The sequence below is a fragment of the Felis catus genome, chromosome D1 (genome assembly GCF_018350175.1).
Source record: "Felis catus isolate Fca126 chromosome D1, F.catus_Fca126_mat1.0, whole genome shotgun sequence".
Classification (NCBI taxonomy): Eukaryota; Metazoa; Chordata; class Mammalia; order Carnivora; family Felidae; genus Felis; species Felis catus.
Window position 1 is genome coordinate 11,603,197 of NC_058377.1, and position 121,896 is coordinate 11,725,092.

At 46.3% G+C, this 121,896-nt stretch overlaps 1 protein-coding gene across 19 annotated transcripts; it reads right to left on the reverse strand.

Annotated features, from left to right (window-relative positions):
• Window positions 1–29,168: 29,168 nt before the first annotated feature.
• On the reverse strand, window positions 29,169–121,553 carry TMPRSS5 (transmembrane serine protease 5). Of its 19 annotated transcripts, none has more exons than XM_045038305.1 (16): window positions 121,357–121,553; window positions 99,015–99,138; window positions 98,588–98,686; window positions 97,972–98,094; window positions 97,473–97,608; window positions 97,008–97,121; window positions 96,246–96,289; window positions 95,381–95,543; window positions 94,022–94,200; window positions 91,933–92,031; window positions 91,356–91,498; window positions 90,929–91,081; window positions 88,047–88,267; window positions 82,292–82,410; window positions 78,928–79,062; window positions 29,169–29,552 (listed from the first exon to the last, which is right to left on the reverse strand). In XM_045038305.1, exons 1-14 carry the CDS (start codon window positions 121,417–121,419, stop codon window positions 82,395–82,397), a joined length of 1,677 nt encoding a protein of 558 aa, XP_044894240.1. In that variant the 5' UTR covers window positions 121,420–121,553; the 3' UTR covers window positions 29,169–29,552; window positions 78,928–79,062; window positions 82,292–82,394. The 19 variants fall into 19 exon arrangements, with proteins under 19 accessions (XP_044894240.1, XP_044894237.1, XP_044894242.1 ...); XM_045038302.1 differs by having other exon boundaries at window positions 82,292–82,415; XM_045038304.1 differs by lacking the exon at window positions 29,169–29,552 and adding an exon at window positions 67,675–69,209 and having other exon boundaries at window positions 82,292–82,415.
• Between the last annotated feature and the right edge of the window lie 343 nt (window positions 121,554–121,896).

Genomic DNA, 121,896 nt, shown 5'->3' on the forward strand with positions numbered 1-121,896 from the left:
CTGAACTTCCAGTCTGCATTGTAATGCCTCACTCTTAGCAACTAGACAAAGACCAACAGATTTAAGAAAGTCTCTAATATAAAACACAAACACCAAACCAATAGAAAAACAGCTTAAAAGAAAGTGAATCGAGGTAGGAAGCAGAGAAAACTCCCTCGATATTGTAGTTAATATCCTCAGAAAGATAAAAGGAAGCTTTGGCATCCATGGAAATTAGAACAGGATGCAGAAAAAAATTTTATTTAAGTGTTGGGGGGGAGGGGTGGAGACGCACCTGGGTGGCTCAGTTAGTTAAGTGTCCAATGCTTGATCTTGGCTCAGGTCACGATCTTATGGTTCATGAGTTCGAGCCCTGTGTTGGTCTCTGTGCTGACAGCACAGAGTCTGCTTGGGATTCATTCTCTCTCTCTCTCTCTCTCTCTCTCTCTCTCTCTCTCTGCCCCTCCCATGCTCGCATGCTCTCTCTCAAAATAAATAAACTTAAATAAAAAGTGTTGTGACGAGGAGACTCAGGAAACAAGAATATATATAATAGGCTGAGTTTAAAAATTGACAGAAGGATTAGAAGATAAAGGTAAAAACTTTTTTTTAGATAGAATAATGAGATAAAGAGATTGAGAATAGGAAAGAGAGAAAAGTTAGAGGATTTGTCCTGGAGGTCAAGTATCTGATAATATGAGTTTTGGAAAGAGAGAAGAGAGAACAAAAGGAAGGAAGCTGTTCAAAAATACAATATTGTGCAAATTAATCTCTTAGACCTGAAGGAGGTGTTTCCACATAGGAAGGTCCAATCATCAAGAACGCAGCACAAATTGTCATGATGAGCACTGGGTGATGTATAGAAGTGTTGTATTACTATATTGTACACCTGAAATGAATATAATTCTGTCTGGTAACTATACTGGAATTAAAATAAAAAATAAAAATAAAACAATAAAAATAAAGAACCCAGCACATTGCAAGAAAATGGATATCCAAGCATGTTATCATAAAACCTCAGACTCCCAGGTGTGAAGAGGTGATCTAGAGGCATCCAGAGAGGTGACGTATTGACAGGAAGGGAGGTGGGGAAGTTGGGGTCACACCCAAAGGATCCAGAATCAGAAAAACTTCTCAATAATACTGGAAGCTAGAATATAATGGCCCTTCAAATTCTAAGGGAAAATTGTATGGAAGGTAGGATTCTCTATCTAGCCAAACTATTAATCAACTATGGAGACAGAATAAGAACATTTTCAGAGATAAAAATCTTCTCAGAGCACCACTGAAAAATGGCTCTACCAAAATGAGAATAACCAAAGATAAAGCCAGAAGACAGGTGATCCAACAGAGAAGAGAACGAAGGGGATCCCCGGAGGGTGGTGGACAGAGCCCTCAAAATGACAGTCTGGGCAGCAGGCTAAGAGGGTGATTATTCTTGATTGGAACAAGAGGCCAGGGCCTCCAGGAAGATACTACTGGAGTTTTGAACACACTGAGACAAGAATTATACTCCCGTCACAGAGTATGGAGTAAACTAATGACAAATACGGAGAAAACTATGCAAAAAGAAAGTCAATAGTAACTGTGGGGGGGAAAACACAAGGTTGTACAAGAAAGGATATGTAGCTATGATTCAATGCATGGCTCAACTCTAGCTAATATTCATACAATCACAATAACATACACATTTACTGATAGATTTAGTCCCCAAAGTTGTAATATAGCTGTATTAGGAGAATTAAGAGGGGAAGTGGGGAAGAACAGAATGAAAGAAACTAATCCACATTTTCCATTGTGGGAAGTCAATAGATTGTAGCTAAAACTTAAAGAAGTTAAAAGCGGGGGGGGGCAACATAACCGTGTTATTCAGAAATATAGAGAAAATGCCGGAAAAACTAAAAGGATTCAAAGTGATTGCCTTGCCTGAGTACAGAAGCTGTGGATGAAAAGTACTGGGGAGTTTTGTAAATACATATTTTCAAATATAAGACCCATGAATGTTTGCCATTTATGTCTTTAGATTCCTATGTATTCCCATGTGTTCCTTATAAAAAACACAAATTAAATGAAAGGGAAAAAGCAATACAATAAGTAGCTTCAATACAAAAATTGTGGCATCTCAGCTTTTAGAAGGAGATAAAGATGATGTGCTCTGGAAAAATTGGGATAAATGAATCAGAACATTATCTCTAATGATGGAGAAGAAAACCGTAATCCTGAAAATGCATGCAAAGGATTTGAACGAAATGATTTCATAAAATAATGAAGGTGGAGGAAACTGAATTTCTTTTTTTTTTTTTCAGAGAGAGAGAGAGAGAGAGAGAGAGAGAGAGAGTGCTAGCGAGGGAGAGGGGGAGAGAGAGAGAGAGAGAGAGAGAGAGAGAGAGAGAGAGAGAGAGAGAGAGAGAGAGAGGATCTTAAACAGGCTCCACACTCAGCACCAAGCCCGATACGGGGCTTGATCCCACAACCTGGGATCATGACCTGAGCTAAAATCAAGAGTGAGACGCTCAACTGACAAAGTCACCCAGATGCCCTGGAAACTGCATTTCTAAATTAAGATTTAATTTAATATATGAGTTTAGGGGCACCTGGGTGGCTCAGTCAGTTGGGCGGCTGACTTTGGCCCAGGTCATGATCCCCACACTTTGTGAGTTCGAGCCCCAAAACGGGCTCTGTGCTGACAGCTCAAAGCCTGGAGCCTACTTTGGATTCTGTGTCTCCCTCTCTCTCTGTTCCTCCCCTACTTGTGCTCTATCTCTGTCTCTCTCAAAACTAAATAAACTTACAATTTTTTAAATATAATATATGAGTAAACATGCATATGCAAGTGAACTAACTGATAAGTTTAAGTTTGAAAAATCCTAAATGAAAATGTACAAGAATATGAAGAAAAGCATGGGCAAAGGCTTTTGAGGCAAACGTATATTTGAAGTGAAACGCAGGGGGAAAAAGTGCTAAAACAAAACAAGGTCTCTTACAAAAAGAGTACAATTCATCACAGAGGTCTAACAGCCCTGAATATCTGCACCCCGACAATAGGATGTCTAAATTCATAAAATAAAAACTAAAAATATGAAGGAGAAATGGAAACACGTCTGTTTAATAATACCCCCTATTAATAGGCAAGGGTGTGACACAGCACTGATAGAGTGGACATCTGTGAAGATCCACAAAATGTATCAGGTTACCAGGGCACCGACGTATCTTTGGTCCAGGAATGCTATTTCTATAAATTTACCCTACAGATAGAATTGCACATTATGAGAGGCACCTTTAAAAACATCTATGACAGGGGCATCTGGGTGGCTCAGTCGGTTAAGTGTCCAACTTCGGCTCAGGTTATGATCTCACGGTTTGTGGGTCTGAGCCTCGTGTCAGGCTCTGTGCTGACAGCTCAGAACCTGGAGCCTGCTTCAGAATCTGTGTCTCCCTCTCTCTCTGCCCCACCCCCACTTGCACTCTGTCTCTTAAAAATGAATAAACGTTAAAAAAATTTTTTTTAATCTAGGGGAGCCTGTTTATAATGACAAAATACTGAAAATAATCTGAATCCTGTCTGCTCAAATCGTAGTCAATGAACCAGAAGTATCAGTATTACCTGGGAGCTTGTCAAAAATGCAGAATCTCGGGGCGCCTGGGTGGCTCAGTCGGTTAAACGTCCGACTTCAGCTCAGGTCATAATCTCACGGTTTGTGAGTTCAAGCCCTGCGTCAGGCTCTGTGCTGACAGCTCAGAGCCTGGAGCCTGCTTTGGATTCTGTGTCTCCCTCTCTCTCTCTGCCACTTCCCAGCTTGTCATCTCTCTCTCTCTCCCTCAAAAATAAATAAATATATCTATTTTTAATGCAGAATGTCAGGTCTCAACCCAGAACTACTGAGTCAGAATCTGCATTTCAACAAGATCACCAGATGATTTAAAGTTTGAGAAACACTTGTCTGAACATCCGTCAACAGGAAGCTGATTGGATAAACTATATAGCACATCCATAAAATGAAATTTTATACACAATTGTTAGAAAATATGGGACCTCTCTTACGAAGTGCTGAGAGAGAGCAGTCTATAACATACACTGTAAAATGGTGGGGGGGGGGTGGTACATGGGACAGAAAAGCAGTGTCCTATGCTACCATTTGTATGGGAAAAATTATTTTAAAATGTATTGTGCAGCTACAACCTAAATGGTGACCTAATTGGTCACCCAGAGTCTCCTCTTGTCCCAGTTAGGTCAGTATTTTTCCTCCTTCTCAATCCCTGGCGATCATGGGATCAATGGTCAGCAATGACCATTCATTTTCATCTTACTCAGCTCCTGGAGGAGATGGTTAAAGACAGGAACTGGAAGGCAGTATCTCCATCATCCCTAGGCCCCGTGGAAAAAAACAACACAACAAATTTTTAAAAAAGAAACAGCAGCCCAAACCAGCCCTGACCTTGTCCATTTTTTACAAGCTTGTCTGACACCCATGTAGGACTCAGAGGTGGGATGGCAGATAGGTCAGAGCCCTTTCCAAACCCATCCTCTGTCTCTCTCTCTCTCTCTCTCTCTCTCTCTCTTTCACTCACTCACTCACACACACACACACCCCTCTGAACATCCCACCCTCTGCCCTCGACCAGTCTCAGACTATGGTTTTACGGGCCGCACCCCACACCAAACACACCCCATGGGAGGCTCAGTCAGGCCCTGCCGGAGCCCTAGAGAAAGCTGTGTGTCAAAGTGGGCATTTGTCACTTGCAATTATCTGCTCCTGTGGTCAATAGTCATTTTGTAAATGACGCACTAACGGCCCCTAAGAGCCGGCTCAGAGGCAGATATCGATTAGACCCCTGGGGCCAGGGCCCTCCCCCTGCGGCTCCAGGGCTGAGCTCTGAAGCCTGTGAGCAGCCCCCTGCAGATGGAAGGAGGGTAACAGGTGATTAATGTCACCATTCGCTTCCCCTTTGAGCGAAGCGACTGGTAGGTAAGAAAGGTAAAGTGGCCCAGCCATCACATCCAGGCCTGGCAATCGATCCCATGCACAAATCTGTGCCCATTCCCCAGCAGCCCACATCGCGCCTGCCTGTGAGTGACAAGAAACCTAACATTGGGGGTCTGAGAAAGTGAGTTCCTGTAGCATTTGGGTCTGGCACGATGTCCCAGTTATCGTTGCCACATAACAAACCAGTCCAAACTAAGTGGCGTAAAGCAAACACTATTTCATTCCCCTCACAGATTCCATGGGTGAAGAATCTGGACAGGGGGCCGTGTCGGAGAAACTCAGCCAGGTATGGTTGACAGGAACAGCTGGAGGGGAAATCACTGGAGGCTTCTTCACTTTCGTGTCTGGTACCTGGGCTGAGCTAGGACTACCAACCAGGTGCCCGTGTGGGGCTCCTTCATCTGACACAGGCTTCCCACAGCGTGCTAGCTGGGATCCAAGAGGGATGTCCCTATGGGTGTATCCAGAGACTGAATGTTCCAAGAGAACCAGGCAGAAGCTGTGTGCCCTCTTGTGACCTAGTCTCAGAAGCCTCAGAGGATTTCTCCCTCTGTATTCAATGGGCCCAAGCAGTCACAACGCCACACAGATTCAAGGGGAGGGGACAGAGACACCACCGTTGGAAGGTACAGAGATTTCCCATATATACTCTGCCCCTCACATGCGTAGTCTCCCCATTAAAAACATCCCCCACCAGGATGGCGCATCCGTGACCAAGGATGAACCTGCACAGACACACCATAACCACCAAAGTCCGTAGTTTACAAGGGCTCACTGGGTGTTGTATATACCCCGGGTCTGTGCAGATGTACAATGACATGCACCCACCATGACAGTATCATACAGAGTGTTTTTCCCCCGTGCTCCACCTATTCATCCCACCCCTGCCCCTCTCCCCTGGCAACCACTGATCTTTCTACTATCTCCACAGCTATGCTTTTTCCAGAATGTCGTATAATTAGAATCACACGGTATGTGGCCTTTTCAGATTGGCTTCTTGCACATAGTAATACGCAATTAGGGTTCCTTCCTATCTTTTCATGGCTTGGTAGCTCATTTCTATTTAGCACTGAAAAATAAATATTTCATTGTCTGGACAGACTACAGTTTAGTTATCCATTCACCTACTGAAGGGTATCTTGGTTGCTTCCAAGTTTGAGCAATTATGAATAAAGATGCTATAAACATCCACGTGCGGGTTTTCGTGTGGTCATTTCTTTTAACCACCAAACCTGGGATCTTCTCAAATGGGCCCTTCTAGAACAGCTATATAAGTTAGCTGATACTCTAAAAAAAATAAGGCAAGGGACTAAAATATAAACTGTAGAGTTTAAAATGGTTGAATTAGACTGAAACTTTCCTTGAAGCATTCAGATCTGGATTTAAGTGTCTGAGTGGCTTCTCAGTCAAGAAACTCAAGGAGCCTCAGTTTATTCGTCTGTAAAAGGGAAAAATAGAACTTACTTTTCTTACTTAGAAGTTGTTAAAATCACTGGGGAAAGGGGCGCCTGGGTGGCTCAGTCGGGTAAGCATCCCTCTCTTTGTTTCGGTTCAGATCATGATCTCACGGTTTGTGGGATCGAGCCCCATGTCAGGCTCTGCGTTGACAGCAGAGAGCCTGTTTGGGATTCTGTATCTTCCTCTCTCTTTGCCCCTCCCCGGCTTATGCTTGCTCTCTCTCTCTCTCTCTCTCTCTCTCTCAAAATAAATAAACTTTTTTTAAAAAGGAAAAGAAATAGGGGCACCTGGGTGGCTCAGTCAGTTAAGTGTCTGGCTTCAGATCAGGTCATGATCTCACGGCTCATGAGTTCGAGCCTCACCTTGGGCTCTGTGCTGACAGCTCAGAGCCTGGAGTTGACTTCAGATTCTCTCTCTCTCTCTCTCTCTCTCTCTCTCTCTCTCTCTCTCTCTCTGCCCCTCCCCAGCTCTTGCTCTGTTTCTCTCTCAAAAACAAATAAACATTAAAAAATTTTTTTAAATAAAAAAAGGAAAAGAAAGAAAACCTACAAAAAAAATCACTAGGGAAAAATGCATTTGAAAGCGTATTAACTACAGAATACCACCAATGGGTGGCAATTATAGTGTGCTTCTTTTCATCCATCTCAGCAAAGGATTGGAGGTCAGTGATAGTGTAGCCCAGGGAATTCAAGAAGGTATTCAGTCTGGGTGGGTGTGTGGGTTAGGGCCAGGGCAGGCCAGCTCAGTGGGGGATGGGGCGGGTCTGTCATCAAGGCTCCTGGCCTTTGGTATCTGGAAGGCAAGAGTACCCTTTTTCTCTCTGAATTCCAGAATCTCAGAGGCGGGTATGCTAGCTTCTGGCTTCCTGGTCCCCAGAGAAGAATGGGTCTTGGATGGCAATCCCTCACGAGAGAAGATCAGAACAGAGCAGGGTCATGAAGACAGAAATGGACCATCAGAGAATTTAGAGAGGAAGAGGAGATCAGATGGAAGAAGGCAGGATTCAAACTGTCAGGAAAACATTATTAGGATGTTGGCACACCAAGTGGGCTACAACTGGGTTTTAAGAGAGGAGAGCAGCAAAGGTCATCTCCAGAGCTGTCCTCTTTGTGCTTGGGAGGCTCACAAGTTGGCAACGGGCTGTTCATGCCTCATCATCCCAAGAAGTCACCTGCTACAGTCCTAGTTCCCTCTGTGTACAGACTTCCATGGCCAACCCGCCTAGGGACCTCCACCCTTGGGGAAAGCTGGGGGGTCAGGAGACGTGACACACAGCAAGAAGGCTGAACCTTGACCTTCGGTGAGTCACCCTGGCCCTTGGGACTCTGTTTCCTCATAATAAGATGCTTTCAAGCTCTAAGTTTTGGTGAAACCAATCAGTAGAAGACCCTTCCTCCACCTGACAAATTATCATTGATCATATGTCGTGTGGACTGGGTGCTGGGATCGGATAGCAAACCAGACAGTTCAATGGGGGAGAAATATCCTTTACCTCTCCCCAGAAAAATGTACCCACACTTCTGGTACTGGTGTTAAATTACTTAAACGAGAAAGCCATTCGAGTGATGTGGCTTTAATGCCTTAGTGGCCTACACAAGCAAACCCAAACGTATGCCTCAAGGGTGAGGAATGGAAACCTATGGACAGTCAGCCACAAACAGCCACCTAGACTTCCCCAAATAATGCAGCCACTGAAGCTACAGCCAGTCAAACAATGTCCTTGCTCGGCTTCTGCCTCTTCTTTATAAAAGTCTTGCCCCAGCTCAGGAGCCCTCCTAACCACTTCCCACTGGGTGCCACCCAATTCCAATCAATTATGGTTCATATAAAGTCTTACAATGTTTAATATGCCTCAGTTTATCTTTTAATACCGGGCAGAAACAGCTGCTTCTCTCCCACTTGCTCTCGGAAGAAACAGTGACTATGTGTTGAGATTGGGCTAAGGGCCAAGTGGATGTGTGACCACCCCTCCTTGCACTGAGTAAGATCTCTGCAGCCACCCCCCTGCCCTTGACATCAGTGGCGGCCTGTCGTGCTGCTGGGAGTGGGGGGCAAACTCAGCCTTGGAAGGAAGGCATAGGGAACTTGTTTTGTCTTCAGGCCAAGTCACTCTCTGCAATCCAGCTTTATTAGCAATCATAAAAAGACTAATAATAATAAAGAGCCCATCTGACTCTTGTGCTTATTTCCTAATTCAAAACTCACAGCTAGAGGGCAGGAATTGTTGGCACTCCGTTTCCAGTCCCTCCTCCCTCCCCCACCCCCAGGTCGCAAAGCCTTCATTCTCCAGGAACCCAGGCTGGTGGGAAAGCCAGACCAGCCATGGCGATATCATCCAGCATGGTCAATGCGATGTTAGGGACCAGCCTGCACGTATCTATGCATGCATGCACTGCTTGGGAATCATCAGAAGGCTCACCCAGCCCAGTCCTGCAGGCCAGGGAAGGCTTCCTGGAGGAAAAGATGCCCAAAAAACCAGAGTGAGAGCAGGAGTGCAGCCCATGATAATGAGGATGTGCCTGGGACATGGGATGGCTGTGCAGTACCCACTCAGGAAGGGTACCTGGAAAGAGCAGCATGTGCTGCATCTGGCTGTAGGATGGAGAAAGGATCTGACGAGGGCAATCTGGAGGCAGAGAGGCCAGCTAGGAGGCTGCCACCACCACCTGGGTGGAAGCCGATGGTGGTGTGCCCCAAGGTAGTGACCTAGGGGAGAGAATGCCTGTGGAAGGATGTTAGGCACACTCAGGAGGTGAATTATGTGACTCGGTGACTGATTTGTAGTGAGTGGAGGTGGGACAAATGGCAGGTTTCCAGCCCTGGGGCATCTCCCAGGTGTGGCTGGAACTTGGGAAAGGAAGAAGAAGGGCGAAGGTAAAGGAGAGGGCGGCTGAAGCGGCACCCTGATGCTGCAGGTGCGTCTGAATCACCTCACCAATGCTCCCCTCCCCCCCATTAATGCGCGAGCCTGCCAGCCTGCCACTTCACAGGGTACTCTGCTGATTTGCCCCTGGAGACAAAAGGAAATTGGAATTAAGAGGAGACAATGCAATTGCCGCAGGATTATTAGCTTCAATGAAGTTAATGAAAGGAGTAGGGGAGGAGGGAAGAGGGGAGGGCCTCGGGGGGACAGTGACTCAACCTGGGTGCTGCGGCAGGACCAGCCTGGGGAGGCAGTAAAACTCTGCTTGTCCGGGCTCCAGGGTCCTGGGGTTGCACCAAGGTTGGGGGTTCTGTGGGAAGCAGGATCCTATGCGAAGACGGGAGTTGGGACAGGGAGGGTTTTCACCGAGCAAAGGGAGCACAGCAGAGAGACAGCAGGGATGCAAGCGTGGGTATGGCCGTGCTTCACCCCTGAGCTCAGGGACGAGGGGTCCAGGTACTGAGCAGCCCCAGGCGCCCTCCAGGCAGAGTCAAAGCCCAGTTGTCCGCTCCTGTAGGGGTAGAGAGAGGGCTGTGTTTCTCCAAAGGGGGACCGACTAAATCTCCCCCTGCTCCCTGGTAGCGAGACCCAGTCAGTGGTCTGCCCAGGTCCATATCCACAGAGGGTGAGGTCTGGGGACTCAGTTCCAGTCCCTAAGGTCAGAAGTCACAACACGGATGGAGAAAATGAAAAATAAGTACAGCCCAAGCCAACAGAAAGAGAACGGGCATTCAGGTGGGGGCACGACCTCACACATGCGCACTGTAAGCTCGCATGGTCACCAACCCACATGTGACACAGACCCAAATGCACAGACGCATGCATGTGCACTCACACTTGGGCTCTCACCCGACCGTGGGAGGTTCTAACACTAACTCGGTGATAACCATCTCCTTTGCAAACCCATCCACACGCCAGCCCCTCTTTCCAATGGCCTGGGACTGGGTTTGCTTCCCCAAGCATGGCTGATGTCCATCCTTCCCTGCTTTCTGTATCACTGGCCACTTAGAGGCGGGGCAGGGGATGTGGTCACTCCGGCAGCGTTGCCAGGACGACAGAGCTCTGCCCCAAACTGCAAACCCCCAATTGGCCCTCCCCTCTGAAATGAGATAAAGTGCTCAACAGACAGACACAGTTTCATTTCCAGGGTGGGTTTTCTTTCTTTCTTTTTTTTTTTTTTTCTTATATGTAGCTCATGAGTCACTAGATTAGCACCTTTCCAATTACTGGGAGGCAAAAAGCCTATTATCATATAAAACCTCCTGCAGAATGACGGCTCTATTCTTTTTGATGGCAGCAGGCAGTCCCCCAGAGAGCTGCAGAGCTCAGCAAGCTGGGAGCCCAAGTTCCAGGCAACTTTTTGTCCTTGTTTCAAAAGTGAACTTTAAAGAACTCGCATCGAAGCCTCAGCGGCGCCTCATACTCTGAGCCAGACATGCCGGAACAGCCCAAACCGGGGGGCTGAGGAAGGGCAAGCGAGCACATCCCAGGAAGGTATACACAGGGCCCAGGGTAGACGGGTACTCCTGTGGGGTCTACTGTAGCATGAAAGGTTCTGTCAGAGCTAAGGAAGGCCACGTGCCTCACTCACAGAGTTTGCCAAGTTCTGGAATGATGCTGGGAAGAATCGCCAGAGAGCCCTTCTCCGGAGGCCTTCGGGACGAAGGCAGCCAGCCTCACATGGCTCAATCACAGCCAGCCTCAATCTGGCTTGTCCAGATTAGGGACGTGGCTTGTCCAGACTGGAGCCATCAGACCTCAGTCAGGTTCAAGGGCTGCTGGACGTCTTAATGAGCCACATCATTGTGGGCCCTGGGCTGAGCGGGAACCTGGATCTGAAATCATCATTTACTTGCTATGTGTCCCCACTAAGGGACCTCTCAGAGCCTTCATTTTGTCAATTGCAAAATGAGGATACTGACAAACTCCCTTCCAGCTATGATGTTCTCTTTTCTCAGTGAAGGTTCTATCCAGATTCATTAAGACTGCTAGCTCCATGTAGCCAACAGCTGCAGGCAGGGATGGACCCTTTAACGGTTCAGAGGGAGCCCACCCCTCCCCCACCGTCCTTCTGGCCATGATCCACTCTGGATCCCCAGGATCCCCACGCAAAGTACTGTGCAGGCAGATTGGATGAATGCTAGTAGTGATCGGTACCAGATGCAGAGCGCTTCTTAGGAGCCAGGCCCTGCATATAGATCATACCATTACCTCCTCCCACAATCCTGGAAGGAGATGCTATCTCTGTCTTACACATGAAGACACAGAGCCTTACAGAATTTAAGTCATTTGACCAGCAGGATTCAAACTCAGGTAGAATGTGAACCAAACCTGTGTTCTTATTCATACAGCAGATCACCAATATACAAGTTACAGGTCACAGCCTACAAAAAGGCTGCGGGCTGCTGATGACTGCAGCCTCCTGGAGGCTTTCTTCTGCCCCTCTAGACATACAGGTCATCGGGGTTTACTGGAGGTCAGTTCCAGATCACAGCCCCCCTCCTGGGGAGTAGGGGAATTCCTGCACTGCAGGCTCCTGGAGCCAAGGGTCACTCAGCCTCACCAGATGCATGCTTTGTGCAGAAAGGGATGCCTGTGTGGGAAAGTGGGCACTACCTGACCCCATGTCCACTCTCGTCCTTCTATCTCCCAAAACTTAAAAGATTTGCAAAGTCAGGGGCACCCGGGCGGCTCAGGTCATGATCTTGCAGTCTGTGGGTTCAAGCCCCGTGTCGGGCTCTGTGCTGACAGCTCAGAGCCTGGAGCCTGCATCGGACTCTGTGTCTCCCTTTCTCTCTGCCCCTCCCTCACTCACGCTCTGTCTCTCCCTATCTCTCAAAAACGAATAAACGTTTAAAATTTTTTGGAAAAAAAAAAAAGGTTTCCAAAATCAGCTCAGAGAGTTTAAAAGATAACAAAAGGACAGCCTGAGGCAGAAAGGGAGACCAGGAGCCAGGAGAACTGGGAGGGGTCAGGGGCCCGCTGGCACAGGTGAGTGTTAAATTCTTAAGTAGTGGCTTAGCAATGAAACTCTTCTTTCCAGAGACACAAACAAAACCTTCAGGATGTACAACTGCAGTATCTTTCAACATTTTTCAGAGCTAGCTTTCACTCAGACAAGATCATTTATTATTGACATTCACTTACTTTTTACAAATGGTCCGGCTCTATTAAGGAAATCAAAAACAGCATCAGCACTTAACCACATTAATTGTTGGGCTGTGTTTTTTTTTTTCTGCAAGCCACGTCTTCTGTAGCTCAGTGGATGTCAACTGCATAATTAGAATTGGCTGCATTAATTAATCAATTAGAACACTGAATATTCCTCCAACTGTTCCTTTGAAGTCATTTGAGCTCAAATGTGACTCCATTGAAGAATAAAAGATCTCCATAAATATTGCAGTAAAAAATGTAATTATACTTCAACTGCTCTGTGGATGTATTTGCATGAGTCAGGAAGTTCTCCTATGCTCAGCTTCTCAGCTCTTTCTTAGACCATTAATTAGCCAAATAACCATCTTAATACTTGACAGGCTTCAAATTCTAGTTTCAAGGAAACTTTCAACTTCTGGGAAGACAGGCCAGGCCCAGAGACAGAGCATTACAATCCTGTCCCGGCTGAACAGGACTGTCTCCTCTTTCCACCATACCTGCTATGAACAAATAGTAATCATAATATAAAATAACCATGTAATGAGGGTTCACAACTTACCAGGAGCTATGCTGAGTGCTTTATATACATGATCTAATTTATTTCTTGCATCAACTCTGGGAGGAATGTATTATTATCCCAATTTTACTGGTGAGGAATCTGAGCACAGAAAGATTACATAATTTTCCCAAAGATACATCATGAGTAAATGGCAGAGGTGGCTTCAAACCCAGGTTTGCCTCATTCCAAGTTCATTTACTCCATTTTGCCTTCTAATCTGTACCACTAAATAGGCCTATGGCAGAATAACATAATGGGTTGCTCCCAGGTCCTTCCCAAATGGTTTCAGGTCTCTGATGACCACCCCAACGGCTATTCTCTGGGGAAAGTACTCTCAGGAAAGGTATTCTCTAAGTAAAATTCATGGAGGCCATTGTGGCTCCACCCACCACTCATCAGCCATTCCGATCTCTTCAAGTCCACGGACCACAGAATCTGGGAGTGTGAGAGCTGGGGCAGCCCTTACACATTATGCAGTTAACATCCTCAGTTTGCATAGAATAAAACGGAGGCTCAGAGAGGTTTAGACTACTTATCCAAGATCACACAGTTGGTTAAAGCTGGAGCAGGATTTGGTACCTGGATCTGGCCATTTTTTTTGAATAAATGGGGTCACTCCCTTGCCACCCCATTCAGACCTCTCTTCCTTTGATTACATCGCTCCCCCAGAACAATTCACCTGACCTCTTATTAAGTCCAGAAGGTCTATCCAGGCCTGAGATTGTGAGGCTTTGACTATTTTCAGTCTGCACAAAAGCACAATGACCAGTCCCCCGTTTTGAGCCTTTGCGTAAAACAGCATTTTTTCTGCAGTCTCTTCGTTGAGCTTCAAAGTGCGCCTTCAAGGCCTTTGATCAAATCTCTACCGTCTCAGGCTCCATTCTGACATAAGACCCTCCTATCTCTGAATATCTTGGAGGTCTTCCTCTGCCTCCTTGCTATCTCTGGGGTACTTTTTTAGGATGCAGTGGCCTGAATTCCAATTAGACTCTCTGTCTGGGAGAGCTGGCCATTAATCTCACACATGCTCTCTGCCCCTGGGAGCCCTGAGCCCTAGGTCTAGTCCCTCTGCGGGTAAGCTCAACGGACATGCTGAGAAACCACAGATCTTCAAGTACGACACTCCTCTGGAGTCCCCTCCATCGGCATCCAGGATCCTCTGCACAGGCCCTCTGAGCCCCACATGTCCTCATCTGTACAGTGAAGGACATGATTTCTAAGGTCCCTTCCCCCAGCTGTGGACAAGTGACTCTCCAAGTCCAGTTTCTTCATCTGTGTAATGGGTATAATACACATCAATAATACGTATAACCATAGGATCTAACACATAGTAAGCTTCAATAAATGTTAGCAATTATATTATCATTTTATTATGTGGGAGCCAATCTTAGAGAAGAGGAAAATGGGCAAGTGTTTAGAGGTAGGGCCTATGTGCAACACTGGACCAGAAGCTCTCTGAGCAAGAGTGGCCCCAATGGGACAGCCAGCTTGTGCTCACCAGCCTACCATCACATCCACTGAGCCTAGGGCCACAGTCTGGAGGCGGTGATCTCACTGAGGGCAGCAGGAGGTCCAGTGCAGGCAGTCAGACCCTCATGCACCCTGCTGGGACTCTGTGCCTGGCACAGGCTGGAATGTGTCCCTCCCAAACTCATATGTAGAAACCCTAACCCTGGGTACCTCAGAATGTGACTATATTTGGAGATAGGGCCTCTAAAGTGACAAGTAAGTTAAGATGGGGTCATAAGGGTGGGCCTTAATCCAACATGGCTGGTGTCCTTATGAGATTAGCACACAGAGACACCGGACATGTGCACGCACATAGAGTCCACCACGTGAAGGCACGGCGAGAAGGCAGCCACCTGCAAGCCAAGGAGGGAGGCCCCAGGAGAAACCAACACTGCCAACAACTTGACCTTGGACTTCCAGCCTCCAGAGCTGTAAGAAGATAAACGTCTGTTGTTTAAGCCCCAGAGTCTGTGGTGCTTTGTTACAGCGGCCCCAGCAGACAAGAGCAGTGAGCTTGTGAAGAGAATGACTTGTGGAAGGCCTGGTGTGGTTGAGACACCAGCCCGCTTGCTATTATGAGTCCCCTCCCCCTTTCTTATCTTGCCCTGCCCTTTACACAGAAAGCTCCAGGGCTCCTGAGGGAGTTGTATCGGGTGGAAAGACGACTGTGGAAAACCGAACACAGGAGATCGATCGGCATCTCATAGATAAGGGACGTGCAGGGTCAGCTCCTAGGAACTGAAACAGCACTGCAGCAGATGGGTCGTCCATCCTGAGGCACCAGACATCCAACGAGGCTGATCAGAGAAGGGTGGCCTCCAGCCTGTCTTATCTTGCTCAGACCAACTAGGGTCTCGGAGCAGAGGTCTTATTACTGTCTGCTCCCTCCTCTCCCAGGCCCGATGCACCACAAAAGTGAGGAGACTAGAGCAAAAACCTCCACACTGGGAAGGCAGATAATCCGAATGTTTGTCTGGTCTCTTCTATATGATATGATACGATGGAGTCCCCTGACCCTCTGTTCTTATCTACTAAATAAGGTACTCATCCCTGCCTTCTCAGCATGGTGTGAGGGTAAGCATGATCTTATCTCTGCAATTGCATCCAGAGAGCTCCCAAGGTCTCCGGGTTGCTAAAGACTGTGGAAACTGTTATCGCTCTCTGCAGGAATACGTGGTCAGAGAACCAGAAGAACGCTAGCAAAACCAAGCAGCAAGCAGAGAAAGGACGCAGGGACTTGTGGCCTAGAGAGACTGGGCAGGCATTAAATGAAGTTAAAGTTGGTGGCCAGGGCCTGGGGACTGACTCTGGGTGGGTGGAGGGGGTCTACAGAGCCAAGAGATTTTATAGCCATCTGCTCCTCCCTGGCTCCCATCTCCAAGCAGCCCAGAGTTTTTGGCGAAGCCAGAGGTTTTATCTGGACTAGTCTCTGGTGAAAACAATCATTTTGGCACTGTGTCTTTAGGGAAAATTGTCATTGAGACGCCATGTTCTCGGTGATGTCCCCCTTGGATGGGATAGAGGTGATGGAGTAACGTCAGGCTGGTGTGCAGGAAGAGTGGAGGGTTGGGTGATGGAGAATTTACGGTCCTAAAGCCTGGTCCGAGACCAGCTTGAGAGGCAGGCACCGTACAATTCTGTTCTCCATCCAAAAATCCACCAAGGCCATCAAGCAAACCCTTTGGAAAGGAGAAGGCACAGGGAGAACAGGAAACTAGGAAGAAGCTTGTTTCCTTGCTGTCAGACAAGGGGAGAACTTCAGGAAGAAACAGTCAAACTCGACTTTGCCCGCCCCTTCCACACCAAAGAATAATCACATGCCCACCTCCCAGAGCCTTTTCTCTGGAATAAGAGAGAGGCAGGGGAAAGAGTCTAAGAGGACGACCATCCCAGGCTAATCTTTCTTTTTAACAGCTTTGTTGGGGTCCAGTGGAAGTATGACAACCTGCACAGACGTCAAGTGCACAAGTGGATACATTTCAACACACCGTTATCAAGACAACAAACACTTCCATCACACCCGAAGGTTTCCTTGTGCCCCTGTGTAATCCATCCTTCCCTTCACCCCATCTTCAGGCAACCACTCATGTACTTTCTGTCTCTAGAGATTAGTTTGCTTTTCCTAGAATTTTATGGGAATGGGATGATACAGTCCATACTGTGCAACAGTAGCTTGGTCCCGGTATCACTGAGCAGCATTCCACTGTGTGGATACACCACAATGTGCTTATCCATTCACCTACCCATGTCCATCTGGGTTGTTTTCACCGTGGGGCAACTCTGAAAATCCACCGTCACACTGCTACAAATATGCACCAGAGTGTATAAAAGCAAGCCCATCTTTGACTACTGTTTGGCCAGGGCAGGGATGGTGTCTTTGAGGCTTTAAATTTCTTAAGGTCTTTCACCTGCATGAGCTCACTAGCTATTCAACACAACCCTGGTGTGCTGGTTATAGGTGAGGTAGGTTTTAGGCATCACTGAAACACATGACGACATGCTGGCCGCCTGCTATGTTCAGGCACCGTGTTACGTGTTGGGGTTCGGGAGGGATGTGAGACGGGCCCTGAAGGATCTGACACTCTAGTACTTTGTAGATGAAGAAGCAGAAGTCCCTTGCCCAAGGGCACACAGATGGGAAGTGACACAGTGGGAAGCAGAGCCTCGTCTGGTATCCCCTCCCCACACAGTTGCCTCTTTAGATGGCCAGGTTTCAGGAGCCGCATCTGAACTGGATGTTGACCAGGAGGCAAAAGGTAGGAAGACAGGAAGAGGACGAAGTGAACGCATGCTGTCTTCACTTTTATCTGTGACGAGGCAATGGTGGGAAGTTTTCCCACACAAGCTGGTCCAGGGCTTCCCCTTGCCGACTTACTTTGTGGGCACAATTGCTAGACCTCTTTGGGGATGTAGGTTCTGTTTTAGGGGGAAGCCCTCTCTTGTTTATCCACCATGTTGTGGTGGACCCTGCAGGTGGCTCCATCAGGAAAGACCTCCGTCCCCCAGACCCCTCTTGTCCCCCAGACCCCTAGGGCAGCAGAGCTGATAACAGAAGGGAAACCCAGATGAAGAGGTGTCAGGCCCTGCTCTCAGGGCACCCACTGGAGGGACAGAGCACAAGATTCCCACACGTGAATCAGTATTTCATTCCGTTTATTTGGGGCTGAATAGCATCCCATTGTATAGATATTCCACATTTTGTTTATCCATTCACCAACTAATGGATATTTGGGTTATTCCCACCTTTTGCCTATTCTATAACACCACGACGAACATTCGAGTTTTGGTATACAGAGGAGCACATACGACAGAGACCATAATGCCTAGATTCCAGCCCTGCCACAGGAACAGTAGGACTGACAGCTGCTGGGGCACAGGGGAGTTTGGCAGGCTCAGTCTTGGAAGACTACCTGGAAGAGGCAACTTTTGAGCTGCATTTAACAATCTTGTTTTTTGTTTGCTTGTTTACGTGTTTATTTATTTATTTATTTTGAGAGAGAGCAGGGGAGGGACAGAAAGAGAGGGAGACAAAATCTCAAGAAGGATCCACAACGTCAGTGCTGAGCCCAACGGAGGACTAGATGTGAGATCACGTCCTGAGCAGAGATCTAGAGTCTGACGCTTAACAGAAGGAGTCACCCAGGTGCTCCTAAAAGCCTTGAAGGGGGGCAGGGTGAGGGAGATGAGCTGATGGGTAGCAGGTAAGAGGTAAGGAGAAAAACTGTTCCAGGTTAAGTGAGAAGGTTGCCTTCACTTACAGAAGATTGAGTCTGGACTGGACTCTCAGGGAGAGCACGCAAGAGGGAAGGGGACTAATTTTTGGCGAGCAGTTTTGTGCTTCCCATTTGAGCCTCACAAACTCACTAACCTTATTCTCAATTGAGGCTTTTTTATGGAAAAAGCTTGGGATCAAAAGTCACCCTGTCCTAGTTCCTCTGCTTAGTGCTTATGTGATTTTAACCTTTCCGAGCCTCAGCATCCTCATGTATAAAACAGGGGCTATACCGATGTCCACCCCAGGAGTTGGTCCTGTGTTTAACCAAAGTGTGTCTATTCTATGAGATTCCAGGGCATGTGATGCTTGATGCATGTTTAACAAACAGAAGCACAGCCAGGAAAAAGGCCCTCCGGCATCCCGCTCAGGGCTGTCGGCTCCAGCATTCCACCCTCCTCCAGCTCAGCCCTGCCCTTTCCGGGTGTTTTCAAGATAATCCCGTAGGAGGAGGCCCTGCAGACACTCCTGCCTGTTCAAAAGCTGGCAGGCACTAAAATGCCCCATCTGCCAAAGGGAAGTACAATGACTCCTCTTAACAGGAGAAACGACCTTGGCCACAGATCTTTCAGAGACTTATCTAGGCTTAGGCAGAGGAAAGGGGCCCCCTTTCCAGGGTTGAAATACAGCCTCCAGCATCCCTGCTGTGGCACTGGGGCGTCTGCTGCTCCTGGGACAGACAGTGCCACTTCTGGAAAGGCCCCTGCCCACATCAGGTGCTCCGGCGCTGCACTTGGGCCCTAATGTGTAGGGGGCACAGGTGCCTGACGGCCCCACATTTCCAGTCTCTTGCTGTAAGCGTCGCTAACCCAATCTCCGCAGATGCCCAAAGTGGCTCCCGATTGAATTCGGAATTTTTGTTTCATTAGTTATCATTCATCTGAAAACTACTGCTTTCCTCAGACCAAGTGATTAACTGTTTCCCTTTCTGAGACTCTTAGCTTCCCCTGAGCCCTGAAACTAGGACTAAAGAGTAAATCTCCTCCCAGGGAGACTCCTAGTTAAAGCTTCAAAGAGGACAAGACAAAATGTCAAGGAGTCAAAAAAGTAAAAAGGCGGTCCCGGATGGGAGAAGATATTTGCGAATCTGTTAAAAGGTTAGTATCCTGAACATATAAAGAACTCTTACAACTCAACAATTAAAAAAAAATTTTTTTTAATGAGGAAAGAATGTAAATAGACATTAGTACATGTTTTCTTTAGAAAGTGTTTTAAGGGGTGCCTGGGAGGCTCAGTCAGTTGAGCGGCCGACTTTGGCTCAGTCATTATGTCATAGTTTATGAGTTCGAACCCCACATCAGACTCTTTGCTGACAGCTCAGAGCCTGGAGACTGTTTCAGATTCTGTGTCTCCCTCTCTCTCTGCCCCTCTCCCTCTCTTGCTCTGTCTCTCTCAAAAATAAATAAACAATCATTTTTAAAAATGTTTTTTTTAATTTAAGAAGTGTTGTAAAATTACTTTTAATTTAGGGGAGGAGCCAAGATGGTAGAACAGCATGGAAGTTTTTTTGTGTGTCTCGCGTCCATGAAATGCAGCCAGATCAACACTAAACCATCCTGCACACCTAGAAAACTGACCTGAGGATGAACACAACAATCTGCACAACGCGAACCACAGAATTCAGCAAGTACGCGGCTTGAAGAGGTGAGCTGGGGGAAACAGAAGCGGCGGAGGGCAGGGAGCTGTTTTTGCTTGCGGAGAGAGGACGGGAAAAGCAGCGCCCCCCTCCCCCTCAAAGCAGCGGAGAGAAAGTGGAAACGTGGAAACAGCTGCAGGGACTGAACTAAAAAAGAGAGAAAGGAGAGGGTTTGAATTCCACGAAGACGGTATAAATAAGGAGCGCAGAGTCTGAACCTCGGAAGCTCGATACCTGGTGGTGCTCTGGTGAGAAGGGCGAATCCCCAGGAGCAGAGTGAAGTCCGGGGTCTTCAGGCCACATGGGGAAAGCTGGTTTCCCTGCTCGGAGGACATCGGGTAGAGGCTGTGTGCCCGCAAAGGCCCCAGTGGACCCGGGAGAACAACCACATTTGCTGGTGCTGAAACAAGGTTGTCGGGACTGAAGCCTGGTGCCAGGTGTGTGTTGTGATTTTCCATAATCCCTGAAATGCTGCTGCTACACGATCGCGTCAACTTTTTCTGGGGCAGGCTGGCACCCGACTGCAGTCTCTGGACAGCAGCAGCAGCAGCATGGTCCCGCGAAAGTTCCTGGGTGAGGTCGGCACCTGGCCAGTGCTGATTGAGACCCTCCAGCAGAGCGGCAGAACGGGTCAAAGCCGCAGTCCCTCAGAAGTGAGGGGTCGGGACACACAGCCGCATCTGACATAAAACTCAGTAAGGATGGGCCGCCTGGCAACCTGATGGCTTGGTCACGGACAGTGAAAAAGCAGGCAGTGGAAGAAAGCTGGAGACCAAGGACGGGTGCGTGATTGCTGGTCAAGAGAGCACAGAGTTTCCACACTGGAGGCTGGGTAGCTGGGTGACACCATTTTTGCACCTCCCGCGCATGCGCATACCACCTACAAGCACCACAATGATCCGCCCCAGTACTCTAAGCAGCGCCATCTAGTGGAGAACAGAGCCATTACACAAAGCCCAGCCTAACTGAGCCAACCTCACTCTTCAGGAACATAAATCTCTCCGCCTGCTTAGTTTACAGACTTTGACTTCTAGGGGAAAACGAAGAAATTTCAATCTTATTTCAGTCTGTTCAGTGGCCCATCTATTCAATTTTATTTTTTTCCTCTCTTTTTCATTTTTCTTGAATACAGAAAGATAAAAAAATTATTTTTATTAAAAATATTTTTAATCATTTTCTAGTATATATTTTACTTTTGTGTAAATTATTTCAAATTCTATTTTACTTCCATCATTTCACTTTATTTTATTTCAATGTATTCATTTTTCCAAATTTTCAAATGATTTCCTTTTTTTTTCTTTCCCCTATTTTGTATAATCAAGACCCTTTCAACACCCAGACCAAAATACACCTAGAATCTACCATCATTTATTTGATTTGTGTGTGTGTATGTTGTTTTTAATTTTTTAACTTTAGTTTTTTAATTTTAATTTTTTTCATTTTAATTTCTGTTTTTTACCTTATTAATTCTTTTTCTCCCTTCAAAATGATGAAATGAAGGAATTCACCCCAAAAGAAAGAGCAGGAAGAAATGACAGCTAGAGACTTAACCAACATAGATACAAGCAAGATGTCTGAACCAGACTTTAGAATCAAGATAATAAGAATAATAGCTGGAGTTGAAAATGGATTAAAATCCCTCCATGTGGAGATAAAAGAAATACAATCTAGACAGGATGAAATTAAAAATGCCATAACTGAGCTGCAATCTCAAATGCACGCCATGGCAGCAAGGAAGGATGAGGCAGAGCAGAGAAACAGTGATACAGAGGACAGACTTATGGAGAATAACGAAGCAGAAAAAAAAGAGGGAGACTAAGGCAAAAGAGTACAATTTAACAATTGGAGAAATCAGTGACTCATTAAAAAGGAACATCAGAATCATGGGGTCCCAGAAGATGAAGAGAGAGAAAAAGGGGTAGAACAGTTATGTCAACATATCATAGCAGAAAACTTCCCTAACCTGAGCAAAGACACAGACATCAAAATCCAGGAAGCACAGAGGACTCCCATTAGATTCAACAAAAACCAACATCAACAAGGCATATCATAGTCAAATTCACAAAATACTCAGGCAATGAGAGAATCATGAAAGCAACAAGGGAAAAAAAAGTCCTTAACCTACAAGGGAAGACAGATCAGGCTTGCAGCAGAACTATCCACAGAAACTTGGCAGGCCAGAAAGGAGGATCAGTATATATTCAATGTGCTGAATCTGAAAAATATGCAGCCAAGAATTCTTAATCCAGCAAGGTGTCATTCAAAATAGAAGGAAAGATTAAAAGTTTCCCAGATAAACAAAAATTAAAGGAGTTTGTGACCAACTAAACCAGCCCTGCAAGAAATTTTAAGGGGGACTCTCTAAGGGGAGAAAAGAATGAATGAATGAATGAATGAATGAATGAATGAATGAATGAATGAATACCAAAAGCAGCAAAGACTAGAAAGGACCAGAGAACACCACCAGAAACTCCAACTGTACAAGTAGAGTTGGCAATAAATTCATTATCTTTCAGTACTCACTCTAAATGTCAATGGACTAAATACTCTAATCAAAAGCCATAGGGTAACAGAATGGATAAGAAAAAAAGATCCATCTGGGGCGCCTGGATGGCTCAGTCGGTTAAGCATCCAACTTCACTCAGGTCATGATCTCACAGTCCGTGAGTTCGAGCCCCACGTCGGGCTCTGTGCTGACAGCTCAGAGCCTGGAGCCTGCTTCAGATTCTTTGTCTCTCTCTCTCTCTACCCCTCCACTGCTCATGCTCTGTCTGTCTCTGTCTCAAAAATAAATAAAAATATTAAAAAATTAAAAGAAAACAAGATCCATCTATATGCTGTTTACAAGAGACCCACTTTAGACCTAAGGACACCTTCTGACTGAAAGTAAGGGGATGGAGAACCTTCTGTCATGCTAATGGTCACCAAAAGAAAGCTGGAGTAGCCATACTTAAATCAGAAAATCTAGACTTTAAAATAAAGTCTGTAACAAGAGATGAAGAAGGGCATTATATCATAATTAAGGGGTCTATCCACCAAGAACACCTAACAATTGTAAACATTTATGTTCCAAATGTGAGAGCACCCAAATATATAAGTCAATTAATCACAGACATAAAGAAACTCATTGATAATAATACCATGTTAGTAGGGGACTTCAACACCCCACTTACAACAATGCACAGATTATCTAAACAGAAAATCAACAAAGAAACAATGGCTTTGAATGACACACCAGACCAGATTGACTCAACAGATATATGCAGAACATTTCATCCTAAAGCAGCAGAATATACATTCTTCTCCAGTGCACATGGAACGTTCTCCAGAATTGGCCACACGCTGGGACACAAATCAGCCCTCAAGAAGTACAAAAAGATTGAGACCATACCGTGCCTATTTTCAGACCACAACAGTATGAAACTCAAAATCAACCACAAGAAAAAATTTGGAAAGGTAACAAATACCTGGAGACTAAAGACCATCCTAGTAAAGAATGAATGGGCTAACCAAGAAGTTAAAGAGGAAATTAAAAAGTACTTGGAAGCCAATGAAAACGATAACACCACAGTCTAAAACCTCTGGGACGCAGCAAAGGTAGTCCATTGCTGCTGGACGCAGCAATCCAGGTCTTCCTATAGAAGGAAGAAACGTCTCCGATACACAACCTAACGTTACACCTTAAAAAGCCAGAAAAAGAACAGCAGCTAAAACACAAAACCAGCAGAAGACAGGAAGTAATAAAGATTAGAGCAGAAATCAATGCTATTGTAACCAAAAACAAAAACAAAAACAGTAGAACAGATCAATGAAACCAGAAGCTGGTTCTTTGAAAGAGTTAACAAAATTGATAAACCACTAGCCAGTTGGATCAAAAAGAAAAAGGAAAGGACCCAAATAAATAAAATCAAGAATGAAAGAGGAGAGATCACAACCAACACAGCAGAAACACAAACAATAATAGGAGAATATTATGAGCAATTATATGCCAACAAAATGGGCAATCTGGAAGAAATGGACAAATTCCTAGAAACATACACTACCAAAACTGAAACATGAAGAAACAGAAAATTTGAACAAACCCATAACCAGTAAAGAAATTGAATTAGTAATAAAAAATCTCCCAAAAAGGGGCGCCAGGGTGGCTCAGTCGGTTGGGCGTCCAACTTAGGCTCAGGTCACAATCTCACGGTCTGTGGGTTCGAGCTCCGTGTTCAGCCCCGTCTGTGCTGACAGCTTAGAGCCTGGAGCCTGCTTCGGATTCTTTGTCTCCCTCTCTCTCTGCCCCAACCCCCGCTCAAGCTCTGTCTCTGTCTCTCTCAAAAATAAATAGACATTTAAAAAAAATTTTTTAAATATCTCCCAAAAAACAAGAGTCCAGGGCCAGATGGCATTCCAGGAGAATTCTACCAAACATTTAAGGAAGAGTTAACACCTATTCTCTTGAAGCTGTTCCAAAAAAGAGAAATAGAAGGAAAACTCCCACTTTTTCTATGAAGCAGCATTACCTTGATTCCAAAAACAGAGACCCCACTAAAAAGGAGAACTATAGCCAATTTCCCTGATGAACATGTATGCAAAAATCCTCAACAAGATATTAGCCAACCGGATCCAACAATACATTAAAAAAATTATTCACCACGACCAAGTGGGATTTATACCTGGGATTCAGGGCTGGTTCAATATCCACAAAACAATCAATGTGATCCATCACATCAACAAAACAAAGGACAAGAACTACATGATCCTCTCAAGAGATGCAGAGAAAGGATTTAAGAAAATACAGCATCCTTTATTGATAAAAAAAAAAAAAACCCTCAAGAAAGTAGGGACAGAAGGATCATACCTTGAGATGATAAAAGCCATATATGAAAGACCCAACGCTAATATAATTCTCAATGGAGAAAAACTGAGAGCTTCCCCCTAAGGTCAAGAACAAGACAGGGATGTCCACTCTCGCCACTGTTGTTCAAAACAGTATTGGAAGTCTTAGCCTCAGCAATGAGACAACACAAAGAAATAAAGGCATCCAAATCAGCCAGGAGGAGGTCAAACTTTCACTCTTCACAGATGACATGATACTCTATATGGAAAACCCAAAAGATTCCACCACAAAACTGCTAGAACTGATTCATGAATTCAGCAAAGTTGCAGGATATAAAATCAAAGCACCTAAATCAGTTGCATTCCTATACACCAACAATGAAGCAACAGAAAGAGAAATCAAGGAAGTGATCCCATTTACAATTGCACCAAAAACCATAAAATACCCAGGAATAAAATCTAACCAAAGAGGTGAAAAATCTATACACTGAAAACTATAGAAAGCTTATGAAAGAAATTGAATAAGACACAAAATTGGAAAAATATTCCATGCTCCTGGATAGGAAGAACAAATATTGTTAAAATGTCAATACTACCCAAAGTAATCCACATATTCAATGCAATACCTATCAAAATAACACCAGCATTCTCCACAGTGCTAGAACAAACAGTCCTACAATTTGTATGGAACCAAAAAAGTCCCCAAATAGCCAAAGGAATCTTGAAAAAGAAAACCAAAGCAAGAGGCATCACAATCCTGGACTTCAAGCTATATTACAAAGCTATAATCATAAAGACAGTATGGTACTAGCACAAGAACAGACACTCAGAGCAATGGAACAGAATAGAGAACCCAGAAATGGACCCACAAACGTATGGCCAACTTATCTTTGACAAAGCAAGGAGGGATATTCAATGGAATAAAGACAGTCTCTTCAGCAAATTGTGCTGGGAAAACTGGACAGCAACATGCAGAAGAATGAACCTGGACCACTTTCTTACACCATACACAAAAATAAACTCAAAATGGATGGAAGACCTCAATGTGAGACAGGAAGCCATCAAAATCCTTGAGGAGAAAGCAGGCAAAATCCTCTTTGACCTTGGCCGCAGCAACTTCTTACCCAACATGTCTCCAGAAGCAAGGGAAACAAAAGCAGAAATGAACTATTGGAACCTCATCAAAATAAAGAGCTTCTGCACAGTGAAGGAAACAATCAGCAAAACTAAAAGGCAACCAACACAATATGAGAAGATATTTGCAAACACCATATTAGATAAAGGGTTAGTATCCAAAATCTATACAGAGCTTATCAAATTCAACACCCAAAAAACAAATAATCCAGTGAAGAAATGGGCAAAAGACATGAATAGACGCTTCTCCAAAGAAGACATCCAGATGGCCAACCAACACATGAAAACATGTTCAACATCACTCATCATCAGAGAAATACAAACCACAATCACAATTAGGTAACTCCTCACACCTGTCAGAATGGCTAACATTAACAACTCAGGCAACAGATGTTGATGAGTATGTGGAGAAAGGGGAACACTTCTGCACTGTTGATGGGAATGTAAACTGGTGCATCCACTCTAGAAAACAGTATGGAGGTTCTTGAAAAAATTAAAAATAGAACTACCCTATGACCCAGCAATTGCACTACTAGGTATTTATCCAAGGTATGCACGTATGCTGTTTCGAAGGGGCACATGTACCCCAATGTTTATAGCAGCGCTATAGACAATAGCCAAAGTATGGAAAGAGCCCAAATGTCCATCGATGGATGAATGGATAAGGAAGATGTGGTATATATATACAATGGAGTATTACTCAGCAATCAAAAAGAATGAAATCTTGCCATTTGCAACTACATGGATGGAACAGGAGGGTATTATGCTAAGCAGAATTAGTCAGAGAAAGACAAATATCATAGGACTTCACTCATGAGGACTTTAAGACACAGAAGAGATGAACACAAGGGAAGGGAAGCAAAAATAATATAAAAACAGGAAGGGGGACAACACATAAGAGACTCTTAACTATGGAGAACAAACAGAGGGTTACTGGAGGGATTGTGTGAGGGGGTTGGGCTAAATGGGTAAGTGGCATTAAGGAATCTACTCCTGAAATTGTTGCACTATATGCTAACTAACTTGGATATAAATTTTAAAAATTAAATTAAATTAAATTAAAAGAAAAAGAAAGACAAGAAAATTACTTTTAATTAAAAAAAATTTTTAATGTTTATTTTTAGAGAGAGAGAGAGACAGAGCATGAGTGAGGGAGAAGCAGAGAGAGAGGGAGACCCAGAATTCGAAGCAGGCTCCAGGCTCTGAGCTGTCAGCACAGAGCCTGTCGCGCGTCTCAAAGTCATGAACCGTGAGATCATGACCTGAGCCAAAGTCGCATGCCCAACTGACTGAGTCACCCAGGTGCCCCTAAAGTTACTTTTAATTTTATAAAAAGACTATCATCTTATATCTAATCTTTTGGGATTTAAGTCTTTCACTTATATGCGAAAGATTCATTCATAGTAATGCCCTGTTGGTAGTTAACGTTATAATTAAATCGATAGGCATGCTGTCCTAAAACGTGCTGGCAAATTTTTTAAAACCAGCTTTCCAGAAAACAAAATATATGCATTCAGTAAATTCTGTTCATTAATTCAGAATTGAGGAGCACCCCAGACACCTGGCAATTTCTCTGACCCCAGTGGGGCTCCCTACCTTTCAACTCAATTCTGGTACTATCTACCCAGAGATGGCATCAGGTCCCATAGGTTAAGAACTCGGTCCCACAGGTGAGCCCTCTGCTGCAGGTGATCAGCAGGCTACAAAATAGAGGTTCTAACAACCCCCTTCTTGGTTTATAGGCTAAGGGCTCAGTCCTACAAGGCTGCACACACACACCCCAACTTCAGACATCATCCGCAAGTGCAGGCTGTCTGTTGCCTGTGCTTCTGATCAATCGGCTATAAATCAGAGGTCCCCATGACCCCCTTCTAGGATTCAGTTAACTTTTAGAGCAGCTCACAAACTGAGAGAAACAGTTTACTTACTAGATTACCAGTTTATTATAAAAGGGTATAACTCAGGAACAGCCAGGCGGAAGAGATGCTTAGGGAAAGGCATGGGGAAAGGGGGTGGAGCTTCCATGCTCTCTGAGTGCACTCTTCTCCCTGAATCTCTGCCTTTTCACCATCCAGAAGCTCTCTGAACCCTGTCCTTTCAGGTTTTCAATGGAGGCTTTATTACACAGGCAAAATTGGTTAAATCTTTGGCCATTGGCAACTGAATCAACCTCCAGCTGCTCCCCCCTCTCCCCTCCCAGAGGTCAGGAGGTGGAATTTAAAGTTCCTTCCCTCTAATCACATGGTTGGTTCTCCTGGCAGCAAGCCCCTCCATCTCCTACCCCCTCTTCCCACCCCCATACACCCCCATACCCCGCTTTGGGTGCCTTTCAAAAGTCACCTCGTTAACAAAAGAAAGAGCACCTTTGTCTATTAAACATACTGAAAGTATTTTTTACCTGTCCCTTGTCCTAACTTTGTTTATGATGCCTTGGACATACTGAACTGTTGAGTCTTCATGTAGTTAAGCAACAGACCTCTCTTGCTTTTGGCTCTTGGGTTTGTATCTTTCAGAGAAGAGCCCCTCCCTTTGCCAACATTTTCTCTCTCCTGTTGATTTCATGGGTTTACATCTTGACTCTGACTCTGGCTGGCTCCAAGCAACACAGAGACAGTGATGATATCTGCCAAGTGAGCCAGTTAGCCTGCATCTAGACAGTAATCTACATTTTAGATATTATTCTCTGTCATTAAAATAAGTGTATGGGTTATCTGTTTAATTCCTCTGGAATGAATGTTTATGTGTGGGGTGGTGGTCGTTTTCTTGGGACGCTGGGATGAGTACCACAAACTAGGTGGCTTAAAAGAACCAATATGTATTCTCTCACAGTTCTGGAAGACAGAAGTCCGAAATGAAGGTGTCAGCAAGGCCAAGCTCCCTCTGAGACTCTGGGTGGAATCCTTCCTTGCCTCTTCAGCTTCTGTTGGTGAATGGCCACCTTGGTGTCCTTGGCCGACAGCCCCGTATCTCTACTCTCTGCTTCCACCGTCACTGTGTGTGACATCTCCCTGTGTGTCTCTGTCTTCACAGGCTGTGGGAGTTTCCTCTTTTTATAAGGACACCAAGCATATCGGATTAGGGCGCACATTAATGACTTTGTCTTAACTTGGTTACATCTGCAAAACTCTATTTCCAAATAAGATCACAGTATCAGTCAGCGTTCTCCAGGGAAACAGAACCAAATATATACATGTATAACATTATATTTTATACAATGAAATGGAGAAAGAGAGAGAGAGAGAGAGAGATTGATTTATTTTTTGTAAATTGGCTCAAGCAATTATCGGGGCGGGTGAGTCCAAACTCTGTGGAGCAGCCAAAAGCTGGCAGGGTGGAAATTCAGCTAAGAGGAGATGTTGTAGTCGCAAGTCCCAAAACCATAGGACAGGCCAGCTAGAAACTCAGGCAGGATTGCTATGTCTAGAGGCAAATGTGGGGAGAGCAAGCCCAGGCTGTGTGCGCCTCTCGTTGTCCGGCTCCCTTCTTCACTCAGAATGGAGCAGCTCACAGTGAGGTGTGGGTCTAGGTCTCCTCCCCTGTCACAGTTCAAGCCAAGATTCTGACATCCCAGGGGAAAATGAACTCACGGGCAAAATCCACCAGCCACCTGAGGAGCATCACTGTAAAAAGAAAGACAACAAACTGCATAATCAATACAGGATAAATTAGAACCAATGGCACAAACTGATCAATAATGCAAAATAGGTATAATAAATAAGAGAAGGCAATGGTAAGATGAAGCAAAACAAAGCAGTTATTAAAAAGAATCAAATAGAAACACCAGATACAAAAAATTTAATCATTGAAACAAAGCATTCAATAGATAATGTAAATAATAAAAATGGATTCCACTGGAACATAGACAAGTGAGCAAGATGATCAGGTTGATGTCTTCTCCAGAATGACACCGGGAATAAGAAAGATATAACAGAGGGGCGCCTGGGTGGCTGATTCGGTTAAGCCGACTTCGGCTCAGGTCATGATCTCGCGGTCCATGGGTTCAAGCCCTGCGTTGGGCTCTGTGCTGACAGCTTGGAGCCTGGAGCCTGCTTTGGATTCTGTGTCTCCCTCTCTCTCTCTGCCTCTCCCCTGCTCATGCTCTGGTTCTCTGTCTGTCAAGAATAAACATTAAAAATAATTAAAAAAAAAGAAATATATAGAATTAGAAGCTAATAAATAGAAAAATAAGCTAATAAAATGTAGGTGTTATCACCTGTATACTAGGAAGCCTTGAAGAAAAGAAAGAAAGAAATTTTAAAAAGGAATGTGTCAAAGAAAAAAATAGCTAAGCATTTTCCAAGATTAAAAAAAAAGATGAAAAGCTACATGGGCTCATGGGGTGTCTAATCAGAAAGACATGAGAAAAGTCACGCCTAGACACGTTACAAGAACATTTAAAAACATGGAGACAAAGGCAAAACTCTAAAGGCTGCCAAAGAAAAGGAGATGGTCCTTCATGAAGGAATGAGAATCTGATAGACATCCAATTTCTCTTCAATAGTTACAACACAGGCCAAAAGACAGACATGTATTCTTTTCAACGTGTTAATGAACGTCAAACCAAGGATCTACCTTGAACAAAAACAAAGATTTAAATATGCCATAAAAATAATCTCGGGCATAAAAGGCCCAAAGAAGCTAATACATGAAAGTCTCTTTCAAACAAAATTCTCTCTTAGTGAATGTGTTCTAATTGGAAAAGAAATGAATCCATGACACTACTATGAGATAAAAATGAAATGAGAATCAATAAATAACTTAAAAAAGTTAATTCTGTATTAAAAAGTAGAGGGAGAAGGAGAGCTAGAGCTAAAAATAAAGAGATGGAGAGAGAAAAAGAGTGAGACTGAGAGAGAAAGAGAGAATATCAAAAGTATTCATAACCACCCGGAAATAAACTCTGGGCAACACTAACACAACAAATGAGCAGTGGATGAAAAATAGTTCTTTGCAAAGGGAGCCAAGTGCAAAGTGTGCATATACTTATTTTGTTATAGAGAAATATATAAACACTGATAGAGAACCTATGAGAAAAAATAAACACATATATGATTTTTAATAAGCTTAATATGACCATCAAAATGAGTAAAAATAGAAGTCAAGGTTTTCGAACAGGCAGAAGAAAACTGTATCTGAGGAAAGACATGAAAGGGAAAAAAAGCAAAGAAAAGTAAAATACAGTAAGTATAAATTAGAAATAAGAGGAGTGAAATAAACACTAATATAAAATCAACTACATAATTTGGGTTCTGGATTGAATTGTGTCCCCACAAAAAAGACACATTGGACTTTTAAACCCCAGTACCTCAGAATGTAACCTTATTTGGAAATAGGGTTGTCTCAGACGTAATCAGCCAAATTAAGATGAGGTCATACTGGTGCAGGGTGGGACCCTAACTCAATATAACTGGTGTCCTAAGAAAAAGATGGCCACAAGAAGACAGAGACGCAGGGAGAAGGCCATGTGACAACAAAGGCAGAGATTGGAATTATCCAGCGGCAAGCCAAGAAATGCCTAGGAAGACATGGAAAAGGATTCTCCTGCAGTTTTCAGAGGGAGCATGGCTCTCCTGACACCTTGATTCCAGGCCTCTGGCCACCAGAACCACAAAACAGTACATTTCTTTTTATAAAGTGTTTTTTTTTTAAGTTTATTTATTTATTTTGAGAGAGACAGTGAGAGTGTGAGTTGGGGAGGGGCAGAGAGAGAGAGGGAGACAGAGAATCCCAAGCAGTCTCCACAGTCTCAGAGCAGAGCCCGGTGCGGGGCTTGAACTCAGGAAACCAGGAGATCATGACCTGAGCCAAAACCAAGAGTCGAGGCTTAACTGACTGAGCCACCCTCGCACCCGGGTTTCTGTTGTTTTAAGAACCCAGTTTGTGGTACTTTGTAAATGGCAACCCTAGGAAACGAATACAATTTGTAATGGATGAAACTCGCCAATCAGAAGACAGAGATTCACAGACTGGAAGGTTTTTCTCTTTTGAAAAATAATAATCGGCAATGTTTTCTCAAAGGAATATTCATAAAATACAAGGTGACAGGAAAGCTACAAATAAAAGGATGGAAAGGGGATATGCAGTAATTTTGAGCCAAATAAAGCAGGAGAGTGAATTGAGTGTCAAATAAAACTGAATTCAAAGCAAAAATAAATCATAAAGAGGGATGTTTTTTAAGGAAAGCAAAATCAGAAAGCTGTAACAATTTTGAACATACATGCCTTTAAAGAACAGCTTCAAGACATAAGATGCAATAGCGTAACTACAGAGAGAAACATATAGAAATTATTTCAGAAACTTTTAAAAATGTTTATTTATTTTTGAGAAAGACAGAGATCGTCAGTGGGGGAGGGGCAGAGAGAGCTACAGAGGATCCCAAGCAGGCTCCATGCTGACAGTGTCCAGCCCAGTGCACAGCTCGAACTCACAAACTGTGAGATCATGACCTGAGTCAAAGTCGGGTGCCCAACCTACTGAGTCACCCGGGCCCCCCTGTATTAGAAACTTTTGTACAACCATCTAAGAAACTAAGAAAATGAGCAGACAAATAATAAGGGATGACAGAGGATATTCAAATGACATGATTCACACACTTGAAATAATAATTATATGGGAAGGGAGAATAACTTAAAAAAACTGACTAACAAGTGGGAAAAACACATTTTTTTGAGCACACACTGAACATTTAAACAATTTACCATTTAGCAGATCAGAAAGAGAGACTCAACACAGGTACCAAAAATCAACATTATACACATTATTATCTGAGCACAATGGATTAAAGTGATAAGCTATCACTTTAATACCTTTAAGGCCTTTACATCTGGAGAGTAAATGGCATGATACTCAATAACCCTTGGGTTAATAAGAAAATATAGAGGAAATTATAAAATACTTGGAAATGAATGATAATGGGAAAAGTACATGACAGAATTTAAGAGACAGCTAAAACAGCCTGAAGAATAAAATTTATGGCTCTGAACGTATTTATCAGAAAAAAATAACAATTAAAAATGAGCTAAGGTTGTAGGCTTTTTTCCTTCCAAGATTAATTAACATATGGTGTAGTATTGGCTTCAGGAGTAAAATTTAGTTATTAATCACTTACATATGACACCCAGCACTCTAAGGAGCTAAGGTTTTAACTCAAGAATTTAGGGAATGAATAATAGAACAAATATAAAAAAAAGAAGAAGAAAGAGAAAAAGTAAGGGCAGAATTCAATAAACAACTGGACGAAAGCAGAAGCAACTACAAAGTAAGTAAAAACCAAGCCAGAATCTGGACTTTTGGAAAGATTGCTAAGATGTACTAACCTCCATCAGGAACTGATAAACGTGAAAAAAGATGCAGATATACAAAATTCAGAATCAAAAAAGGGAAAATACTTATAGACACCAAAGAGATCAAAATAATCATATAAAAGAGCATTCTGGATAGCTATTCACTAGTAAAATAAAAGCAAAGATAAAATATATTTAAAACATTAAAATATTTAAAATTTATAGAAAAAGTATAAAATATAAAACTGACCCAAGAAAAACTAGGAAATTTGAACAAATTGGCAACCAATAAAGAAATTGAAATGATTGGGGTGCCTGGGTGGCTCAGTCAGTTAGGTGTCTTCAGCTCAGGTCATGATCTCACAGCTTATGAGTTCGAGCCCCGTGTCAGGCTCTGTGCTGACAGCTCAGAGCCTGGGGCCTGCTTCGGATTGTGTGTCTCCCTCTCTCTCTCTGCCCCACCCCTGCTTGCTCTCTGTCTCTCAAAACTGAATAAACATTAAAAAAAAAAAAAGAAAAGAAACTGAAATGATTAATAACAACAAAAAAGGGACACATACCCCTATCACAAGGAGGAAACATGGCCTCAGGCAGTTGGTTTTACAGATGAGAGCTCAAAAAACATCTGGAACAATTTGCTTCAGAAAGTAGAGAAAAAGAAAAAGCTACCCCGCTCGTTCTATTAGACTAGTATTAGATTAATTCCAAACCCTAATAAAAAAGGAAGAAATAAGAGAATGGCTCTTTTTCACTTACAGATCCCCCAGATCTTAAATATAATATAAGCCAACCAAAGTCAACAAAATATAAAAAAGTAATAAGTCATAATTAAATTAGGTTTATCCCAGTAATGTAAAGATTATTTGACACCAGAAATCACTGGATATGATCCATATCCTAGACTAAAGGAAAAACACTAAATGATTTCAAAATTTTTAATTTTATTAGAATTCCACATATACTTATGATAGAAACCCTCAGAATAAATAAAAGGGAATTCCCTTAACTTAATAAAGGAATTATGCCCCAAATATACAGCACATATCATACTGAATAGAGAAGATTAGATTAGACATGGTGTTCATTATCACCATTTCTGGGTATCCTGGCCAAGACTTGTCATACTAATAACAACAGCACAACAACAAGAAGTTGTAAGAATTCAGGGGTGCCTGAGTGACTCAGTCGGTTAAGTGTCTGACTTTGGCTCAGGTCATGATCTCACAGTTTGTGAGTTCGAGAGCTGCATCAGGCTCTGTGCTGACAGCTCAAAGACTGGAGCCTGCTTTGGATTCTGTGTCTCCCTCCCTCTCTGCCTCTCTCCCTCTCTCAAAAATAAATAAACATGAAAATTTTTTTTAATTAAAAAAAAAAGAAGTTGTAAGAACCCAATGGGAAGTGATGAACCTGCTATCATTTGCAAATTATATGCTCATCTATGAGGAATGCCAAACTGTAAAATTCGGCAAGGAGGCTGGATACAAAAACAGTCTCCAAAGATCAGAAGCATTTCTGCGGATCTATAATAACTATCTAGAAATAGAAACAAAAAAAGACATGATTCACAACAGTGACAAAATCGATAACATAATCAGGAAATAAGCTAATAAAGAATGCACATTCTTCTAAAGGCATAAATTTAAAATACTATTAGTGTTTAAAGCTTGTTTAAAAGATATAAAGAAGACAACTAAATGGAGAGCTCTCTTTTCCCCCAAATGAATCTATAAAATCAATGCAATCCAATTAGAACGTAAGCTGAATTTTTGGAGGAACTTGACAAATACTTCTACAATTTATTTGGAAAAATAAGGATGTCAACTAGCAAAAATCAAGTTAAAAATACAGTACTCCAAACCACTGGTCATTAGGGAAGAGCAAACAAAACCACAAGGAGATGTCACTTGTCACCTACTAGGATGTCTATCATAGAAACACCAGAAAACAAGGTGTGTTGGCAGGAATGTGGAGGACTGGAGCCCTGATGCATTGCTGTTGGAAATGTAAAATGGTGCAGCCACTGTGGAAAACGTTTTGGCATTTCTTCAAAAAGTAAAATATGGGGCGCCTGGGTGGCGCAGTCGGTTAAGCGTCCGACTTCAGCCAGGTCACGATCTCGCGGTCTGTGAGTTCGAGCCCCGCGTCAGGCTCTGGGCTGATGGCTCAGAGCCTGGAGCCTGTTTCCGATTCTGTGTCTCCCTCTCTCTCTGCCCCTCCCCCGTTCATGCTCTGTCTCTCTCTGTCCCAAAAATAAATAAACGTTGAAAAAAAAAATTAAAAAAAAAAAAAGTAAAATATAGTATTACCATCTGATCCAGCCATTCCACTTCTAGGTATTTACCCAAGAGAACTGAGCGAACAGATACTTGGACACCCATGTTTACTGCAGAATTATTCACAACAGTCAAGAGGTAGAAACAATCACATGTTCCTGGGTAGTTCAGTCGGTCGAGTGTCTGACTCTTGATTTTGGCTCAAGTCATGATCTCACAGTTCGCGGGTTCGAGCCCTGCATTGGGATCTTTACTGACAGTGCAGAGCCTGCTTGGGATTCTCCCTCTCTCCCTCTCCCTCTGCCCCTCCCCTGCTTATGTTCTCTTTCTATCTCAAAATAAATAAATAAGCTTTTTTTTTTTAAAAAAAAGGTAGAAACAACCCAAACATATATCACAAATGACTAAATAAATATGATACATACATACAATGGAATATTGCTCAGCCATAAAATGGAAGGAAATCCTGAAACATGCTACAGCATGGATGAATCCTGAAGGCATTATGCTTAAATGAAATAAGTCAGTCACAAAACGACAAATACTGTACGATTCCACTCATAGGAGGTTCCTGAAACAGGCAAACAGAGAGAGAGAGAAAGTAGACTAGAGGTTATCAGGGGTGAGGGGGAGGAGGGGTTGGGGAATTACTGTTTAACGGGTACACAGTGCCTGTTTGGGATGATGAAAAGTTTCTGGAAATGGACAGTGGCGATGATTACATAGCCTTACGAATGGACTTCATGCCACCGAATTGTACACTTAAAAATTGTTAAAATGGTAAATTTTACATTATGTATATTTTACTACCATAAAAAATACAGCAGAAAAAATAACCAATACACAACAGTAAAAGAAAATATAAAATCCCTAGGATTAGACAAATAAAAATTCAGCTGGTCTACATGATGATAAGTGTACAACATGGCTGGAAGATGTTAAAGAAGACCATACCATTTTCCTGAATGTGGAAGTTCGATATGGCAAATATGTCCATTTTTGCCAAGTAGATCTATAAATTTATCGAAGTTCAAAAATTGCGCTGTTTCTGGAGACGCACTCATGTATACCTGTACTTACACATCACATGCACCTTTGAAACTGGGTGTGCACTGAAACTCTAGAGAACAAAGGGAAAAGATACTCTGGCTCAGTCTGTCATTTTTTAAATTTTTTATAATGTTTATTTTTGAGAGAGAGAGAGCATGAGCATGAGCAGGGAGGGGCAGAAAGAGACGGAGACACAGAATCTGGAGCGGGCTCCTGCTTCAGAGCTGTCAGCACAGAGCCCAACCCGGGGCTCAAACTCACGGACCGTGAGCTCATGACCTGAGTTGAAGTCGGACGCTTAACCGACTGAGCCACCCAGGCGCCCCTCTATCATCTTAATCCAATCCGTCAAAAGCCTCTTCTGGTTTGGGGGGAAGGGGTTAAAAAAGAAACAAACAAAAGGCTAGCTAGATGAGTGGAAGCCATTTCACCGTGCATCTCTTCTCTGGAGAAAGAAGCCTCCTTTTTTTTACCCAAAAGAAATGTTCTCGAGATACCAAAGTGGGCAGATCCCTCTTTGGTTCCACAGATACCCCCTGAGTCTGTAGACAGACAGATGCTCTCCGAACAGACTGAAGTGGTAAGAAATGGAACAGAGACTTTGCTAAGCTTATTGGAAAGGCAGGAGGGACCTCTTTCCAGATGTCTGTATGGTGGAGGGTCCATTCTCAAACCTGAAGGGACCCAGGCTCCCCTGCCACCCTGATAAACAGAATCTTGGGGAAAGAGAAGCCCTGTACTGAGAGGAACCCCTCTGTGCTGAATGACGGCTCCAGCCAGCCGGAGCAAAATTAGCAAGAGGAGGAAACTCAACTGTGCTCTATCTCCCAGTACCCTTTTTCCTGCTTGCCCTTTTTGGTCTTTCCTTGCTGTGCCCTTTCCTCACTCATTGACTCACACAACGAATACTTCTTGAGTTCTTCCTATGTGCCAGGCACAATGTCTGGCATCCAGGACTCTGAGGAAAGCAAGGATTTAGGCACCAACCCAAAGACCTGGAGATGTAAAATGCTCCTTCTGCCAACTTCTCTCATGAGGATTTGTGTTTTAAGAGCCCTCAGAGAGAAGGCAATGCTTAACCCAAAGGTTATCACTTCTCTAATAGAGGGTTTTAAGATATTGCTATCTATTGGGGAAGAGAAAATACTTTGGCCAGCAAAAACGTTTCCATTATTCCTCATAATGCCAACAATAGCTGGCATTACAGCTCACAACAAAGTCTCCCTAGAACATTTCCTCATTCCACTATGTGGTGACTTTCCCCATGCAGCAGTGATTTCCACCATGGGATATACCAGAAGATCTATGAAGTATGAGAAAAGAATAGGAGACCTTCTCATTCTTCACAACTTTCTCAGCCTCTAAATTTCCCATAGGCTTTATAACATATACATTAGTGCAAATGTACAGGTAGAGAACTTATGAATAAAAACATAAGCAAAAACTGGAGTGTGTGCTCAAAGGAAAACATGATCAAAAATCGTGGATCCCTGATGTAACAAGAAGTGTGATCTGTTATACTTAAAACCAGTCTTGGTAGGAACAGTCTTGGCAGGTGCCTGGGATTTTGAGGTGTGTGTCCCCGCACTAAGGTGCAGCTCAGTTAACTCTGGGTCATTTCATCCCAGTCCCACAAACAGAAGGAAATTCTAGTAAAACAATAAGGGAAATGAGGGAGTCAGAAACATAGACTGGAGGGAGAATTGGCTCTTCCAGGTCACTGGTTCATTCATGGGCAACATCCCAGGATCTAAAAATAGAAGAACCATCTGCAGTTTGCCTCCTGGAGCTGGGGCTTGGACGAGCCCCAGGATAGACCCTTACAGACTGGTGGCCGTGATGACAGCACTGGCCTCTCAGGTGACCTCAGCAGATAATGGCCAGGGGCCAAAGCAAGATGCTTCCAAAGCCAGGATCCTCACAGTAAAATTAGAGTAGCAGGAATAAACAGAGACATCAGCTCTATACCAGAAAGCTGGCTCTTGTTTCTTAGTCCAGAAACTGGCAACAGTGTAGGGAAAGGAAGGAAGTCTAGAAAAGAAGTTCAAAAATCAGATGGAGTCTCCATTCTCAAGGTTACATACTGTGTGATTCCAACTATATGACGTTCTGGAAAAGACAAAGCTATGGATATGTTTAAAAAAAAAATCACTGGTACCCAGAAGTTGGGATGGGGACAGAAGACTTTTCAGGGCAGTGAAAATGCTCCACATGATACTATAATAATGGATATATGTCATTATACATTTGTCCAAATGCACAGAAGGTACAACACCAATTTTGATATATCACTGTAGGTTAATCAACTATAACAAAGTGACTCTCTAGTCAGGGATATTGATAATGGGGGAGGCTATGCATGTGTGGGGTAAGTGGCATATGGGAAATCTCTACACCTTGCCCTCAATTTTGCTGTGAACATAAAACTGCTCTAAAAAAAAAAAACAAACCACGAAGTCTTAAAAAGATTAAAACCCCTGCAGTCCTGAATTTGCACTGTTAGTATCAGTATTAACTAATGATATTTTCTTATATGTATTTTCTAGCTTTGACCATTGAAAAGACCAAAAGCAATGGCTAAACCTAGAGCAATGAGCAAATCCTAGCACTAGACTATGACCTTTATAGTCATTTCCCCCTAAAATGAACCAGGGCTCTAAGGAGAAATGGCTGATTCTAGGTCTTAGACAGGAAATTTGCAATAGGAGCTTAGAAGATTTTATCTTACCAGAGACCTATCAAAGACAACCAGGGCCATGTCTAGGATATGCAGGAGCCAACTTGAAGAGGCTCCTATGGGCGAAAGATGGAACACTTTGAGCATCAGTAAGAATAAATACAATTATTTAAACACATCAAATTATGTTTAAATCCATGAGTTTGTAATGTTACATTTTTTTAAAAAACTTCATTGGAGGGTTATCTTTGGAGAATTCTAGGGAACCATTACCTGAAAACTGGCAAATAACAACAACAAAAAAATCAAGACCTATCTTGCCCCTTTTTTTGTGAACTATCTCAAGAAAAGCAAATAATTGATGAGAGTAACTTTCTTTTTCAGCTGTCTGGCAGCTAAAAAATGAAGGCAGCATGCTAGAATTAGAATATCGTGAATATGCATCCTCCAGTGGAGAACGGATCCAGCCCATAGTAGTTCTGTCCAGTATGGTAGCCAGTAGCCACATGTGGCTACCGAGCACTTGAAATGTGGCAAGTTCGAATTGAAATGTGCTTTAAGTGTAAGATCCACACTGAATTTCAAAGACTTCATATAAAAAAAAGAATGTAAAATAATCCATTAGTAATGTTTCTATTGATTTTATGTTGAAATGATAATATTTGAAACATATTAGACTAAATAAAATACATTATTAAGATTAATATTGCCTGTTTCTTTTTACTTTTTCTAAATATAACTACTAGAAAATTTTAAATTACTTATATGGCTTGAATTATGCTTCTATTTTGTAGGACAGATCGAAGCAATACCCACCAATACAATAAGCACTAACAATACAAGACAACAGCTAACCAATGTTATATGCCTCTTGATAAAAGTATACAACATTGCCTAGGATGGATTTTTTCTTAAAATATCAACACTGGGGGCACATGGCTGGCTCAGTCAGTAGATCATGGGACTCTTGATCTCAGGGTCATGAGTTCAAGCCCCACAGTGGGTGTGGAACCTACTTTAAAATATGTGTGTGTGTGTGTGTGTGTGTGTGTGTGTGTGTGTGTATACACATATATATATAATCTGATACTTTTTTTTTTAACGTTTATTTATTTTTGAGACAGAGAGAGACAGAGCATGAACGGGGGGGGGGGGGGGGGGTGTCAGAGAGAGAGGGAGACACAGAATCTGAAACAGGATCCAGGCTCTGAGCAGTCAGCACAGATCCCGACGCGGGGCTCAAAATCACATACCGCGAGATCGTGACCTGAGCCAAAGTCGGATGCCCAACCGACTGAGCCACCCAGGTGCCCCTATAATCTGACACTTTATATTTAGCTACTAAATTCAGTAGATACAGGTGGAAGAGATGAGGTAAATGATACCATGAGCACACAATGAGCAAAATCTTCAAAATAGGAAACTAATTCCACAAACAAATCACCCTGTTAGTACAACAGATAAATTGCAAAGAAGGGAAAAACAGGAAGAAGAAAGCTAGCAATGAAGAAGAGATTTAAAAACATCAACTAGTTGTGAGGTATGGACCTTATTTGGATCTTGATTTGAAAGAACCATAAAAATAAATAAATAAATTAGGATACAATAGGATTGATTTGAACACTAACTGGATACCTGGTCATATTAAGGAATTATTCATAATTTAGGTAATGGTATTACAGTTATTTTTATAGGTCGCTCATCATTTAAAGATGCAAACAGAATATTTATGAATAACATGGTGGGATCTCTAGGATTTGCCTGGAAACAACGTAGGGATGGAGAGATAAGAGTGGGGATGGTATGAAACGAGATGGGCTGTAAGTAAATTGTTGGTAAAGCAGGATGATGAGGACGTGGCTACTTGTTACACTCTTGCACTTTTGTACGTGTTTGAAATTTCCCATAGTAAATGTAAATGGAATGTGTTATATGTAATAGTATTCATTGTTAAAAGTGGAAAATCACAGGGGCACCTGGGTGGCTCAGTTAGTTACGTGTCCGACTCTTGATTTCATCTCAGGTCACGATCTCACAGTTCATGAGAACGAGCTCTGCATTGGCTTCTATGCTGACAGAGTGGAGCCTACTTGGGATTCTCTCTCTCCCCCCTCTCTTCTACCCTTCCCCTGCTCATGCTCTCTCTAAAAATAAATAAGTAAACTAAAAAAAAATAAATAAATAGGGGCACCTGGACAGCTCAATCGGTTAAGTGTCCAACTTCAGCTCAGGTCATGGTCTTGTGGTCGTGGGCTGGAGCCCCACGTCAGGCTCTGTGCTGACAGCTCAGAGCCTGGAGCCTGCTTCAGATTCTGTGTCTCCCTCTCTCTCTGCCCCTCCCCTGCTCACACTCTGTCTCTGTCTCAAAAATAAACACTAAAAAAATATTTTAATAAAAAATGAAATAAGTAAAAATTTTAAAATGACTTTTTAAAAAGTTGGACAAGTAGATTATAAACCCACAGGGTTAGCATGTGGAATCTGGCAAACAAAGCAGTAAGCTTATTTCATGTGGTCCCAGAGACTGGGGACTCCAGTGACTGTGCCCAGAGACACAGAGGTCAGTCAAATACAGTGCATGAAAGATAAATGTGACTCCCAGACTGAAAGAGACAAAGCACAAAGGTTCTGGATGCTTCAACTGAAATCAGTCCCAGAACTCAAGACAGAATCCTGGGTTCTGGTGATGGGAGAACTCGAGTCAGTTGCCTAAGTCTGAAAGGACCAGGCCACACCGGGCTCGGCAACGTAATGGGTTTTTATTTTTTAATCTGGGGCCAGGACCAGAAATTCTTCTGCAAGCCAGCCACATGATTGCTTCGCTGATACCAAAAGGGAGGGGAGAGCAATAACCTCCTCTCATTCACTGCCAACTCTGTGCCAGAGACTCACCCAAGACTTCCCTTTAAACCTCGCATCACTGGATGCAGGTATTGTTCACGGCTCTTCATAGAGGAGGAATCAGAGACTTGGAGCCTTCAATCATTCACTCAAGTTCACAAAGCCAACAGATGACAGTGGCAGGATTCGCACCTATGTCTTACTAACTCCAGAGCACTTATTTTTATATGTTAGGTTATGTTGCATCTGTTAGCACACACATAGGGACTAATATTGAACATGACACAAAAGTGAGTCGGGATAATGCCCTGTTTTATGTGCTACTTCGGTGCCTCACTGCTCAGGGTTCCCCTCAGACCAGCACCATGGGCACGACCTAGAAGCTTGCTAAAAACACAGGATCTCAACCCGACTAAATTGGGATCCACACTTGGACAAGGTACACAGGTGAGTCTTACGCACACTGAAGTTGGAGAACAGCTTCAGTGCGTTTAAACCTGAAGAGTTCAAAATGACATAACTGATTCAGTCAACTGTAAACAACTAAATGTAAATTTCTTAATTGATCCAAGTCTCTTAGCATAAATGTTTGCCCTACGGTTCTTCCCATTCTTTCTGTTCATGAGTTTTGCGTTAGGTAATTAAAATGTTTTTAAGTTTGCAAAAACCTATAGGTAGACCTCATCTGGGACCATGGGCTGCAGACCAGAGAGGCAATTCAGGGTTCCTGACTCCTATTTGAATCTCCAGGGAGTTCTATATTCTAATGAAGACTCAGAAAGTGAAACCTTCCCACCCTAGTTCCCAAGGCATCCAGATTCTATGAGGGTGAATGTAGCAGCCCCATTTTTATTTTTTTCACATTTTTAAAAATTTAAATCCAAGTTAGTTAACATATAGTGTGATAATGATTTCAGGAATAGAATTTAGTGATTCATCACTTAAATATAACACCCAGTGCTCATCCCAACAAGCGTCCTCCTTAATGCCCATCACCCGTTTAGCCCATCCCCCAACCCATAACCCCTCCAGCAACCTCTGTATTTAACAGTCTCTTATGGTTTGTCTCCCTGTTTTCATCTTATTTTTGCTTCCCTTCCCCTATGCTCATCTGTTATGTATCTTAAGTTCCACATATGAGTGAAATCATGTGATATTTGTCTTTCTCCGATAAGAGAAGGGCAAGGTTTCTTTCTTTTTAATTGCTGAGTAATATTCCACTGTATATATGTACCACATCTTCTTTATCATCAGTTGATGGACACTTGGGTTCTTTCCATACTTTAGCTACTGTTGATAGTGTGTGGCAGCCCCATTTTAGAAGCTGGTGGACCTCACCCAAATCTGTGTGTGCCTCACCATTTCCCAGACCCCTTGTCATAGACTGGCCAAGTGATGGAGTTTTGGTCAATAGGGTGCAGGAGAAAGTGATGTGTGCCACTTCCAGGCCCCTAGCAAATCCCACCACAAATTCCATCAGAGAGCCTGGCTGGGCCCCTGAGTCACCACTTGGAAGGAGACATCCAACAGCATAACCCAACCCCATCAACATAAAATTTTATGTTGATGGGCCACTGATATTTGAGGGTTGATATAATGGCTAGCGTTACTTAGGTGGCTACTAACCTATCACGCCATCTGGGATCCAGCCCAAGAAGCCAAAAAGGCGAGATTTTCCGAACATCTGAGACAAGAGTAAGTACAAGTAATTGCTTATATATTAGTCAGGGTTACTCTAACACACAGAATGGCCTTTTGCCAGGAAATAATATTTAAAGTCGTACTGTGTGTATAAACTAGTTTCACTACTGGCAAATTAAAGCTCTGAATTATAGTGGAGATGAAAATCACATCTAAATTTACAGAATTGTCAATGTAACACAAGTTATTATTTGCGAGGGTTGGGGGGAGGGTAGTAATATGCTTCCTGAAACAGCCAAAGATTCTTTTTTTCCTAAAAGCTGATTATACATTTGTTGCTAGAATTAATGGGCCTATTTTATATACTTAACTGGAGATGATTGTGCTAAGTTAGAAATCTTATCTCAAGTGGAATATAAAGTAAAAAGCAACCATTTTTGAAATTGCAGAAAGCGCAAATAAAAGGATACTTTTGAGAGTTGGATATTGAACATTACAAAAATCATAATTATGTAGAAAGAAATTTATTTCTAAGAAAGGAAACTAAATAAATATTAGAAATGTTCATGTTATATGAAATTAGAGCAAGTGTTTGTGTCCAAATTCACTTGATTTTTATCAACACTGGCATTATGTTGAAGGCAATCTGTTAATGTTTCAGTAAGAGTAAAATTAAGTGGATGTCAAAATTGTTTAGCTGTTTGTACAATAATTAAAAAAATTTTTTAATGTTTATTTAGTTTTGAGAGGGGGAGAGAGAGAGCATGAGTGGGGGAGGGTCAGAGAGAGAGGGAGTTACAGAATCTGAAGCAGGCTCCAGGCTCCAAGCTGCCAGCACAGAGCCTGATGCGGGGCTCAAACTCACGAACCACTGGATCGTGACCCGAGCCGAAGTCAGACACTTAACCAACTGAGCCGCCCAGGCGCCCGTTTGTACAGTAATTTTAAGACAAAAACAGGTTTGTTATCATTTGTGATTTTTTTAATAAACGTGCAGACTCAGTCGAGCCCCCTTCACGAGGGCCTGGGATGAGCAGTTTGAGCATTTTAGGATCAGGAGTCATCCAGCAGCCTCCCAGAGCCACCTCATTACAGCAAAAGATGTTCCTATTTCTCTTATCACATAGGAATTTACATGGTTTGGGGGGCTCTATATCAGGAACCAGAGGCAGAGATGAACATGTATATTTTCTATGATCTTACAGTAGATGGCATGGAAAAGAAACTAGAGGTGTCACTAAGGCCACTTTCAGAGAGGTACAAGGTTTCAGACAGCATGAGGACAAGTACAATAGCAGTGGAATTAAAGAAAGACAGGCAAGAAATATGTTGGAAGAAAGATAGACAGGAAGTGATAGCTGGAGAGAGGTAAACAAGGAGACAAAATATTAAAGTCTCAAACCTGGGTTCCAGGGAGAAGGACAGAGTATTGCAAGGGGCCACAGAAGAGGAAGGAAGGTGTCGATGGTGAGATGCTTTGTTCATAAAGGGTAGGGCAGCAGAGAGGTCGTTTTGGGTTGGGAAGCTACATTTCCACTGGTGGAGAAGCGGGAACGTGAGGGGCTTGTCTGTTAGACGAGTGCCTAGGCCAGGCTGAGAGAAGCTTCCTGAAGACAACTGCAAAGTGTTCAGGAAAGAGCCCAGCACCTGGCATCAGGCAGATCGGCCTCTGAATCCTAGCTCAGCCCTTGAGAGCTGTGTGAGCTTAGGCAATTTACTTAACCTTTCTGGACTTGAGTTTCCTCCTCCATAAAATGAGATAAACAATAGGTGGCTAAACAGAAGCCATTCTTTTTCCTTGACCTGTAAGACTACTTCCCAAACTCATCTCAGATACAGCAATTCCTGGGATCACAGGGGAAATCGTTTCTTCATCCCCTGTCCATCGGCCCAGGGAAAATACTGTTTACAACTGTGGTTCTTGAATGCTGTGTATGCACCAAAATCATCTATGGAATATTTTTAAAATACAGATTCCTGAGCTCTCATCCAAGAGCTTTCGTCTCAGTACTTCTAGGCTGGGATCCATCCATATCTTTCTGCTCAAGAACCACTAATCCATAATAAAAGCTGCAGTGGCGATTGAACAGAATGATGGTTACCAACCCCACGCAGCCCAGGTCCTGGCATCCAGTGTTTGCTTAAAAAGTGGCTCTGGTTGGGGCGCCTGGGTGGCGCAGTCGGTTAAGCGTCCGACTTCAGCCAGGTCACGATCTCGCGGTCCGTGAGTTCGAGCCCCGCGTCAGGCTCTGGGCTGATGGCTCAGAGCCTGAAGCCTGTTTCCGATTCTGTGTCTCCCTCTCTCTCTGCCCCTCCCCCGTTCATGCTCTGTCTCTCTCTGTCTCAAAAATAAATAAACATTAAAAAAAATTTTTTTTTTAAAAAGTGGCTCTGGTTGTGATGGTGAGATGGTGATGTAGGTGGGAGGGGAGTGGGGGTGGGGGGGGTGATGGGTGATGGTGAGAGAGGGTGGGTGGTGGCCCTGGAAGAGGGGAGTGATGGCAGTGGCTGGTGAGTGGTGGGAGCCAGGTCCTTGGAGGTCCCTAATTCAGCAAGAAGATTCAGACGATCTCAGGTAGAGCCTGAGGAGGCAGAAAATGGGAAGCTTCCACTGGGAACATGTATCCCTTCTAGCCTCCATCAGGGATCTCCTCCTGGACTGAATCAAAGAAGTAGCAGCTCTTAAGAAATCATATTCTCCTGTCTTCAGAGGGCAAAAATAAAACTGAATCCATGAATAGCAAAACTGCACTAGAATTTGCAAAAGAGATCAATTGTATGAAACCACGCTTTGCTTGTAAGATCAAAATAATGTAACGCCAGCTCCTACACACCCATGGGCTCCATGATGAAAATGATTTAACAGTAATTCCATATGAACTCAGGTTCTAGAGACAAGACCACCGACCATTCACCCGTTTGCAAATTCTGACCAATCCTTGTCTCACTTACTAACTTCTCCCCTAAAACCAGCCTATCACAAAAGCTCAGGAACTTCTCCCTTTTCAGCTACTACTGAGATACTGCCAACATGATAATCCCCTTTTTCTCAGCGTGTTGAATAAGCTCCATTTTGCAAAATCACTGCATTTCCCAGCGGTCGTTGTAAGGGGGCTTCGACAAGGAAGGTAGGGACCCAGGGGCCTTTGCTCTTAGGATGTCAGCTCGTTTTACTGAAACAGCCATCCAGCATCTGGACCCACTGAATATGGAGAACGGCTCAAACACTTTGAAGAATTCAGTGAGTCACTCCCTGTCAGAATCAAAATTTTGCCATGTTACAATGAAACCTTAAAGTTAAATTTATTAGAGTCTTTTTACATTCATTTTGAAAAGGGATCTGGGGCCTGGAGGAGCCATCAACAGGTACTTACCTTCCCACACTCGGAGCTCTCTGAGCACTTCTTGGAGAGAAAAAGACCAGTGGAAAAGCAGGGGCGACTTAATTATACCCGCAAAGGCCATTTTTCCAACTAAGGTCAAACTCACAGGTTCCAGGGATTAGAACATGGATGTATTTGGTGGGAGGGGGGCACCATTCGACCGCCTAAGCCTCCTGACATACATTATGAAAATAAGAGACGCCCCTTCTGTCATCTGTACAAACCTAGCTCTAAATGTATCCCTTTGAGTCCATCTTGAGAAGTCATTTTATTCTTCCCTGCAAAGTTCCTTAACTTTCCACGTTACCACCAGCAGAAAGGCGTCTTTATCGTTTCTACAGAACCTCAGAACTTAAGAAGCTCGGATATTGACAGGAAGCAACACACTTCCTCATCCTGAAAGCTTTACTCCCCTCCGCCTGCCTGGCTGTTCTCCCCCAAACCCATGCTACTCTTTGAGGCTTCCTTGAGACCACCCCTCATCCACCCCTCTCACAACCAGGCAGAGATTCGGTCAGCTTCCTGTTGCCCTTCACTACATAGCTGCAGGACTTCCTGCTTCTCACTTCCACTCTCAAGTCCCGTTTCCTCCTCGGTATGGAGGGGGCAAAGGCAGACAGTTTGATCTTGAAGGTCTCTACATTCGAACCACAGAGTTGAAGTTGTTCAGCCCAGAAACCACCGTCTCTCTTGCAAGACCCCCATTCAGCCTCACTGTCCTGCTCGGGGACATCTCAGCTTCTCCTCTCACCGCAAGCCCGCTCGTCCTGTTCTCCTGCCCTGAAAGGACCCTCGAAAGGCCAGGCTTACGTCCACCCCTGAGTTCTCCCCTCCCCTCTGAAGGAATCAGAGCAGAATTCTCAACTCCTTAATCCAGCTCCTGCTTCCTCACCAGTAAGTAACCTGATCGTTTCACGAAGGCACACAGAATACTGCAGTATTCTTAGCAAAGCCCCACAAAAGCCTGCAAATGTTGTTATTTACCCATCACATCCCATTACCAGCCAGAAAGTGAGTATGATGAGAAAGAACTTTCTGTGGGTTTCTATGCCTTCCCTATTAGAGGTGGCAGATGGTTCCCAACCAAAAATAAATACTTAATCATGCTTGATTAAAAAAATATATATAAACGTACAGTGTGCACACCAAACCGAAAGGACAGAGACAGACCGCAAATCAACAGCCTTCACTACGATAGCTTATATTTTTCATTCAAAGGCACTGGTTCGTGTTCATTCAAATCACATCATGCCACAATAAAATCCATAATGGATTTGAAAAAAACAAAAGAGAGAGAGAGAGAGAGAGAGAAACCTGTGTGCGGTATTTTTTCCAGTAGACATCAAGCTCAAACACTAGACGGTTTAGTTCAAAACCAAGCACATGGTAATCCCACTGCTTGCAGGGGCCTGGGGCCAAAACAGAGCCAGTGTGATACCCTCAAGAACAAGTCCAGGGGCAAGGCCAGCACTGTGGATTCCAGGGATCAATTGCTTTAAATAGCTGCCATCCTATGACTACCTTCCCTACCTCCCTCTTGGGCTGGCTTTGAAATTTTATCACCTTAGCCTTCACCAGAGCATCAACAGAGTTTTATCTTCCAGCCATGCTCAGGGGAGTGGGTGACCCACCCCTTCTCATCCAGGCCTGTGAGCTGCAGAGCCAGCTCAGAGTCATCCTCCCTGCTCAAAACCCGGCCAGCAGGGCAACCCTGGGGAGGCCCCGGGCCACTCTACCGCAAGAGCTGGCAGCTAGGATTCAAAAGGTTTCACCAACTGTAGGAAGCAGAAAAATATCAAATAAGGGGGGGGGAAATCCAGTGAGTTGTTCTGTGATAAGCCTGCCCTGAGGAGTCTCTACAAGTCATTATTCTGAAGCCTAGAGGCAATGCCTTCCCCAGGGGTGCCCTGCTCTCACAGATACTGAGAGGTCAGACAAAAACACTCCATTTCAGAGCTTCGAGGAACCCCTGATGAGGCCGGGGCCCCCTGCAGCCGCACGGTGGTTCTGTGCATGAGGAGAGGTCTGAGGCCACTGGCAGAAGCAAGGGATGTGAAATGTAGGAACCACCCCAGGGGGAAGGACAGATGTCAGTGGACATCACTGTTTGTGTCTCTCAAAAACCCAGATAGCTCCAGACTGGACAGGTTGCCACTCATTCGTTCGTTCGTTCATTCATTCATTCACTAAGGACCTAACAAGTGTTAGGGGTCATAGCAGTCCTTGTCCTACTAGAACTGTTTTCACGCGGGGCGCCCAGGTGGTACAGTCGGTTAAGCAGCAACTTCAGCTCCCATCATGATCTCGCGGTTTGTGAGTTCGGGCCCCGAGTCGGGCTTGCTGCTGTCAGCAAGTTAATGCAGAGCCCGCTTCAGATCATCTGTCCCCCTCTCTTTGCCCCTCCCCCACTTGTGCTCGCCCAATAAATAAATATATTTTTTAAATCTTAAAAAAAAAAAAAAGAACTCTTTCCATGGGAAGAGAAAATAGTATTTGTGATTATAAAACATCTGATCTGTTTTCTCGGAGGCATGCAAATTGAGGTGTTGAGGGGCACAGGGGAGGAAAGTCTAAAGCCCAAGGCAGGAGGGAGTCCTAGAGGAAGTCGCGTCTAACCTGAGGACTTTACGAGGAGGAAGGGGAGACAAGTTGCTGCGGACAGAGAGAGCAGCCAAGTTCTATGCCTCAGAAAGATCAGTGTAGCTGGAGCAGAAAGGAAGGGGGAGGCTCGTTGGTGGGAGGCGAGCCTGGGTAGTGGATTATAGGCGCTTTAAGGACTCTGGACATTGTCCTAAGCGTATCTGGATAGTCTTAAGTGAGTAGGGGAGAGGGACAGCATGCAGATGGGGAGCAAATGACATAATTAGATCTGCAATTTAGAATCGTTTCTCTTAGAAGCAGCACCTTGACCTTGGGCTCTTTGTTATCTTTGACATGCTCAGCACTGGTGTCACAGCAATTGGTAAAAAAAAAAAAAATAAAAGTTAAAAAAAAAAAGGCAGAAGATAGGAGACAGAAGATGGGAGGAGTCCCTTAATAATCCCCTTACAGAACCAGCATAAGCCTGCAAGGTCCAAGGCTCTCTTGAACCCACATCTGAAGGGAATGCCCCAGGTCCCTCCAATGCCCGGGACAGGACAGGCGCCCCAGCCTTCCCTGCACACAGACGGGGCCTTCGGTAAGCTCTCCATTGCCTTTTAGTCAACTGCGCCCCATCACATCAGGCTGAGTCTGTGTTTATAAAAGATGCGCAGAGACCCCCTCCACACTCACACTCAGATGCTTCTGAGGCCATCACCACAACCCCAAGAGACCAGCCCCTCTCTCCTGCCCACAGTCAGCACATTTCCCGAGTGAGGCTGCTGGGGGTGCTCTAGGACATCCCTGGGGAGCAAGTGGCCTGAACACTGAGCGGCTGTCAGCGCAGTGGATGCCTTTCCCGAGGGGCCTGCCTGCTGCTTGCTCTGCTAACCGGGGAAGGCAGAGTCCTGCCTCTGAGCCCAGAGGGGTTTCTACCCTGAGACTGACTATAAGTGGACACTGTGAGAACGCCACTCCAGGACAGGACCTTCTGGGCAACCTGCACCAGCTCTCAGTTCTGGCAGGGTTTCCCACTCTCATGGCGAGAACCTGGAAGTGGGGGGTTTGGGATCGTGTAGCCCGAAGGAGAGACAGAAGAGTTTGGAGGTGCATACGGTAGTGAGGGAAGAGTAGAGTGGATTAAAACTCTTCCAACGAAGGCAAATGGGCCACTTACTTAGAAACGACCTGTTGTCAGGTGCCAAGGAGGATCCAGAAGCGACCAGAGATCTGTGACCCCATCAGGGCAACAGTGTTTTCTTGTGCAACTCAGAGATGCTAGAAGACGACAGCTTTAAGAGATGCCTTATTTTAGGTGCAATGGATGCTCAGTACAGTCCCTGAGACACACGTATAGATGCAGTGAGAACTCACATTTGTAATAGAGCTTTAGAGTTTACAAAATTCTACCACCATCATATTGGATCTTTCTCACAAATCAGATGAAGGAGAAAAGGAAGGTATATTCACCACTTGACAGATGAGGACGCTGCGAGGAGGTGAAGCGAAACAGGCGTGGCAGAAAGGACGTGAGCTCTGGGCCTGAAAAATCGGGATCCAAGCCCTGCCTCTCCACCAACGAAAGCTGCAATAATAACTGTGTTTGTGGATTAACTCTTACAAAAATGGCTGCATTTCTCTTATTTCCATGTCCCTGGGGAGGGGACGGGCACCTCACTGCTGCCCCCATGCATGGCCAACACAGCTCACATTCTCTCCATGGCTCCCAACAGATTACTGCTCTCTCAGTTAATGTGCGCCAAGTGCTTTGAGGAGAGCCTGGTCTGCAGCAAGTCGTATAGGTACGTTAGCTACTATCGTTTATCTCTCTGTCCCCAACTCCCAGCACAGGGTCTGACACGTGCCGAACACTCCATAAAGGCTGAGGGCATGAATGAAAGGCCTTCATCATCCAGTGAAGGAGACAGACATATATACACACGATGGCAAATGCACTGATGAGTGCCATGGAAAGCATGATGAGCGTGTGGTGGCGGGGAGTGCGAGACGGAGCTGCTGGCTGTGGGCAGAAGGGTGAGGGATGGTGCCCTGAGGAGGTGACCCACAAGGTAGGGTTTCAAGGAAGAGGGAGAAGAACAAACAATTCGGTACGACTGGAAGGTAGAGTGTGAGGGAAATCATGGTAGAAGATGTTGGTAGAGCCGGGGATCAGAGCCAGACATGAAGAGCTTCGAATGCCAGGCTAAGAAATTTGGATCTTGTTGTCGAGCAATAATGGAGAGCCAGTGAAGGCTCCTCTTTGAAGCCAGTAAGTGAATGTTTGTATTACAGAAAGGCTGCTCTAGGGATCGTAGGCAGGGTGGACTTGAAAGGTGTGAGACCAGAAGCAGAGGGGACTAGTCAGGAAAACTCCCTTCACACTCCAGGAAAAAGAGAAGAAGGGTCTCAACTAAGGTTGGATCCCAACATCAGGTTGGATCCCTTGGATGCACCAGGGAAGAAGAAGGAGGAGGCAGCGATGGTGGTGACGTTTCAAACTTGAGTGACTGAGTAAATCGAGGCACCACTCACTGAGTTAGAGGACACCGGCCTGAGAGCACAGGAGGGTTTCCCATCTAGATGCTTGCCCAGTGTGTACAGAGCTGTGCAGTGGGTGCCCAGAACCGGAAGAGTCTGTGAAGAGTCTGCAGGGAAGTCCACCCTGGAGCTGTAGGCTTGGGGTCGTCAGTGGACAGGCAACGGCTCAGCCATGGGAGAGGAGGTAACCTGCACTGGCCATGCCTGGGAGCCACGGCCACATGCTCGTTCTGCCTAAGAACTTGGAGATGAGGAAATACAGACACTCTTCTAAGAATGAAACCGTAATAAACAGCGGATGTGAGGAGCTAACGGTGGGAGTCAACCAAGATGTCTGTAGCCAAGGGCCCCATGAATTGAAAAGGCCTAAAACACCAATCAGAACAGCCTGGTGTAACCTCCTTTGCTTGGACCTCGTTTATAGCTGTGAGGCCTGGGCTTGGTGCCTGAAGAAAGCTCAGTGTGCCAAGAGGATCTCAAAGAAAGCGAGCATGAGCCACGTTTGAACCATGCTCCATGCCTGGCCTTTTTCAATTACATGATCCAACCAATCTCTTTTACTGCTTTTGGCTTATTTGAATTGTGTTTCCTGATACTTTCGGTTAAAAGCATCCTAAGCTGGGGGCGCCTGGGTGACTCAGTCAGTTAAGTGTCTGACTTCGGCTCAGGTCATGATTTCACAGTTCATGAGTTTGAGTACTGAGTCAGGCTCTCTGCGGTCTGCACAGAGCCTGCTTCAGATCCTCTGTCCCCACCTCTCTCTGCCCCTCCCCTGCCCTCTCTCTCTCTCTCTCACAAATAAGTTAAAAAAAAAAAAAAGCATCCCAAGCTGGTATCCCCAGTGAACCTGGAAGCATGGCAAGAGGAGGTAATGAATGAGTCCCAGTAGGACACAGCTGTCTGGGAACCAGGGGACTCAAGTCTAAGGGACGGACCAGGCTTCCCAGGATCACTGCTTGCATGGGGTCTAGATCTTGGCTCCCTGTTTTCAGAACTCCAGAGTCACCAGAGATACAATTTGTGTGGCTCTCTCTTAAAACAAAATTTGTTTAACGCTTATTTATTTTCGAGACAGAGAGAGACAGAGCACAAGCAGGGGAGGGGAAGAGAGAGAAAGAGAGACACAGAATCCGAAGCAGGCTCTAGGCACCGAACCGTCGGCACAGAGCCTGACGCGGGACTCAAACTCACAGACTGCAAGATCATGTCTCAAGCTGAAGTCAGATGCTCAGCCAACTGAGCCACCCAGGCGGCCTTCTGTGGCTCTTAAGAGTGAAGAAGCATCTGGGAATGCAAGCTGGCGCAGCCACTCTGGAAAACAGGATGGAGGTTCCTCAAAAAACTAAAAATAGTACTACCCTATGACCCAGCAACTGCACTACGAGGCATTTATCCAAGGGATACAGGTGTGCTGTTTTGAAGGGACACATGCACCCCCATGTTTATAGCAGCACTATCCACAATAGCCAAAGTATGGAAAGAGCCCAAATGTCCATCGATGGATGAATGGATACAGAAGATGTGATATATAGATACAATGGAGTATTACTCGGCAATCAAAAAGAATGAAATCTTGCCATTTGCAACTACATGGATGGAACTACAGGGTATTATGCTAAGTGAAATTAGTCAGAGAAAGACAAATATCATATGACTTCACTCATGTGAGGACTTTAAGAGACAAAACAGATGAACCTAAGGGAAGGGAAATAAAAATAATATAAAAACAGGGAGGAGGACAAAACAGAAGAGACTCATAAATATGGAGAACAAACAGAAGGTTACTAGAAGGGTTGTGGGAGGGGGGATGGCCTAAATGAGTGAGGGGCACTAAGGAATCTACTCTTGAAATCATTGTTGCACTACATACTTACTAATTTGGATGTACATTTTTAAAAATAAAAAAAATTAAAAAAAAAAGAAAACTAGGACCTACTAGAAATTTAAAAAAGGGGGCACCTGGGTGGCGCAGTCGGTTAGGCGTCCGACTTCAGCCAGGTCACGATCTCGCGGTCCGTGAGTTCGAGCCCCGCGTCGGGCTCTGGGCTGATGGCTCAGAGCCTGGAGCCTGTTTCCAATTCTGTGTCTCCTTCTCTCTCTGCCCCTCCCCCGTTCATGCTCTGTCTCTCTCTGTCCCAAAAATAAATAAACGTTGAAAAAAAAAAAATTAAAAAATAAAAAATAAAAAAAAAGAAATTTAAAAAAGGAGTTTATATGGGTTTGCAGTGATGAAGCAAAAAAAAAGTTCACAACTTTAATTACCACTTTTAAATTGCCAATATTTTCCTTTGTGATTTTTTTGTACTTTGTCTAAAAACTACTTTTTACACCAAGGTAATAAAGTATTCTCTATATGGTTTTCTAATTAAAAAAAAAAAAAAGAGTGAAGAAGGATCTTTCCAAACAGACCCCAGTAAACCTGGCCCCCCGTCTCACTGGACCAAGTGGGTCACAACCTTCCCTGAAAGAATCCTGAGGCCATGATGATTCACAGCGGCCTGGATCCCTAATGCCAAGAAAATGTAGTTATTCTTAAGCCCAACAGGCCAAACCTTGGAGCTGAGGGTGGGGGCGGACAAGGGCAGGGGACCTGAGCAAAACCGAGACGGATGCCACAGGTAAGGGAAATGGGTTTCAGGGAGGGGCCTGAGACATCCGCTAGACTAACCAACTTCACCAACACTGAATACAAGCTGGCTTCCCATTCAGACCTACCTGAGGAGAGAATAAAGACACTGCCCGTGCAAATATCCGGGCCCAAGCTGTATTTCATATTAGCAAGGTTGTTTTCGCTTTCAAGCCATTTCGCTTTCAACAGATAAACCCAGAGATCTCAATGGTTCCATATAGTAAAAGTTTCTCTTCCTTTTTAAAAATTTTTTTTAATGTTTATTTATTTTTGAGAGACAGACAAAGCATGAACAGAGGAGGGGCAGAGAGAGAGGGAGACACAGAATCCGAAGCAGGCTCCAGGCTCTGAGCTGTCAGCACAGAGCCCGATGTGGGGCTCAAACTCACAAATGGTGAGATCATGACCTGAGCTGAAGTCAGATGCTTAACTGACTGAGCTACCCAGGCATCCAAGTAAAAGTTTTTCTTGTCCAAACTCTAATTAGTGGCAACAATGATAGGAGTGCTCTGCTCTGGAGATGGCGGGGTCCCTGCCTCCTTCAAAGGGGCTTCGAAGGTAATCCTGGACATCAGCATTCAGCCAGAAAACGGTGGAAGAGAAGTAAAGGATCAAGAGGGAAGTTCTGTGGGCCACGCCTGGAAGTGAGGTACCTTACCCCCATCCACGGTTACATGCCACACACACACAACATAACTTCAGGGAAGTCTGGGGAAGATGTTCCAACCACACGCCCCAGAGGGAGCGGAAATGCGTGTGTAAACAGTAGCCAGTCTGTGCCACAGAGGCTTCTTAGCATTCCCTGGCTACGTTCCCTGCTCCCATCCAACCTTCCCCCAGCTGCTCCCCTCACCCCATTGCAATTGCCAAAGAGACAGAAAGGAACAGAAGATGGGACAGAACACTGGAGGAAAAGAACATGTCATCTGTGAAGTAGAAAAAGAAGCAAATGAAGAAAACTAAGAATGGAAATCCAAGGACTGAAGACAAAAACCAGAAATGTGGACACACTGAGCTCAAAGAAAGGCATCCCAACAAGGGAAATGAGAACACTTAACCTGTCTTTTTTCCTCATCAGATGGTGTGGAGGGTCGAATGAGCTGGGGAAATGAAGTGCTTTGAGAATGGTGAGCTGTGCAGTCGGTCGAGCAGCCGGCTTCGGCTCAGGTCATGATCTCGCAGTCTGTGAGTTCGAGCCCTGCGTCGGGCTCTGTGCTGACAGCTCAGAGCCTGGAGCCTGTTTCAGATTCTGTGTCCCCCTCTCTCTGACCCTCCCCCGTTCATGCTCTGTCTCTCTCTGTCTCAAAAATAAATAAACGTTAAAAAAAATTAAAAAAAAAAAAAAGGTGAGCTGTGGCAGCCATGGAAGATGTCACCTCGGATACCCTATCGGTTTCCTACCACCATCAGGAGCCCAGCCGGCCTGCAACATTCCCAGCAGTCCCACCCTGCTCCCTGACTTTCTGCACTCCCAGCAGATGGAACAGCCAGGAAGGTTTGGACAACTACTCCCTACGACCCCCCCCCCAAAAAATGCCCACATGATTCCAAAACCTCAGGTAGAGCTTCCAAAGTCAAGAGATGCCTCGAAAGCCCCAAGAGGTCATGAGGGCTTACATCCCCAAGTTACAGTGTCCCTGGACCCTTTGTTCACACTAGACTGGACTGCGCTTGTACTAGAAGAAGAAAAAGAGAGAAAGAATAAATACAAGAAATCTCTTGTACAGGCGGCGGGATGGGAGGGTAGGAGGAGTGTTTCAAAAGCTTTTCTAAATTTAATTATATGTCATTTTCTAATTGTACTTCGTAATTGTGTGATTATCCCCAAGTATTTTTTCTTTAAGTAATAGAACTCGTAATTACATGCTAATTGAAATGTGTAATCTCGTCATTAGGATATGTAAATACATAATAGTGTGAAGATAGGTAATTAAAGTTCCAGGGATGACTCTGCCATAAAAACCTGTACATGGTGCTGCTTCTTTCCCAGGAGTCTCTGTTGCAATGGGCTCTGAAATTCCACCTGGACGGGAGAGATAAGCTCCAGGACCCAGGAAACACGTAATGAGACAGTACATTTACCAACAAACATGGGCCATGGAGCAGTGAGGTTGCCTCCCTCCACACAATCATAAATACCCCAAATTCCTCTCTGGGATTTCCCATTTTCACACTCTTCCCCAGCGGGGAAGACTAGACTTTCAGAACATCTAAATATGCGCTCTCTGACAACTCTCCCTCCCCTGGCTGAATGCAGAGCTCAGAGAGGGCTAGACTGGCCATGATACTAGTCCCTAGAAATGCACAAAAGTTAGAATATATATCCCCCCTCCCCCATATTAGTCAGTGTTCCCCAGAGGAACAGTACCAGTAGGATCTACAGAGACATGTTTAAGAGGAGGTTTATTCTAGGAATTAGTTAATGTGGTTACAGAGACCCTGAAGTCCCACAGTCTCCTACAACCTGGAGAAGTAGGAAAGCCAATGGGGTCATTCAGGGCAGATCTGAAGGCCTGTGCATCAGGAGCTGAAAGTTAAAGTCCTGGTCTGAGTCTGAAAGCCTGAGAACCAGGAGCCTTGATGCCCAAGGGCAGGAGAAGATTCACGTCTTAGTTCAAGTAAAGAGAGTGAATCTACCCTTCCTCCACCTTTTATGTTCTATTCGAGCCCTCAACAGATGGGATGATGTCCACCCACATCGGTGAGGGTAATTTTCCTCGCTCAGTCTACCAATTCAAATGCTAATCTCTCCGGTAGGCATCCTCACAGACACATCCAGAAAAAAATGTTTTACCAGCTGTCTGGGCATTCCTTAGCCCAGTCAAGTTGACATATAAAATGAATCATCACACATCCCCTAACCCCTGACCTCCTAACCCCTGTGATGCCCCAAACCAACCACAGATCAATTATGTGAGATTTCCTTCATGGGTAGAAATTACCCCTTTAGGGAGGTCCACTAACCAGGATGACTCTGGGAGAGATTTCAGCCACCTGGACGGCCCCAAGAGGGAGGCAGAGAACCAGCCTGAGCCACAGCCACCAGGGGCACAGACCATGAACAACCCAGCCAACACAAGATGACACTCATGTTTTCCCCTATAGGGTGACAGATGTCCTCATGGAGTAAATTCAAAAGCTAAAGAAGCACAGATAAGGAGCACCAACAGGCAATGGGGAGGATGTGAGAACAGGCTTCCTGGAGGAAATGACATCTCAGTTCAAGCCTGAAGGCTGAGTGGAAGATGAACCCGGTAGAGGAGTCAGAGTAGACAGGGTGTGATGTAGGGGAGACAACATGCACCACAGCTGGGAGGTGAGAGTGTGGCCATTTCAACGGGGTGTAGAGCATGAAGGAGAGGGTCAAGAGAGAAAGGCTGGAGAGGAGACAGGCTGGGCTGAAGACTCTTGGAACCTTCATTAAAGTTTGGACCCTCCTGAAGATAATGTTTCTGATTAATTTGGCCGGAAGGATGAAAAGATGGACAAATGGATGGACTGATGGAGTAATGACAGATGGGAAGATCTTAGGTATCACAGCCAAGCCTAAAGCACAGCTGGGCTCCATCAAGGCTGAAGTGTTTCATTCTTCTTCTGGTTGCCTAATCCTACAAGGCCAGTGGCAAAGCAAAGGCTACACCATCAGGCCCAGTGCTCTCTCCCCTCTGTGTGCTCATCTTGACGACATAGAGAAGGTTGTCATCCACCCAATACTCCTCACCTGCTCTAGTCACTTCATGTAAACACACACACACACACACACACACACACACACACACACACACCCCAAGTGCCCCCACCCAACAGCACTAAAGTCCCTTGACCTCCAAGTCCCAGAGGAAGGACCCCTCCGAGCCGACATTCTTTTTTTTTTTTTTTTTAATGTTTGTTTATTTTTGAGAGAGACAGAGACAGAATACGAATGGGTTAGGGGCAGAGAGAGAGAGGGAGACAGAGAATCCAAAGCAGGCTCCAGGCTCCGAGCTGTCAGCACAGAGCTCGATGCAGGGCTCAAACTCACAAGCTGGGAGATCATGACCCGAGCCGAAGTCGGACGCTTGACCGACTGAGCCATCCAGGGGCCCCTGAGCCGACATTCTTAAACAGAGAATTTAATACCAGATACACAGATTGATTTTTTTTTGTCATCATATTAAAAGAATGAGAATTTCAAGCAAGTTGCTATGAGGTTCAGTGGATGATCCTCAGAAATCTCAGAGGTGCCTGGCTCTACAGCCAGATGGACAAGGCGGACACTTTCCTAGGAAGTGGATCACACACTCGTCTCCAGAGTGCAGGGCCTGTTGAAGTGTGGCTTGAGTGACAGAGAGGAGGAGGGAGGGTGGCTCTCTGCAGGGAACCTAGTGGAACCCCTTGGTGACAGCTTTGGTGTAGGAGGGAAGAGGAGGGGAGATTAATGTCAGAAACTGGAAAGAAGGTAAGTGGAGCCCCTACTTGTGTGTATTTTAAGCACTTTCTCCGTATACCAGTCAGATGAGGGTTGAATTGTGACTTGACTCAGTGTCCCCAGATGCCAGCAATCTGTTATAAGACCCACTCTAATCACTGAAACTGAAGAATACTTCTTACAAGTCCTTTTTTTCTGTCTTCTGGGATGTCTTTTTATTAACATGAAGAATTCAGCCCATGGGCACACAGAAATCCCCAAGCTGATGTTGGTGGCCTTCTTCCACCATGCTGGGCTGAAAGGCTGGGGATAAAACATGAGAACAGAGGGATCGCCCAGCACAGATTCCAGTGCTACTCTTGAGGGGATAATAAGGACCTTCTTCCTTACATTTTCTTGGAAGCCTGGAATCTCAACTATAGTGAGGCCTCAAATGCCAGTCCTAGACAGATGGCTTAAATCTCATCCCATTTGTTCAGAGAAGTAACACTTGCCTTGGCTTAGACATATTCTTTATCAAAGTTTCTATAATTGGCTGCCTCAGAGACACACACATTGGGACTTACATTAGTAACAATACAGCAGTGTATTAAGTTAAATTACATTTTGAAAGCCATTATCTACTTCAGAAGTCTTTCCCAATAGGTCTGGAAGATGAAGCTGGACAGCTCCCAGCTGAGTCATTACCCAGGGCTTCTCTGGTGAAATTGGTAGGGGGTGGGGGTAGGAGCCAATGGGACAGAGGGAATCACAAGCAACCTGAAAACAGAGCTGAGATCCTTGGACATAGCTTGTGGCCTGAGACCCTGTCATCTAGTTGTGGTCCTCTGCCTTGGGTTATTCATCTCAGCACCCCTAATTCAGAGGCCATGGCTGTGGCAGATAGGGCTTGCAGTCCCAAGTCACACAGATGTGTGTGAATTCAAGTCCTGGCTTTGCCACTGAAAGTAGAGGGACATAGAGAATTTAACTTTATCTCCCTGAACTTTAGTTTATTTCAGTAAAATAAAAATAGATGCACAAAGCATAAGACTATTGGGAAAATTAAATCAGATAGTGTCTTTAAGTACCTGGCACAGAATAGGTATTCAATAATGGTCTTTCCTGGGCTCCCCGTGACACAAAATATAATATACCCTGCCCTCGGGGCTCCTTCCTTGCCCTAGAAATTATCTCTGGCTAGCTGGCTAGCTCATCTCCCTCCTACTCACCCTAATAAGAAAATGGCTAGTATTTATTGAGCAATTACTAACAAAGAATCCATAAATGGTGAGTGATAAACCTGGAGGGATGGGGGGGAGTGATCAGGGAATGATGTCCTAGAATCTCATAAATGAAGCCATTCATCATCTCATAGAGAATGAGATGAGATACAAGGGTTGAGTGATGGGGTGAGTGAGATTATGGAGTACAAGAGATCAAAGATTCCAAAAGCCATGCTATTTCATACCGCCTGTCTTTAAAGGTTTAGAGACAACTGGAGAAAGAAGACATGCAAATACAAACCAGGTGCAGCCACAAGATTATGAGGTTATTATCAGCTGGGAGACCATAGAGGACTGTGTGTAGCAAATACTAGTTCAGATGGGCAATATTTAGCAATGCAAAGACTGGAGGAAACAAGTTTGAGGAAAATATATGAGGACTCAGTTATTGCGAAGATCTTCTATCTTGGTTCTGGTTCTCCCAAGAAGCTTAAATTGGAGTCAGAAATGTGGATTTTAAGCCCAGCTACTCTGCTTAAAAGTTGGTGACATTGGACACATCACAACCTTCCTGAACCGTAGTTTTCTCAACTGTAAAATATGGATAAGAATATTGGTTTGGATTCTAAGATTAAAGGAAAAAGCGATTGGTAAACAGCATACAGGTCAGTGATTCCCAGGCCCACCTGAGTACTAAAATGACCTACAATAAAGGCTAAAAATACAGTTTCTGGAGGGACACAGCTCTGACTAGCAAGGGCAGAGCAGGGAACATGTTTCCAGGGCTCTTGTTGACTGAATCTTGCCAGAAGCTGGCCATCATGGAGGGTGGGTAAGGCAGCTTGTGGGCGTCTTTCTCCTAGCACATACAAACAAGGGTACAAACACAGAATAATTCACACTCTCCCCTTCTCAAAACCTTCAGTGGTTGCCTACTCCCTACTAAACTAAGCCTAGTCTCCCTAACTGAACACCCCAGTCCCTTCATACCTACAGAAAGAGTCTGGAAAGACTCCTCTTCCACTCACCGCTCACATACTTGAGTCTGAAATGAAAATCAGCCAGCACCACTTGTTTTCTAGCCCATCTTCTCAAGCCAGTCCACCTGCTGGAATGTTCTGCCCAGCCCCCTCTGTTTTAGGAGATTCCACTCAGCCTTAATTTAGAGTGGGTCTTGAGCTCTGTCCCTTCCATCATGATATCTCTGATCACCTCCAGCTGAAAGGATTCTTCTTTCCTTCTATTACTACGAATTTCATTTGTGCCTTTTGTATGATTCAGCACATCCTACACCTACACCTGTCATCCATCCTCACTATTCCTTGTAGTGAAGTTATCTGTGTCTACCACTTCCCCTGTTTGATTAAAAGCTCCTGGAGGGTAGAAACCATATCTTGTATGTCTACATTCCCTCGTTCTCAACATTGTCCTGCTCAAGGTGTCTCTCCTTCCTTCCCCTAGCTCACAGGCTCCTATGCCTTCTTTAAGGTACCATTAAATGCTAACCCCACATATCCTCTGTGCACTGTATACTTGGCCCCCTACCCCACCTAGGGAGACAACACCATAGTTAGGAGCACACACTTTCAAATCTGAGTTCAAACCCCAAAACTCTATCAACTCAAAAACTGTGTAACACTGAGGAATTTATTTAACCTCTCTATGCCTGTTTCTTCACGGCACCCTTCATAGCAAATGAGTTAATATATGTAAAGCACTGATTTAGCACATTGCTGGACATATATATTCAGTGCTGAATAAATTTTAGCTTAATATCATTACTTCACTCTGAGCCCCTTGAACACAGGACTTGTGTCTTGATCTTTGTTTCCTTAGTGTCTACACAATGCCTGGTATATAGTGGGTGCTCAATATGTTTGTGAGCTGCATGAATGAATACGCCTTTACTATTCAATAAATACTGAATTAATTTATTGATTGCTGGTTGGTTGTTGGTTAGTTGGTGGGTTGGTTGGTTGATTGGATGGATGGATGGATGGATGGATGGAGGGATGGGTGGTCAAAGAGTAGGCACTTTGTTACTGATTGGTTGCATGAGTAAGTAAATCAGTAGCTATTCAATACATGTTGGCTGGTTAGTTCACTGCTTAAAACAAATGAATGAACAAGGAAATGAATGAATAATAGGTATTTAATAAGAAGGTTGGCTGTTTGCATGGTTGAATTAACAAACAGATTTTCCACAAATAGCAGATGTTCCATAAATGTTGGCTGGTTGAGTGAATGAACAAATATCCCTAAAATATAACAACAGCCTCGAGCCAAAGCCAGAGAGGCCACAGCTAGAACATTGGAGGGGGAGAGGGGTGACAGAGGCTGCCCCCCACTAACTGCCTCAGAGATTGTTCCCTTGTGCCTGCCATCTCTGAAGCTCTCCCCCATCCCACAGCTACTTGTATATATTGCCTAGGGCTGCAGTGTGTTGCTATGGGAACCTGGGGCTGGGGAGATGACAAGAGATGGGCCACCCCAACCTTCTCCCCACTCAGCCCCAGAGGCCCCAGTGCTGGCCTCCCTGCCCCACCCCTAGTAAGGGGTGGGGGCTGCACCTTCAAGCACAGTAGAAGCAAATTCTCCATTACCTCAGTTCCCGAGGGCAGGGATGTCAGCTAATTAGTTCACACATCCTTGGCCCCATTCCTTGGCCCTGCTTTTCCCCTGAGGCAGCCCCAACAGCTCACATCTCTAGTTAATGAATTATTTTGCAACACGTCTGGAGATGCATGAACTAGAAATCTTACACAAGTTGGAAGATTTTGCCATTTCCATTAAATATGCCATTCATTTGGTGGGTAATTAAATGTGCAATAATGGGCTCTAATTTCCATCTTAAATGACGTCCTAGAAGCAGCAGAAAGGGAAATGCAGGGTGTAATTTTCTGGGAAAGCCTTCGCACCCCCACCCCTAAGGCTTCTTAGCACATAGAGGAAGGGGGAATTCAGTAAAATAAAGTAGGTTTTGATCCTGTTCCACAGGTGAGTCATCTGCAATTACCCACCTTGGGGAAAGATACAAGAGCCTACAACACAATAACAAACCCCCACCCCAAAGCCCCAGGGCAGCCTGGGGACAGCCTGAAGTGGGGCAGGTGTGGTGGGGAGGAAGCATCTCTGCAGACCCCAGACCTTCCTCCTCCTGTCCATACTTCCTACAATGTACATGTATGCTGTACATGAGCACACACATACACACGCGCACACACAGCATAGGATTCACCTTCTAACCCTAGAAGCACCAGTCTGAGCCAGCTGCAGGAAGCTGCCAGGAAGCAGGAGGGAAACCATGGAGTCCACATTAGGAATGGAGCCAGGTGAGAAGCACCCAGGGATGAGCAGCATGGGCTTTGAAATCAGACACATCTGGGTTCAAATTCAAGCTCCACCACTTGCTGTGAGAATATAGTTGAATTATTTTACCTTCCTCAGCCTCAGCTTCCTCATCTGTAAGATGGGAGTAGTCAAACCCAACTCAGAAGATAATTGTAATAGTCAAAGGAACCATGTATGGAGGTCCCCGTTCAGCCCTGGACATGGTAGCAAGCTCTCAACAAATCACATTCCCTCTTGCCCTTCTCCCCTCAGTTGGCAATGAAGGTCAGGCTTGCGGGGTCAACTCACAATTATAGAGGTCCAGGAGGCACTCACCCTCTGGGAGGTGCCCTGACTCCTCACTGCTCTCCAGCTTGCACTGGGCCCATTCCTGCCCTTCCCATTGATGAGGGAGCATAGGGCAAGCTGATAGCCAGCAAATACAGCCCCCCTGCCTCCCACCAGGTGGGACTTGTGTGACATCCCTCAGGCACTCCTGTCTGAACAAGAACAAAGGAAAGGAAACAAATGGTTAATTGATAGAGATCAAAGTCCTGCAGGACAGGAGTCTCTGTCAGTTTACAAGTATCTTAGTAAATTATAAGAAAAAGGCAATCTTGTCCACAGCCTAATCTCCAGAAACCCATAGACTCAGTTTCCTGGAGCCCCAACATCATCCCTCAATAGTGATAAGGGAAACAAAGGCGAGAAGGAAATGGCAAGTAAAATTAAATTTCCTTATAACCTGCAGCCCATTGACAAATACTTGAGGCAAATACAGAGTATAACAGGTCTCCAGGAACCCCCTGCTGTCCTAATATTAATGCCTTACTAGAGGGAAAACAGCCTTAGCTTGACAATAGCAAGGCCCCTGGCATCTTATGAGTCCTCTTTAGCACATGAAAATCTTTCTGGAGGCCTCCCTTTTGCCTTTACCCCCCCCAACTCCACAGTACAGAACCAGTCACTCTTCACAACCCCAGTGCAGCTCTTTCTGCCCATGCATCCTATCGCTGTGCTTCAATAAAATCACCGTTTTGCTCCAAAGACATCTCAAGAATTCTTTCTTGGCCAACAGCTCTGGACCCCCACGACTCCAAAACCCATCACCATCTCTAGGACAGCCTCAGCATTTCAGGGGGAATGGGTCTTTCAGCCTTTCTTGAGGCAGGGCTGAGATTGCAGAGAGGCTGAGGAGGGTGGAAGAAACTGGGCTCCCGATGTGAACACAAAGGTAGCACAAGGCAGCCTTTCTTGAAGCAGGCCTGTGAAGACCAAGAAGAGGCCCTCGATTTTCTAGCATGGTCTGTGGTGAGTTCACAGACTTCCTGGTCAGCCCTCAGAGGCATGCCCCCCTCATTGAATCTTCAGAGGCTGATGCCTGGAGGCATCTAGCCAGGCTTCTCCCTTCCTCATGAATTTGGAGGACTCAATGGCAGAGCTGTCCCTGGCTGGAGCCTCCCAGTTCCTGGGTCTCTGCTTAGCTTGGCAGAGCCTCTGAGTGTGGATGAGGGTGCCAGGATGGGGGTGAGGGCAATAAATCAGGCTGTCCCCTGCTCCTCTGACTGGTCTCCACTCTGGGCATCTGGAAAGGAGATAAGTGAATAATTCTGAGGACACATCCCAGGGTATCTCAGAATCTGAGTCCAGAAAATGGATGCATAATAGCCTACCTGGAAGTAGGCTTGGGGAAGAGGTAGAGTGAAGACAAAAAGAAACCAAAAAAAACAAACAAAAAAACACAAAAAAACCCGGTTGACTCAAAGCAGACGCTTCACTCAAAAAAGTAGATACGGGTGAATGTATGCTGGGCATTTATGAGGTGAGAGCAGAGACTAGAATGGAAAGGAACCCCAGAAGACAGTTCCCAACTACAGGATCTGGGGCCTATTCAGTGAGGTGAAGGAGGTGGCCTGTGACTCCCTGAAGCCCCTCAGGGTCTACCCCAAAGTCTTTCCATTTATTTATTCTTTCAAGTTCTCACTCTTTGCTTACTCAATTACTCAACTAATATTTCTGGACTGTCAACTTTACACAGAGCAGACTATTCATATGATAAATGTCACAGGTTTTAGGGGCAGACAGACCTGGGTTGAGTCTCTGTTCTGTCGTTACTGGCTTTAAGACACTGGTAAGTTACTGAAGTCCCTGGGCCTCAGTTCCTACATCTCTAGAACAGGATTGTTGTGAAGGTTAATGAGGCAGTACCCACAAAGTGCTTAACATGACGGCAGGCACATAGTTTTATGTGAACTAAAAAAATTAGTCATTGCTGTTATTATGAAGGCAATATGCTAACGCCCTGAGATGTTCAACACATGATTATCTCCTTGGAAAATCAGTGCATAAAATACACTATATAAAATTACGTCCCTAAGGAAAAGAGTATTCTGTCCTTTTCATTGCCTACGGCATGCCTGATAAGGTTTTGCACATAATAGGAATTCAGAAGCTATTTGATAAATGGAGTTAAATTCCTTAATGACCAAGGATGAACCATTTCAGCGGCTTGTCATAGAGAATATTATTACCTCATATAGGACCATTGGGCTGGAGAGGTGGCCATTTAAGTCGGGGCAATGACACAGAGCCAAATTTAGACCAGTCATGAAATCTAGGCCTGAACAGTCTCCAGAGTTTGCCTTCATGATGTTTCATTTGATTTTTTCTTAAAGAAATAGGACATAAAACATTACATATAGGCTGCCAGGAATTAGCATTACAACATTCATCTCTTATGTTTTGTGTAATATTTAACCCTTCCTCCCATCAGTGATGCTAATATGCAGAGCAATTTTAGTTTGTGAAAAGGGAGAGAGAGGTTTGAGGGGGTCCAGGCAGAAATCATAAAATCATAGGGCATGACACAAATCTGGAAACTCCTCCCATAATACAAGACCAAGAGGGCAGAAGGAACTTAAGAAATCACCCTCATTCTTCCTGCTCATCTGACAGATGGTCCCAGGTGGCTCCAAGAGTTGTCCAAGGCCACTGGCCAGCTAGTGACAGGGCTGGGACAAAGTGTAGTCTCCTGACTCCACTTCGATGATCTTCCCACTACACCTGTCTGTCATGTTCCCTGAACAAGAAATCATCAGAGACAAGCAGATGACTGCTTTCCTTCCCAAGCAGGCCAGAGGGACCACAAGAGCATCACTTAGCAAGACAGCCAAACACAGTTCTTGATAAGAAAGAAGGCAATGTGGTGATGTAGCCATGCTCAAACGGATCCCGGTTCTTCTTTGCCCCCCAACCACTGCCCTCTACCCTGCTTCTGAAGAGACGGAGGTTGGTAAGCAAGTTTACATCTGCTACTAAGCCAGCTGTTCAGGGGACTTCATCCTAGACACAATTAGAACGGACACCTGCTTTTAATAACGAAAACAATCTGAGGATATTTAAGTTAGTCACAGTTCAGTTGTCACATTTGGGGGGAGAAAAAGCAGGATGAGCCTGAGGGATGGCCCTAAGGAAGGGATAATGGCTGCTGGGCCAGGCTCTTCAAAGGCCCTCTTCCACATGAAACCAAACTCAGGAAAATCCACGGAGACCCCATCTGCCCTCTCTTCCCAGCCCTGGTCCACCAGGAAGATGCAGGAGAGCAATGTGCATCAGTGGAAGTGGACAGGCTGGGGGCCATGGAGAAAAGGACGTTGAAGGGCCTGGGAGCTACCTGTGGACCCAGCCCCTGCCTGCCCACCCACTCAGGGTCCCGTTCCCTCCCCCTGCCCTCACACACAGTCCACTCCTTCTTCACTCTGCCTCGTTCTCCCTGATAACCATTGCAAAGTCTCAAGTGACAAGTGAGGGACCCTCATCATTTTATATCCAGAGCCTGATACAGGTCCTGGTGTGCAGTAAGCACGTATTAAATAAGTGTTAAATAACCAATAACCTTCAGGCGTCAGCATTCATTTTCTTACAACATTATAGTTTAATTCTATCATATCCGTCCTTCACTTAGGTATTTATTACCTTTCAGATGTAGGTGGCTATCAGCACCATTTCACAGATGGAAAACTGGAGTTTGAGCCAGTGAGGAGGACCTGCCCAGTATTGCCAGGTAGCCAGAGAAGCCGGGAAGCCAGTAGGCCTTATGCCCCGTACTCTTTCTGCCACGTGAGGAGCCTTGTCTGCCCAGAGTTGTTCCACAGGTATTAGCATTTAAAAGAGAACCCCCGCCCACAGCCCAGGACCTACCTTGGGGCCATGCACATTGTCAGAGCTCATTAGCTAAGACAAACCAAACTTGGAGGCTATTCTCTCACAGGAGCCTGCTTGGGGGCCGGGGGGAGGTGACCTAAGCCTAGTGTGGAGGTAGGCGCTGCCACATAGGTGGTGGTGATAGGAAGGGGCAAGAACACAGAATAATAGAGCAATCTCAGATAGTCACAAGAGCTGCAAAGATGGTCACAAATGGGGAATTTTAGGGGAAAAATACAGGACCAAATGCATCAGTGGACTCAAGGACTGGGCTGTATGAGTCACACGCTAAGTGCTCAGAGAGACTCAGGGAAGGGAGAAACTAGGGTAAACAGTGTCTGAGACGCTTCATGGAAGTGGAGGGCCTTAAGAAAGCTTAGAATCTGCTTAAGTGAAGGGTGCAGGAGCTGGGTCTTCCCAATGTGAAATCCAGAACAGGGAAAGGAAAGCAAGGATGCATTTATGGAGCGATTGTTATGTGTCTGGCACCATGCCAGACGCCGTCACATCCATTAACAGCTCATTCCACAGAAGAGAGAGTAAGCACAACATGAGGGAACGGGGATGGGAAGAGACCAGACTACAGCAGAGGGCCCAAGTAGGAGGGGAATGAATAAGGAATGAGAGGTGGGGGCAGAGGAGCTCAGGTTAAGGAGGACCTGGCATGCTGGGCTGGGAACACATCCCTGACTTCCCATGGCCTTGCTACAACACTGCGTCGTGATTGTTCAGTAACGTCAGCTAAGCCATGAGCAGCTTAAGAGCAGAGAAGGTTTCATATCTCACTGCAGTGGTTCCCAGACTGTAGCATGCATCTGAGGCACCGGGAGGGGTTATGCAAACAAGTTCCCAGTCTCACAAATGGCCCTCCTGATGCTTGCTTCCCGGTCAATCCCCTGTGGGCTTTCCTCCCACACTGAGTAGATCTGACTTGTGGGACCAATGGGCTATTGTGGGAGTGAAGGTGTGTGGCTTCTGAGATGAGATTACAAAAGAAATTGCAGCTTGTCGCTTTTTCTCTTAGGCTGCTCCAGCCACCATGTTGTGAGGACACTCAAGCAACGCTGAGGAGAGGTGCACAGGGGTTGGAACTGAAGCCTCCAGCCAGCAACCAACACCAACGTGCCAGCGATGTGAATGGGCCACCTCAGAGGCAGGTCCTCCAGTCCTACTTCAAGCCTCCTGACTGCACTCCCAGCAGCTCCATGATAGATCCTAAGCCAGAAGCTCCAGAAACTAGGAGGGATAAGAGATGGTTATTATTGATTTAGGCCACTAAGTTTTGGAATCATTTGTTAGGCATCCATAGGTAACTAACACACCAGATGGTGCGGATGCGGCTGGCCCAGAGACCACACTTAGAGAATGGCTGTGCTATTTTAACCTTTGTACCTAGCATGTGCCTGGCACACAGGATGCACTTAATAAATGTGGTTTTTTTTAATGTTTATTTATTTTTGAGCAAGAGAGAGAATGCAAGTAGGATACAGGGCGGGGGGGGGGGGGGGGGAACAGAGGATCCAAAGGGGCTCTGTGCCAATAGCAATGAGCCCAATGCAGGGTGCAAACTCATGAACTGTGAGATCATAACCTGAGCCAGTCCAATGCTCAACTAACTGATCCATCCAGGTGCCCCAATAAATATATTTTTAATTGATTGATTAATGAGTAAGTATCATATGAATGGATAAAGGTGAGAGACCTACAGCTATGAGTACTGGGGGGCCATACAGTTGGTGAATGTTAGGACATGGGAAATATTTGGGGATGTTTGCTGAGAAAGGTCTGTAGAACCGTGGTTTGCCAAAGGGCCCTGCTGGCAAAATTGCCATCTTAGTGTGCAATCTCCACTCTAGTTTCTAATGCCTCTGACCAGGGGCTTGGCAGGCAAGGGAGCCTAGGCCTGGAAACTGGTCTCTCTACTTCTCCTTCCAGCCAACAGAAGACCTGCCAAGACATCCATCCACCCCTGCATTTTTACCTCCATCAGGGATCTTCCAGCCCTCTCCCTGCTCTCCTTTGTCATCCCTCATGCTCCCATTCTGCCAGCCCCCACCTTTTTTCCTCCAACAGCTTCACCTTCCTCTATAAGCCCACTGGGGAAATTCCAGCCTCCTCTGCTGCTGGCCCCATGATGACTGTTTTATCCCATTTACATTATTCCTACAAAGCAATTCACAGTACAATGCCCCAAGTATTTAACAAGCACCAGCTGTCTGTGCTGGCCAGCACTAGACTGAATACACAGAGACAAATAAAACCTATTTACAAGTGAAAGATTTCCATTAAAGACTTCAGAGCACCCAGGACCAGCATCTCTGTTTCAGCTAAAATCCCTCCATGCCAAACTCCAATCTCCCCACCCGCCTCCACATACACCACAGCCACCTCTGTGGGACTAGGGTGGGTATGGGGGTTGTGACCACCAGCCTACGCTATGCATCACCTCCTTAGTGGCAAAAACATGTAGAAAAGTGCTAAACATGAGCATCTCTATCAGAGGGGACCTTTCACCACAACCCTAGCCCAGGACAAATCCTCTGCTCCTCCAGATATTTGATTACTGCATTTGTAACTAGCCTGGAGTCTCTGGAAGAAAACTGGCTTTGCTTTGATGTTTTTCCAGCTCTCTCCCTCTTGCTCCATTGGTTTCAGTCACTCTGCAAGGGCTTCAGACTTGTTTGTCTTCCCTTGCATTTTGGCTCAAAGTGTTTGTGCAGCAATACTCAGGATTCAGTTGGGATTTCTAAAAAACACAGTATCTGATATGCTATAGAAGACTGGGGCTGTCTAGCCCACTTCTAGGCAGAGCTTGAGATACTGAGCCATTTATTTTTAGCATTGTTATGGTCAGGGTTAAGTGGGCCCATCCAAACCCCCTTCTCCCCTTTGGGTCTCAGAGGTCACTTCCCAGGATGCCTAGAGCCTTCAAGACAAGTGTAGTAAGCTTAAGGGGAGGGAGTTGAGCCCAGCCTCAAGTGCCACCCTCTCCTAAGCCTTTGCCATAGGAGCTCTAGAGTTGTTCGATGATACAAGTAAACTTCTAGAGAAACTCTCAGTCCACATGAGGAAGTGGGCCACATGCTCCCACAAAGGATACAGACCACCAGTGTCAACTCAGGCAATGTCCACCCCAGAGCCCTACCTGTTGGGGCTCTCAGAGTCTGACTTCCAGCCCCTTCCCTGAGGCTGCTTTCTATAATGAAAGCACCTCATACCTAGCAAGCCGGAATCAGAATGTTTCATCTTCCCCTCATCTGCACACATTCATTAATATCACCATCAGTATCAGAAAGTCTTGAAGAAGTGGGAAGCTATCCAGATCCTGGTGGGTACAAGCTTTCCAAAACCCTACTGTTCACTTGAAACTTCAAATGCCATCGTTGTCAACCCATCAGTTGTTTTCCTTGAACTGGCAGACTCCCTCTGTTCATTTTTAAATGTCTGCAAAATATCAAATCTGAATAATCATAGTTTTTCTATCAATATATCTCACAAGTAAAATGACATTCTAGGGAAAAAGTGGCTAGTTCAGCTTGCAACTCGGTCATATGAGTGCTTTTCCTAAAGACATCCTCTGTATTTCAGTATGCAGCAGAAGGGCTGTAGGGGGGCTCCACACAGACTTAAAAAAAAATGCATGTCTTGTCTCAAAAGCCAAGATTTAATAAAACTAGTACTCTATTGCTTCATCAAATATACTCTTTAGTGAAACTGGATTTTTTTAAATGTCTGTGGTAGTGAAAAATATGGTGGAAAACCACTAGAACAGTTTGGTGGCATTGCCTTCATCTGTGCCAAGGCACCAGCAGTTTTGCCCACCATCGTTTTCGAAGTGTCAACACTAAGAAAGGGGCAAATTAAATCTTAGTATTATCATGAAAAGAGTTTTAACCATACAGATATCCTGAAGGAGTCTCAGACCCCAGGGGTCCTCAGACAATACCCTGAGTACTGCTGGCCTAGAGCAAAACTGATCAGCTAGGGAATCAGATTCCCTCTCAGAAATATTCTAAACCAAGAAACACTTAACCAACAAGGTGGCTAGTAGGGAAAAGTGAACTTGAGAAGGTAGCACCCTTAGATCAGAACCAGCAGGGCCCCTGTCCTGGATTGGCCTCCCACCTCAGGGGAGGCTAGTACTTTCTTTCTGATGCCTAGTAGCATCAGACGAAGGAGACTATCAGTATCATCTAGAAGGGGCACCCCAAGCCTGGATGAGGACCTGCAAAGGCCCTGTTTTATTTCTTTCCTTTGGGGAGCTCACAGACCCTCTACCTCATATGTGGGATTAACCAGATTCCCTGAGAGCCCTGGGGCTCACAGCAATGTGGTTGTCACAGGCCCTGATAGGTGGGTCCTGATTCTAGGAGGGCAGCTTGGCAAGAGGATTGCTTCTGCTGGCCAATGCAAAGTATTTCTTTCAAGGGATTACACAACGTCAGGAAACCAGGATGGTATTGTCACATTTCTTTTGGTGACACTCACTCATGTCAGACACAAGATGAATTCAGGACTTTGGGCTACCAAAGGTTCACTATCAATCTTTGGGCTCATGTATCAGGTGTTCATCCATGGTGCTCCCTTCAGTCTACAGCACCCAAGGACAGTGGAGACACCCATGCTCCCCCACCATCTGTAGTACTTCTGCTTTCTGTGGGCTCCATGCCACATGTCAGATGATCCTCTGGGGATGGTCAGGCCATCTCCTCCAAGGGCTTTAGAGATCATGGTTCCACAATGCCAATAGGCCCTTATGATCAATGTCTTCTCTTGATTCTAATAGATGTGATGACATCATATTCTTCCAGGTTAGTCTTTAACTGTCTAAAACAAGGGACTTTCCTTCTTCCTCCACCTGTGTGTCCTTCATCTATCCTCCCTACAGATGGCAGTGTATAGAGTACTACAGTGGAGTCAACACTGAAAGAAATCATATTCCAAAGTGTCCGAAAAAGTCAAAACAAGACTTAATTAGGAATGTCTTAAATTCACCTTCATTTTTTTTTAAGGATACTTTTGCTGGACATAAACTTCTTGGTTGACAGTCTTTCTATCAGAACTTTAAACATGTAATCCCACTTCCTCCTGGCCTCCATGGGTTCTCATGAGAAGTCAGCTGTTAACCTCGTGGAGGATCCTTTGTATTTTTATTTATTTATTCTTTTTTTTATTGGAGGATCCTTTGTAAATGATGAGTTACTTCTCTCTTGCTGCTTTCAAAATTCTCTGCCTTTGGCTTTTGTTATTTTGGCTATAATGTGTCTTGGAGTGAATCTCTTTGAGTTTGTCTTCCTTGGAGTTTGTCAAGCTTTTATATGTATAGATTAGTGTTTTTAATCAAATTTGTTAAGTTTTTAGCCATTATTCCTTCAGATTTTCTCTCTGTCCTTTTCTCTAACTCCTTTCCTTCTGGGACTCCCATTATTTATATGTTGGTAACTTGATGGTGTCCTACATGTCTGAGCTCTGAGTTGGGTCAAACAAAGGCAAGCCTTGAGAATGGCTCTCTTCCAGGGAGCATCCATACAACTCAAATAAAGCTCTTCTCTGAGTATAGGGTTTTTTTGGAGAGTCCAAGCCCATTCTTCCCTTTTTGGCAGCTATTAAGCTGCTAATTTTCACATAAACCATAGTTGTGAGGCTGCTCATTTCCAAGGTTGCTGTGGAGCAAGGGAGAGGGGAATGGGAATAGGGCAAGCTAAAATACTATGAAAACATGATGTTCTTGCTGACATTTGGCCATTTCTTGAGTGAATGATCCTCAAATTGTTGTATATTGTGGTCAAATTCCAGCATTCTAGGAAAGTTGATTTTGACTATTTTTGCCAGTGTTTTCATTGCTTTAATGAAGAAGATTTTTGGAGGACCCTCTTCCACCATTGTTATAAGTGCTTTAAATTGTTTACATACACAAGGGCCCTGAACACCCTCCCAGTAGCCCTATCTGAAAGATTGTCAATGAGGCAGAATTTGAGCCATGGCTCAAGCCAAAGTTATAAGGAAACGGAAACTACATAAGATGAGGAAGAGCAAGCAGAAGCTATAAACTGGATGGAAAAAAAACCAAAACATATTGGGGAAGCATATATTAGTTGGAAGAGAGCAGAGTTAAGAGCAGATGCCCAGAGTTGCTGAGTCACTTAGTGGCCAAACATTAGAGGAAATGCACACAAATTTCTGTGGCTGATATCCCTTCAGACACCTTGAAATCAGAACCGCCCATCTGTTCCTGCTCTTCCTGAGATCTGGTCTGCCTCTCTTGGGATCTTTAAAATAAAGTTCCTATAAAATGAAGTAATTCGAGAGAGTACCTGTTCCTTCGAACCAAAAGAGGCAAATAAAACAGGCAGACAGAGAGAAAGGAAGGAAATTCCGGGCTCAGAACTCAGCATATGTGATGGCACAGCCAAGTCATAAAACAGCCTGGAATGTTTGAAAAGATGAAAACGAGAGCCAGAAAAGAGGAAAAGGCTGAGAAGCAGGAGAAAAGAAACAGTCAGGAGGACAAGGATTGCATTTTGTGGTGGTTAAAGTTGATGCTAAAGGAACCTGGAAAATGTCTGCTACAGTTTCCATGAGGAGAGAGCAGTGCACAGCTTTATATCTTGGATTTCCAGGAGTATTCCAGGGTTTCATTCTAAGTTGGGTTAACACCCAGAGAATCCAGACCAAAAAGGGCCTGTCTTTTCAAGCAGAAATTCTCAAAACGTACTGCCAGGACCAGTAGCACCAGCACCACGCAGGAATTTTCTAGAAATACAAGTTCTCAAGCCCCACCCTAATCCTACAGAATCAGAAACTCTGGTAGTGGGGCCTAACAGTCTGCATTTAACAATCCCTCCAGGTGATTTGGATACATGCTAAAGAACTACAGGTCTGTGTGCTGAGAGAGGTCTATGGACCCAGGAAGGAGAAGCCCAAGTAGAATTAGAGAAACACATGTACACGGAACTTGATGAAGAGAAACATTCACGTTTCATGAGCGCTGCATGTGGCCAGGACTGAGGAGGCCTCACTTCTGGTCACAGGAATCTGCATCCCCATCACTGGTTTGGGGTGGAAGTGTGGAGGAAGGAGATAGAGGGGAGTATTGCATGTGCTAAGGGCAGTAAACTTGAGCCACTTCAGTGACTGGAGGAATCCAGAATATCCTAGATCCAGACTTATCTTAGCATTATTTTAGGTTCCCACTTTAGTTTTCCAGCTGATTAGAGTTACACTGTGCTGACTTCAACATAAACTCAATATTGTAGAAGTAGAAGAGTGATCGTCCTCCCCCAGGTTATGTCTCTTATCCCCTTAATCTGGGACTAGAATGTTCAGGACTTATTTGGTCAATTCTGAGATGGTTCTACCTGTACTCCTACCTCAATGGTAGGCCTTGGTGCAAAGCCAGCTCATTCCTCAGCCTTCAGCAGCTTTGACCACAGAGTGTATTGATCCTCAACATTAGAATCAATAAGAGAACTTTCAAAAAAAATTTTTTTAAGTCTGACCCTGACCCTGGGAGCAACTGAATCAGAATTTCTGGAATGGGTTGGTATTTTTAGGGTGATTGCCACGGCAACTCTAACACACATCCAGTGTGGAGAACCAGTGATGACTGCAGTTTCCTTGTGAATCCCATCCTCCTGCCCCATAGAAGGAGCACCCTGGGGTGCTGGGAATCTCAAAGGGTCAAGAGATGGAGTGAGGGAAGAAGGTGGACCTGCATTCTGCTAGAGGGTGTGTGTGCCCGACCCAGGGGTTCCGACACCATCCTGAGGACGCTGGACAGTTGCAGACAGACCTGAGATGGCACCGTGTACGTCTGGAAAAGTCACAGTGTGGTGGATGCAGTGGGAGGACCAGGTGTGGAGGACTGGAGCCGAAAGCCTGAGGGGAGATGCTGAGAGTGTGAAGGAAGGGGCCACGGAGGAGGAGGAAGAGGAAGACGATGTGGAGGAGGCCGGGTTCACGGAACTCTGTGCGGATTGATGAGGGAGGACCAGGGATAACCCTGGGTTTCTGGCTTAGGCGCTGGCTGCAGGATGATTCCATTCACTGAGCTGGGTATAGGGGCTGCCCTAGCTGCCTGGCGCCCAACCCAGGGGTGATTAGTGGCCCCCTGAGAGCCCAATAAAGCAAGTGGCTGGGAGTCTGGGCTCTGGATTGGTTGGTCTGCATATGGAAGGTACCCTTGCAGGGGAGTCCTTTACTCTCCATAAGAATTAGCGAGCCCTGGGAGGGCCAGTCCCTCCAGAGTCACTGAGGCCTAAGGCATCAAAGCATCAGAAAATAAAAAGGTATGATTAGCACAAGTGCCAATTCATGTAGCCCGCTCCCGTGTTCCTGGCACATAGCAGATGTTCAGTGGATGCTCACGGAAGAGACAAGCAGCATAGGAGAAGCATTTCTGTCTCTGAAGGCACCCAAGGTGGGTGTGGGAGGGCCTGATCGGATGGTGTCCTATCCCTGACAGGCAGTGAGGAACAGGCCTGAGAGACAGGTGGCAGGAGAGGGATGTTCTAAGGATGCATGAGGGCTCTTCAGAGCAGGAAGTGTTTGAAGAGAGGGGCAATGTCAGCGGGGTCCTGCGAGGAGGACAGAAATGGGACAGCTGGGGAGCCAGGGCCCCAAAACCACCCGGCCTCCATTGCAGGGCTAAGCCGAGCCCCGCAGGCCTTCCTGGAAGTGCCCTCTCGCATTTACCGGCACTGCCCTCCTGCTCCCACCCAAGTCTTAAAGGACCTGAAGCGCCTGGGGTTCTGGCAGGAGCCACCATCCTCATCCCAGGTAACGACTCCAGGCCTGCCCTCCCCTCCGGCCTGGGCATCTTCCACCCTTCCCTGGACTTGGCTGGCTACCCAGGCCTTGAATCAAAAGATGACTTACTTCCTTTCTGGTGCCAGCACAAAAGAAAGTTTTGCCTTTAGATGGATTTTCCCCCCATTCTGCCCCACAGTCACCAGACCCCGAGAGGAATTATAAATGACTTCTTGGCTGAACAGTGAGATCTTCATCCATTCAAGCCCAGAATGTTTGGAGATCAGTGCTGTGCCAGAGATCCCCAGGGGTACATAATGGGGAAGAGGAGAGTGAACTCACTGGACACTTCAGTGCTGATTGTTCTGTCACCAAATGTGTCCTTGACCGTGACGATGGCTTCTGCATACTTGCTTTCATCTATTTCACAACCCTCCAAGGGGAAGGGGAGCATATTATTTCTGTCGTACCCGAGTTGGACACTGAGGCTCAAAAAAGTCAAATAACTTGCCCAAGGGCAAAAGCTGAGAGCCTGCGAGTCCCATGGGGAACATTTTGGCTCGAGCCCTGCCAGGAGACACCATGGCGGCCACTCCTGGGCGTCACTGAAAGCGGTGAGTTTCTTGTCTTTTGCTCAGGAGGCAGGGCTAGTGCAAAGACCACAGATTTTTGGAACCCAAAAAAACGTGTAGTTGAACCCCATCCCCACCTTCTCCAGGTGTGTGAACTTGTGTGTGTTAACATAGCTGAGCCTCAGTTTCGTTTACACAAAGAACAGGCTACCTCCTCGAAGCAGTTTTGTACAGATTCTGTGAACCAAGGTACTTAGCATGGCTCAGTACTTGATACAAAGGTGGTGTCCCACAAGCAACGGTTCCCTCCCTGCTCTTTTCAGCCAGGAGCAGTGGTTTGGCCACATGGAAAGAGACCACACGCTCATTCTCAGAGCTGTGGTTGCGTTGGAACCAGCTCCCTGCTCATGGAGAGACCTGAGCTCAGTGTGATCCCCAGGAGTTGACACCCTGAGGTTTGTGGGCTGTGAGCAGGGCTGTGAGATCTCTGAGCACGGTGCTCAGACTAACCCGGGGGTGGGGACAGCCCACGGATACCTGAGCAGAGGCCCTCGAAGGTCAGGTGGCAATCATGGCCTGTGTTCACTTGGCTGCACAGTGCCACCAGGAGCCCGGGGAGGCTGAACTTCCCAGTGGCCATTCCACAAGGTCAAGCAGCTTCCCTGAACCTCTCTATACCCCTCCCCAGGCCTTCTGCTCTGCACACTCCAAGAACTCATTAAATCCTTCCTTGATGGTATATCCATTCCCTGGTGCTCACACCACAGATTACAAGCTCTCCCAACAGGAGATTCCTTTTGTTGATGCTAAAATAAACTCTTTCCAACTTCAACTTTGAGATCCAGCAAACAGGTCAGAGGCCACTCTGACCATGACCTGACTCTAGAGGGTGCTGCTCCTGCCCATCCGTGCAGCCCTGACTGGTGTGCCTTCATTTATTCAGTCTGCTCAGCTCAGCATTTATTCTGGAGAAAAAGCCATCCTGGCCTCTTGGGACCTTCTCTTAATAGACTGGTTTTGCGATGGCTGATCCCACCCTGCTGTTTCCTATCAATGTAGCTGCTTTGCCAACTTACTCTCATTACAGTCTCCTCTTAAGCTTTTCAACCTCCTACATTCAGTGCAGGCTTAACCGGCTGCTTCTCTTCACTTGGAAGGACCAATGCCAGAAAAGGGTGGATCTGAGGCAGACCTGGGAGCCGGGAACACAGGTCACCCCAAGCCTCAGCTTCCCACCACCCTCTCTGTACTGGGTCTGTCCCATCCTCTTGGTACCTTGGATCCTGCAGTTGACAGAGAAACAGAGGCTGTGCGGCTCACAGACCCCCTAGGATTATTTCCTGACTTCACGATACCTGATGCTTCATAATAGCATCATGAATCCAGACCATGGAGGGCCCAAGCCCACCTCCAAAGAATACTTTTCCAAGAAGTTCACATGTGTGTGAAGTCCCTTTCCCCACCTACACTGCCCATTGCACAATTTCCACTGAAAGCCCATCCTCAACATCAGCAGAAGAACCTACGTGCTATGACCAGCACTGAGGATATTCCTGGGGAAAATTAAGGGACAAATGCAATGCTCATTCCAATGAAAAGATATGTGACCTCAGAGGTCTAATGTAAATTCTTACCTTGAAGAGCCACAAGACAGCATAGTGATTAGGTACGCAGGCTCCAGACTATGGATTCAAATCCCAGCTCTGTCACTTCCTAGCTGTGTGATCTTGGGCAAGACGCTTAACCTCTTTGTGCCTCAATTTCCTCGTCTTTAAAATGGAGAAAATAAGAGCAATCATCTCATAGGACTGCTGCAAAGGTTAACAGTGTTGGTACATATAAACTGCATAAAACAGTGCGCAGCACATAGCAGGTGTTCAGTAAAAGGATTTGTTATCAGTCTCCTCTTGGAGGGTAGAGGGGGGTGCTTTTGTACTTGGTGAGTTCCCTGAGCATACACAGGTAGAAGTTTGCAAATGAATATAAGGTCTCTCAATATCCTGATGTTTTGCAAATCATAGGTCACAAAGGTACCAAGATTATAGAAGTGCCACACGCTGTCTATAGGGAAGATGAACCCAATGTAGCTACCCCACTGCACTGCTCCTGCCAGTTTTGAGAGAAGTCCCCAACAACATCCAACTGAAGAAGCATGTATTAACGTAACCCTAATTGCCCAACTTCGGCCATGGCAGGATCAACACAAACAAACCACATAATATCCTTCACTCATGTCTTCACCTTCTGCAAGTGGCATAGGGGTTCTCAAATATTTGATTTACATTTAGTTTAAAACATATTTTAGCCATCTAGACCATTACAAAAATGTGTAACATGCCCAATTTTGGTACTTGGAGACCACCACCCCATTAACTTAGGATACGAGATTAACTCATTTTTATACAGACCTCTGAATGAAGTTTTCCTCTTTTAATTAAAGCATGCCCTGAGACTAAAAGTCAAGCTGTGCAAACCCCATTGCTATTAGCAACGACTTAACCGTGTTAAGTCAGGATTCCTTGGTGCTATGCAACTGAAACCAAAATCTGGAATTAAGCTGGGTCGTGAAATGAATATAATTCTGTAATTTGATGCATGGTTCCTGACTTCAACTGCTGATGCTCATCAAAATGGCATCACTGTTCACACTGACTGATTTTATCCTACATAGGTATCGGCAATGTGGAATTATAAAATGAGCGCATGCTAATAAAACACTGCTTTGTCTCAAATATTTAAGGGCTCCAAATAAAGATTTTATCTTTAAAAGGAGTTTGAGACCCTACACTAACGGTTATATTAGTATGCCGCACGCAGTTCCCCTCAAAGCCCACCTGCATATCTCCTCCAGGGTAATCTCTCCATTATACACGACTGTGACTCTCTCCTGCTTTAACGGTCTCAGAAGCTCCCCCCACACTTCTCATTAGACAAAGGAGGACTTCTTGGCTTGGCTGCCACTTATTCACAGGTGTCAGACCCTGTTCTAGGTCCACAATCACAAAACTACTTGCTTCCCAGGAAATATCAGGTGTTTCATGCTGTTCCCTTGGTCCCAAATGGCCTTGTTCTCTCTTCCCCTCCTGGCCATATCCACGCCCCTGCCCCAGCTCATTGCTGACATTCATCAGTCAAGGCCCAGCTCAAGCAGTCTCCTTACCCAGCCACACACCTTATTCATGCTCCAGAATGAAGCACCTTGCACCTGGCCCTTATTGAAATGATTGGTGCACATCTCTAATCTCCCCCACATGATTATGAGTTTCTGCTGAAATAGTGAGATACTTATCTCCACATTCTGGTACATGACAAGCATTCAATAAAAATGAAGGGAATGAGTATGGAGGGGAAAGGGAGGGAAGGAAGAAAGAGGAGACAGGAAAAGGGAGGACAGAGGGAGGGAGGAAGGGGTGGTCAGAGGTTAGCAGGACAGATTGGGGAGGACCCGATCCTCCACAGTGATCATCCTCACAAAACTAAACACGGCTTCTCATGCCACACTGCTCACCTCCTAGGAACATAAAAGACCTTCCAGATTAAGCTATGGCTGGACTACCTATGTGACTACTCTGTTACTTGCTCTTTCAAGATACTAGTACCTTTGGTGTAATTTCAGTTTCCTGACAATAAAAGTAATGAGACAGAATCACTCCTCCTATACAGACAAGGAAACTGAGACCCAGACATGTAAAGTGATAGGCCAGGGTTAGAACCCAGGATTCCACAGAGAGCCTGATCTGATCCCTCTAAGGGCCCCAGTTTACCTCCCATTGTGTGCTTGCATGTATGTGTACGGGAGCACAATTTGGCAAGGCACTGTGGGGGCTGGGGGCTTAGTCTTTTCTACTAAAAACATGATTCAGCTAAGGCTCGCCTTATTGTGAATCAGAGGCAGCATTTTGTTTTGGGCTTTTTATTCTGCACAAATACGTTGGTATGGAAACCACATTTCTGAGGTTATGATCGAAACACCATTTGCCTCCATTGGTTTTCTTAAAACCTTACATGCTGATAGTAGGTGGGAAATTTCTACATTTGCCACATCAGTTCTTTCTTGGCAACAAGCAACTATCTGTAAATGGTTGTACAGTAATTGTAGCAAACTCTTTCAAAATATTTCATATTTGTGCTCTTTCAGCAAATAATAATAGCCGTGTTTTAGTGTTTGCCTGCAACTAGCCCATGAACCCCTCGAAGACAGTGCTATTCTTCTATTCAGTTCTGGGTATTCCAGGCTCAAGATGGGGCACGATAGCAAGGAGACATTCAATAAATGGTGACAATAAATGTGACAAGTGGCAGATGTACCAATACAGATTAGAAGCAATAACCTGTTACTTTTGCCTAGCTCCACACAATCTCCGAGGCCTTCTGGTTATTTCATTTGACTTGCTCTCCCCATCTACTCTGTGAGTTATGTAGAACATATGTTATTAGTCCCGTTACATAGAGGAGAAAATAGGAACTTCGCAAAGTCCAGAGACAGCTGGGCTCAATCACAAGGGATGAAGGCCAGTTCGGAACCCAAGCTCCAGGGGTCCTGGACCTGGCCTCCCCTAAATGCCTCCCATGCATCATGTGATGGAAACCCAAACCACGGGCTCCAGCATCAGGCTGCAACACCCTGGACGTCCTCTTCTATTTATTCTCCTGTTTTATGAGCATCTTCTACAGTGATTCTCTTTTATTTTTTTAAGTTTGTTTATTTTGAGAGTGAGGGACAGCACACACGCACATGTGCGCAAGGACGGGAAGGGGCAGAGAGAGAGGGAGAGAGAGAGAATCCCAAGCAGGCTCCACACTGCTAGTGCAGAGCCCGTCTTGGGGCTCGATCTCACAATGAGATCGTGACCTGAGCTGAAATCAAGAGTCAGAGGTTTAACTGACTGAGCCACCCAGGCGTCCCTACAGTGTTTTAATTTTATATTAATTGCTGTGGGCTGCCCTAACAGAATACTACAGACTGCATGGTTTAAAGAACAGAAATCTATTTCTCACAGTTCTGGAGTCTGGAAGTCCAAGATCAAGGTGCCATCATGGTCAGGTTCTCGTGAGAATTCCCCTCTTGGCTTGCTGATGACCACCTTCTGACTGTGTCCTCCTATATAGCCTCTTCTCTGTGCTTGTGAGGAAAGAGAGAAAGTGCTGGTGTCTCTTCATTTTCTTATAAGGACACCAGTGAAGACCTCATTCAACCTTAATTACTTCCCAAAGGTCCTATCTCCAGATACAGTCACATTGGGGGTTGGGGTTTCGACACATGCATTTGGGGAAGACATAATTCTGTCCATAACAAGTTCAATCCAGATTTCTCCAAAATGCATACAGATTGTATCCTGGCTCCTCTCCCACAGACCTCCCCTGACCCTACACATCCATTTTTCTAATTAGCTTTGGCTTGCCTTTGTTTTAGTGAATTCTGTCTGTGAGAGAGTTCTGGAATATAGTTCATTTGTTCACTAGAGTTTTGTCCCTGTGTTTATCTCAGTTAATTTCTGAGGGCCAGTGAGTGGGAATCATGAATCACTCTATTTTTCCACTGAGCATGAGTCTGGGGACTGCCATGAGGGGCGGGGGGGGGGGGAGGGTGGCTGATGTAAAGTGGAGCCCCCTGAAATGGAGCCAGGGGCACTTTATAGCATCTGGAAGAGTGGGTGGGGGTCTACTTTCGTCATCTCACCTCTGTCTCACATGATGGGCTGCAGTAAATATCAGCCCCCACAGAGACCAGAAAGAGAAGCCAGCCTCGTTCTGGGCTGCTTACTTAATAAGACCCTGTCCAATAGGGCCAGGACCAGGATGAGGCAGGAGCCAGCCCACCCTGTGAGATCCTGAGAGCCATGCCTCACTTAACCTCACCCTAGGCCTGACCCTGCTGTCCTGGACCTTTCTGATCGTACCCTCCCTCAAAGGAGAAGCTCGCAGGGCTGAGGTCACATGCCCACCCAGAGCCCATGTGCCCCCTTCTAGACCCTGGAATTCAAGTGGCCCCGAGGCTGCATTCGCCTCTTTCCCTGAGGGCAGACCCCACTGGTGGGCACAGCCCTAGGCAGGAGGAATGCCCTCCTGGCTGCCTACGAGGCCCTGTGCAGGAGGGCAGGGATCAGGAGGTGGGAAGAAAAGGTAGCCACACACCAGTTCTCCCCATCCTGCCAAGCCCCAGGAAAGAATCCAAGGATTCTAGGATTCTAAATTTGAACCTGGTATTCCACATCTTTAAGGAGGTATATTTGTCATGGCAAGACATTTTCAATTGAATGATCTGCTAGTTTGATGTGTTACTTTTAACTCTTTAGACATATGGTATATTCCATCCATGCTCCTGCCCAAGCCCCACAAATGTTCAAGTGGACCTGGGGGAAGCAGTCTTGAGAGGCTGACTTAAGATTCAGAAGCTCCCATGGGGACATGACCACACATACGTGCACACACACACATATGCACACGTGCACATGCGCATATATACAAACAAGCTAGTACCAGAGGTCTGTGTTTCTTATATGTGACCACTGTGATTCTTCCTAGTTATTTATGATCACATCTGCCAGGGTAAAGTGTTGAGGTGGTGTGTGTGTGTGTGTGTGTGTGTGTGTGTGTGTGTGTGTGTGTGTGTCATGGGGAGGGAGAAGCTAAAGGTGGGGGGAGCCCTGTACATGGAAACTGGCCAGAGTTCGATCTGCCTCTTCAAGGTTAGGGGAGAAATTCTGTAGAGCCTTATCCCAGACTCCCTTTATGTCTCCTCTTCCCTCCAGACCTTCAAGTTTCATAGAATATACATACCAGTATACACACAGACATGCGCCCAAAAACACACAGAGACCACACACACACACACACACACACACACACACACACACACAGACATATGCAGACAGACACACAAAGATACACATACACAGCAGACACACAGATACATAGACACACACACAGTATGGATCCTATCACTTCCCAGAAGCCGCTACCAGTCCCTCAGACTCTCCTCTTTTCTGCTACCTCCCGCCACCAGCTTTGACCCATTAGGATTGAGTGTACAAAAAGTGGCCCGTCTTTTGTTGGCCCCAGGACACTACGATGCTGTACTGTCTTGGACGTGCATGCAGAGGTGACACTGGACCCCGTCCAAGGTCACTCTCCGCTGAAAGTTTCCAGGTCCCAGCCCCAGGCCAGGCTAGGCCACGACTAATGTCACTTCTTGATTGTGCCCATTACCAGGGCCATGAATACAAATGAGCGCAGCCTGGGGCCCTTTCTTTTGGGGTCCTCTTTGGCAGTGCACCCTACCAGGCCCACCACATGCCCCTGGGTTTAAGAGGTTCTTGGACCCAAGCTGTTGGCTACTGGTTCATGTAAGGGACAGAGCAGAAGAGTGGAGGGGACGCTCTGGCCCCTGGGGGGTCAAAGAGATGGCCTAAGTAGCCTCCTCACAGCCTCACCTTCCGCTCCGCCCCAGGGTCCCTTCAAAAAGACTGCCTGGAGTCTGGCTTTCTCCCTGAGTCCCAGCCTGGCCTCCACCTGCTCCAGCCCCTCCCAGACAGGATCCGCTGTGCAAATACAGGGCCACCGCCAAGTGTGGGAACAGTAAATCTTCCCTCGCTCTTTTATTCATGCCCTCACCTCTGCAGACAGTGCCGAGGCAAAATAAACCCCACAAAATCCCTGTGGGCTCCAGCAGTCTGGCAGTCTCTTCTTTGCTCTTCTCTGCTCCCCTCCGGAGGGCAGAGGCTGGAGAAGAGACCCACCCGCCTCCCAGGAGGGCGATAGCCCCCTCTTATCCTCCTCCCAAGGGGGCTCAGTGAGCACCTCATGCCAAGCCCCAGACCAGGATCTGGGGACCAGACATGAGTGAGACCTGGGCAAAGTGGGAAAGCGATGTTCATGGCTTCCGGGAGCAGTGCTACATGTACATCACCTTCCTAGCCTCCCCCAAATTGCAGGAGGGCTTCTGGGCCTGGAAGGATCAGGCTATGTGCCCAGAACATTAGGTGAAGCGACAGCTGTCCTGGCTGCCATCTGAGGGACCACCGTAGGGAAGGACGGACAGCCAGGTCTGTGGGAGACTTGCTCCGAGGGCCTCAGGGCCAAGGCACTATCTGCTAACGTTGCAGCCTTGACAAAACCATCCAGACCTCGAGAATTCCCGGGAACCTTCTCTTCCTCCAACTCTGGGTCACCAGGGAAGCTTTCTTTTAAGCCCGATTGGACTGGAGGAGGCCGAGGGGCACTAGAGTTTACAGAAATGCCTTTTATACAGAAGGGAGGCAGCAGACTTAGCGTGACCCATTGGTTTGCCCGGATGGTAGTTTCAGTGTTAAAACCAGGTCAATCCTAGGCAAATTGGGAAGATAGAGTCACCCTGACTGAAGGGCCATGGGATTCTCCCTCTGTGAGGCTGGTAACATGGCCAGGAACGGGGACAGCTTGAACCAAAGCTGCCTGTTAATGGTTCTGGTAACCAAAACTTTTCCTCACTACTCGTCCTCATGCACGGGGAGAGGCTGGGGAGCAGAGGGGGTCCTGCGGCCAGCTCAGGAGCTGTCAAGAGAAAATGGGCGAAAGGAAAGTGTCCGTGGGTCTTTGAGGTAAGGAGGAAATTCCCTCCGTGTCTTTAGGAGTCTGCAGCCCATGAGGCCCCACACAGAGCCCAGGGTGTCGGGAAGGAGCTGAGGAGCAGCTGAAACAGTGCCAGTCACCGGGCTCAGCCTGTCCTGGAACCCTTCACCCCTATACAAACGCTGGACAGATGGACATGAGGAAAGACGGCTTTTCAAATTGCCTGGTGCTGTCTCTCCCCTTTCCCCCAGGACCCAGAGGGCGAGCCTCAAGGGAGAGCAGCTGTGAGTGCCTTCCTCTTATGGGCCTGAGGAGCCAGAACAGTCTTGGTCCTTTAGATCCGTCCCAGGGAACAGGCAGCTGTCCATTGTGTCCCAACTACAGGGTGTGGGGCAGATGTCTCCAGGGGTGACACAGGTTTGCGTGAAAGCTGACAAGGCAGATCCCATGGAGACCACCTGGCCCAGACTCCCTATTTGACAGGTGAGAGCCCAAGTTTGAGGGAGGCTGAGTCGTTAGCTCAGGAAAGCAAACTCCCAAGTGGTTGGAGACCTAGATTGGGACTCTACACCCTCAGAGGCCACAGCCAAAGATTCCTGGGGAGGGAAGAGGCTCAGGAGATGAGCCCGGCCCTGTGAGCCCTGCTGCCTTCCTGCAGCCCTCACCCCGCTCTGGGAGAGGCACACAAGGGCGAGACCGGCGCCTTCTGGAGCCAGGACTCCTCTTTCTGTTTCGTCTGAGTCCCCAGCTTGGTCTGCTCCAGCACCAACCCCAGGTACAAACCCTCCAGTGGCTTCCCCTGGGCTGCTCTGACCCGGGGCCTCCAGCGCACGAGAAGTGTGCCCGCCTGCCCCGCATCTTCCTGTCCAGGTAATGGAATGTGTAAGAAAGATCAGCCTCGTCCTCAGGAGTAGGAAGCTACTCCAGGCCTGCTACTAGGAACTCTTCTAGAGGTGATGGTATTCAAGACAGTTTAAACAGCCGTGAGCAACCCTGGGCTCCAATGGGTCAGCAGGAGGCAGAGCCCCAAGGGTGAAGTGTACCCCAAGAGTGCATTCTGATGTGTCTGAGTAGAGGGGTGGGGGGATCCGGACCAGATACGCTGAGAGAGGCTGAATAGTGTAGCTGGGTTCTCTCTTCACTAGCCTGGAGGGTCCTAAGTGCATGGCCAGGAGAGGGCAGAGCACAGAAGGCAATAGAGAGACTGGGGAAAACCATCCCCTGACAGCTGCTGTACCAGCTTTTAGCATTTATAGCATTTCCAGTTTTGTCCTACTGTGGGTGAGCCCAGCACTTCCAAAAATAAAATGTAGGAAAGAGCTTGAGAAATGTTCCTCAGGAATGGCAGGCCTGCCCCCTCATTCACAGCAGCCCTTCTAGGAAAAGCAGGACCCCACGAAAGTTCTAACAAGTAGAGAGAGCCTGCATCCCACTATACCTTCCAGACCGCAAAAGCACAGAGAAGGAGAACGTTTCCACCCTGGGCATGGCAGCCAGGAGCAACCTGCTTACAAAGTCTCCTGGGGCTCACAAGCTCTGCCCAGGCAGGTGGGATGCTGAATCCTTGGAAGGGACAGACAAGTTTCCTGCACAGAAATGCCCTGACTTATTCCATGATAGTCCCCTAGAGCTCCCTTCGCAATTATTGCCTCACCACGCAGCTTTGTGCCTGGCTGGCCACTAATAATTTATTACAAATAAGTCTCCTCGCTCCAAGAAGGCAGTCAGTTTCTCAACCTCTGAATTCCCTACAGAGCTTAACACAGCTGGGCACCCAGCTGGTTCTCATTAAAATCCTTCTGGACCTGAATTTTCCCACCCTTCCTTGCCCCCATCCCCACCGCTGCACTCCAGCAGCTGGCCCAGGAGAAAGAGCCCAGGCACTCTTTCTCCTCATTTTCCTAAGAGTTGGATTGGCGGGTGCCAGCCAACAAAGGAAGAGCAGGTGGGAGCCTCTGAGTCTGCAGATCTGACTGGTAGCTTGATGAAAGATCCTGGGATCTTCTGTAGGTAAACAGGGAATCACTTTTAGCAAATTCTCTAATTAGGGTTCTCTTTATCGTCCTCCTGTGGAAGATACTCATTTGTAACGTTTAAGTCAGGCCATCAGTCTCACGGAGAACTGGAAATCTGTCAGAATATTGCCTAAGAAGGGTCTCTGGCAGGAGCCACTTAACTTCTTCCCAGGTTTTGGTTGCCTCACCTATAGAAAGCAGGGATGGCGATGCATTTGTGTAGGCAGGTGACTCCACTAGGTGATAAAGAACCTTTCACGTCTACACTGCTGTGCAACACTGGACCATCTCGTTCATCCATGTGCCAAACGGTGATGTGGGTGTGGAATAAAAAGATCCAGGGTTCACTGGCGCTTACTAGTGGCTGGTCTTGGGGAGATGCTTCATCTTTCTGAACTAATTTTCTTGCCTATAAAGTGGGCACAATAATAATATCTTCACCGCATAGCTAGTGTGAGATCTCAATGAGGTACACGTGAGCTGTGTTGATAAACTGTAATAGCCCCATGTTACTGATTATTAACCGGCTACAATGACTATGATAAAGGAAAACCTCCCTTTAAATAAGCAAACACTCACAGGGACATGAGAAACACTGAAAAGATTATAGTTGATGGATTTGCAGGTAACTCTTTCCTGCCCAGGGGGATCAGCTGCCCTGAACCTGCCTCTTGAGATGGGGACTCACCAGAGTCAGGTGGTAAATGTTCGAGCTCAGGAAAGAGGCTGGAGATCTAAGAGCTGGGGGGGGGGGGGGGATGAGGCTGTCTGTCACCTGCCAGAGTCTCTCCCCCACCACTTCTCCAATGTGAGAGCCAACTCCCAGCAACCCCTCCCAGGTAATACAGCGACAGTAAATCGAGGTCCTTATTTTTTAGTGCACTTCGCCAAAAGTGAGCAGACCCTCCAGGAATGAATATTCATTTGTACTACCCCTCCAAAAAAATGCTGATAAATTCATGAAAAAGTTGTTATTGCTAAACGCTAATTGCATTTCCTTGGGTAAGCACCATAAAAAATTCATTGCACTTTTTAGAAACAAGATGCCAAGTGCATTTTAATTGCTAGAGAGAAGAGAGTCGGGGAGAAGCTTAACCAGGAAAATGCTAACTGGGCATAAACTCAGAAAGAAATCTCCCCGAGACAGAAGGCCCAGTGCTGGAACAGGAGCCAAGGAGACAGAGGTCTCCCAAGACAGCACTGACTTGGGGTGGGGGGAAGGTCCTCAAACCTGTGCATCAGCCCATCTGGACGGCGGGGGCTCTTTACTGTAGGTTATGACATGTAGATTCAAGAAATGTAAAGAATTGAATAAGTGAATGCCCAGATTCTAGAGAGAGGAGCAGGAGTCAGATCCGGAGATTTAAGAAACACGTATGGGAGGAAAACTGTAATTCTATCCTTTTAGCGTGTATGTGTGTGTGAGAGAGAGAAAGAGAGACAGAGACAAAGAGTGTGTGTGTGAAAGAGAGACCGACAGAGACAGAGACACAGATAGAAAGTGTGTGTGTACGAGAGAAAGAGAGACACAGAGAGCAAGAGAAAATGAGGGACTGAGAGCCTATATCACTTCACTCCAAGACAGCAGTCCTTGAACCAGTTCACAGAACTGTCGTTATAAAAGCAAAGTCCTAACTGAAGGCCAACCAGAGCATTCTTACATGTCCCCGACCCTGCCCGGTCGGGTCAGCCACAGCCACTTGAGAACACGCAGAGTGGGGAGGATCCTGACTGCATGGGCTTGCCCAGCCTTGACCCCATCTGCCCAGAAGCCTCGGGGCCAGGGGCTCCTCTAAGGAGGCACTTTCCTTGCCTGAGAGACATGGAGAAAGCGGTCCCAGGGCATCCCAGAGCATCCTCCCAAAAGATGCGTGCAGGGAAGGGCAGAGGGGGGAGGGCGGGTGCCCAGCTGCCGCCAGCAGCATCTTCCTCCCCCCCCCCCCACTTTTCCAGCCCAGCCCCATGGGCTCTCCTGTTACTGAGGCTCCCTGGTGAGAAAGAGGGACTCAAAACCAGGGCCCGAGAGGAGTGGCCCGGACACGGAGGCTGGCCTGCGGGCGATGACTGTCTTGTGTGAAAGGAGGTCCGTGCCTTCTGCACCTGGGTCTGCATCTCCTCCTCCATCTGGCGGGCCTGCCAGAGACCCAGGAAGAAGTGTGAGGCTGCGTGTGGTGCGGTGGAGGAGGAACAGGGCTGGGAGAGGGGGGCCTGGGCTGACGGAGGAAGGAGCCAGACCCATGATGGCCCCAATACCTACCAGCCGAGAAATTTCCATTTGAGGAAACCACCGTTCAGAACCTTGGTTTCCACTTCTATCAAATGCAGCTAAAACTATTTCTCTAGGTTTTCTGTAAGGCTTGAATGAGAACAGGGGTTTATGTGTCCCCTGAAACTCTAAAATGTACTACCGGCCACCTGCCCCTGTGCCCAACCCTGGGGAGAGAGGCTTCTCATCATCACGCCCTGCATCTGTTAAGTACTCTATACAGAGGACCTGTCTTCATGCACATTATCCTCCTGGGCCCTCCCACTGAACAGATGAAGCCAAGTGGCTTGCCTGATGTCACACAAGAATTAATCCCCTGCTGAACCCACACTGCAAAATGCCGAGCTCTCTCCAAAGTGCAGGGAGTGCAGGCACTCACAACTGCCTTAGAAAGCAGGAACGAATGATGGTCGGAAATACGCCCCCGAACAACATGAGGACCAGCCACCACAAGCCTAGGGCTGCGCGGCTGTCTCGTGGTAATCTTACCTCACTACATCGCCGCAGGAGCATTCGAGGTAGCCGTGAGCTACTACCAAGAAACTGGGGCTTGCCAAGGTTAGGGACGGGCCGAAGCTCACCCAGTAAATGGCACATCTGGGCTACAAACTCAGGTCCACTCTTCCCTAGCTAATACTTAAATTGATAGAAATCCAATGCATTCGGTGCTATAAGCATCACTTCCTCCTCCCCATCTAGGGACCATTCTCCAGCCCCAAGCAGCGCCCAGACCTAAGAGCTGAGCATCACCCAAGGGTTGGGTCCTTTATAAAGCTGCCCGCCCACCCCTGCCCCCACACTCACCCTCGCAGTGTCATGGATCCAGTCCAGGAACTCGGCAACCTTGGCGTAGACGCCAGGGTGATTGGGCTCTGCGCAGCCGCGGCCCCAGCTGACCACCCCCACCAAGTGCCACGTGCCCCCGTCCAGGCACACCAGGGGGCCCCCGCTGTCACCCTGAGGGATCCAGACGTAGAGACACAGAGAAGCGGGCAGTTAGTCCTTCCTGGTGGAGGCGCACCAGAACTCCCCAAAGCACACCCTCTACGCTAGGCCCCTTCTGCTTCCAGCATGGATCTCCGCTCGCCTCGTCCCTCCATTAATCCTTAGCTGCACTACTCGACTCGCCTAGACACCCATCCTCCTAGAGAGGCTGCTCAGACCAGGGGCCAAGCCCCAGCAGGAAACCCCTCATCCCCGCCCCCGACCACGGTCCCGCTCACTGCTGCACCTGGCACGCGTCGGCCCTCCCGTCCACGTAGCCGGCACACAGCATGCGGGGGGTAAGGGCCCCGCTGTACATGCAGGAGCTGTTGCAGAGCCGGGTGCCCAGCAGGGGCACCACCGTGTCCTGCAGCGTGTCTGAGTTGTGGGCTGCGGGAGGCAGACATGGACATGGAGGGATACAGAGCCGTGGGGCACAAAGCAAGGCCAGGAAGACACAGCAGCTGGAGGGAAGGTGGTTAGAGGCCCCGGAGACACGAGACCCAAAGAGCAGAGCCCAGGGTGGGAGCTGTGGACCCCGGGAAGGAGGCAGGGATCTGTCAGACTTAAGAGTGAAGAAGGCCAGAAAAAGGGCAGGGGTATAAAAGGCCCGGCTTCAGGGGAAACTCAGGGGGTGTTCTCCCAGGAAGACCCAGGCAGGGGAGACTGAGGCCAACGATGACACCAGAGAAAAAGGGGGTGGGCACTGCCATTTGGCCCAGGGGGGGAGGTGGACATGGGAGGTAGAGGTGCGTCACCTTGGGGGAGGATGCTCCCCCACTCCCCCACCCCTTTTGTACCCAGGGCCCTGGGAGCTGACTCACTGTGGCTGGGGTCGGTGTGGCCCCAGCCAGACACCCAGCACTGTGAGCCCCTTGGGAAATCTTGCTTCTCAGCTGGCAGGCACACAGCACCCACGGTGTCTGTAGAGAAGCAGGTGGTTCTGGGCTCCACTCAGGCTCAGCTTCCCTTCCCCACCACCTCACCCTCAGCCTCGGGGAAGAACCAGGCCTGGCAGTTCCTCCTCACCCCCTTCTCAAACAACCCTGGTTCCCGGCCTCCACCAACCAGGTCTCCTGTAAGGTTGTGCAGGTCGTGCACCGTACCACATTGCAGGGGGGGCCACCATTCGCACAGAGGACAATGTATAAACTGCAGTGTGCAGGGTGCCTTCTAGGCTGGGCAGTGCACACCCCCAACCCGGGGACTGAGGGAGAACGAGAATTCCTTCTGAGCATCTGTACTCCTTTGGGACTTCACTTGGGGTGTTGGATCCCTCTTGCGGAATTGTTTCCAAAAGTGTGGCGAGTCCTATGGTTGGGGCCCACACTTGTCATCAGCTGGCACGTAGACAGGCCATTAAATAATCGCTGATGCGTGAGGGGAGGAAGGGTTTTCTTCTGGGTTTTCCCTCAGTCCCTCGAACTACATCATGGAGAAAGATTCCATGGGGTGCCCCTGTGTGGCTCTCCCAGTGCCTGTCAACTTCCCCCTAAATACGGAGACAGCAGGCCCAGACGCCAAATTCTGCAGAGGACTTGAACCCTGGCTCATTTTCGCTCTGTGTTTTCATGGTTGTTACCTATTTGCTACAAGTAATGTGGGCTCTCCAGTTAGGCAGTAGCTTGAAGTTTCCCTTTTAAAATTTTTTTTTTCAACGTTTATTTATTTTTGGGACAGAGAGAGACAGAGCATGAACGGGGGAGGGTCAGAGAGAGAGGGAGACACAGAATCGGAAACAGGCTCCAGGCTCTGAGCCATCAGCCCAGAGCCCGATGCGGGGCTCGAACTCACGGACCGCGAGATCGTGACCTGGGTGAAGTCGGGCGCTTACCGACTGTGCCACCCAGGCGCCCCGAAGTTCCCCTTTTAAAGGTACTTAAGTCAATTTAGGGGGGCCTGGGTGGCTCAGTCGGTTAAGCATCCGACTTTGGCTCAGGTCATGATCTCGCTGCTTGTGGGTTCAAGCCCCGCGTCGGGCTCTGTGCGGACAGCTCAGAGCCTGGAGCCTGCTTCGGATTCTGTGACTCCCTCTCTCTCTGCCCCTCCCCTGCTCACGCTCTGTCTCTCTCTCCCCCTCTCTCTCAAAAATAAACATTAGGAAAAATAAATGTACTTAAGTCAATTTAGAAATATGAACTGTTGAGCAAAAGTTCAGAGTCATGTAGGCCCAAGGGTATGTAGCAACACTGGGATTTGGGAAACCCAAGGCCATGGGTGAAGGTGGGAGAGAGGAGCGATGAGTGTACGTGAGTGTGTGCGTGTGTGTGAGAGAGCGTGCACGTGGGTACTTGCGTGAGCACTGGGTGAGTGCGTGTGCATGTTTCTGTGTGTGTGTGTGTGTGTGTGTGTGTGCTGGTGAGCACGCACATGCACGTGCATGCTGGGGGGGCTTGCTCTTCGAGGGCAGGTGCTGTGGAGAAGCAGCCCTGGAGCCCAGACACCAGGCTCAGGAACCATGTGCCGTGTGACCTTGCAGAGCGTCCTTCTCCTCACTAAGTGTCACTGTCCTTGTCTGTATATACCTGTCTCATCTACCTGTCAGGGTTGTTATGAGAGTTGAAGGAAAGACATCTGGAAAACCGTGTAGCATGTCATGCCGTGGCATGGGGACGGGGGAGGGGCGGTCTGCTGGTAGATAGAGCAGCCAGGAGCTCCGCTGGGGACTTGGAGGCAAGACCCGCTTGCAGTCCAGCTGCGAAAAGGGCCAGAACCTTTGTCCCCAAAAGAACCTGCGCAAGCCTGGGTGAAGCTGAGGTCCAGGAGATGGCAGAGCTCATCCGATGAACTGAGTGTGTTAAGGTTTACAGCGCTGGGAGGGAACTCAGAAGGGAGCTCACCTCTCAGGCGTCCCAGGGCCTGCCCCGCTCCCTCCACGGCCCGCAGCCTGTTCGTTCCTGGCTGGTGCCTCACCTGAGAAGTGGAGCGGTGTCCGGAGCTGGAGGAGGGCGACGTCGTAGTCGTGATTCTGGGTGCTGTAGAGGGGGTGAGGGATGATCTTCTCCACCATAGCCCCCTGGTGCGGCCTGACGGCACTGTGGCTCACCAGCCCCGTGTACACCCGCCAGCTGGACAGCCGGGACAGCCTAAAACTACACACAGGAGCCGTGCTGAGCCCAGGGAAGGGAGGGGCAGAAGAGGCTGACATAAGCATGCCGGCGGATGGAGGAAGCTGGCCAGAGAAACCATTAATGGAAGCCCCCATCACCAGGCTGGCCACTCGCAGGACCCAGGGGCCAGGCCTCTTAGTATCGTTGCAGCAGCTGGCAAGATACTGGGCACACAGTAGGTGCTTAATAAATGCTGCAGAACGGCCAGAGACATGAGACACTGGGGGTCATCTGCAACCCCCCAGCCCCTCTGTCCTGAATGAGCCCCCTCCACATTTTGTAACGAACATCAAAGGGGCTTGTGTGACCTCCTAACTCTGAGTCAGAAAAAGTTCTGGGAGTCCTGCCTCTCCACTTACTACCTGTGACCATGGGGAAGACACCTCACCTCTCCCAGCCTCAGTTTCCTCATTGTGAAGTGAGAAGTGTGCTACTGCCCTGCCCGCCGCCAAAAGAAGAGGTCCAAAGAGCTCATTTGCTCGTCATTCATCCCTTCCTTGCTCCAATCAGTATTTATTAAGCACCTATTGTATTTCAGGACTGTTCTAGGCCATGGGGACATGGCCGTGGACAAATCAAGAAAGGGACCCAGGGGTAAACAAGACTGAGAGTCCCCGTTCCTGGGGAGCTTCCAGTCTAAAGGGGAGGAGAGACGTTAAACAAATAATTACCCGGAAGGTGATTTAATGACACTTGTGATAAACATTAAGAAGCACAGAGCGCTGTGAATACGAAAGTATTTTGAAAACTTCAAAACTGAGCCAGCACAGAGGACCAGTCTTTGTCTTACTGCTGCTACTCATGCAAATTGTTCTTGGCACTGAACAGGGAGAGCACTTCGCAATCCGTGCCCCTGAGGACGCACATGGGGAGGCAGACTGTTCGACGTGGACTTTTTTTTTTTAATTTTTATGTTTGTATTTATTTTTGAGAGAGAGAAAGACAGAGTGCGAGTGGGGAGGGGCAGAGAGAGAGGGAGACACAGAACCCGAAGCAGGCTCCGGGCTCCGAGCTGTCAGCACAGAGCCCGAGGAGAGGCTCGAACCCAAGAACCGTGAGATCATGACCTGAGCCACCCAGGCGCCCTCGACATGGACATACCAACGGCCAAACGGAAAAGGCAACTGAGGCCGTGTCCTCCTCAGCAGCCCCCGAGACTTGCCTGTGCATGCAGTGTGCGGCCGTCATCACCCAGCGTGGGGCCAGCACAGAGCCCCCACACGTGTGCCGGGAGCCCAGGGCCACACTGGCCTGCCAGGGCCAGCGCCCGGGAGCCACGGCCTGCCCGCCAACTATCCGGGAAGCCAGGGGCCTCGTCCCACACTCTGCAAACAGGAAAGCATGAGTGAGATGGTGACTAGGGAAGAGAGGTGGGTGATAGATTGGTCCTAACTCTCGGGGAGCACGGTCCAGTGTGGACGGCTCTGATTTATTTCTCCCGACCCTGAATTGGGGGTATGAGAAGGCAGAAATCAGTCTGCGAGCTCACGGAGGCCCACACCCAGGCCTGTGTTGTGTGCAGAGCCCCGACACCTAACCAAATGCCTGTCCCACAGGAGGGGTCAGAATGTTGGTGTGTAGAGGGATGCATGCAACAGGAGAGGTGAAGACACAGACGGATGATTGGGGTCACACGCAAGGGGCTCTGCAGACTGTCTCCCATGCAGCCCCTGGTTTACCACCTGCCGTAGTCTCCCAAAGTTGCTAACCGGTTAACGGCCTATAGTAATCCCCCTGGGGGCTCTCCAGAGGAAAGCGGGAAGGGGCCTCAGAAGTCAAGACAGACAGTGCTAGGAAGAGAAGCAAGATCATCCAACCAGATCGGTGGCTGGTGGGGGACACGACAGAGGAGTGGACGGGGCTCTGCTGAGATGGAACTGTGTCTGCAAGAAGGTGACCGGCAGGCGGAGGGGAAGGTGGGCAAGGAACCCCAGCCCACACCCACTCCGTGTGGCTCTCCACACTCAGGACAGTGGGGAGACCCTTTCCTCCCACTGCCGCCTTCCTGGACTGGACACATGACTCACCAGAGCATCTGAGGGAAACGATTTGACCAGAAGCGCAGCTGTCCCTGCAAAATGGAGATGGCGGCAAGAAGCCGGACAGGGGCCCACCCGAGGGCATGGAGGCCAGGTGGAGACAGAGGAGGCCTCCGGTGCAGCCCCCCTCTGTTTCCCACCCCCGCCCCAAGCTCCAGGCCCCTCCTCATTCACAGGCCCCCAGGACAGCACTGCTACCCTGGCCCATTGCCCCACCCCGGGGTACCAGCGGAGGTCGTGGCCCTTGAGGGTTGTCCTAGACAGGGCCCCAAGTTACAGACAAGAAAGTCCAACTGTGCCCACTAAGAGCCCCCAGATGGACGTGTTTTCGGTGGATGAGCGGATAAGGGACTGAAGGAAGAACAGGGAGCTTTGTCCCATGCCCCTCCTGGGCTTACTCTCTCTTCTCTATCCCCCCCCGCCCTTTGCTCTCCTCTCCCCCTCCTCCTTCTTAGCAAACCTCCGTTCCTGCTGGACCAAAGCCCTCTTCTCTCACCTGCTCTTACTGGCCCCAGCAGCCTAATGCCTCGATCGTTCTAATGTCTCAAACCCACAGCATCCCGGCTCTCCTGGCAGAGTGAATCCCCACTCATGGGAACGGAGTTTGTGATTTCAGACTGGGAAATGTTCCTCTGTGTCCTATATCACACAGCCAATGTCTTTGCTACCAGCCTCCCATGACAGGAAGATTTCTGCCGGACTGTTCACCAGGAAGTAAGGGACCCCACTCAGTCTCCTCAGAAGCCCTACCTGGGCTGCCACACCTCCTCCAGGAAGCCTCCCAGTCCTGGAGAGAGCTGAGCAAACCCCTGGGAGCTGTTGAGCTGGATGTCAGACAGGTTTACTCCCTTGTAGTGAGTGAGTCTTGGCAGAAGAGGGGAACAGAACGGGAGGAAACCGGTTTACACTGTAGCACGGGAGATGGCAGTTAATCATGACCGGGATATGCGTGATATACAATCCACCCAACAGTACCCTCACTGAGCAAGACTTTGACAATGACTTCTGGGATTTATATTTGTTAAAAAGCAGTATTGCTCAAAGGAGAGAAACAGGCTGGGGTACCATCGTGTCCAGAGGCCAGGAGATGGCCAAAGTGACCTCTTGCCAGTTCCTGAGCACTTTGATGGGGACGGGCAGATAGAGGTCCCCAACTCCCCCTTTCCTACCACCAGCCTGCCACCCTCCCCGGGCCCCTAGCCTGGCCCCCGTTACCTGAGATGTCCCAGGCTCTGGCAGATCCGCAGCCCCAGGGCAGAGCTCCAGCCCTCGTGGCAGACCAGGAGCCAGTCTGGCCGAGCCCTCACCTGTACTGCCAGCAAGAAGCCCTCAGGGTTGATTCTGAAAGATACTGAAGGCACAGCATAAAAGTCACATCCTACCTGCTGAGGGGTAGAGGGGCAGAGTGGCCAGGGGGAGCTGGACCTGGCCGTGCGGGGACCCAAAGAGGCCTTAATGACCCCTGTCCGTGCCTCAGCTAGAGATCAAAACAGTCCCCAGGCTGTGCTGGGTGCTCCGAACCGGAGATCCACTTTTTGAGGCTGGACCATGTCACTCCCTTCCCACCAGAGGAGGAGACCCGGATGCAGGCGGTGGATTCATGGCCTTCCATTTTGGTCCTCTTTGCCGCTGGCCAGAAGTGGGGAGCCCAGAGCTCTGACGGGGCTCAGGGCTGGGGGGAGGGCAGTCTTGCTGCCTTGGGGGTGTGGCCCACCTGTTCTGGGAAGCGAAGGGAGCAGGGCTTCCTCACCACTGGCCTCTGAGCAGCTCAGAGGCATCTCCTCATCCTGCAAGTTCCCGGGAGATGGCTGAGAGGCGGCTGGCCACAGATACAGCACTTCAGAGGACAAGGACAGGGAGAGGTCACAGAGAAGAGGCTAGGAGAAGGGAGGGATTCCCAAGGAGAGGGCCAAGGGGCAGAACAAGACCCCTGCAACAGAGGGAGACAAAAGCAGCTGCCTGGGGACTCACGCACCACCCAGCCTTAGGCGGGTCCCCCAACTAACACCCCGAGGAGAGCACGCTCTGTCTGTCCCTGTCTCCGTCTCTCTCTGACTGGGAATGATTTCTAGAAAACGTCGGCCCTGGGCCTCCCCGGGTCATCCATTCAAGTACCTTACACTTCTCACTTTAGGACTAAAACATTCTTTACGCGGAGCCTAAATCCCTCCAGCTGCAAATCCATCCCTTCTCCCTTGCTGTCACCTCGGCGTAGATCAGAAAGACGCTCTTCCCGACTGCCCTTTACACCCGCTTGTGTCTTGCAACAAGGATCCCCCAGATCCTGTTCTCCAGCCCTCCCCGGAGCACCGAAGGGCCCCAGCACTGACCGAGAAGCCATGAGCCGACGCTCGCACCAGCCAGCAGCGCCAGGGTGCCCAGCCCCACGCAGCCGCGCCGCCTTGAGCACCAGCGCCCCGCCCGAGAGGCTGTGGGAGAGGGCAGAGGAGTCTGGGTGCCCCGCTCCTGCCTGCCAGCCTCACTCTGCCCTGAGGCACCTCCACGGGGCACGGCAGCCACTGGGCTGTGGCAGGAGTTTGCTCCCACTGTCCCTGCCCACCTCCCCCTGCCCCATCACCACAGAGCCCGCTCAGTCCCCAAACTGGGAAACGGCCAAAGCGGTTCCGGGAGGAGCAGTGAGGCTGCCTCTCGCCATCGGTAATTTGGGACTGGCCCATGAAGAGTCTGGGGAATGTGGACAGCTTATCCACTCACTGTCTCCACCCTATCACTCCCCTATAGCCCAATCTCGCCTACTGGGCTGCTGCTGGGCCTCAGGCCTCCTCAGTGGGTCTCCTGGCTCTGCTCTGAAGATCCCAGGTCCTGGACCCTCCTCTGCATACTGAGGCTCCATGTGGGCTTGGCCATCCGGCATCAGGCTCTGGGAAAATAACTGTCGGTCACTCAGGATCCCCACACCACGGTGAGAAGTCACAGCCCACTACGAGCCCCCACTCTCTAACCTCGGCTGTGCACTCACTGCCTCTTCTTCATCTTAGACACTCTCTCTGTCTTCCCACCGATGCCCATGCCCCTCCAGGCCTTCTCCGCTCCCCTGGATCCCCTAACCTCACCCACCTTATTCTTACAAGGCCAGTAAGCATCAGAGCGGGTATTCAAACCCAGACTGGGCTGACTCTGAAACCCACACTCCTCACCACCCACTCCCCTTGCCTCCCACAGCTATCAAGGGCATCCACTGAGTCTCTCCACATCCCTCCTCAGGCCTCCAGACCCCAGCCTTCTTCTTCCCCTCCTCTGTCAGAGTAGGAAGTGCCCCTGCACAATGCACCATATTTAGCCCAAGTGGATAGGCCGCAATGGGGGACACTGTAGGGAATTCAAAATAAACCAACATGGAACACTCCCCAGCTGCCCCCAAAGAATCTGCAGTGGAGTCCTGACAACAGGTCATGTAAAAAAAGCAGAACATGTTAAGTTGCAGAAGGGAAATTCAGTTTCACCACCACTGGCATTCAGAAGCAGAGCTTACTTCTCACCGGGGAGATCAAAAAAGGCTTCCCAGAAAAGGCAGCCTGAGACAGGCCCTCGGAGACGCACGGGGCCTACATGGACATATACGGGCATTGGGTGTTCTAGGCGACCGAAGAGGCAAAAGCATGGGGGTGGAAAAGCACACAGCAGAGTAAGTTATATGTTTGCCTGAAGTTCATGTGCCGTGAAGAAGAGTAATGGAAAATAAGATCTTGGGGGAAATACTGGAACAGCAGTTCAAAGCTAGGTCTGCAGCCTAACACCTCTCCAAACTTCAGTTTTCTCATGTGTAAAATAAGAGTGATCACCATTACTACCCAACAAGTAATCTCCCTCCTCTAGTTCTTGTCTCCGTTCATTCTCCGTGTCAGAGCAATCCTAAAATTCAAACATGAGCAAGTTAATCTCATCTTTAAAGGACCCAATGAGAGGCGTCTGAGTGGCTCTGTTGGCTGAACGTCCGACTCTTGATTTCAGCTCAGGTCATGATTCCAGGTCATGGGATCGAGCCCTGCTCAATCATGGGCTCCTCCCTGAGTGTGGGGCTGCTTAAGATTCTCTCTCTCTCCCTCTGCCCCTCTCCCCCCACCCTCTAAAATAATAATAATAATAATAATAATAATAATAATAATAATGTACCAAATGAATCTCTGTAGTCTGATAAATCCAAAGTCCTAAGACATGGTTCACAAAATCCCCTGTGATCTCACCCTTCCTCACCTCTCCATCCCCAGCTGCCAGCATGACTCCCTCCTCAGTGGAATTCAGGATCATACTAACACACATGCCAGTCCTCCAGGCCTTCACGTGCTCTCACACCACAGAGACTTTGCACTTGCTGTCCTTTCTCCCATGTAGCTGACTCCTAGGACCCTTTAAGACATAGCTAGACATCACTCTTCTAAGAAGTTTCCTTCAACCCATAAGGCACTTGTTTTGGCCCTATATTGTGCTCATTTACCTCTCTCTCTCTCTCTCTCTCTCTCTGCCTTTCCTCACTGGTCTAGGCATCCCTAGATGCCCCGTGGGGGAGACAGAGAGAGAGAGAGAGAGAGAGAGAGAGAGAGAGAGAGAGAGACCAGGTCAGGGATAGCACAGATGTAGGTACAGCCTTACCATTTGGGTCAGTGGCACCAATGTAAAGCCTCAGGGTCTGCTAGTCAGGGTTCTGCTCCTGTTCTCGGGTCAGCATTGATTAAATAGCCCAGCCAGCTTGGTTGGAGGGTGAGGTTTCCCTAGTTCACATAGGGCCCCTCCCTTTATCCTCCCCCCACTACACACACACACACACACACGCACACGCACACGTGCGCGCACGCGCGTGCCAAAGAGACAATAAATCTGCTCAGAAACCATGAATAGACCCCTTGTTGCAGGGAAAGGGGCCAAGGGCTGGGCTGGGCTGGGCAGCCTCAGGCCCTCCCATCTGCTAACTAGAAGCTTAGAAACAGAGAAAAAGGTTATAGGGAGGAGGGGAGGCCAGCTACTGTTGCTTAGCAACCAGGTCCCTTGTGCCAAACAGTGTGCCCCATGCATGCTAGCACATTCCCCCTTCCTGCTGACAGGGCTGTATTGGAAAGACTGATATTAGCATTTGTTGAAATGTTTCTGAGCCCTCTGGATTACATCTCATCTCTGTGTGGGTTGGCTTTCCCAGCAGTGTGGGGCTGTCACCATGTTGGAATCGGGATGATAATGAGGAATCTTAGTCGTTTCTCTCCTCAGGGCTACACCTGTTGCCCCAATGCTGAGGAAATGGGGCCTCTCCCCCCAGCTGCCCTGGGGACCAGTTACTACAGGAGCCCCCAGTGCTATCTTGCTTCAAAGCACAAAGCAGCCCGGCTGAGCTGAGCATGCCTGGGAACCACAGCTCTTCAGAGAGGCAGAACAGGTCCCAAGGAAGAAAAAAGACTTGTGTGGCTTCCCCTGTTCCAAATGCTTCCCACGGACCCCTCAGATAGAACAGTTAGGAATACGGGCTTTCACCTAACCCCAGATCTGCCACTTCCCTTACTGTCTCACCTGTAAAATAAGGAAATAGTACCCACCTCATGGGATTGATGTTGGAAATGAAGGAGATACTGAATGTAAAGCTCCTAGCCTGATATCTAGCATAGAATCTACTCAGTAACTATTAGCTGCTATCACTATTATGATTATCACCGTTGAACCTCATCCACACAGCCTTTATTTTTGCTATTTTCCTCTTACATTCAGTGTGTCAACTCTGAGCTTATGGTAATCACACACAGCGCCCCACACTTCTAATACAATGAAGACACAGAGGTCAGCTATGAATCACAGAAGGAGGAGGAAAGAACTGGTGGCAGGAGCTGAGAATTCCCTGGCTAGGCTCTGAGATCCCCTAAAACAAATACCCCTCTGCCTACATAGATGAATAGTTACTGTGTCTGGAATTAGTTTGGGCATGGAGAACGAATATGTCACAAACTAGGAAACTGCAGGCTGAGGGAAGACACAGGAACAGGTATAAATAATTGTATTTGTGAAAAGTGAAATAACAGGGGCATCAACATAGATGTATAGGAAGATAAAGAAATAACCGAGTCCTTTGCCCAGAGGACACAGAAAAGGCTTTATAATAGAGGAGACATTTGAGCTGTGTTTTAAGAAATGAGAAGGCAATCACAGAGAAGGGCATTTCAAATATGTTACAGGTGATGTCAGTGAAAATGCCAGAGTAAAGCCCTCTGAAAATTCTCTTCTTCACAAAAGCAAGGAGAAAACTGACAAAAAATTATCAGAATCAACTTCCTCAAAAGTCTGGAAATTAACCAAGGGCTTAATATGGAAAGTGTTTATTCAAGAAAAAGGACACAATCTTGGTTAAGAACAGTGAGCCTTTATGGCATTTTAATGTTTATTTACTTTTGAGACAGAGATAGAAAGACAGAGAGAGACAGAGTGTGAGCAGGGGAGGGGCAGGGAGAGATGGAGACACAGAATCCAACGCAGGCTCCAGGCTCTGAGTTGTCAGCACAGAGCCCGACGTGGCATTCGAACCCACAAAACGTGAGATCATGACCTGAGCCAAAGTCGGACGCTTAACCGACTGAGCCGCCCAGGTGCCCTGCTTTATGGCATTTTAATTTGCTCTAATTCCGTCACCCTCTCTCCAGCGCTGAAGTAGCCTTAGGAACCAACATCCCATGATCACAGGGAAAATCAGCAGCTTGGTAGTCAGAGGTAGAAGAGGGTTGGAGCTCCTTCAAAAAGCCTCATTTCCAGAGAGCAGTCATTATTTGAACTGTCTGGAAGATCCCTTTTGCAAGAAAATCTTACTTTGACTGGACTCTGAGCTTGCCCAAGATGAAGAGCTTTTTCCCTAAGGATGTCTGTTGAAAACAATCAAAGACAATGGTGGGCCTTTATGGCTGCCTGAGGCAATGGAAAACAGTTGGGGCAAACAATAAACTAATCAAAAACCTTAAAATAAAAAGCTGGGGAATAAGGTGTCCATAAGGGGATTTTGAAATATTCCAGAGAATCTAGAAAGCATGCATATGCATAGGAATGTGCACATACCCAGGGCTGTGTACTTATTTAGGAAAGACTTCAGGAAGGTCCTAAGCTCTCATCTCTGGCTAACCTTGAGGCTCTAAAAAAGTAGGAAGTGAAGGCTAAGGCAGAGTTGTAAACTTCCTGGCTGATTGTTGAAGGCCTGCCCCAACATGCCCCTAGAGCCTCTGCAAAGACTGACAGACTTATTGGTTCTAGGCATCTAAAGCAAATCTCTGTCCAATCTTTAGCTGACCACTAAGCTGACTGAGCAGAGACTTCAGTGGCCACACATGACAAAGATTACATAGACATTACAGAATTTGTTCAGAAAAGTCACTAAACAAACAACATCAACAATAAACACCAGGGAAGAGGGAGAATCTGATTTCCAGAGTTGATGTATTATATCATTTAAAATCCAGTTTCCAACAACAAATGGTGAGGCATGCACACACACACACACACACACACACACACACACACACAAGAAAGTATGGCCCATATTCAGGGGGTAGGGAAGCAATCAATAAAGGGGTTCTGGTTCAAGATGATGATATACAAAAAGCTCCTGAACTCACTTCTTTCCACAGACACAGCAAACCTACAGCTACACATAGAGCAATGGAGCTCGCTTCCAAGTTCCTTCCATGGAAGGCCTGAGCATCTTGTTCACCTTACAACTCATGTAAGTTATAATACGGTGACTGTAGTTTATAACACTGCAACGTATGATTAGATTTTGCTAAGAGTATATAACTTAAATGTTCTCACCAAAAAGTAAGTAAACAAATACGTCTACAAGTAAGTAAACAAATATGTCTAAAACAGGTGATAGATGTGTTAATAAACTCGACGAGAGGAACCCTTTCACAATGCACATAGACATCAACATCATTAAGATGCACACTTTAATTTTACAATCACAAGTTTGTCAATCATAAGCCTCCATAAAACTGAAAAAAAAAAGCGTGGGTTTTAGATTACACTGAGACCGGCCTCTTCCTGGCCATCCTTCTCTGCTCTGCTACCTAAGAAGGCTCCCTTCTCTTTCTCTCTGCTACTCCTTCCATCCCAGATGAGCTATTCTGAGGGCCCTGGCTGTTTCCCTGGTTTGCACAGAATACCACCACCAGGGTAAGGCAGCAGGAGCCTACGGTGCAAAGTGTAAGGAGGTAGTAGTCACTAGCAAGTGGAGTGTTAGTACCTGACTACTCTAAGAGTGATGCCTCCTTAAATTTTGTGCCATAGGGTGTGCCATCTGAAAACCAGCTCAAGCGTGACCCCTCTGCACGAAGGCCCTGGGATCTCTATTTTCACCATGGTGATTCGAATACAGCCTCATCCTAGTTCTGACCCTGCTCCTCTACTTTCTTCCCCCTGACAACTCCCTGACTCCCAGGACCATGTCTATGGATAAGCCTCAACTCATGAACCTTGAAATTTTGCTTTCTCTCCTCCTTCAGTCACTATTCTCAAAAATATCGGCTGTCCTTCAGAGGGGCCCTGGCACTTTCAGACAGAGAAAAAATACCTAAGTTCAAGTTATACAGAATTCTCGGACTTACAAACTTTGCTGAAAGAATCTACCATTGAATCTGCCATTACTGCTACAGGAAACTGGAGGTGGCCCAAGCCCAGGTCTCCTGACGTCTGGCCCAGGGTTTCCCCCCACTCCTACCACATACATGCCCCACACGTCATGTCTTCACAGAACATGTGGGCTCAGCGAGAAGAAGGTCCCCCTGTGGACCACAGCTCTGGCCAGCGCCTATGGAGTTCTATCCTGCTCCTGATGTCCCCTTCCTGTCAACCGGTGGGTGACAGCTTCAGCTCTTGTTTGTGGATTTAAGCCTGCCCGTGATCTTCTGTTCCCGACTGCCTGCCCTACCGATTTCAGACTTGCTGAGATGGCCCCCATAATCACTCTCTCTTTCTTTCCCAGAGGAAGAAAGTCTGGCGCTCCCAGTGTAGGTCATGAGAGCACACGTGGGGGGAAATGCAGGATCAAGATTTCGAGAGGCTCTGTACGTCCCCTTCAGTGTCATCTCATGCCCTTCTGTGGCTTCATCTGTACCAGGAATGCCTCTCTCGCTCTCATCCAGCCTCTATCTGGTCATCATCCATCTGTATCTACAATATCCCCAGGTCCCCTCAAACAACTCCCACCCCCTCCCAGTTCAGTTTGGCTCATTCCACTGGGGTTAGTTCAAGCCATCGGACCCTCTAATGCCATCCCACAGTCTAACGAGGCCCAACGGCATACCTCCTTCCACCCAACCCTCTGCAGGGTAATTTTCTCAATGAAGAAATTAATGATACCTAAATCTAATAAAAGAAAGCTTTAGTGAGTGAAAATTGGGAAAATGCGAGATCCAGTTAACTTATTCTAGACCATTACTGCGTATTAATAGGCAGCCAAGAAACCCTGACTGTTGCCATTTTGCTTGCATTGAATACAAAGAAATGGATAAAAGTGTATTTAGAAGGAAAAGAATAGCTATGTGATCTCATATAGTAATCGGTTGTTTATTCACTAGCACACTGCTTTCTGAGTACTCTCTTACATCTTGTTACTCTGACCAAAATCTAAAGTAAGGGATGCCTGGGGCACCTGGGTGACTCAGTCTGTTAAACGTCTGATTCTTGATTTTGGCTCAGATCATGATCTCACAGTTTGTGAGTTCGAGCCCCACATTGGGTTCTGCACTGACAGCACAGAGTCTGCTTGGGATTTTCTGTCTCTCTCTCTCTCTCTCTCTCTCTGCTGCTCTCTCTTTCTCTCTCAAAATAAATAAATAAAGTTAAAAGAAAAAGACCTAAGTTAAGTGTCCCTCCACCTCCTCCAACAGCCTCCACATTGGATAGCCCCCTCTTGTAGTTCATGCATCACATGCATATGGGACATGGCTGAGGGCTAATTGGTGGTAAGCCCTCAAGACCAGGGACACTGTCTCTTCATCTTCATCTTTTCAGTTGCACACAGTGACTGGCATGTGGCAAGTGCTCAGTAAAGTCTGTTGACGCAATCAATCAACATGTGCACTTGCCAGTCTGTTTTATTTCCTCTCTTCTACCATCCTGTCCAGTCAGGGACGTTTCACCCCCCTGCCTTAGTTCAGACTCCTATCATCTCTTGCTTTCTAAACAATCTCCCTGCCTTTCTTCTCAGCCCCACATAGCACATCCTCCACATGGCTATCAGGATTCCTCCTCTTTTTGGCCTCATGTTTCATTGCATCCTCCCCCTCCATACACATACCCCGTAAACTATATTCCAACTATAGTCAAATTTCTAGAATATTCCTCAAGTGGATGCCATTTCCACTCTTCACTTAGGCTGTGCTCTCAGGCTAGAATGTCCTTCCCTCATGTTTTCATAATTAGAAAGCTTCTGATGCTTCAAGATATGGCTCAGCTGTCAACCCATTGCAAAACTTCTCACTGCATCCCCTAAATCCAAAATTACTGGCTTCTTTTTATACAGGCTCACCCTGGAGGCATTGCTAGTTCAGTCCTAGGCCACAGCAATAAAGTAAATATTACAATAAAGTGAGTCAGATGAATCTTTTGGTTTCCTAGGGCATATAAAAGTTATGTTCACACTATACTGTAGTCTAGTAAGTGTGCAATGATAGCATTATATCTAAAGAGGCAATACACATGCCTTAATTTTAAAATACTGTATTGCGCAGGGCGCCTGGGTGGCTCAGTCGGCTAAGCCTCTGACTTCAGCTCAGGTCATGATCTCACTGCTCATGGGTTTGAGCCCCACTTTAGGCTTTGTGCTGACGGCTCGGACCCTGGAGCCTACTTCAGATTCTATGTCTCCCTCTCTTTCTGCCCCTCCCCCCCCATTCATGCTCGGTCTCTCCCTCTCTCTCTCTCCCTCTCAAATAAATAAACATTTAAAAAATACTGTATTGCTAAAATATGCTAACAATCAACTGAGATTTCAGCAAGCTGCAATCACTGATCACAGGTCCCCCTAACAAATACAATCATAATGAAGAAGTTAGAAATATTGCCAAGAATTACCAAAATGTGACATTACAAACATGAAGTGAACAAATGTTGTTGGAAAAATGGTGTCACAGACTTGCTTGATGCAAGGTTACCACAAATCTTTAATTTGTAAACAAAACAAAACAAAACAAAAAACACAGTCTGCAAATCACAATAAAGCGAAGTGCAATAAAACAAGGTATGTCTGTCTGCATAGAGTTACTCCTAGCACTTTGCCCAGTAAGCAGCACATCATAGTCCCCAAATTAGAAAAAAAAAAAAAATTAGCTTCATTCTGTCCTGCCCTGCACTCCTGTTGCATCAGCCACTAAGGCAGCCATAAAAAGTGGGAAGGACAAAAAAAAAACCAAAAAACAAAAACAACTCTCTTGTCCCCACGCAGGAGCATGCATTCCCAAGAGGATAGGGAAACAAGGCCTCCCTTGTTCAAATATTCAGACAAAAACTTACCCAAGTTGTATTCTAGGAAATGATTTCTAAGCCTACAAGGAAGGAACTATCCATGGTTTCTGGAGGACTTCTCAAGCTCAGGGATAAAATATGAAGTTTATCATTTACATACCATAAATAAAAATACCACCCCAAATTGTTCATTTTGTTAAGCAATTACGTTTTCCTTTTTTAACTTTGTTTAAAAGCCGTTTACTTTGGTGGCGCCTAGGTGGCTCATTCGGGTAAGCGTCCAACTTTGGCTCAGACCACGATCCTGTAGTTCACCTGTTCGAGCCCCTCGTCGGGCTCTGTGCTGACAGCTCGGAACCTGGAGCCTGCATCGGACTCTGTGTCTCCCTCTCTCTCTACCCCTCCCCTGCTTGCGCTCTGTCTTAAAAAAAAAAAAAAAAAAAAAAAAAAAAAAAGGTCAACTTTGGGAGTCATTCAAATTTCTGTCTAAAGACAAGTTTGTGGAATACTCAGTCAAACATGGACTACGAGGAGATTTCCCCACATGGTGAATCAGTAGTGTCACTATTGGACACAAAGGGCATTTTTCACCTGCTTTAATTAAGACAAAAAGGAGTAGCAAAAGATATCAATCATGTGGTTGATTAAAAATAACTTCCCAAACATCTGCTCTAGTTCAGCAATAGCCACCTGACATTTTAAATCAGTATCTAACAACTGACATGACTGTAAAACCTTTGTGACTCAGAGAAAATAAGTCACTCTCTCCATGTGCAACCTTCTCGGATACCCACTTTGTCACCCACTGGTCTTTCCTTTCTTCTCCAAGACTTGCTCTTATCAGTCACCCAAAGCCCATTCATGCCTGCCAGTATATGGTGCAGGGTCGGGCACTGCACAAGGTGCTCTGCTTTCTGGGAACTCAGTCCAGCTCAGACACACACACATGCAGAACACAGAGACCACACCATGACCCTGGTAATATGGCGGATGGTAAAATCAACATAAGCAAAGTGAGAGTTTTGTTTTCACATCAGCTTGTGTAGGGGCAGCGTCTTTGATGTTTATTCTGTCTTCACGACCATCCCAGAAGGTGAGCAACACAGGAATTTCTATCTCTGGTAAGTGACCAGGCATAGAGAGCAGAGGAGCTAGCTGTTTTGCCCAAGTTCACACGGCTAGGCCAAGTGACAGGAGCAAGGAGAAAATCATGTCTTCTGATTTTACATCAGCGCTCTCTGCCCACCCCCACCCCTCCAGGGCTGCCCCCTGCAGATCTGGGAAGACCAGTGAGAGACTGCCAAGGTCAGTGGTCCCTGGAGCGAGAGGCAAGCCGAAGACTGGGGTTGAGGTGGGGAAGACAGGGAGAGGTTTGAGGAACCATGCCAGCTCGGACAGGTGGGGTGGAAGCAGCTGACAAAACCAGCATCAGCCCGTGAAGTTTCCGCGGCGGCGATTTTCGGAAACCCTCCAAATTATGGGAGAACTGACTTGGTATGTGGCAAGATGAGGAAGGAGGGGCACAAAACCACAAGGGTCTTTCCTTTTATTCTGGTTCCCATTCAGTTTTAAAAGATATACCCAGGCTAGAAAAATGCTAATGCCACTTCAGCTCCCCTCTCTTTTCCTGCCGGAACAGAAGCAAAGTTCCGAGGGCCCTGGGGCCGCATCAGGGATGCCCGGAATCAACAATGAGCTCTGCCAGTCTTGTCTCTGTCCTCTGCCAGTCTGTGAACCAGGGTTACAAAGCAGCTGTCACAGTAACTTGACTAATTAAATTAGAGCCCACTGAATGCTTTATTGACCTGAGACTCACTCCAGTGAGCAGGCCCACTTCAAAGGTGACTATGTTCATGGCTGTTAGTTAACAGATCAAATAAAATAGACAAAGACAATGATGGGCAATAGGAAAAGTCCTGTTCCTGTAAACAAAGCGTCTAAAGCACAGCTGCTAGAGTGTGTGACCTGCTATGGGGAGAGTTGTGTGTTCCCTCTACCTAGATACATATGTTGAAGCCTTAACTCAGAACGTGACCGTATTTATGGGGGTGCCCTGGGTGGCTCAGTCGGTTAAGTGTCTGACTCTTGGTTTCGGTTCAGGTCGTGGTCTCACGTTTCATGAGTTCAATCCCCGCATTGGGCTCTGTGCCAACGGTGCAGAGCCTACTTGGGATTCTCTCTCTCTCCCTCTCTCTCTGTACCATCCTACCTTGTTCTCTCTGTCTCTCTTGAAATGAATAAACTTTTTAAAAAAATTTTAAATAAAATAAAATAAAATAAAAAATAAAATAAAATAAAATAAAATAAAATAAAATAAAATAAAATAAAATAAAAGTGACTGTATTTAGAGACAGGGTCTTCATGGAGGTATTCAAGTTCAAAGAAGGTCATTAGGATGGGCCCTAATCCAATATGACTGGTGTCCTTGAAAATAGGGGAAATCTGGACAGAGACGCAGAGAGAAAAGATGATACAAAGAGACAAAGAGAAGACGGCCGTCTACAAGCCAAGGAGACAGGACTGGAACAGACCTGATCTTGGACTTCCAGCCTCCAAAACTGAGACAATTACATCTGTGCTGTTGAAGCCCCCCAGTTTGAGGTACTCTGTTTTAGCAGCTCTGGCCAACTAATACCTCTGGACACATATGAGACGCAGGAAGACCCCTGGGGGAAAGGACTTTTCATGAGAACAGTAAAAACAGCACCAGCGCTGGACTCAAAAGAAACCTGGGTTGGGACCCTGACTTTGTATTACCCACTGTGTGTATCTAGGCAAGACAGTTGACCTGTCCGTGCCTTGACTCCTCGTCTGCAAAAGGGACACATATCTTCTTCAAAGGAGCGGTTTTAGGAGTAAATGTGGAAACACACTCTTTGGCTTATCCAGGTCCAGGCTGCACAGATCCAGCCCCTCAACAAGTAGGCAGAGGCGCCAGTGGAACTTCTGACCACCCAGCAAATACTGACGGTGATGATCACAAGGCGCTTTTGTAAAGTAACTGCAAAGTGCACGTTCACCTGATTATTACCACACCGTCTGTGGGATTCTGTGAACATTATGATGAATGTTTCCCTTCACTCGGTTCCTTCTGCCCCACTGAATTTATTGCACACTTGCTCTTTGTCTCTCCAACCGGGGACTTCAGCTCTCTGCTTAAAAGTCCCCTCCTTGGGGCGCCTGGGTGGCTCAGTCGGTTAAGCGTCCGACTTCGGCTCAGGTCATGATCTTGCGGTCTGTGGGTTTGAGCCCCGCGTCGGGCTCTGTGCTGACAGCTCAGAGCCTGGAGCCTGTTTCAGATTCTGTGTCTCCCTCTCTCTCTGACCCTCCCCTGTTCATGCTGTCTCTCTCTCTGTCTCAAAAATAAATAAATGTTAAAAAAAAAAAAATTAAAAAAAAAAAAAAAAAAGTCCCCTTCTGCATTTCTGCTGGCAGCCTTGGAACAGAAGGGGAGTATATTCAGCCCCCAAGGCCTCCCTCTCTCTCATCGCCTCCCTCTCATGCTCACTCCTGGAGACAGCCATATAGACTTTGGGGGGAAAAAAAAAAGCTTCTTACTTAAATCATCCCAACTCCACCCAAAAATAATCATCATAACAAAACCAAATGGAAAACCACTTCCAGTAGCATTTCATATAATAAAGCCCTATCTGTACAGAATTATTGGCAAATTGGCTGTTTTGGTTAATTGCCTCTGCTATTTAAAAGCCACCCCATGAAGAATTAGATGTCAATCATGTATGCTAAACTCCAAGCGCATTGGGATGGTTTGATCCTCACCAGTTTGAAAGTCTTACAGAATTTGGCAGGGTTTCAGGGACTCTGTCAGGGCTATAGTTGGTGCTGAAGACTCTTGATAAGAAGAACTGAAGATAATTTGTGTCTCTAGGTTATATAAATTGTAAACATGTTTTAAACATATACATAAATACAAATATCCACACAGAGCCAAGGGAAGAAGTTCCCCTGGGTCCCCAGATCAATTCCTTCCCATGTTAGAGGCCTCACAGGTTACTTACAAGGACACTCCAGTGGGTGTCTGGGTGGCTCAGTTGGTTAAGCATCCTGACTTTGGCTCAGGTCATGATCTCTGTTTGTGGGAGCAAACCCCATGTTGGACTCTGCTACAGCTTGGAGCCTAGAACCTTCTTTGGATTCTGTGTCTCCCTCTCTCTGCCCCTCTTTCGTTTGTTCCTTCTCTCTCTCTCAAAAATAAATAAAATAAAAACTTTAAAGAAAAAAAATGACACTCCAACTCACACAGCAAAAGTGACTCCCCACCCCCCCCCACCCCTGCTACTCTCTTTAGGTGGCTTACAATGTCACACATCGTGTGGGGCTGACTTCAAACCACTCCGTGAATATTCAGGCTTACTCTGCCCAGCTCCATATCAAGAAAAGCATTAGACACCATTCCTGCCCTCAAAGGAGTTCCAGTTTAGTTGGGGAACTGCCTACAAAATTAAATCCTAAATTAGGTGCATTGAGTTCGAAGCACTGAACACTGGAATTAACAGGTCTGTGATCACTATTCGGGGCCAGGTCCTGTGCTGTGTACTTAGCATAGATTAAGTCACTTCATCTTTTTCGCAAGCCCGTGAGCTCAGTCACACGATTGTCCCCACTTTACAAATTCTGAGTCAGAGAAAATACATAATTCGTGCAGGGTCACAGAGCTGAGAAAGTGCAGCCTTGGGTCCCTGTGACCCCGCAGCCTGTGCTAGCCCTCCATCCTCCAACCAGGCCCCTTCCACCCTTCCTTCCTCCCAAGGACAGCCGGCCCAGCTGGCCACCGAGAAGATCTTCCAAAGGACCAGAATGGAGTCCTTTTCAGTCTTTCTTCCCTGCCCTTTTTGTCCCCATAGCTCCTGCAAGATAAGATGAAACCAAAAACCAGAAATCTCAGCCTGGAGGCTTTCTCAGGAGCCCCTTTCTTTTGCTCTAAAGCAAAGTCCAAGGCAAAACAGACTTGAATACAAATTTTCAAAGGTGTTTACTTGTCTTCGCTTCGTGTTAGAATAGCATTGCTTTCCTAATGAGACTGTGGCTTTGCCTTTATGAAAAGAAAGCTGTCATATAGGTTTGCTTCTCCTCTAACTGAACTATTCTTTCCTTCTTACTGTTTTGCTGGCAGAAATTGGTAAGAGACAAACAACAGCCAAAAGTTAAGATTCTGTGGAGTTCTCAGGGACCCCAAGTTAAATTATCATAGGTTGATAAAGTGAATGTTAAGCAACAAGGCACGTGAGGTAAAGGGAAGCAGAAAAAGAATAAGTAACATTGCCGCCCCCCAGCCAGATGGAAGAGGTGGCTGATATTTTTCTAAAATGAACAAGAAGTTGACACCGGGCGGTAGGGGATTTCAACTCTCCCGTAAGACTCCCAGAAGCCCCACTCTGCTAAAACCCAGAATGCCCAGTGTTGTTTTTTTTTGTTTGTTTTTTTTTTTTTTTTTAACTATTAGCCTTGCTAATAATTGCTTTTCAGAAAGTCAAAGAGGCAAACAGGCACCTTTATCCAAAACGTCAGATAGAGGACAATTGCAAATTTTACAACAAGCAAGGAAGAAACGATGTGGTCTAGGCATGGGCCCTGGCTTTAGGGAAGCGTATTTCAGAGATCACAGACAGTTGCCAGAAATGATCTCATGCCCAAAGACTTTAAAAGAAAGACATCACACTATGGATGAAAGGGGAGGGGGAGGGAGTTCAAAAGTGAAAATCTGACAATATAATAAAATATGATGATATCACACACACACACACACACACACACACACACACACACAAGCAGCAGTTTGGCTGCAAATGGAAACCAGCAATGAGTTCTACAAAACAACAACAAACAGTCCCTTCATAAGCAAAAGTATCAAAATGGCCTGGACACAGAAAAACAGCTTCAGAAAGATCAAAGCCCAGAATGTGCTGAAGTTTATAAGAAACATTATTTCAAGGAGCTTGCAGGGGTGGGGTGGGGGGGTGGGGGGGGGAGGGAGTATAGTCTGTGAAAGGAAAGAATCGAAAGAGCTCAGCTCCACTGGGAGCTGATGGTGTGATGTTGAAAACCAAGAGAACACTGAACTATTCCAACACTGTTATGCTTCCATATTCCCTATCAAGGAGAATGATCTTCGGCCTGGAAAGGATAGAACAGATATCGTTGAAAGGAAAATGAAGCCAAAGATAGGTGAGAAGATAGAAAAAGCAAAGCTGGGTTTCCAATGAGCTCGTAATTTCAGACTCGGATGAATTCTACCCCACAGGACTTAAAAATGAAAGTGCACATGTAATCCCAAACCCATGCTATTATTTGTGAGCAACAGCAAGGGCCCCAACTTTGAAAAAGGAGGCAAAAGATCTACTGCTACTTTGGACCAATGCCATCGAAGTTAATTTTACAAAAGATCCCAGGACACCTTACTAAATAGATAGTTGATGAGCAAGAAGTCCTAATTTTTTCATTTTAAGTAATAATAATGCAGATACAGATGTGGCAAACTATTTAGGCTTTACATTTAGGAACACAGCTTGGTGCTGAAATGAAATTAAATTTATAACAAAGTTAATCTGACATACTTAATGTCATGCATCATTTTTACCATCTTCCATGTTAATCAAGCATAAATGGAGCCCTTCGTGCAAACGAAAACAATTACTATTCTTTTAAAGTCAGAGAATGGGAATGGGAGACAGAAACCTGGCAGTGGCCACTCTACACCCCACACTCCACCAGGCAGACCTTAGGGAAGACGGTTGCCCTGCCTTAAACCAAACCAGTTGCAGACTCCAGCCAATACCCCGTCCTTGGACCTAATAGCTGGAGCTAGTCACCATGTCTGTGAAGACAATCTCTGTGGAAAAAACCCAGGAAAATCTGGTTCTAAGAGGGTTCTAAAATCTGGTTCATCAGAGGATATCGTCTCTGATGAAACAATCAACAAGTGGAAGGTCTTTGCTGGGCACCCTTAGAACCCAGAAACTACAGGATTGGGTTAGCTGGAGCAAGCGGCCAGGGCAGAGAGGAGGCTCAAAAGGGAAGTGATGGCATGAGTCAGCCGTCAGGCGCAGTTAGGTGTTTATCTCACAGCCAGTGTTCAGGGAACAGGAGGAGCCTGAGTGGAGAAGTAAAGTTGGGGAAGCAGGGAGGGTGGCAGGCAGGTGGGGGATCTGCCTGCCGGCAGAGGAGAGGGGGAATGAGGAGAGGCGAAGGATGCAAACAAGAAAAAGCTTCAAAGGAAACAAGAGTCAGACTTTACATAGAAATGAGCCCTGGGTTTGAAATGAGAGGCTGCCTGGCATTTGCTTCCACATTCAGTGTGTTTGTGGGAGCAGGGAGGACGGAGGGGTACAGATGATCAGAGCTGTTGCGTTGCCTGGGTGATCATAATTGTTGAAGATGGGTGATGGGTACCTAGGGGTGTAATATTTTCCATACTTTTATAATATGTTCCCCCCCTATCTTTTTTTTTGGAAGCTACTAAAACTTTTCCATTTGCTAAGTTTAAAAGGGGGAGGGGAACCACCCAAATCCTTATAATAATGGCCAACACAATCTTACCTTCTCCTGTTACCTTGCTAACCTCCCCGCCTCCTACTCTCTCCCCCCTCTCTGCTATTCCTTGAGTTCACCAGGCACACTTCTCCCACCTTAGGGCTCTGCAAGGGCTGCTCTCTCTGCTTAGAACTACCTGCATCTTGTAGCCACACAGCTTATTTACCGTCCCAAGGAGACGTACTCTGACCACTCTATTTGGAATGGCAGCTCACTCCCCTTTTCCCCCTTCTCTGGATCTCCAGTGGAGTTCACATTTTTCACTCTACATGTATTCTTTACACAGCACTTAAAATCTTCAGACATATTGCCTAATTTACTTTGTTTCTTACCCGTCTTTGTCACTAGAATTTAAATCGCCAGAGGGACAGGGCATTTTTGTTTGGTGGGGGGAGGTTGTTCAGTGACTAGGGCGATGCTTGACACTCAATAAATGTATGCGTTTTAGAACTGCACAGAGGGCTGAGACCAGGGAGGGGGCAGGTGTCTCTCTCTGGTCTTGGTACCAGTCCCCCATGGTGCTCTTCCCCACCAAACAAGAAATCTAGGGCACCTAATTTCTGAGGAGGCGTGAAGAACTCATACATAGCTCATCAGGTTTATTGCCCTCCTCCCAACCTCCAGGCAGATGTTTCATAACTTGGTTTCTAAGGCTATTCCCGGGTTGTATCACGTGCCATCGCAAAATCCTTAACCAAACTCCTCATGACAAAGTGAGGAATTCGGTCTAAACCGTATGATCATTGAACAACTCAAAATTGGGGCTTTGTAGCTTTCAGGAGATTTTAGGCTATTAGCACGATGAGTATTTTTAGGAGGAAGTCATCACAAAACAAATGTTCAAAAATCAAGTCTATGATTAGGAAGAATGTGGGCACCAACACCCAATTTTAAAGAAAGAGTGCTTTGATAATCTCCAATAGCTTTATCCACTTCCTGCATGTAGAACTATCTCCCTTTACAACGCAGTTACTCCTATACACAGCTTCACACATCCATGGCACAAAGTAGCTGTGAAGCTGGGGCAAACATCTTTGGGCTGGTTTTCTTATGACAAAACTATGGTGTGTGTGTGTGTGTGTGTGTGTGTGTGTGTGTGTGTGTGTGTACACGTCATAACTTTCAGTGGACAAAATCTTGGGAAATCAAATAAGCAACAGAATGAAACCCCAAAAAAGGCTGGGAATCATGGCCTTAAGTGACAGTGTAAGTATCCACCAGCATGGGAAGTCAATTATCCACATCTTCGTTAACAATGGTATTGATCAAATACCATTTGATCTATTCACAAGTGATCGCTTGGCGACATTTTGCAGCTTACAGGACAGATGCTGTTCACAGTCTGGATGACCTTCATGGGCTAACCCAGGTCAGGATACAAGCACAGGGCAAAATTTCCACAGACCAGACCTAGCTGCCTTGTGATGCTCGCAGGCATGAGGTGAGAGTGCCATCTGGAGGATCTCCCTTTTAAAGAGAAACCCGTGTGCAAAACTGACATGGAACAAGTCCCCAACAATTCAGGATCCATGTGGGGACAGAAGCCACTATCAAGTGGATTCAAGCTGTCTGCAGTCTTGCCTTTTTAACAAAAACTTTCCTTTTTCCTAAAAGCCTGGGGACCCTTTTATGAGCTTCATTCTTAGGAGTCATTTGTATAGTTCTGATTGTTATGTGGGAAGAGGTTCCTTCTGGGTGGCCCATGGAGCCCATTAAACGAGTCCTCAAGTTCCCTTCCTCCCATCACCTGCGTGCTCTCTCCAAAAGAAGGTTCTACTCACTTCCAGCTCAGGTTCCCAATCAGAACAGGTACCTTCAAGGTCCCTGCAAGAGCTGCCAGACAACCCCAGCTCCCACGCGCCTGATCAAACGGCTCAGCGCTCACCAAAATGGACATGAACTTCATCATCCACCAACCCCAGCCCTGGCCAGGGAGGAAGATGGACTGTGCCTGCTCTGTGTGCCACAGTCTTCAAACTATTCATGAGGGGACACAGTCCTGACACCGTCTACACAGCCTCAGGAGAACTATAATGCAATTTTCTGTGTTATTGAGGAGAGGGAAAGAGTGAGAAGTGCTTTTCAGTTACAAGAGATCCCACCCCCAAATTGCAGTACCTGTCAAGCGACCGTAATAGCTTCTACGAACAAAAGAAATCTGCTATTCTGTGTAATAGTCCTGGGATGCATTTATTTCAGTTCTGTCCTTAGTTCCCCATTCTCTCGACTGCGGAGAAAAAAGACTGCTCCCTGAAATTGTACGAAGTTTCCAAAGCAGGTATTTTTTTTACCTGGGAAAATGGCTCCCTCCTCTCTCAGGAGAGACAACTCCTTTGTTCTCAAAAAACTAACATGGGTTCAGGCCATTCTTTTTTCTGTGAGCTCTCATAGTAGGACCTGCTCAGCATAGACAAACAGCTTATCACTAACCAGCCGATTTCTCTTATTAAGAACAGAAACAGGCTTCTTTCTTATTCATTATCCTGTGACTCTTCTAGTAGGTAAAAGAAACACTACGCAACCAGAATGACGAGGAGCTGCACCAGAAGTGAGGGGGTGAAGGCAGAACACTTGGAAGACAGGAGGAAAAAATAATTGTTTTTGTGTGCCAGGAATCAAGGGCTTAAGGCCTCAGGAACCATGCCCAATGGACTGAAAACTTCTTCCAGGCAGCATCTGCTTCAGCAGCACCTAAAAATCACACATTTGCCCTCTTTTCATGAGAGGAAACAGTATTTCAGTATGAAGATATATCAAGGACTGCAGAGGCCGAGGAAAACTTTGATAGGATACCTCCGTCCAATGGCTGAAAAGAGTTAGAAACAGATGAAGCCGAACTGAAGAATTACCTATGTCCAGCAAATAACGGGCTGGGCTCCAGAGCCCAGAGTTAGATCTCAGGGCATATATACGTGCCAAAGGAACATTATCAATTGAAAACCTCTGTCATTTGGTAGGGTACAGAAACAGTGGAGCTTAAGAAGGTGGGGAAAAAAAAAATCCAACCAAGAAAATAGAATTTAGTTGAAATAGCAGAAAGGGTCAAAAACTTATACTGAAAGGAAGTCCTAGGATTTCTAGGCCTTCCAAGAAAGAAGCAAGAAGATGATACATCAGGGAGTCCTCTGTGAGGATCATAATTGTCAATAAAAAGAATGGTGTGGAAGACAAGAAAACTTGTTGGTGTCTTTTGTCAAAGCTCACCATGTTATTAAAGACACTCATCCTGAACTCTGAAAAGCATTATTTATTGGAAAGAACTATTAAAGGAAGTCTCCTTAATTCCTCCGAGGACAAACACAGTTCCCGTCTCCCAAAACATACGTACCATTTGCTCACGAGTTCTTTACCCTGACTCATGGAATCCCCTGGATTCCCTGATCCAAGACCAGGCCTTACATTCACAACAGACACAGTCCCCAGAAGGCCCAGAAGCAACATGGATTAGTGCTACCCTACAGCGTCTTATCAAAGGAGGATGGCTAGGAAGCCAACAAGTTGAGGTGCTTCACTTGACAGCTTATCTTAACATCCAGTTCTTCAACAAAGCCTCATACAAGCCAGGAGGTAAGGCGTTCTTAGGTGAAATCAGACTTCCACGATATACTTGGTTCACCAAAACTAACAGATGATTCCAAGAAGTCTTTACAGGAGTCATTATGCCAAGAGAGGAATCCAAATAGTCAAAACATGGCTTTCTTGGGAAGATACAGCTATTTAATCTTAGCAAGGGCAGCTGCTCTTCTTTCTGTGTTCTGGAACAAGGCACGGATTAAAGCTTTTACTTCAGTGGAAGAGAATGCAGCTGCCAGGGGCCCCTTTCCATCTGCCCACCTGCAAAATAAAAGATAAAATTCTATTTCCTGTTATGTCTCTGGATAAGCAAGATTTTAAAACTGCTTACTGGATCCCAAATGCTAGTTGGTTTTAAATGGAAGTAAAACAAATGCTGGCATCCTTCCCCTTCTTTCTGGATCCTCCACTCAATCTCTTTAACTCCTGCTTCTTGGCTACATTTTGCTATCAGCACAGTCAGATCAAGAGACCAAGTTAGGAAGGTAAGACTCTTCCTCCTTATTCTATACTAAGTCCTGTTTGAACTTGAGAATTATGGCCACATCCTCACATGGTTACATGGAGTCTGGGGATCTGTGACTATTTTAAAAAATGAGCCACAGGCAACAAATTTTAACCAACAAAGGAGTGGTGTAAAAAATACACAGTGAACTCCCATGAGTCAATAATGAAATCACAAACAACCTCACAGAATAAAGGGCAAATGTGAACAGGTCATTTGCTACAACAAAAGAAAAACAAATGATCCATAAAAAGATGCTCAACATCATTAGAATTTAGGGAAATGTAAGTTACAGTAACAACGAACTACCATTTCACACTAACTACAGTAGCAAAAATTCTGAAGTCTGACAATACCAAATACTGGAGAAACCATGAAGCGGCAGGACTCAATAATGAAATATCTGTAAAACAGAACACGCTACAGCTCTGAAGACAAACATGCACGCAGCCCTGTACACAGTCATGAGTCAACTTCAAAAAAACCCAATATTGACCGAAAGAAGCAACTTACAGACGCTTCCGTTTACAGAAAGTTCAAACACGAGCAAGCCTAAACTTTATACTGTTCAGAGACACATGCAAAAGTGGCAAAACTATGAAGGAAAGCAAAGGAAATAAGGAAGGAACACAAAATTCGAGACAGTGGCTGCCTGCGGGGACAAACATTTGGAGAGGGGAAACACAGGAGTCTTCGCAGGATCGGTAATATTTTTCTTATATTAGGTAACAGGTACACGAACATTTTACTTGTTTCCTTTTAAGTGTAAACACGTTACATACTGTATTACTTTGTATGTTTGTTTTATGATTTTAAAGCATTTAAACTACACCATCGGAGGTAGATTCTTCAGTAAAAAATGTTCCCAATTAACTACTATCCTCATGTTTACTGAAACCTCTAGGAGAAAAATTCTTCCTAGGCAGAAAAAAAAGAAGATACACCAGTATTGTGACTGTTCTCAACACAAAGAATTATTATTAGGCTGCGGCAGCAGAGAAACTTTCTTATCTGCTGCCCTCTGGAGTCTTACCTAAAGACATCTTATTACCCACTAAGGACTTATAAATAACAAATACATTAAATCTTGTAATAATGAGGTTGGAAGTATTTTGATGTGACTTTTTTCAGGCGGAAATGTCACTTTCTTTGTTTTAGAATGAACAATATATGCTGAGAAAAACTCAGACACATCTGGGGTGACTGGTCTAATACAATGGGGCACCTGTAATACACTAAAGAACCAGGCTAAAACAGGCAGACAAGTAGCTATAAGGATAGGGAGAGACCTTGAGGCCTATTCAGGGATCACCTATGCAAGGTATGCATACTGTGATTATTAATATCTACCAAGACAATAATAAAAGCATCCATGAATGTGTAACTAACCTGTGTCTATCCTTTTTTGTGCAGCATCAATGACCTCTGCATACTAAGTATGATACAATAAAGCATATAGTTACCCCACACAGCAATGTTAACTAATTGTGTTCGGTGTCAGGGGGTGGGAAAAACATCATCTGCTACATTTAAGATAAGATGAATCCTCTCTATGTGTATGATGCTTAATCTCTAAAACCACTGTACTCCCTGCAGAAAAACTGCTGGTCCATCAAACAGTGGTTGATGTGGAATATTCCATACAAATAAAAGTCAATTTCTGTTAGCGAATCAAAGCCAATCGTAAAATGCATCCACTGTGGGTTAAAACAGGCAACACTTCCCATCCAGGTGTCAGAAGGTTGTACTTCTTACAAATGAAAGACCATCTGTACAGCATGCCAAACAACATGTTGAAGACTAAAATAGTATGAAACAAGAAGTCTTTATGTTATCAAACAGGAGAAAGTGGTAATGGGGAGCCACACGATTAGAGATCATGGCAAGGCTCCAACTACTGTTACTCAACATGAAACTCTTTCCTGAGCAACTGGTTAAGAAACAGAGAAAAGCACTGCTCTCAGTGGCACTCGCACTCTGTAGCTACCTTTGGAGAGACACATGCCTCTGTAAAAGGGTAATACCTACCGATCCCCAATTTCTTGCAGGCTGGCTTGCAACATCATCATCAATTCCTTGAATGGCATCCATTTTGGCACATAGACTGGAACCTCTTCTTGGTATTTCTTGTTCTTGCTTTCTTCAGAGAGAGGTGCAAACACTTGGGGTCCCTCGTCCACCACCGTTTTGCATAAGGAATACAATCTATCACCATCTTCAGTAGAGATGTCCTAGTTTTGCACAGAGGGAACACAAAATAGAATTGGGCCACCTTAGTGGTAAGGAAAGGGCAAATCTTTAGTGCATGCTGTTTAAGCGGTCAGCGGCAGCAAGTTGTTTTCCAAGCAATTTAGCACACCTTATTAGACATGAGATTTCATCAGCTCTGACAATACTCCTGAAGCTAGAATGACACAAAGTACGTTTCAACACATTGTCAATAATCTAGTGTGCCCGCATGAAAGAGCCCATTTATCCAGAAGAATGTTGTACCGCTTGCTGAAAAGCAGGGGATATTTTTATAAACAAGGATTCAGTCAATCAATGCTTTGGAGACATCAGCTGGCA

Coding starts and splice junctions, on each gene's coding strand:
- TMPRSS5 (XM_023239107.2), bottom strand. CDS start 121,419: ATGGATGCCATTCAAGGAATTGATGATGATGTTGCAAGCCAGCCTGCA. Junction 99,139..121,356: donor CTGCAAGAAATTGGGGATCG/GTAGGTATTACC, acceptor TTATTTTCCCAG/AGCCTGATGCCGGATGGCCA. Junction 98,095..98,587: donor CGTCGGCTCATGGCTTCTCG/GTCAGTGCTGGG, acceptor TGTCCTCTGAAG/TGCTGTATCTGTGGCCAGCC.